Raw genomic sequence first — 144,179 nt, forward strand, 5'->3', positions numbered from 1 at the left:
ATTTTCAATCCACACTTGAAAAGTGTCCATGCTTAAAAAAAAAATTAATGTTCACCATGTCATGAACATCAGTCCAAAAGTTAACTGGGATGTGTGCTTCTGCACAGCACTGCTCAGTATGGTTTAGCAATGTCATGAAAACTTACAAGCCTTTTTGATGGGGATCACAACAGTTCTCCAGAGTGTCCTGCAGTATATCAACAGCATATTCTCAGAGTCCATCAATGCACATCTTAAAAAACAAAAGCCAACCATGTTCAGTTGTAGAACACAGAACTGATATAAAGCTTGCCATCAGAAAAGGACTGGATTCACACATCAAGCTAAACCATATTTTGTTTAATCTTGGTTTGAAGAAATAACTGGCTCCATTACACAATAAAACAAACAAATCATATCATGGCTTAGTGCCATAACCGATTTAATATGGATCAACATTTGACACAATCACAAGTGATATCTGATTTTTAAACTCAATCTCTGTTTAGATTAGATTTTGGACTAGACTTTGTATAATAAATTTTCCATGGATTGATCTTTCCTCATGAGCACCAAGTGCTGCGTGATCATGACAGCTGTGATAATAGCAGGACCAGTAATTGAGGTTAAACAAAATAATTCATTGTATCTGTGAAATATATATAACACATAATATAACCATTCAGTCCTATATCCATCTATGGAGCTTACTGGAAACTAAAATAATTAGTGCTATGTAATTTAAAAAATGATTAGGAAGAAGTCATTTGGACCTTGTATAAACACAGCACCTTTCTGCTATTAATTAAAGCAGACCCTCTTTCAGGCTTCTACATCAGCCTGAAAAAAATGTGGCTTCTTGAAGGAGCTGACTCATAAAACCATTGCAACTCTTTAAGTAGCTGCATGGTGTTTTTTTCCCCCGTCCAGGCTCATGCAGAAGCCAGGAGAAAAAAAACACCAGCTGCTTCAATGAATAGCAGAAATGTGCTATCTTCCCAATCATTTTTGAAGCATGCCCAGCCATAGAATGAAATCTTTAACGCTGAATGTCTTTAATTCAACTCCTAAAGCAGCCTCAAGCTTTTACCCTCAGGTTTGCACGTATGCCCGAAAAAAGACACCCAGGCTTTACAGCAAAATGTTTGAATGCTTTCAAGATCCAAAACGTTTCTTCCAACTCATTTTTGAAGCAAGGTCCATCCTAATAACCATGTTGTCTGTGAAGAAAATTGTAATTAAGCAGATCTAATATTAAATTTGACCCAGAAGTTCTTCGTGCAGAAGAGGTGGCGATTCTTAGTAGAACTCAGTGCATGAGATAACTTCAGAATTCCAACTCTACAACCGGATTGGAGATTGCACTTCAGGAATCACGAACTTTACGCTTCGCTTTACGGCGAGCCTTGAGAATCAGACCTAAAGCAACTCAGAACTAGGAACCCGCTGCTTACTAACTCGGCTTCCTCCAGAGATTACTGTACTCCCAGGCAATACCGTAACGTAAAGAACCGGTGCAAAAGTGTAACTTCTCCGATTCCCTGCCTGTCATTTTGCGACACTTAAAATGGCTGCCTCCATGAGGTTATCGTGCCGTTTCGGTGCCGGGAAGGCTACTTAAATCAGGATTTCCACCCGCCGACTTCAAGGAATTTATAAAGCGGTAGTAGTCCTAACAATTCTGCTCTGCGGCAGGACGAAGAAAATTCCAAGAAGGAGCGTTGCAGAACGTGAGGCGCGCATAAATACGAGAGGTGGAGTGGGGAGAAGCAGGGACAAATAGGTTGGAGGACTGGAGTAGGACTTGATACTGTAACGGTATAGGCAGAGGGCGATGATTAAAACTGTAGTGGGACCTGCTTGTACGTTGTACCGATATAATTTGGGGGCAGCCAGGGCCGCGTTGGTGACTTTGGCTTCTTGGAAGGGATGATGCGCCCCGTGTTGTTGCTGTCGCTTTGCGCTAAAAGTTGCTCCCGGATACTTGTCCAGTTCTGGGCCGAAGGTGGGGGAAACCCCAGGCAGGGGCGACGTCTCTTCTCCGGCTCTCCGTCGCCTTCTTCGGCATCCCATTGGAGCAAAGTGGTTTCGGAAGCCGAGAAGATTGTGGGCTACCCGACCTCTTTCATGAGCCTCAGGTGCCTCTTGAGCGACGAGCTGAGCAACATCGCCATGCAGGTGCGCAAATTGGTGGGAACCAAACATCCGTTGCTTAATACGGCCAGGTAAGCGGTCATCCGGCCCTTATTGGCGAGTACTTTTCTGGTAAGCTGCTGAAGTCTCTCCAGCAATTCTTATTAAATCCAAGTGCTCATATTCCCCCCAAAAACTTCTATTAACACTCCAACTATTAGTACTGCCCTGCCATAATTAGAACTCTTCTGATGTCACAAACTCCTTGTATTTCTCTTGCTGAATATATGAGACTTCCTTGTTTAGAGTTTGAATACTGGTCTACTTGTGTTGTCTGGGTAAACACTGTCTGCCTGAAGTCCTTTTAAACTAGAGTTGCCTGGAATTAACTCTTGAGCAGATGCTGTGTTGCTTCTGAATTTCATAGGTGTTTTACAGCAAAGAGCTTTAAGGTATGCTAAGCTCCAAATAAGGTTTGGATATAACAGTCTGGTGTAGAGGCCCACAGGGAATTAGTTTCCTCAAGACATTTCTGCAGGAGATTTTTTTTCTGTATATGTATGGGAAAAGAACTGACTTTTGTATGCTAGATATTATCAGTATAATTTGAATAATTTTGTTGCTGCTGTTAATGTGGAGTTGCAAAAATCAAAAATCTGTTCACTTGTAAAGAAGTGGCAAGGAGAAGGCACCATATGTTTTCGTGATGTTGGAACTGCACTATGATAACATATTGTTGACTTGTATGCAGTATATTATTTGTTTTGACTCATCTTTTCTACTTTTCTGTTTATTCCTTTATGAGATAGATGGGATCATGCTTTCCTTTTATTTACAATGGGTTTCTAAAATGCTGAGATATAATTGTGCTTGGGACAACTATTTTCCAAAGATATGTATGATATGGGTATTATTGCATCATATATTTATTTTATATTTCAAATTTTGTCACTGCCCATCTCACTCAAGAGTATCATAAAGGAAATTATCAAAATTACTTTTAATGTATAATATAAAGAATCAGTAACAAATATAGGAATTAAGTACAGCGATTTCTGAAGGAAATACCATTCCATTCCCAAGTTGAGAGATAGAAATATTTTATAAGGCTATTTTGAAATTATTAGTGTGTCAAACATATGGATTGTTGTAATTTTATATGAATTTTGCTAAAATCTGTGGTTGTAAATAAATGTATATACATACAATATTGTATTTTGACTTTTTATAGACTTCAGTGGCACTCTACACACTCAGATTAATTTCTTGGGAAGAAGCATGAGACATAATAATCAAAGTGCTTCAGTGAAGTGAACATCTTGGTATTAACAAGCTTGGATGTTGTGTCCTCCTAGTACATTCTAAGAAACTTGATTCAAGTTTAAAGATACATCACTGAAAAGTAGAAGTATTTGGTGATGCTCAGTAATTTCTTAATATGACAATTTTGAAAAAACGTTTTGTTTGATTCAGTATAATTTGATTAAAAGTAGCTAATGACCCAGTGAATCTTCCCTTCTATTCCTTAGCATATCTCTCCTTTTGTCAGTTAAAATGGCACATATGTAAGCACCACAGATTTCACAGTCATTTCTTCTTCCATTGTATTATGTGGAAAAGTGTAAATAGAGTTCTCAGCCAGTAATAATTAAGGGCTAGCTATACAGATAATTTCAGGATCTAATGAAGTAAAACAAAATAGCTGATAAAATTAAGAAAATGTAAGCAGGTACTGGAGGGCGCTAAGAATAAGGTGCTTGCTCCTCCCCCAATGGATACATATAGGAGTGTTGATTTATATTCTGACTTGTGTGTTTTCTTTGTTGTTTTGCAGTTCTCCCATGTTCTTTGGCAGGAGATGTTAGATGATCTAGTATGGTTTTACATACCTCTAGCTCTTAAACATGGATTACGATTCAGTGATTGATATGATTGACTAGGGTCCTTAAAATTCTTGCTAAAACAATTATAGTTTCATTTTATCAGTACAATTATTGAAGCCTTACTCTTTCTTTAAAATTTAATATGTAAGGTATATAAGACAATTAGTATGAATAACCTTCTGTTCTTTAAATATTTCTTCTAAATATCTGTATACTATTATAATCAGATTTATTTAGACATATAAGTTAATCAAATTTAGAGCAGAACTATTATTTGTCTGTTTTTAAGGGTTAGCTCCAAATTTTCTATGGTGAATGATGGCTGTGTTGAATTATTTGTAATTATATTATTATGATATACATATTTGGTATTTAGTCTTACTGTGGATGTTTTAACCCTTTCACCTTGTTTTTGTTTGCTATCGTTAATTGTAAATGGCCAAGAGACTGGTGATTGTGGCGGGTATAAATACGGTCTATTAGCAGGAGGTGTGAGAAAAGTGTCAAGATGGGATTGGCCAATCTTGATGGACTACTCAAGCCTTCTTGGAAGATATAAATATGTACTGTATAGGAATTCTTCTGGGATTCAAATCTAGCCTGGCCAGCTAGAATTAGGTAGGTATGCATGGACATACAATTTTTAGTTCAGGCTATAAAAAAAAGAAACATGTAGTTGTTTCTATGTGTCTGAATCACTGAATAAAAAGAACAAGTGGCCTGGGAGGTGCTTTCTGACCCTGACTATAGACTCCCCGTGTACGTCTGAATCTCACCAAGTGGCTTCTCCTGATCCCTTTTGTTGCTTAGCAAAAGTCTCTCTCACCCTGGGTGGTCCTTGTATACTTGTTTCAGATTGCTGTGTGGGATTTCAACAGAGTTCTGTATCGGTGCTCTCTAGCACTGGCCCTCTTTTATTCCCTTTCTATGACTGTTCCAAAAGAGAAGCAGGGAGCAGAAGATTTGTAACTTCGCCTATCAAGATGCTTGGGATGGATTGTACTGGGTTTGTTTATAGGACTTTGCTATTCACCAAAGAATACATAAGCTATTATATCAACTTATAGCAGTGTATTTCTTTAGCATCCAAATGTATGTATAGGATTGTATAGCCACAAGAGATAATATTTGAGTACATTATAAGATGTGTCAGAAATCCATGTCAAGAATACATTCAACTGACGCCATAATCCACTTCACCCTAAAGATTGTCTACATTCTGAGCATGATTTAATTGGATTTCACTCATTATTTTAATGCACAAGTATATTTTGCTTTGTGCGGTGATTGTGAATGAAGTATTTTATATATTGACACTCTTGTAATATTCATAGATCCTAACTTTCTGGGTCTTGCAACAGATTGTTTCAGAACATGGTTTTCTAGGGTTATATTTCATTTGGTAACCATATTGATACAACCATTAGCTGCGCCAGCTCAGATTTAATTTGGTAGTTAGATATATGAATGGTTAAACTTAAGAGAATTCCAGATCTCTGAACTTACTTTGCTCTTAACATAGATAAACATTCTTGTATGTTGTCTAATTTTGCCTTGCCTTGCCTTACATTCCTATCCTAGAGATTTTTCAGATTTAACAAAGTTGCTTTAAATTCTGCAGTTGTTTTCTTACGCTATCGTAAGAAAACAACTGCAAAATTTAAAGCAACTTTAAATTTTAGCCTAAGACAGCTGGCAAATACTAGAGTTTAGTAATAAGGCAGTTTTTATATTTTCAACTTTTCGCTAACATTTGTAATAAACTTAAAATTTGCTTTTCTTTGTGGTATGTCCTCAAAACTGGTGCCCTTGGCTAGTTCAGTCTGTTTCCAAAGATCTCATGTTTACACAGAGATTTGGTATATTCAGTGACTCACAAGGGGTTTAGAAGGCAAGCATACTGTATACTTGAGAAAACCTATTAAAACTGCTGTCCTCAAAGTAAGATGGCCATCTGTAATGCCAAGTGAGGAATAGGAGGGGAGGAATGGGCTGGCTGGGGAATTCTGGGAGTTGAAGTCCATATATCTTGAAGTAGCTGAGGTTAAGAAACACTGATACAGAGGATGAATGCTCCATTCAAGGCTTTTAGGAGCCAAAGGCTTGCTGAAATAATACAGCTTTGGCTTTTTGATGGAATATTAACAAGGAAGGGCTGTATGTATCTCCAGGGAGAGAGAGTTCCATAAAGTGGGACCTGCCACAGATAATGCCTGTCATCTAGCCCATTCTTCACAAAACCTTACAAGGTGGAAGAGACTTTCAAGAGGTCCTCTTTAGATGACTCAATAACTAGACCAGCAGATTGAATCCTGATACCTATCCTGTCTTTATAGGGCTTTAAATGACGAACAATTTGCCAGTAAGCTTTCAGGCCTAATTCAACTAGTATAGCAACTTTAGTGTAGGTACTATTGTACATTGGAGGTTGTCCTGCTAGTAGTCTCACCACCACAATTTGTACCAACTGTAGCTTCTGGAGCATCTCCAAAGGCAGCCCTACATAAAATGTGTTGCAGTCCAGTTGGGTGGTGATCATGGCATGAGTACGGGCAGGGCATCTAGCCCATGTAGGGTTGTAAGTGACACACCAGCAAAAGCCTCTTATTAAAAAGCAAGTGCGTAGAGGATTGGTAAGAACATTTAAACCAGAAAACATGGTGCTCTGCTTATATATTGGGCCTTTTAATTTCATCATTTCTTCTCTGCAAAATATCTGTGTCACCACCAGATGTGTCCATACCTCCTAAAGTGAGAAAGGCCTTGAGTACTGGAGATTGCACATGGATACACAACCTTTATTTCTAGCAGAAAAGACTAACTCTTTGGCTTGCAAATGGGATAATTGGTACAGAAAACTGTTTAAATCTTGGCCTTACTTTCCTCATAAATCAGGCCTGGAGGTCTCAGGGGACTGGTGAGCTCTTGAGGTGGCTCCCTTGCTAATCTAATCTCTTGTGTGCTGTACACTCTTTTAACTTTTTAATTACTGTTTTTTTGACATGTTTTATTGTTTTAATGTCTTTTTTGCACACCTCCCAGAGTCACTTCTTGTGAAATGGGCAGCTATGTAAATTTGATAAATACTGAACAGCTAACAATAAAGCAAATACTGTTCCCTGTTAATATTAACATTATTGAAAATTATTTCAAGGAGATGCAAGTATGAATTGTACTTAAGCTTACTATGATACTTGTATATAACTAAGCATGTCTTTTGTGATAATATATATTCATGAATTTTACTATCACTACTACTGTAACTGTTGCTACTTGTGATGAATCCTCCAGGAACTCAAAACAGCATACGTAGCACTTCCATTTCCTCTTCCCTTTTTTTCCCACCACAACTCTGCAAGTTAGTCTGGGAGATAACAGATTGGCCACAATTACTTAGTAAGCATCTATGCAGAGGTGAAGCTAGTTTTCTGTGGTCCAGGCCCAACACTTTAACCATTCTATCACATATTTAGGCTATATGAAAATAATTTATCTAGGATAATTTAAGTATGATTTTTTTTTTACCTTGGGGAAAATTGCTTAATGCATTTATTTGAGGCTAATGTATCTGAAGGGGACGCGGTGGCGCTGCGGGTTAAACCGCTGAGCTGTCGATCGGAAGGTCGGCGGTTCGAAACCGCGCGGCGGGGTGAGCTCCCGTTGCTCGTCCCAGCTTCTGCACACCAAGCAGTTCGAAAACATGCAAATGTGAGTAGATTAATTGGTACTGCTTCGGCGGGAAGGTAACGGCGTTCCGAGTCGTCATGCTGGCCACATGACCCGGAAGTGTCTATGACAACGCCGGCTCCAAGGCTTAGAAACGGAGATGAGCACCGCCCCCTAGAGTCGGACTCGACTGGACTTTACGTCAAGGGAAACCTTTACCTTTACTAATGTATCTGAGGCTATGTGTACTGGCAGTTATTTCACATACTTTCTGCTTGTGATCCTGCTCTCTGCCATCCCCTCTATCTCTTCATCATTTCTTTTGTCTGACTGGAATTTAAAGGATTAACTTCCCAAAGTCAATGAAGGGCAGGCCATACATGCAATATCTCCACGAAGAAAGTCTTTTACTTAATAGTTCTCAACAGGAGAATATGGAGCAGACCTCTGGTGCCAGTCTTGGGTGTTACTGTTAATTAATTTAGTCTGTTTGCAAAAGAATCATGTTTTTTTTTATTTGCTGTGTTTAACCTTGTTCATCTATTTTTTTATTTTAATGTGTTATAACCTTATTTATAACATTTGTATAGCTGCCTATCTTAAAACCAACTCTGGGCAGCTTAGAGCCAATAAAATATATACAATCATGAAACAAACGATAAAACTAAAACACAGTTATATTGCTACTTCACTGAATGCTGTGAAGCTGTCTTGGGAAGATGAGATGAAGTTTTGCTAAATAATGCAAATAATTTCTTGAAAATAATAGTTTCATATCAGATCTAGAATCCAAAATGGTTTGAGTTTGTAGTTTTGGTAGATGAGCAGACTGTGAGTGCGCACAGTTTAGTTTCATGTTTACATGTAAATGTTTTCTTTAAGATTTTCTTTAGGAGAATGCAGCCTGCAAGGAAAGGGTAAGGAGGGGAAAGAAGTGGTGATGCAATCTTGAGGGTCGTTGCGTTCACGTAATAGGAAATCCTGGTTTGGTATTAAGACTGAAAGGGACCAATCTATCAGTTCTCATTTCAGAACTTCAAGTGCTCTATATAGGCTTTTATAGCTCTTCTGACAAATATTCATTCCTTTCTCTTAAAATATTGTATTACAAAAATGTGGATGTCAGAAATAATTTAACAAAAGATAGTTAATTAACAAAAGATATGTAGGAAACAAATGTATATTGAGAGAATAAAATTTTAATAACATTTGACTGCAATACTAGGTTCTGTGGCTAGTATACCTGGGTTGTTAAATAATTCAAGTATACAGTACTATAGTACTGAAGTTTTTATTGACATGCTGGCAGAGAAACACAGGCATTCTTTTTGCCATCTGTTTATAATGCTATATAAAGAAAATGATGCTGGTTGCTGTGGAAACGAACATTTCCAAAACCACAAGTTGCTTAAATGTTTCACCTTTTGAAATCTTGAGCTCTCTCAGGAATGAACACATCCATGGGAAATATATCGGAATTTTTCAAGTTACTTTTCCACAAATTATTAATGTAAAGGGTTCAATGTATACATTTTGTAAATGCAGTGAAAACCTTGTTCACAGTTAATAGATTGCTTGATATTGTACAAACAATAATACTTTAGTTACTAAAACTGTCATTCTGCTTTTGTACATGACAATATTATATGGATGGAGGGATTGTGCAACAGACCAAGAGTATCATAATGTAGGTTTTAAAAATGGAAATTGGTGTATAGGTGCTTCTTCTGGACCTGTTTACTTTAATTCTTGTCTTTGGGCTCCCTCAGTAAGCATCATGTTTATGCTCCTAATTGTTTCATACTATAATCTGGATTGGCAGGACAGAATAAGAGGGGAAAATGGTTGAAAACGTTTGATTTTTGGAAACTACCAGGCGACACTCAGTTATTGTAAAGTTTCACATTTTGGTATTTCTTAGTGAGGTATCTTAAGCGATATAAGTATTAATTGAGCAATTTCTGAAGCCACCATTTAAAGCAGTTGTGTCTTTCAGAAGTTTTAACAGTGTAAAAAGAGATGCTTTGTATGTGCTAATGCAAATTGTGGAGCACCTCTTTCAAATGCTTTGCGCATCTCTAGTATCTAGTAGGGCTGCCCAGAGATTCAGGCTCAGAAGGTAAAATGTGGTTTGGAATGCATGTGGATATACATATGGCACCTATCGGAAACACCTTCAAGTAGCTGGATCTTTTACTAGGCTCATGCAGCTTCCCTCCACAGCTAATGTACAATCATTGGGAAAACATGTTTGGGGTAAGGGGCTCCTGACAGTTAAATGCTGTCAGTGTGTATTTATATGGCCCAAATATTCTCAATCCATCCATGGTTTTCTCAGTCTTCCCTTTCCTTTCAGTCCATTTGCTTTTCCATCATATATTTGTTTTGCAACTTCCAGTTTATTCTTTCTACACAACCAACTTATATCAGTGTACTTCTTTCACACTGTTCACTCACTCTTGTGTTCAGTCCACAGTCATTCAGCATCCATTCATTCTTGATCCTTTTCATGTTTTTTTCATACACTTAAGTACTTTGTTCCTAACATGTTCCATTTATTTTTATGTCTCTCCTGACTCTCAGCTCTCACTTATATCTAACAAAGAGAGTAGAAGTACACTCTTACACAGAGCCATTTTTACATTTTTCAACATTCATTCATTTAGAAAAGACCATGTACTTACTGAGTATCATTCTACCAGCATTTGTGTGTCTTAAAATTTCTTCATCATTAGTGAACGTTCTACCAAGGTACACAAATTCATTTATATCCTCTATTTTTTTTTGAAATGTTTATTGTATATAACTGGCAATTATTTACTTTATTTTCCTTGCCATATGCAGTAAAAATTTAATGTATCCTGTAAATGCTGCCATTAAAGCTACACTGTATTTTTGCAGTTTGGATGTGAATTGTTCATCATGTTTCATTCTCTTCCCTGAATTCTTCTAAAAATTTTTAAAAGTGCAAGTGTTTAGCCTTGTACTGCTATAAACAAGGAATGTACATTGTCATTTTGTCCACACTATTTTGTCTGGTGAACTATAGATAAGATTGCTAAAATGTAATTGTTGAATGGCCATTATGAAAATCATCCTCCAAATCCTAAATGTTTGTTCCTCTTTTTGCCAAAAATATTTCAATGAATAGAAACCACTGAAATTACAAGCTTATGTGTTACCTCTACTGAGAAGTGAAACAGTTGAGTGTTGAAGTATGCAAAGTGTTCATAGGAATACTTACGTTTGGTTGATTTATTCTTTTAAACAGATGGACAGTAGTAGGAGGTGTAATTCTTTCAGCATAAAAATTATTATCTAGTGTTACTGCCTGTGTGGGTGGTGCGAGTCTTTGTATCAGCACACTTGAATAATGTGCTTGTTTCTAAGCTAGGCTTCCCCTCTACTGTACATAGCCAGTCAAGAGCATTAAAAAAAGAGTTCTGCATTTACATCTATCAATTTGTTAATTTTTAAAACTTGTTTTTGTCACAAGAATAGCATTGAGAATAATTGTGTTTCCCTCCTATTGTTTCATTGCTCTGTACTCCTGGATTTGCAGTGGATGGTTTTACTGCTCTAATTCTAGTTAGCTTGAAGGCATAGTGTTTAATAATAATAAGTAGACAAACTAGAACAAGCTATATTATAATCTTAGGAATTTATATTTACACTTGTGGTAATATTTTGTCCAAGATTGTAAAAAGGAATCTGACTCTGATGTTAGGGTGTGTGTGTGCCCAGTTCCACTTGTGCTGCTTCGAGCCACTTTTTCCCCTAGAGGAACCTGTCTACTGCTGTATACCCATCAAGAATAATTGCACCATCTGGAAGACTTTTATCTACCTGTGACTTGGGTTGAATATCTCTGGGGACATGGATTCAGGTAGAATGTGAATATGACCCCTGAAGCCATTTCAAGTGATTGCCACAGCTTCTGGTTACTAAAGGAGGATTACCTTAGGGTTTATTTGTTTCAAATCTCATGCAATTTACTTTAGTGAAGACTGAGTCGATGTCTCTAATATAAGTTTGCTGATAACTATGGATGGATAGAAAAGAAGTTTAATTCTTAGCTCACAATTTGGAGAGGAAAAATAAATAATCTTAAGGAACACTAGATGGTACAGATCATATCAGTGGATGCTATATAAATTTGTGCCCGTGTTCTTGCTTAATATCGTCCACTATTTCTCTGTATAGAGTTACTACGAATTAACAGCTGTTTTTCTCGTTAGTATGAAGTGTTTCACAGGTTGGTGCTTCTTCACTCTCTGTGTTCTATTTTTATATATTTTCTGTCATATGGTAATAGACTTCATTTACATTTTCATTCAACCTCAGTGAAGATGGATATGTAGACAGAACTTTTCTTCTAACTTTAGAATTTTGAGCATCTAGTTTGAATACTGATTTCATTTAAATCAGTTATACAACTTGCAGAATACCTGCAGGCTTAACTGCTTAACCCTACAATCTCCGGCACACTGCGTTCCAGTCGCATCCAACTTGTAGTTCCAGTGAGAAGTCCTGTTCCATTGCCTCGTTGTGGCCCAGTTGGGCTCGTTGGACCAAATCTTCGTAGAATAAGGACTTAATTATTGTAAAGAGTTACTTAATAAAGAATATTTTTGATAATACCCTGCCTGGTTGCATAGTCCAAACAGGACAAAATGATGTGGGTAGTATTAAGAGAAGATGGAAGGAATATACAGAAGCACAGTACAAAAAGAGCCAGTCAATGTTCAGTTATTTCAGGAGGTACAATATGATCAAGAACCATTGGTACTGAAGGAAGAAGTTCAAGCTGCACTGAAGGCATTGGCAAAAGACAAGGCTCCAGGAATTGATGGATTACCAATTGAGATATTTCAACAATCAGATGCAGCAGTGGAAGCACTTACTCTTCTGTGTCAAGAAGTTTGGAAGACAACGATCTGGCCAACTGACTGGAAGAGATCTGTATTCATACCCATTCCAAAGAAAGGAGATCAAACAGAATGTGGAAATTACCAGACAATTTCATTAATTTCACATGCTAGCAAAATTTTGCTGAATATAATTCAGTGTTTGCAGCCTTACATCGTCAGAGAACTACCAGAAGTCCAAGCTGGATTTAGAAGAGGATGCAGTGTGAGAGATATCATTGCTGATGTCAGATGGATCTTGGCTGAATGTAAAGAATACCAGAAAGATGTTTACCTCTGTTTCATTGATTATGCAAAGGCGTTTGACTGTGGGGACCATGACAAGTTATGGTTAATGTTACAAAGAATGGGAATTCCAGAGCAGTTAATTGTACTCATGCGGAACTTGTACATGGATCAAGAAGCAGTTGTTAGAACAGAAAACAAGTGGTTCAGAATTGGAAAAGGTGTGCGGCAGGGTTGTGTACTTTCACCCTACTTATTCAGTGTGTACGCTGAACAAATAATTCGAGAATCAGGAATGTACGAAGAAGAACGGGGTATCAGAATTGGTGGAGGACTCATTAACAACCTGCGATATGCAGATGATACAACTTTGCTTGCTGGAAGTGAAGAAGACTTGAAGTACTTGCTGATGAAGATCAAAGATTGTAGTCAGCAATATGAACTACACCTGAATGTGAAGAAGACGAAGATTCTCACAAATGGACCAGTAAACAATGTCACAATAAATGGAGAAGAAATTGAAGTCAACAATATCAGTCTACTTGGATCAATGATCAATGCCAAGGGAAGTAGTAATCAAGAAATCAAATGACGTATCGCTCTGGGGAAATCTGCCATCAACGACCTATCTAAAGTTTTCAGAAGTAAAGATGTCAGTTTAAAAACAAAGGTGCGTCTGATTCATGCCATGGTCTTCTCAGATGCCACATATGCCTGTGAAAGTTGGACGTTAAAAAAGGAAGATAGAAGAAGAATCGATGCATTCGAATTATGGTGTTGGCGAAGATTATTGAAAATACCATGGACTGCCAGAAGAACAAACAAATCAGTTTTAGAAGAAATACAATGAGAATGTTCCCTAGAGGCGAAGATAACTAGGCTTAGATTCTCATGCTTTGGGCACATCGTCAGGAAAGACCGATCGCTTGAAAAGGACATCATGTTTGGTAAAGTCGAGGGCCAGCGGAAAAGAGGAAGACCTTCAATGCGATGGATTGATACAGTTACAGCAACAATGGATGCAAACATTGGAACAGTCAGGCACATGGCGCAAGACTAAACAGCATTTTGTTCTGTTATACATAGGGTAAACAACTCAATGGCAACTGACAACAACGATATAGCAACTGTTGCTCTAGAAATTTTACAACAGTGAGAAGTACTAAATACAAATACAATGAGTCAAAGATCAGATATATATTTTGAAGTTCTAATAAACAGAATCAAATGTGGGAAATACAGATTGGTTTTCCAGAACTACAGTCTGTACAGTTTTCTTTTTTCAATTTAAAAACAACCAAGTTTGCTGCATCTGGCTAGTTCTTGATGTCGTTGTTCCTAAAAATAAAAGATTTCCGAAGTTCATGTAGTGTTCTTGGCAACAGTCAAAATTATTTGTCATTGCCTTCTGGGATTTTTGTTTGTTTTATTTTCCAGTCTAGTCTACAGCCCTGAGACTCCTTGGTGGTCTCCCATTCAAATACTAACCAGGTCTGACCCTGATTAGCTTTATTGAGATCAACCAGTTAACTAGGTTATGCTACTCTTATTGTACTGTGCCAGCATCATAGTGAACACTAATACTTTCTGTAGTTCACAGAAAGGAGTTGGTTTGGCATAGCTCCTTCAGAGCTCAACCCCAAATGCTTAGTACTGTCTGAATGCATGCTTTCCAGGAAGTCCCAGTATTAATGGTATGCATGTAATTATTAATGGCTAGAAATTTAAAATGTGGAGGGTAATGTTGAAGCCATCCCCAGATAAAATCTGTCTGGATAGGCTTCCCCCATCCCACTGTCGCCTTGTTGAAGTAGGACAGTGATGTATAACTATTTGGAATTTTGAGAGTATATTATCTGTGGTAGATATTGCCAGTCACAAAATACCATCTTCTTTATCAGAGGACGCATTGGTGAGCTTGCTCCCTGCTATCTACTTTAATATTTCAGGTTGTTCTCTACCATCTCAGCTTGCCTTATTACTTTTTCAGGGAGATAGATACACTTCCAATAAAGCACTGAGATTCAGTCTTGTGTCATTTTTACTTTCTACAAATGCCTCTGGAGTGTATGGAGGGACAAGAAACATTCTTGGAAGTAACAATTCAGCTTGAGGCTGGCACTTTGTGCACATCAGTTTTAATTTAGGTGGTTTTTTTAATTGAAAGCATCTTTAAAAATTAAAGTAGGACATGGAATAAAGGGAGGTTTCTGTTGGCCCAGGTTTTAAAGTTCTGAATTCCAGAATGCTCAGCTAGAATGGCCAATAGACATAATAATTGGGAATTCTGTGACTAGTAGTCCTGGCAAACTGGAGGGCATCAGGATGGGGAACATTGATGTATAAGTACAACTTTGGGTTTGATCTGGTTGAGAAAGTGGCCTGAATCATGGTTTAAAATCTTTACATGATCAGAAATGACCATTGTTGAGTCTATTCAAAATAATACTATTAGTTTTTACTAATAGTAGTTAAATACTATACAGTATTTAAATGGTTATTCAAATTGGATTTATAACTCAGCGAAGTCCACCTTTGGGAGTATTATATGAACAAGTGCTTGATGTTGATAAAGCTAACACATTTGATAAAAAAAATTAGGAGAATTCTGTGTACTGTTTAGACTTATTTTATTCTTTTTCGTCTTTGCTAGGCGCTTTGTGTCTGATAGCAGGAACAATTTGCAGATGAGAGGCCTGGTGGTTTTACTTGTGTCTAAGGCTGCTGGCCCCAACTTGTCAACAGAAAGCTCCATTCAGAATGACATTGTCAGTGGGATATATTCCAGGCAAGTATTTGGATAATCTAAAAGAACATATAAATTGTCTTTATGTCAATATATATTTACTTTAAATAATATATATGGTAACTTTTTGTGACTTCACTTTTTTAAAAAAAACATATTAATATAATCTATGGGAAAAAACATTCCTTTACATCAATTTAATATCTGATCTTAATGTACAGCATAAGATTAGGCAGTGTTCTGTTTTAAATATTTCTATAGCATGGCAAAATTATTCTTAATGTTTATTTAATTTAAATACTGTTTGCACTCTATATCCCAAACTTTTAAAAAAATTGTAGTTGCATGGAGATATACAGTATGTCTTCACACAACTATTCCTGGGCTTGCAGGAAATATTTTTAAACATTTATTATTCCTTGTTTGTCTACCTTTATCTTGTTCCCAGCCCAACAACCTTGTGAAGTAGATTGGGTTAATAAGTTCCTTGGCTGAATGGGGACTTAGCAGGATGTTAGTTGCTACAGTACTCTTGCAGTATCTTAATTACCTACACACTTAGGCAATTACTTAATGTGAATATTTGGTTATGTGTGGCTAGCTATGAGTACCTTTTTAAAACGTCAGTGATGATACATGGAAACTAAATGCCTTCCTTATATGCCCTGAAACTAGATAAGCCTGTTCTACTTCATGTTTACCATGAAGCCTATTCTTTACATTCTGATTAGCCTGAAAATTGTTTTACTGTAAATTATGGAAAGCAATAGAAAGCTTAGCTGCTAAAAATGTCCATCACTTCTGACATTCTTTTGAAATGGAAGTTAAATTCAAGCAATATACTTTTGCTTTTCATTTTTCTTATTTCTCTCATAGAAGAGGGGAGAAGTATTTCAGGAAAAGGACTGAACTTCCCCATAATCTGAAGAAAATACTTCCATGTAAATTGCTGTATTTTTATCAGATTACTTTTGTTCTAAATACTTAATTCATGAATATTCTAGCGGAAATGGTGTGTGGATTATTGGTTAGTCATTGGAAGCTTGAAGTTGATTACATTTTCAAAATCCATGAGCTGTCTCTAATACCCTTTATTACTAAGAATTACCAAAGTAATGAGTATGAAATCTCATGTGGTTGTTTTCAGTGATTAGTAAACTAGGGGTCTTCATTCAGGGCAGTCACACATTACTTTCCCCTGATTTTTGTTAATGAAAGCAGCAATAGGAAGATGCTGTTTTAATAAAAGAAAGCAAGGGAAAAGGAAGGCACTCTTTTACTCAGCTAATTTTTCTATTCAAAATGTATTGCCCATTGCTTTTCTTTTAAAACAAAAATAAAGTTGTAGAAAGGTGTTAGCTTTATTTTTATGCTTTTCATTGTTCAGCTCATGATATCTTCAGTTTAAAAAGCAAAGCTGAAATCTTAGACAACTGCGACCAAAAGATCTTCATAAGCCCAGATGATCTGACTTGGTATTTCATGCTTGAATCTAATATACCTCATGGAAGGAAAAGTGGGCAGTGTTCCTTATTGTATATGGTGTGAGGATCACATTTCTAACTCTATCTAGTTAGAGTTCATACCCTTTGCAGTATGAAATTAATTTCAGAAATAAATATCTATAATGGTTCTCATGAAATCTTCTCAGTCACAGGTCTTATCAGTGCATCTATCTTATGGAGCATCTAATATATAAATAATACATGCACCTTACCAGTTTCAGTACACACAAAATGTCAGTACACACTTTGTATATTTTTGTAAGATTTTTTATTCTCTTTTTATTTGTAAGTTGCCTAGAGTCATTTACACAGTGAGATGGGCAGCATATGAATGTATGTCCAAGTAACTTTTTTACATGGTTCAATTTAATAATTTTTTGAAACTGGGCCAAAGTAGTAAATGAACATTTAACTATGAACTTCTGAAGTAATGCTATCTCTTCTAGTAACATTTTAATTCCTCCTTCCTCATTGATATCATAGTTCTGACACTGAAACAGTAATTTCTAGATTTTTATCAGCTGGTATTACAAAACTGTCTTATTATTAGAGGTCACAATATTGGGAACAGTAAAATAGCCAAGTGTGATTCAAGAATTTGGTAGAGGGGAAGGCGTAATTGATTAAAATTCCATGGTTAGGTAACTTCAAAATTAAAGCCAAGAAAATTTCAGTTCTGAGCTTATATGTACTGTTTGGTAAATTCACAAAAATTGCTTGATTTGGTGCAGCTTTGCAGTTTAGTGAATTTGAAGACTTTTATCTCTATAGTTTAGAAGGCTTGAGTAAGAACAAGGGTTGTATGAAAGAAATGTAATTTGCGACTATACAAATGAAAATAAAAAAACTTGAAAAATTTGGAAATGACATTTTTAACTTACGAATCCTGCTGCATATTCTTTTATTTTTACTTTGATTTCTGAAGTGTCATAAACTATTATCACTACATTTCCTCATTTTGTCTTTTGACAGACTTAAATGCCAGAAATTAAACTCAAGATTCTTGGGAAATGTTCACTGAAATGCTCTATAGTGGGATTCACAAATATGGTTGTGCTTCAGCTTGGACGATGAGTGGGTGTTTCTATCACCAGCTTTTAATAGAATTTTATATAATTTTTGGTTATGTATTTCAAGCCTGAATGTAGTGCCATAATAGCTGTCAGTTGGCATTCATTCATTTGGTATGTTAGGAATTCATATTTTTGGCTCACTTAATAGTTCTCAGGTTCATTGATTGGGAAAATGATGGCTCTGTGCAATTAGTAAAAGTACAAATGATTTTTAGCAGAACTGAAGTAACTATGAAGAAATTGCTGCAGTTCTGAAGAACAAGTTGATTTTAGGGAAAGTTGAATCATAAGGATGAGGCTAGTCTCAGCTGCATATATTATAGTAATATATCATATTTATGGGGTTGTTAATTGGTCTTTGACTTCTAGATTTGTTAATGACAGGCCATAACAATGAATTCTAACCTCTGCTGCTACACATTAGGACCCACTTACGTTCTTTCTTGCAGTTTTGTTGGCCTAATCCATCTCCTCAGCAATGTTGCCTTTTAAGTAAGATATATGTTGTCAGTGACATATATCCTGAGGTAGAAGTAATTACTAAATGCAGAAATGTTTAACCCTAAACTGTTCAGCAGTTTTTGGTGCTTACCGCTGCTCACAGAATAGATTAATTGGAAAGACATAAGTGAAAATGTTACTTGTGCAGTGCGTACCTACTAGAATATTATTAAGACAAAATGGGGCTGGTTTTAAAACAATTTTCGCTTGCTGCAAATAGTAATGAGCTGTTCTTACCAGAGTTACAAAACTGACAAGGATTGACTCCCTTTGGAAAGTACAGTGGTTATGATCTTGATCAGGGACTCATGGAAATGTCATTTTTTAAAGAAGACTTAAATAAAGATCAGGTCACATTGTAGGTCACAGTATTGCAGGATTACACATAGATTTAAAAGGTTCTCAAACCTTTGCTCACCATGGTAGGCATATGCTTGTAAGTACAGACTTATGTGGACACTGCATTAAGTATACTGAAGCAGGTTAGGTAGGTAGGTATTTATTTTATTTATGAAAGCCGGCCAACTCCAGAAGGCTCTGGGCCACATTCAACATTAAAAGCAATAGAAACCGATAAAACAAAATATAAGGAAAGGAAAGGAAAGGAAAGGAAAGGGGAGAGGAGAGAAGAGGAAGGGAGAGAAGATGAGGAGATAAGAAACAATGTGCCTCCTGGAAGAAAACATTCAGCTAACATATAAAATTCTAAAATCCCCAAAGAGGTTCACCATCTACCCAAACCCAAGGCCTGTGGATTAAGCCAGATTTTTTAAAGACTTTTAAAGTTGGGGAGCGTACAGGTAGTCCTTACTTACTCATTTGTTCAGCAACCATTTGAACTTACAACAGCACTGAAAAAGGAGACTTATGACTGGTCCTCAAAGTTCTGGCCTTCACAGCCCCCCCGTGGTCACGTGTTCATGATCTGGGCTCTTGGCAACCAGCTCACACTCACCCAACCATTGTAGCGTCCCACAGTCTTGTGTTTGCCATTTGCAACCTTCCCTTCCACCTTCCCACAAACAAAGTCAATGGGAAAGCTGGTAGGGAAGGTTGCAAGTTGCTCTGGTAAGTCCTATCGAGAGCCAGTTTGATGTTGTGGTTAAGGCATCAGGCTAGAAACTGGGAGTTTTAGTCCCACCTTAGGCACAGAGCCAGTTAGGGGTCCTTTGGCCAGTCATTCTCTCTCAGCTCTAGGAAGCAGGCAAGGACAAGCCACTTCCAATAAACCTTTAGAAAACTGCAAGGACTAGTCCAGGCAGTTCCTTCCCCAGCCACGCTGTGCTCACGGTTCACTCACACACCCTCCCCAACCCAGCAACAGCCATTCCCGGCCCTGTCATGCTCACGCCGCACCTTAGTGTGCCTGGGACTTGGTTAATGACCTGCAATCCTGACTTAATTATGACAATGGAGAGTGCCAAGATTGCTGTCACCAAGTGATGTGGTCATGTAATGTCGTGCTTTACGACCACATTGTTTAGTGATGGAAATCCCTGTCCCAATTACCATAGTTAACTGAGGACTACCTGTATGTCTGTCTGGGGGATGCTGTTCCAAAGGGCAGGTATTATGACAGAGAAGGCCTACTTCCTGGATTCTGTTAAATGACATTCTTTGATCGAAGGGACCCAGATCATGCCCACTGTATCTGATTGTACATGGTGGACAGAAACTATCACAGATCAGCAGTCCCTCAGATAACCAGGCCTTATGCCATAGAAGGCTTTATCAGTGAGATCCAGCACCTTGAATTGCACTTGGAAGCTAAGTGCGGCTTGCAGAGCAGTAGTGCTAGACTGCACTACCACATTCTGGATTAGCTGCAGCTTCTGTAGAGCACATTGCCATAGTCCACTCATGAGGTGACTAGGGCATGAGTGACTATCCAGAGGGCCCTCCAGTCCATGGACATGTGCAGCTGGCACACTAGATGAATCAGAGCAAAGGCTCTCCTGGCCACATCTGTCACCTGCTCTTCAAGCTGGAGCTATGCGTTCAGGAAACCCCCCAAGTTGCGCACCAGTCACGAATGGGGAAATGCTACCCTGTCTGGCACTAGCGATGGAGAATTTCTGGGCTGGTAAGAATGTGATTCTTCACCTCCCTCTATTTAGTATTAAACAAAATATGCCAGCATACTGAAGTGAAAGTCCCAATAGAAAAGTATAATTTTTAAATCTTAATTTGCCATTTAATTAAATGTGCCCAGCAAAAGTTATTACTCAATCTAAATCAGTCAATCAGTCAGTCAATCACTGGACTGTTAGGCTTTATCCATCCAGCTGTAGTTTTGTGCTGAGCATGGAGGAAAGGAGGGGTTCCCTTTGGAGGAAGCCTACTTCATTTTATGCTGGGTGCAGAGGAGGGAGGGAGGACTCAGTCCTTCTTGAAGTTTCCTTACCTACATTGTAGATGGCATTTTGGAATTATTAATAATTTTGTAGATCTGTTCCTGTCAGATGTTTCCAATAAGACAAAACTTCAGTACAATAAAAATTACCTTTTTAATCCTAGCACTATTCCTGATAAAAGCTCCCTTGAACCGATGATGATGATGATGATGATGATGATTTGTTTTAGGGAGTGGGCAGCCTTAGAAATTGAAATTATACAATAAATGATTGTTTGTAGCTGTTGTTGAACAATCTGAGCCCCCAAAACTGGCAGAATGTCCGACTAACAGGATTTGTGTTTGTGCCTTTGGGTCAGTGTTGACTCCTGGCAACTGCCTGAACTAGTCCCTGCAGTTTTTTAAAGATTTTTCGGAAGTGGTTTGCCCTTGCCTGCTTCTTAGGGCTGAGAGAGAGTGACTGGCCAAGGCCCCCCAGCTGGCTCTGTACCTAAGGTGGGACTAGAACTCCTGGTCTCCCAGTTTCTAGCCTGATGCCTTAACCACAACATCAAACTGGCTCTTGATAGGACTTACCAGAGCAACTTGCAACCTTCCCTACCAGCTTTCCCATTGACTTTGTTTGTGGGAAGGTGGAAGGGAAGGTTGCAAATGGCAAACACAAGACTGTGGGACGCTACAATGGTTGGGTGAGTGTGAGCTGGTTGCCAAGTGTGAGCCTGTTGCCAAGAGCCCAGATCATGAACACGTGACCACGGGAGGGCTGTGAAGCCCAGAACTTTGAGGACCAGTCATAAGTCTCCTTTTTCAGTGCTGTTGTAAGTTCAAATGGTTGCTGAACAAATGAGTAAGTAAGGACTACCTGTATGCTTCCCAACTTTAAAAGTCTTTTAAAGACTCCTGGCAACTGCCTGAACTAGTCCCTGCAGTTTTTAAAGATTTTTTGGAAGTGGTTTGCCCTTGCCTGCTTCCTAGGGCTGAGAGAGAGTGACTGGCCCAAGGTCCCCCAGCTGGCTCTGTACCTAAGATGGGACTAGAACTCCCAGTCTCCCGGTTTCTAGCCTGATGCCTTAACCACTACACCACACTGGCTCTCAATAGGAATTAGCTGCCATGAATATTTCAAGATGCGTCTGATTAACATGTCCTTGTCCTGAAGACAGCAGCCATTTCATTGCTCAGAAAGGGTTTTTATCCTACCCTGCTGCTGATTAGAGATGCGGCCAGGAGCTCATAGGCCGCTTGCTGGCTCCTTTAACTATTTAATATCAGCACATTTATATTACAAGACTCATCTGCTTCAGGATTATAGTTTGCCAGGAATAAAGGAAATTATCTTCTGTAAAGTAAAACCCCTGCCTAAAGGAATGGGTTTGAAGACAAAACATCCTTAAATGTCTTGAAGAAAGTGTGGGGTACTGTTGATATTTCTGTAGTTCATTGTTTACTGCATACTTTCAGGATCTGCCTTTAACGAATGCTTGTTCTCAAAGCTGTAACCACCGAAGCGTTCTCTCTGATAAACACTCCTGTTGGTGCTTAGAACTGGCAAGGATCCATCATGCCTGTTTGAGATATTAAAATTTACAGTTTTTTTAAAAAATAAACATGGTGGATAGGCTTAGACTGTTGAAGAAGAATCTCCCTGATCTGTTTTTTTCTTTTTCTTTTTGTGGTTTTGAACAATGGAGTCAATTAACATTTTAAAGATTTATACTGCAACGTGTATCTCTTAGAAATGCAGTGAAAAGTCTCTATAAACAATTGGAATAAAGGAGCTTGTTTGACACTTATTAGAAAGTGACCAGTGTGATTGTGCAATTCATTCAGAAAACATGGAATTTTTTTTTTAAAGTTTACTCTATGGCACAGGATTTGCACGTACATGCACATTTAAGAAAGAAATGTATTAATAACTATACCAGGATCATTTGTGATGCAGTATTTTCTCCCTCTGAGCGTTTGTTTCATAGTTTTGAAGTCAAGCAGCAAGATTGGCTGAACTCTGCTAGCGTGTTGCAATAATAAATTCTTCCCTCATGTGAATAAGGGAAATTTTTATTACCCTGTTTTTATCATGTGTTTGACTCTTGGGATGCTTAGCTGTTTCATCTTGCTTGATTTGAGGAATGAAACAAATATTTTGAAACAACTGCCACTTAAATTTGAAAATGTATTTCTGCTCATGCATTGTTAGAACTGAATTCATTGGTATTATCACTTTTCAGTTACGTAGATATAGTTATGTATTTTAAAAGCTGTGTGGAAATATTTCTGGGAAACACTTGGACAGATGAGCATCTGTTCAGAGGCTTGGTAGTGTCTGTACATAATTGGCAATGCATATTAATGGGAATCTGTTTACTTTCATTCAGTTTGTCTTACAGTCATTGCATATAAACTTAACTGAGTTGTTTAAGCTTGAGCCTAAAGCAGAATGCCTTCCCTCCAAAGAAACCACACAAACAAATATCTCACACACAAAAAGAATAAACTCTGCAAGGTTACAATCTGATTTCCAAATACTTATGAATGCAATCGCTAGTTGTCTCTCTCTCTTTTTTTTTCATTATGAGGAACAGCGATGCAAAGAACTGTCAAGTTTGGACTGCCAAGGCTAATGAATTCACCATACACAGGTCTGATGCCTACTCATGTGATGATGGCATTCATTTTGTTTTAAGCACGTTCCCTTTATTGTAACTTTTGTTTGGGTCAGCTTTCGATTAATTTGTTAAACTTGTTCTTTGGAAAAGTTTGTTCGTATATTGTTTTCTGCTACCGAAATTAATGTTACCGTGGTAATTGAGTACTTCCTTAAGTATTGGCAGGGTGAAGAGGTCGAACTTAATTGTCCTCAATCTGGGTGCTAAAAGCTGCATTGCCTGGGGGAGGAACCCTGCCTGGATTTGTTTTAGTTTCTGTTTCCTTTCTACATGCAGCCTCTCATCTCCGTGCTCTCTCAGTGCGTGTGAATGCACAGCTTGTAAAATACGTTTTTGTGCTTTCTGTAAATACATTTATTTTTATAGAAATGCCTGGTGTGTGATTTTTCTGATCTCTCGGGCCAAACGCTTTCCAGCATTCTGCCACAAAGTTGGTCCCTGATTATCACAGGGGTCACACCCCACTATTGGGGGGCAGTGGGTACATTTGACCTGTTGATAGCCTATCCTAGATATTCAAAGAAAATAGCTGCCATGGAAAGGGGGGGCTTGTCCATTCAGAAAATGGCTGCCACAGTAGGTGTGCCCATTGTAAAACTCCCGTTTATCGGAATGCAGACTTGCACAATTTCTTGATACTATCTTCTCAAGCCTTACCTGCTACTTGTTATCAACTCCCTTTTTTTTGGTTCAGGTTGCCCCATCTACAAACAAAGTGCCAAAATATATAAAATAAATAAAATATAATTTATTATACCATTTTGAATAAATTTTTATTTTAAACAAATCTTCATCTCTTGGATTTTATGTCTATTTTATCTTTATATATTGTATTGTAATTTATATGCTTTTAGTTTTGATTTTATTGTAAACCGCCCAGAGTCCCCCTTTTGGGAGAGATGGGTGGTAATAGAAATTTGAAAAATAAATAAAATAAATAAAGTGGTAGACTGCAGCCACTCACAAGTTTTACTTTCTAACTATGCCTATTGGCCTACGTGAAATCCAAGGATATTTTTGAAAATAAAGATGAGGAGCATGCTTTGCTCTGTGGCAAGCCAGTATCCTTTTTAACCTTTGCTTAAAATTAAAATACCTTTTAAAATCATTATAAGCTAGGCATTTTCTGGTGCTAAATTATGGATTCCCAGATTAACCTCTTTCACCAGTTTGCAAATAGTAGCAGTTTGCAGAATGGCAAACTGTGGCAGCAGCTGTTCGTACTTCTGGCAATTGGTTCCCAGGAGCCCCTGACATTCAGTGAGAGTGTCCTTACTTAAGCTTTGAAGAATGTTCCCTACTTGGACCAGTGATGCTTCTGTTACTGTTCTCAAGATTAGGGCTACTATGTCTGGACTGAAAAAATCTAAACGATCACTAGATGGCAGCAAAAAGTTGGTTTCCCTGTTATTTCTTTTCTGCTATTTAGCAGTCCTGGGGAATATTGCAGCTTAGATATCGCAGCTCTACTCAAAATTATTAGTATTATTTGATAATGTTGATAATTTTTGAATTATTGTATCATACTGTGTGATATGTTGTGCTGTAGGCCATTTAGAGTTAGATCATTGAAGTGGCGTAAAAGCATTCATAATAAAATAAATAAAAACTGGAGCCTTTTAAGACTCCAGCTGTGAAAATACATGAGACTGATATAGTAAGTTGTTCTTAAAAGACAATATTCTAATGAAAGCTTTTTTTGCATACAAAGGAAGCTCTTGATTCTCTTAAATACTGTATGAGCACTTTCTTTTTATCCAAGTATTCCTTTGTCAAAGCTGATCCAAGGAATGCAGTATCACAATGCAACACATATAACATGTCACACTGACTTTTTTTTGGTAGTTTGCAATTTCATGAATTACACATTCTAAGCAGCACATTGCATTATGGACAAAAGAAATTTCCAGATGGATAAAGAAGATATTAATAACCATACCATATATAGTACATGTATGTATGGTCAGTTGAATGAAAGTTGCAATTTCATTCAGCTGAAATTTCTCCCCAGAATAGTGGTGTGGGTCAATTTCAGCAAAACTAAGTATTATACTATTTTAAAGATTAAGGCCAGTCTGAAAGCATATGCCATAAACATTAATTCATCTTTATGGTGCCAGAAGTGTCTTCATTGTGTTTTGATGTTTTCTTACTTGTATTCTTACTTGATTCTTTGTTTAGTAGTATGTATTTGTTGCATTTCTAAAGGAAGTTCAACATCCATACCTAACTCAAAATAAATGTGAATACTAAATTTAGATCATGAAACTTTAAAATGTGTAGTTTAGTTTGCTTAACTGGTGGTTGAATGTTTGCAACAAAAGTTAGTATATTTATCTTTGTTTCAAAAAGCACTTTTTGTCCCTAGAATGTCACTTTTGGACATAAAGGTGTAATGAAAATGATCCTTGGTTTTAAGCTTATACTTTTATTTTATACTGTTAACTGGAGGCATAATATGGGATGAGATGGTCTTACAGATAATTCTGCCCCCAAACATGCTGAACACCTGAGCTTTAGTGTATGCCTGTAAGCAAACTGGTAACCAATAAAGCTGGTATAGTATCAACAGTGTGTGGCAAGTCCCAGTTAGAAGACTCTCTCCCATATTTAAGTCAATTATAATATTTGCAAATTTTTCAAAGACCTGCATAGATTGTTTTACGGTAGTCTGTCTTGGAAGGTGCTGCCCTGATATGAATGATTGTGACCCTGGCACAGGTGGATGACCCTTTAAACTAGTAAAAAATAATCAAAGCACTATGTATGCCACCTGTAGTAGTGGCAACACCAACATAGAGCAGGGGTACCAAAGTCAACAGCACCCGAAGCTACAATTCTTTCATGGAAAAATAAGCTCCCATCCAGGACAGCTATATAGAACTCAGATCACCTCTTGCCACCCCCAAATAGTAGACCTGTCTTATCTGGATTAAATTTCACTGTTTAGTTTTCTGTGGATTATATTCAAACAATAACACTTAGTGAAAAAGAAAAGCAACTATTTTGAGTTTTTGCTAGTTAAAGTACATTTATTTAGAACAATCTGACTACTAACTCCTTTTTAAGGTATCAAAAACTATACTTTGTAAGTATATTCCTATTGTCCTACTTAAAACTCTGTTGAATAATTCTTTAAAATATGTAAGAGACCTTTGATCCACTATTGATATATCGTAAAAGTGCAGGATAATTTTATTCCTGATCATAATGGCTTTAACCTTGTGTACTAATTTGAATTTGCTTGTGAAAGTAGAATCTTAAATGAGATACAAATGAAGAAAAAATGGCTAATGCTGGCAGTGTATGTCTAATGAGCGTTGTGTAATAAACCGTAAGCTCTTCAACAATGCTGTAGAAAACTATGATTATTTTGGATGGATAGGTCCTTATATATGGCTCATTACCATCTGGCATAGTATGTGTTGATATAGTCTAATTGTGAACTATTTGACATGCTGTTTTTAATAAATGTGACTTGCCTGGTTAGGACTTGAATATAGGGAAATTTAACAAGAGAATTACAGACTGTCAGACTTGCTACACGTCATGAGAAATAGAATGAAGGTCTACATCAGGTCCCAGTCCAATATCCATGTGCACAGATAAAGGCCACCTACACAACTAAGAGCCACCTATAGGGATCCACCCACACAGATCCATCCCATCTCTCCCCAAGAACAGACGGTCTGATCTGTCAGTTCTGAAAGTGAGGATTGCATTTTGGGAACGTATGCTTGGAACAGATCTAGCCCGAACAGGTGATGCTGGTAGTATTTAGAGGCACCTCTGCTAACCATCTGTGCTGCATTACCTTGACCATGCTGGATTAGGGCTTTCCCCTCTTTCCTTGTAGCCATCTGTTTGCAGGTAGCTGGCTTGATACTAGAGTATAGTTTTCTCCATCAGACATATACATATTCTCATGTCTATCGTAATTCCAGGCACCACAATCTCGGTTTTATTTCATACATTTGTTTCATTTTCATATGTTCTTTTCTAGATGGATATACAACTGCGTCTATCAGTGCAGCAGATATAATTAAGACAGCAAGTCTGTCCATCCTTTGTAGTACTTTCTGAACCAGGTGTGGAAGTTTGCAGGCAGAAAGAAGGAAGGGGAAGTCTTTTGCACAAGTGGGAATCCGCTCAGTGGAACTTTGTTTGCGAAAAGGCTGAAGACTTTCTGGTTAACTAGTCTTGCTTTTCTATTACTAATTTTACTTGTTAAGTTACTTTATCTAATAGACCTTGCATTAAATATAGTAAAAATACCTAGCAGTTTCCTTTATTAATTAAAAAGACACTGATGTGATACAAATTCCCCAGTTCAGCTGTTTGCACTTGTAAAAGTTTATTAAGTAACTAATTGCACCTGAATATGGATGGCAGTGTTGTTGGCAGATGCTGGGAAAGCCTTTAGCCCAGGAGAGGTCAAAAAAGTCACACACCAAGCATTTCTATAAAAATAATTTATTTACAGAAAGCAAAAACAAAAGCAAAACATATTTTAAAGGACTTAGCTCCCTTTGAGCAAGCCTTGCTTGGCTACATTGCCGGCAGAGAAAAAAAGAGGAAGTGAGAAACAAGTCCGGGCAGGTTTCCTCCTCCCCCCAGGTGATTTGCATGAAGCATGTGAGAGGAGACAATCAATTGCAACCTTTTCACCCGGCCAAAATGATTAAGTACAATAGCAGCTTAATAGTAGGAAAACCTCAACAAGTGTATCTTCAATGAGAATGTTACAGAAAGCAAAGGACAGAAATCATCCATGTTTTCAATCAGTAGTGAGACTGCACTTGGATTACTGTGTATGCTTCTGGTCACCATACCTTAAAAAAAAAAAGATACTGCAGAACTGAAGAAGGTGCAGACCAAAAAAGGCTGTCAATATGAGAAGTAGGAGGTTAGAGCAACTTCCCTTCAAGAAAAAAGGGACTTTTTAAATTTGAAACAAAGGTGGGTAATAGAGGAGCAGAACTATATAAAATCATGCATGATATGGAAAGTCTAGAAATAATGTTTTCAGCCATTAGAACTAAATGGAACATTCAGAATAAATAAAAGGCAGTACTTCTTTATACAACATTTAGTTGTGCTATGGAATTCATTGCTATTAGATACGGAGATGGCCACCAGCTTAGACAATTTTAAAAGGGGACTGGAGAAATTAATGGAAGATTGAGTTTATCATGGCTGCTAGACTTAATTACTATTTACTACTTTCTAAATCACAGCAGTATTCCTTAAATACTAGCTTCTTGGGAAATAGTAATACAGAAAGCATGATTCTTCTTCTGTTCATGCTGTGAACTTCCTAAAAGTTGGTCTGATATATTCTGATATATTTTGTTCAGTCCCTTACCTAAAATCTACACATATAATGTGAATGAGAGGGCCGTACTGGTGTGATGGTTAAGGCTCCAGGCTAGAAACCAGGAGACTGTGAGCTCTAGTCCCTCCTTAGGCATGAAGCAAGTTGAGTGACTCTGGACCAGTCACTTTCTTTCTCAGCCCTAGGAAGGAGGCAGTAGCAAACCACTTTTGAAACTCTTATCAAGAAAACTGCAGGCAGTGGCCAAGAGTCAAGACTGACTTGAAGGTCCCCATGCCTAAAAAAGGAAGAAAATTTAAAAAGTAATTGAATGAGAGCCATCTTTGTTGAATTAGAATGGTTATGTGGAAATAAATTTTAATAAGTGTGAATTATTTTCATGTAATTTGCAATAAAATCTGGCTTTAACTTTAAAAAGTTTTTTAATAAACAAAGGAATCTTAAACATTTTGCCTAAATGAGTTTTTGATCTCCTTTTTACAATGATGTATTACTTCCATTGGGAGCTACATTATTTGATTATATACCTTTTAAATAACAATTAAATCTCAAATCTTGTCTGTCTATCTATCTATCTATCTATATATATATATATATAGTAGTATTTGGATTCACAGTAACCACCCATCTGATGAGCTGAAAAGTCCTTGCCTGTTCTAATAGTGTACCAGGATCTGGAGTTCTTGTGAAATAAGTTGGGCCGCTAATGAAGAAATCAATTTTATGTTACTTTATTACATTAGTTCAATGTTATTTAGACTTCATGTAAGCACCTACTCCTTTTAAACTTTCTAGATATTTTTATACAGTACATGTCTGCTTCACATCTGTAGAAGATACAATTAATAGTCACAGTGCAGAAGGAAAAAGGATGGGGAGGGAAAAGGAAACCAAGCAAATTGAACAACTAGTATTTACATAATGATTGCACAGCGTTCCAGTGGAATTGCAATTGGAGCTAATTTCTGGGGAGAGGAACAAAATGACAGTTGATCCAAGCCTGATACAGTCTAGTGGAAATACTGAGTAATGCTTTTTTAAGAAGACCCACTTGAGAATGCAACTGATAGAAATATCCAGAATGAAATAGTCTTCGACTTAAAACCATTTGTTAGAGACCGAAGTTATGATGGCACTGAAAAAAGTGAGTTGTGGCTGGTCCTTGCACTTATGACCACCACAGCATCCCTATGGTCACGTGATCCAAATTCAGGCGCTTGGAAACCGGCATTTATTTATGAGGGTTGCAGTGTCCCAGGGTCACATGATTGCCATTTGCGACCTTCCCAGCCAGCTTCCAACAAGCAGAGTCAATGGGGGAAGCCAGATTTGCTTAACGGCCATGTGATTCACTTAACAACCGCAGCAAAAAGGTTGTAAAATTGGGCATAACTCACTTAACAACTGCCTTGCTTAGCGGCAGAAGTTCCTGTCCCAATTGTGGTCATAAGTTGTCTACCTGTAGGTCATGTGTGGAATATTTTGTTCCCCCTCTCCCTACTTGGAATAAGCTAAACAGAATGTTCCAGGGGTTGCTTCAGGGGTTCCTTGCTCATTACTGTGAGTCTGCTGGACCTGAAGTAGTTTTTGATGTTTAGATGCCACCTGGCCCACTTAAGGGGGAAGTGGAATGTTCTGGGAGAAAAAGACATGCTTCAGAAAATAAGTTACCTTTTTCATATAACTAAAGTCTAATACATACGACATTAACATAATTATTTGAATAATGAACACAAATAACATAAACATTGTAGCTCTTCCACCTTCAGTAGTGTTTACATTAGTTTGTAAATACTGTATTTTGAATATATACAGCACACAGAATATGCTATGGTTATGCGCATAATTCTGTTTGTGTGGGAGACGAGTTGGCAGAGGGGACATCTGAAGCAGGAAAACCCAAACTCAGGGGAGCTGGATTAGATCCCTACATATCTGTTTCAATAAAATAAGATTTTAATTTTATGCATAAGACTGCTTTTTAAAAACAGGCATATGTAGGCATCCAATATTTGAAAAAATTATAAAGTTGTTAGTCTCAATTTATTTTTTAATTATTTATTGTTTTATTCATATTGCTGCATTACAGTGGTTGTTATACATTTTGTTATACTATAATGAGGTTTCCAGAATGCATGCTGACGTATCCATAAGGTTTGATCATGGCTGTTCTCAATGCCCATTGATTACTACATAACCGGGCACTGACACAGGACAAGGCTCTTCAAATGGAAGAGAAGAATGAATATTGAGAGAATGCAAATATCTGTCAGTGACAGATTATTACGGGCTGCATTTTTAAAGTGGTTCCTTTCCTTTTGCCTTTCAGTATTTATGTATAGCCATAGTTTTCATACATGAGTGTATGTTTCCTTATCTAATGGTAGAAGTATATGCCACAAATTCTTTATTGTTTGGATAAACCCAAGAATTAAAGCATATTTTTAATTGAAGCTGAATGCTCAATGGTCAAAGGAAAATCTTTGGATCTTTTTCTCAAAATGGTACATCACGTAGCAGAAGACCTCATTCTGTTAAGTTCTCATTTTCCGTCTTCCATAGTGCAAGTGAGCCAAACAGGCAAGAAAGTGACAGTGGACCATAGTTACTCTTCCATTTTAACCAGGAACTGTTTGTCATAGATTTGGGGGCCTGGAAGCTAGATGGTGACTCTAGATATTCTGGAAATATTTACAGTTCCTGCCTTTTTCCAAAGATGGGATTTAAGCTGGGATAGGCAAGGAGAACTTTCTTTTTTCCCTCTGTTCCATTTTAGATATTCAGAATACACATACAGGCAGAATTGTCAAGGGTGTTTTATTTCTTATCAGTTGTTCTTTGCTCAGCTGGTAAAACATAAAAACTGGGATTAAAATCTCTTAAACTTGGCTTGTGCAAACAAGATGAACAAGGTGAAGATATTCAGGCAATTCCTGATGCTATAGTCCTCTGTGAGCTAATTGCAGCTTTTTAAATGTCAAAATAATGATCAGTTAATTTTAAATAATGACTATGAGATAATAGAAGCTAATAGTTTGATTTTAAATGCAGAAAGTTAGCTGTGTTTTTGTTTGTGTTTAAATCTTCTTGTCATGTTCCTTCAACACACTATTTTTGGCACTCTCTGTGTACAAAGACTAATACAGATTCATTGTATAGTAGGGTACCAGGCAAAAGTTATTTTACTAAGGTGGTTGCCTGTGCAATTAATGTTCAGGAATCATATATATAATTTGATGGTGACTGGTATGGAATTGTTTATTCTACACTGGAATAGACATAAGGGTAAAGCTGCTGGAAGTATCTGACACATTAATTTTGAAATGAAATAAGAGCAAGGGGCAAAAGGGTACCTAAAAGTCATTTAATTAGTAGCTCTGTTCTAAAAATTTGTGGAAAGAGCTTGGCTGTTCAGTGGCAAAGAAAAGGATCACTGCCCTCTCTCTCTTTTCCCCCTTTAAGTATGTTCCACGATTGGATATTGAAAGAAAGATAGGGTAATAGCCCCCACTTTGTCAATCAGATGACCATAGTGTAAGACTCTTGGTTTAGGCAATATTTTTTTAGTTTTTTCTTCTTTAGTGTTACTTTTTTGTGCCATGTGATAACTTCCACAATATTTTCTCTGTGATTATCTTCATTGATTTATTTGTGAAGAGATAATTCGATGAGATTGTAGTGCTGCATTCATGTATTAATTAAGAATACCTTAATGAACTCAGTAAACCTTGTCTTAGATTAAACATTTTATTCCTGTTTTTTATAAACTATTTTTTCTTCTGTTTTACAATCAACTTCCAGAGTTGTAAACCTGAAAACATTATAGAACAGAGATATGGAAGGGAGAGGAAAAGAGCAAATTCCATGTACTATAGTACCCTACAGCTGCTGCTTTGCTTGGGCTTTTCCCTTGCTATTATACCTTCCCAAAGAGGCAGAGAGTACACTCCCCCCCCATGATACAAATGACATTATCTAATTTGTATCATTTGCATAATGATACCATGATGCTTGTGATGTCATTGTGTCTTGTATTGGGTGTCTATGCCTTCAGCTCTCCAATCCGTGGGCAACTGGGGTTGAGAAAGAGGAGTTCCTTGCAATTATTTTTCTAAACAATTTCCATAGAATTGGTCTGCAAGTTGTGCATTTGAAAGTTCTATAAATGCCATATTCTTAGCTTGATTGATTAAATAAATGAATAACCCCTCCCCCTCAGTCTATATGTCTGTATCATACTTTAACATTTGTGATTTTAAAAGCCATTGTTTTATAATTTCTTTGAAGGTAGATAATAATTATTTGAATGCTCCAGGATTTATATGGAAAATGTTTCCCTTAAAACATTAATCTGAATTGAACTGCTGGAAAAAAAAATCCACTGTTCTGATGTTCTCTAGGAGATCTCCAAATCCTTGGAAATTGCCTAGAGTTATTTAGTAATTTCAGACTTCACCAGAATTGAATGCTATTTCAATTAAAAATAAGGGAACCTGAAGAGTAATTCTAATGCGGTTAGCTAAATGTTATAGGTACTATTTGGAGAGTAAACAGGAAGGAAGGGTAAAATGGAAAGGGAGACTTGGAAAATATTACATTGATAGGTTTGTTGAAGCTTTGTATGATGAACTGTACAGAGAGTTTTTTGTTTTCTTCATTAAAAACTTAACAGGGGAAGAAAAAGAACAGTAGTAGTTTGGGTTCAATAACTAAGGGTGGTGTTGCAGGTCAGAAAAAAGAGCCTGTTCTTCTCAGGGTATTAATGTGTACCTTTGACAGGAAAAACGAGCTATCCGTTGAGGAAGCTGCAGCTTTATGTCCTCATCACTAGAGATCCCCATATGCCCTTGGATCTGCAGAAGTCAGAAATGGCAGATCTCAGTCATTGAGACCAGAGGGCTCTCATTGCTATTCATGGCAGGTATTCAGCTCAGTCTGCCCACGACAGATCTGTTTAATGTTGATCAGCTGTCCATCTGATAAGTTGAATTGATACAGGCATTTTCCTGGGAGGACTGCCCTGACAATGACAGCCGGAACATCAGGATGCCTTGTTAGTCTCTCTCTTCTCCCCCTCATCCCCATCAACAGTAGAATATATTAACCCTTCCTTAGATCCTGGGTTATAGCAGAATGCAGTTTTCTGTTCTAGAATATAGATGGCTTGTATTTCTATCTCATTCTGGAAGACAACAGAGTGTAACATTGACCAGAATGTTTCTGTCACATACCACCATATGTACCTCCATAATTTGATATATGGCAATTCTACCCCTAGCTATTGAATCAAAACTACTGCTACTGAGATACGATGCAAAATGATGTTATGCACATGCAATGGTTTTAATTTGGTAAATTTATTTCCTTAGTTTTTCCTTAATAATTGCTGATGTGTTAAAAATTGTCAGCCCATATTTGAAGAATGGAGGAAGGGTCTACATTTTAACACCATTTTCTGTTTCAAGTTTTTCAAGAAATAGAGATTCTACTTCAGATAAAAAGAAATGTAATCAAAGGTGGCAGGTGGGCAAGATAGGTCCAAACCAAGTGAATATTACATTTGCACTGATAAATATCTAGTTCTGCTCAAAGGTTTTTGTTTTTTTTTACAATACTTGTGAATCATAAAGTGGTTCTGCAACTAATTGAACTACATCTGATCTTTACTTTAAAGCCAACGAGCTCTTGCAGAGATCACAGAGTTGATCCACACAGCTTTCCTTGTGCATCGTGGAATAGTAAATATTGGTGAACTGACATCCTCAGATGGAGCATTGAAAGACATGCAGTTTGGAAATAAAATGGCTGTCCTGAGTGGTGATTTTCTTCTAGCAAACGCCTGCACAAGCCTTGCTCAGCTGCAAAATACTAAGGTAATGTGATTTCTGTTGTTTTAAATTAGAGTATTTTATGTGTTTAATTTCAGAAAGCTGCTGTGCTGCTGCTGCTTTTGTGAGCTTATTTTGTTAGAAATCTTTGTCCTTTGGGGCATTAGATGTCACTTGAAATTGTACATGCTTCCCCCCATCTGAAATTTTTACTAAGTATCAAGTGTCAGCTATGTCAGATCTATAAATCAATAAATATATATTTATATAAATATATAAATTGTGTACTATAAAATTCTTTCTCATACTGATCCCTAAAGTATCATAGGTGAGATTAGTGCAAAGATCTATCCTGCTGTAAGTAGAAATAATGAATTAAAGTAAATGAATATAGCCATTTTGATTCATTCTTGAGCATCTTTTCACATGAAAAAAATGTAAACATGTGGAACAAGTGAACGCTGATAGGCTGGCAGCAAATATTCATTAGTAGGATAGGATTTTTATAACAAGAACGGTCACAGGAATCACAGGCCATACTGTCTGTTTTATTTAACATACCCAAGTTATAGGCTATAAACATACTCTTTGCAGATATTTTATTTATTTATTTATTCAAATTTTGCTACCGCCCATCTCCCTCAAAAGAGGGACTCTGGGCAGTTTACAATAAAATTAAAACTATAAGAATAAACAATTAAGATCCTATAAAAACAATTTACAAATATAAAATACAATATAAATAAGTATAAAATCCAAGAGGTTAAAAAAATTCTGATCGGGTGGAAGGGGCTCTAAGGTGCGAGCCAACCCCATGAATCAAACGTGTACAGTTAGTCCTCGCTTAATGACCACAGTTGGGACTGGAATTTCAGTCACTAAGTTATGTGGTCATTAAGTGAACCTGTCCTGATTTTACGGCCATTTTTGCAGTGGCTGTTAAGTGAATCATCGCAGTCATTAAGCAAATCACATGGTTGTCAAGAGAATCATGTGGTCGTTAAGCAAATCATGCAGTTCCCTCATTAATTTTGCTTTCTAGAAGCCAGTTGGGAAGGTCAAAAATGGCGGTCATGTGACCACGGGACACAGCAATAGTTGTAAATGCAAACTGGTTGCCAAGTGACCGAATCACAGTCATGTGACCACAGGGACACTGACGGTCGTAAGCATGAGGACTGGTTGCAAGTCGGGTTTTAGCACCATCGTAAGTCCAAACTATTGCTAAACAAATGGTTATTAAGTGAAGACTACCTATATTGTGTGAATTGGCTCTTTTACCAAATCTGTTTTTAAAATTAGGGAGAGTAATAGCCATAAATCTCAATAAAGTAGAAATGCTTTTTGTTACATTACTCTGTTATCAAGTACTCTATCTAGGCAAAGAGATGTAATTATTTTTAGCTTTCCACAATTCAGACTTATACACAGTGACCTAGCAGAATTACTTGACTTCTCAACTAATTAAGCTGCCTGATCTGAAAGTTATGCCAAAATATATTATCATTTTGTTCCTACATTTGACACCTGAATACTTAAATAACTTCTATATAACCTAAGTGGAATCCAGTCAGTTTATTTATCAGCTCATTCTCTTATGTCTTAAAAGTTTGAAAGTCGGAATATAAACTGTAAAATGCTTGACAGATTGATTTGGTATTGTAAAATATACCTGTTTAAGTTTTGTATTTATTGTACAAGTATGTTATAAAAAGCCATTACACTCTTTCTGTTATTTTTTTCTGCCATGTAAAATATAGGTGCAGCTAGTATACTAACTCTAATTAATTTTATTTACTTACTTACTTTCTTAACTACTTAGGTTTATATGCCACCTTAGTTGCAACCACCTTAGTTGCAACCAACTTTTAAACTGTGTACTTTCTAGTTCAGTAAAAAGATTAGTAACATAGTTCAAATCATACTATGCCAAGGAATAACGAATTGTGTAAATAGTCACTTACTACAGGGGGCTTTATTGTCATGATTAGGTTCCTTCTAAAAGAAGCCTTCTAGATAGTACTACAACTGCAATCCTATACACACTGAACTTGATTCTTTCATAAGATTGAATGCCTTGAATTTTTCCTTATAGCTCAGTATTCTGCCTAAGCCAGTACTTAAAAACCATAAATCTGATGACACAAGTTCTTAAGTGTTCAGCTACACAGTTTAACATGTCAGTCATGAATCTGAAAGTTACACTTGTTATCTTTTAATGCTTCTCTTCTCCAACATCTTTTCTGCATCCTGCTTGCCTTTCCCATTTGTTATTTATAACCCTGCAGGACTTCAGTCTTCAGTTGGGGACCTGCTTGAGATAAAATTGATACCATGCTCTCCCCACTTAAGAAAATTTGGTTTTAACATATTACAGACAGATCTAGAAAGACAGAAACCTGCACTGCTCTTTGCACACAGGGGCATTAAATACATCTTCATTATTTTTTGTTCATTATTCTGAATTGCTCACACTGGAATTTTGTCTTTAAAATGGCTGTTAATCAGGGTCTGACTGCTGTCATTCCAATAACATGTTTGTGTGTTAATCAAAGACTCTGTAGGCTGCTTTCTTTACCGCACTTGGAGAAATCTTGCAGATAAATTCATGAAAGTTCTGCTTCATTAAGTTTTCTGATCTTTTGAATCTTACTATACTGCTTGCCATCCCTCTATTTTGCAATCTGTTAACAAGGACAATAAATAAATTTAAATAATGTGTTAACTCATTAGAAACATTGCGAGTTATGAGAGACTACAGTGAATGAATAAATACATATTTATTGATTACTGTAAATAGTATAATATACATCTAAGATATCTAGTGTTACTTTGTAGTATAAGTCCAAAATTAATTGTATCATGATCTTATAGCTAATTGTCAGAGCTTTTTTATGATGCATTTATCCTATTTCTATCAAGGTTGACAATTAGATGTGAAAATTTGCAGTTGTAATGAAATGCAAACCTATTTTATAATTATCAGGGGTACAATTAGCGAAGTCAATTATTTTCCCTTTAGATCTTTTCCAGGAGATGTTAAAAGAGTGCAAGATAATTGCCTTAGGTAACACTATGATTCTTAAATAATCAGTATTTTAAGAATTGCTGCTAATCTTGTCACAATGTACCTCTTTGCAATAGTATTATATAAATATATCACTGTTGAGTTAATCTGTACTGAAATGTTAGTTATGAATTGCAAATTGCATGCGGTTGTTGCAAGCAAAACTTAGACTGTATCTGCAGTTTTAAATCATGTTATGGCTTTCTTGCAATTCTTGCAATGCACATACCTTTTTCAGGAGGAAGGAGTATTTGGTATGTTCACCGCCTTGAGTTATTTATAAAAATAATAAAGGTGGGATAAAAATTAAATAAACAAACAAACAAATAAATAATTTATGGACATAATGTTTAGAAAGTTGACAATTTAAGCTTTTCTGGTCTAAATCTAACCATAATTACTATTGTGTATCAGCTAAATTAATGTAGTGCAATTTCAGAGTGTAAACAGGGCTGTCAAATTCATTATCTCTTGAAAAAAAAGTATATAGTTAATTCAGAGATAAAGTATCTGATAGTTGGGAGCACTCTGAAGCAGAACAGTGGGATGTTACAGGGTGGAGGGAGAGAAGGAAACCCTGTTCTGTTGGATTTTACTCTTTATTGCATATTTATTTCACTACCTTAGTATCTCTGTTCATTCATTAAGTTTGCTCATTCTTCAATGAATGTAGATTAGATAGAGTTTCTGAGTTGAGAGATAAGTATGTACCAAATATAACTATTTACCTAGGTCAGTGTTTCTCAACCTTGACAACTTTAAGATGTGTGGATTTCAACTCCCAGAATTCTGGGAGTTGAAGTCTACAATCTTAAAGTTGCCAAGGTTGAGAAACACTGACCTAGGTGATGGTTTGTTGGGTAGCCTGCTAAAAAATGACATGTAGGGGTATACAAAAAGTTTTGGAATCACATTGCATTCAAAGCATGACTCATTTGCAAAGTGATTGGAACAGTTGTTGTGAACTTGGCAGAACTGTTTCAAATTCTAATGGGGTGCTTTCCACTCAGGTGGTTTACATTCAAAGTGGGTTGAACACCACTAGTGGCCTGTATCCCATGGATATAAAAAGGTGCTTACAGTATATTTGATTTCCTGGATAAATCCTCCTGAATGGTGTACATCAGAACTTTTTAAATTGTGTAATAAATAACAAGTAAAAATAGCATTTCATATATGTGGAATAGCTTCAACTGATAAATATGAGACAGTATTGTTTTGTTAAGCATTAGTTGTTTAAAAATAACCAATTACACAGATGTACTACTTATATAGTGGATGAATTTCCATATGCTAACTTTACATATTTCTAAAGTCATAAATATGTTGCTTACCAAATAAACTGTTTGTTTACATAAATACCATTGATTTATGCAAACAGAGCTTCCTTCTGCACAGAATCCAATAAACCATTTCATTTGTAAAGCAAACTGGCAGTGTTGAGAAGTTTCTGATTTTAAAGACAACAGTATCAGCTGTATCCACAGAAAGGGTATTCTGTCTGTGGAAGATACTCTGGATATAGACATGGTTGTGCTTGAAAGACATTGTTCTGATCACTTGCATAGCTATTTTTCCTGGCTTGTTCCAAATGGAGCACTCTGGTTTGGATGATAAGCTAGCAAATTGTACATAGGGCCATCTGTGGTTTCCTGGCAATGTTGATTGGTGGGAGGGGAATTTTGGCTTGCCATGATGCTTGAATGTAATGTTCATGTGGCAGATCTAGCCAAAAATTCCAGTATGAATGAAGCTGGTAGAAAATACTGATGTATCATAAATGGCCATGTCAATTTAAGAATCTGTAATATATGGCCAACTCAGTTTCATAATAAGTAGATTTGATTGTGAAGTTAAATGGACAGAAATAAAAAATAATACTTGCATCTTTGGCATCTTGCTGTATCACATTCTTGCCATTAATATAGAAACTAGATATGGTATCAGTGATTGGAAACAAAAGAAAAGAAACAGTTATTAATTTTAATTAAACCAATTATGCTCACTCATGTACAAATACATAATATTACCCAATTAATTCACTGTATTTGTCATGAGAGATATACTAAACCTTTAGGGTCTCTTTTTGTCATTTATTGTAGAAAAGGAACAAAACCATAAGTCATTTTTGTTGGGTATTTCCTGTGATCTGGGGGGTAGGGGCTCTTTTGAGTTAGTCTTTACTCCTGGCGAGTGCTTGGACAGGTTCATGCTGTTTTCTTGTTAAGATTTTCAGAAGTGGTTTGCCCTTGCCTTCCTCCTAGGGCTGAGCGAGAGACTCACCCAAAGTCACCCAGTTGGCTTCATGCCTAAGATGGGAATGGAACTCAGAGTCTCCTGGTTTCTAGCTTGGTACCTTGACCATTACACCAAACTGGCTCTCTGTTTTTTGTGATGGAAGTACTATACTTAAAAATTAACATGCAAATTCATGATTTGGTATACATGACATTTTGTGAATCTGAAGTTTTAATGCTTACAGTATAAGCTTGTTTGTTATTCAGTATATAAGAGACCTTTTTCTTTGGTGCCTTCAAGTCAGCGTTGACTCCTGGCAACTGCCTGGACAAGTCCCTGCAGTTTTCTTGGCAAGATTTTGGAAGTGGTTTGCCATTGCCTCCTTCCTAGGGCTGAGAGACAGCGACTGGCCCAAGGTCACCCAGCTGCCTTTGTGGCGGGACTAAAACTCCCAGTCTCCCGGTTTCTAGCCTGGTGCCTTAAGCACTACAGCATTGCTTCCTGGGCAGGGAATGCTAACAATAGGGACTGCTGCATAGACTCAACAGAGAAATAAGATTTGTGATTTAAAATTCAGACAGGCCATTACTACAGAATGATAGAAGCTTTTAGCAGGTTTTTCAAATGAAAAATCAGCACAATTTCAATGGCCTCTTCTGTGGAAAAAGCATAGCCATATATGGCTATTACAAGTCACTTTGGGGAAGTTTCAGGAAGCCCATCAATACTGAATACTTCTCATATTCTTTTGCCTGCTTGGAGATAAACGATATTTTGTAAGCTCTGGAAATCCAACAGTACATCTTTTGTCAATTTTTTGAAGATTAAAAACTTCTTGTGTTATTGAAGAGCTCAATAAAGAAGACTAGATCTCAATTCCTGGAGAGTTTATATTATGTTTGTAACCATTCTGATATCTGAATGTTTCCTTATTGATCTTAGACTTACTGAGAGAATGACTGCTATATATATTAGCAGTTTACTGTATATTAATTCAAACTTCTAAATTTCATAAGAAATTAATGTTAATTAATAATTGATTTTGTGTAACATTGAATTGTGACTGCTTCCAAGTTCAAAATCAATCCCATCAAATAAACATTAGATTTTAACTGCCCCCATTTAGCTAAATTTCAGTGCAGTTCACCATGGCAATAGCAATATACTTTTGTGTTTGTTATGTATCATACTGTAAATATTCTACATTTTAATTTGTACTGCATTATAATAAGGTTCTTAATAACTTCAGCCCAAAATTTACTTGATGTTTATTTCTGTTTTGAAATGGGTGGCCAAAGACTGACTTTCAAGTAATCTTATGTTTCACTAATGAATTAATGGTTACATGTTTTAGTGAGGAAAGTATGCAGATGACTTAAATTGATTAAGGGATTAAATTATAATTACCATAGCATGCTGTAGTTGCACACCTTGGGTCAATAATAGAATTGTATCAGAAACTTCATTATTTAGATGTTTTATGTAAACCATTATCATTTTTAATTGTTAGCATAACCAAACCCTTGATCCTGAAAAAAGTATTTTAGGTCATATTGTGAATAATGAAATCATGGTCTGAAATCGCTTATAAGATACTAAGGTAAACAACAAGCCAAATGCTTCTTTGGGAAAGTACACAGAAAATAGGATTAACACTTGAAAAAGAGTATATTGATCCAGTTGAACCTTATGCCAGAAGTAATTTTTCATGACTAGATAATATCATTAAGCTTCAAATCGTAAGAGAGAGACTAATTTGGCAGTTTAATGGCATTTTGTTTGAAAAAAAAAAAGCTTTTTCAACACCTTCTTGTTACTGTCTCTTCATCCCTTGAAAAAGTGTTCCTGATAGACCTGGTACCATATGGAATAGTGTTAGATACTGTGTGAAGGAACTACAGATGTATCATCAGTGGGGGAGAATTGAACTACTACTGTATCAGCAGATGACTATTGCTACTACTGAGACCTTGTTGGATCCAAGCTAGTATGTTCCAACATCCCTGATTGCTTAGAGGTATTTCTAATGCATTTTTCTTTTTCTCCTCATTAAACTCAAAAAGAACAAAAAAAACCCTACAAGCTGTAGTATTGGTTTGTGGTGGAATAGCAAAATGAGACCCTAATTTACAAATTAGTACATTCACATATTATTAAACATGGGATGCTGTAGAGTCCCAGGTAGAAGAGAAGAGGGAAGGGGAGAGAAACCTAGTATACCAAATTATCCTATCTATTTCAGCAGACCCAGTGCCCAGATTGCTTGGTGACTAGAACTACTCAATATGATAAATGTATTCCCTAGTGTTCTCAAGATTATTTTAGAGATCCAGTCTATAAAAATCTGGATTACCATGAGATGGCAGCAAAGAGATACAGAAAACTCTTTGCTGTCACCAAGGTTTTTGCAGCCCAGTTCTGGTAGCCCTAGTTTAAAAAAAAAAAGTGTGCATCCAGGAACAAAATACACAGTTCCAGAACAAACATGCAGTTACATGTGCAATGTAAAATGTCAATAACGCAAACATATTATGCTATCTGAAGAGAAAGCTGGCTGATGAGCAGTGTGAACATCAAGTGAGCTACTCCAAACTGCAGACAAGTCTAGCTGTTTCTCCTTATTGTAGAAGACATTCCCCACTGGATCCACTGTGACACTCCACAGAATACTGATCAAAATTTCCACAATGAATGTGAGGTTTCAGCCAGCCTCTGACTCAGAAAACGAAACTCTTTCTGAGTCAGAAGGGGAAACAGAAATTTAGCAGGCAGAAACTGGGAAAGCAAAACCCAGAAATGACTCAGCAGCGCGGGAGAAGTTACAGATGCTGATTGGCCAGTCTTCGGAGGAGGATTTGATTCCTCCAATCAGCGTGAAAGACATGCAGAAAAGCACACAAAGGAGAAGGCAGCCTGATTGGCTGCAGAAGGGTCTAGGCGCATAAGGGATCAGCATAAAAGGCAGATGCGCGAAGAGCAAGCTGCCGGAGACAACCGATCCTTCGAGCTCACAGCCCCAGCAGAAGAGTCCTTACCTGCGTCAGAAACCTTTTCTGTAGCTGGAGGGGAATCAGCACCTGCGTTTCCTACTGAAGAGGACCTGTATCCTGCAACTGCTGCCACAGAGGATCTTCTCCCTACCGAATCCAGCAACCTCAGCCTCATATCCAGCTTCGGACCTCACCGCCACCATTCTACATGTTCTAGGAGTGCTTCTAACTGTGCTTCCAGCTCCTAGCCTTGTCCAGAATATCCAGTCCAGTTTTATTGTGCTTCCAGCTTTCAGCCTTGTCCAGAGTCTCCAGTCCAGTTTCGTTGTGCTTCTAGTTTCTAGTCTTGCCCAGGGTCTCCAGTCAAGTCTAGCCATGCTTTGGTGGCCCAGCATTGTTCAGGAACTTCAGACTTATCTTGTTACACTCTGAGTTCTCAGCCTTGCCTGGAACCTATAGTCCAGTCCAGTCATGTTTTGAGCTCGTCGCCTAGTCAAGAACCTCCAGTCCAGCCTAGTTGTGTGCCAAGCTTCCAGCCTAGCCCAGTCTCTAGCCAAGCCCAGCCTTGTTTTGAGTTATCAGCCTTGTCCTGAGTCTTCAGCCCAGTGTACCCAGTCCAGCTTGGATCACCCAGTCCAGTCCTGCCTCCAGAGCCAAGCCCTACCTAGTGGTTCCAGTTCAGTCTCACCTAGCTTCTGAGCGCCAGCCTAGTTTGGGTGGTGTTTCAGATCGCGGACACTCGCCTCCAGTTCCAGTTTTGCCACATGTCCTAACTTCTTCCAGTTCCATTGCTTCAGTCAGTGAATCCTGCCTAGCTGTTTTGTCACTGTCTCCTCCTGCATACTTGTTGGTTCTTCCATTGTTGCCCAGGTGGTCTTGATCAGAACCAGCCTATGTCATTGATCACAAAGACTTATTACTGTAAATAGTTACATTAATAAAGAGTGTTTTTGATAATAACCCTGTCTGGCCATTTCATAGTCTGGACAATGAAAAGAAAGGCAAGACTGGGTGATATTATCCTACACATTGGTCATTCTAGGGAGGATAAGAGAATGGGATATGGGAAGAAGAGATCATTTGTTCTATTTTAAGAGAAGGTGATAAGTTACTAAAATTGTTTATACTTATTGTGATGAAGGGGTAAATCATTTCTTTATATATTTCTTTTTCTTTATTTTCTCTTTTCCATTTTTCTATTTTTTCTTTTCTGTACTTTCTATTTTTTCCTTTTTCCTTTTTTAGTTTATATTTTTATCTTTGTAATTGTAATTTTTAATAAAATTACTATTAAAAAAAGAGAACACACACAAAACAGACAGATGTGTTGTAGTAGGATGTGCTATGCACACAAATTATAGTAGCAGCTGACATGGCAACTTTGGCCCCCTCTGTGGAACAATTCTTGCCCAAGACATGCAACCTCAATATATAGCACAGCATTATAAAAAGTATTTTGAAAAATCCCTCTTTCCCTCCCTCCCTCCCTCTCTCACACACACACAGCATTCAGTTTATTAAACTCAGTATGACTATGAATGCAGAATTATCTCTGTTGAATTCAGGGATACCTACTTCTGACGTCGTGGGTTCAACTTGTAAAATACCAAGATTTTTAGAAAGTTTTTTTGGAACATTTTTTCATAATGGATAAGGAACTGTAGGTGGGAGAGAAGAGGAAAGAAATGAGTCTCTGGCCTTGTTCTGCCAGCAGCAAGGGAATTTTTTGTGGAAGGACAGTCCTGGATCTGAGATATTGTTTGCAACAATGAAAATAGCTGCATCGGGTGAACTTGAGCTAAAAGAAACTGCTCCAAGTAAGCTAGAAGATACATTTTGATATATTATTTTCAAGCCCATATTTCAGGCTCAAACTCAGGAACTTAATGATGATAATAGGAGCATTATTAGAAAAAGGAATGAATATATTATCAAATTTCTGCTAAAACATAAAGTTATCATGTATCTCCCAATAATTCATATAACTTTTTCTAAAGAGCTTACATAACTTTAGTTGATATTAACACTGTCAATTACAAGTGTGTGCGTACGTGCATGTATATTCCCTTCAACTGATCTTGCTCTGAATACTAAATTCCTTACTTGAATATATTTCCCACCCATTCAGCATATAAACAGAAGCTAAATCTTCCCTTGAGAGCATTCTACTTTCTACATGATAGTTTTTAATGCTGTTTTTTATTAAGAGAAAAGTAATAAATTTGAACATGATTGCTTCTTCTACTGCACTAAATGCTTGAGTGCCAGTCAGCAATCTCCTTCAGAAGCAGCTAATAGGAAGGATTGAAATGTCTTTGATCACCCTCAGTTTCAAATGACAGAAATCTGTAATGTAGTTTTCTGCTTTGTGATATAACTTGCCTTAACTCTTTTTGTAGTCAGCTTTTAAGGAAAAGAGAAATATCATAGACTCCTTGAATGTAACTGTATGAACTGAATCTGACAAAATAAAATTGGCTTATATACAAATCAAAATAAAATAAACCCAACCCAACCCAACCCTCCACAAATAAACTTGTCTAATCTTGTACTCATTGAATGCTAAATGTTGTCCTTTTTGTGCAAGATCCAGTCAGTGTTAAGTAATAGTTACTTAAGGCAGCCTTCTCCAATCTGGTGCCCTCTAAATGTACTGAGTACACTTCTTAGACTCTTCAGCCAGTATTATATAGGCTTGGGGATAATGGCAGCTGAAGTCCAGCATACCTTCAGGGTGTTAGGTTGGAAAAAGCTGACTAAATATATCTTCCTTAAAATTAACTGATGGCTATCTAACTCTTAGTACCTAGATATTGAGATGCCAAGACTTCAGACAGTGATCTTTGCAGCTATACCTTAAGATAATGGGAAGTAATCCTGGAATCATCTGAATGCAAAACATGTGTTCCATCATTGAGGAATGGTTTTTCTTTAACTAATCTTTCAGGATTGCTCTATGTTTGATGATAAATAATAGTCATACCTGAACGCTATGAGCAGTCACACCATGACTGAGGATCAACAGTCATAGAAAGAATATACCGTTCCATGCCCAGGGCCTTTCATTGGATGTCTGTACCACCTGCATACCCTGCACAACGGAGCCATCAGTGCCAGGCTCCAGGTGGCATCTTTGATCTTAATGTTCCCCATATTGGCTATCTATGCACTGCCTAGTTCTTGGATCAAGACATATTACCTACTTTTTCCCAATCGTTGGAAGCCTTACTTCATTCTTTGGATGACTATCACATTCAGGCTTTTTACCTGGACATACAGCATCATTCTGTTGGGACTGTTATTTCTTACTGGCCTTCCAAAGCCCATTTAAAGTTTCTGGTCTCTCTCTCTTCCCCCCCCCCCCCACATGAACAAAAGTAGCATCAGCAGCCTACCTCTGAGGTACTCCTCTGCAAGAGATATACTGGGTGGTCCATGGTCCCATGGACAAAGCTGCTCATCTTCATCCTGTAGACTGTATATTTGGTCCCAATGTGATGCTACCTTTGGAAGAACTGTTCTCCCTTTCATTACTTTATGAGAACCTGATCCTATTCAGGTAAGAAGATTGCTATGCAGCAATGTATCTGAATCACAGGGAGCACCTTTAAGAAAAACTGGTTACTTACCCATAACTGCAGCACGTTAAATGATTATTCACACAACCCATCTTCCTACTCTGCTTTGTCTCAGTTGACCTTACCTCTGGATCCATTGTGGTATCTTAAGAACTGAAGAGGTTGGCAGAAGAATTGAAGAGGTCGGCAGAAGCTTATTCATGTGGTTTGCATAGGGAAGGTGCTCCAGTTAAATAATTCTGCAAACTCTAGAAAATTTCAAACAAGGTCCTCTGCAGGAAAATCTGCCACTTGTATAAATTCATGGCTGACACTCAGAGAATTGCAATTACACATAGGAACCTGTTCTTTTCCTATGTCATGTTTGCAAGAATTTGAGTCTCCTTGTTTCTATTTTCAATAAGCAGAAATGGGGGAGAAATAAATGGAACAGAGGTTTAGTGTGTCTTGCAGATGAGAACCATGACTGTAGTGAGGTTTGTACAATTTGCTGAGTAACAACAACTGTTGAATTCTGTGCCATGATCAACATCCTATGCAGATTGTAATCTGTATATGATTCAAGACATGCATTGATGGGAAGATAGTTCCCTTTTGCAAATCCTTAAACACTGCTTCTGTACTGAAAAGTGTGTTTTCATGAAACTGATCTGTATTAAGCAAGCTTTGGTTTTACCTAGTGAGTTTATTTACATAACATACTTTCTATCTGCTAATGGAAAACATTAGTCTTGATTTACTTCATTGGCCCCTAGAGTAGAACTTATATTGCCATGATAGGAAGTAATGGTAGGAAAAAAAGTCTTTAGGTAGATGAAACTTCCTGGAAAATCGTTAGACATAAGGCAGTATTTATTTCAGCAGTTTAATACTAATCTTATAATTCACATGCTTACTGAATATCTGATACATTACTGCCTTGAGCTGCATTACCAATATGGATATGGGCACATATCAAATTCTCTATTTCCAAGAAGTCTGAAAAGTATTGTGCCAGACAGATGTCATTGTGAAGGTCTTTTTCTTGCATTTACTTATGACCAGGGAACTTGGATGTGGGCTAAACAAATGGTAAATGAGGAAAGATTTCGTTTTCAAGGTGTATTTTCAGAAATTTTGAGCCATAAATTACTGACTTTAAGATGTTTTGTACACAATCCATAAGTTAACCCTCTCTGGATCAAGGAACAATTTGTAGCTTTGAATATCCTCTGGCTGATTTATGTCTACTTTTTGTGAATTTTGTGAAGTTTAGTAGTCTAAACTTAAATCATTCCCTTTTGGAATTACAATCTACGAATGTGTGTCGAAGTCTTAAAAAATTATAATAGGTTGCTAAAATAATTCTTTAAAAAGCATAAACAAGTAGTTATAAAGTATTAATCTCTACAATGCCATTTACAGTTTTGTTATTAAATGACTTAATTCTTGACTCAATTATACACTATTAGGAATATCTAATGAACTATAATAGTAATAATAAAATTTATTAAATAATTTATTAAAATAGTAAAAATAAAATAATTTATTAAACCTAAAGAGAGCCAATTTGGTATAGTGGTTAAGGCACCAGGCTAGAAACCAGGAGACTGAGAATTCTAGTCCCACCTTAAGCACAAAGCCAACTGGGTGACTTTGGGCTAGTCCTTCTCTCTCAGGCAGTTGCCAGGAGTCAATACTGACTTGAAGGCACTAAATAAATAAATAAGCCACCCAACTCCTAGTGACTCTGGGCAGTTTACAGTTGTAAACTTTCTTAACAGATGGTTGATTTTCCAGGAATGATCCCTGACACAGAAGGTAAAGTTTTGCCTTTTTCCCAGTTTAACTTTAAAAGAAGTTACAATTATTTCTAGAGTAAAAAAAAACATGGAAGGTAAAGCAGTTGCTAAAATAATTGTCCGTGTTTAACCGAAAAAAGAAACAAAGTGTAAGAAGTGCAAATAATGAAAGCAACTAGTTGAAACAGGGAAGTCAGAGGGAGAAGCTGCTACTATCATTTCAAGGAATGAGGAAAATGATATGCTAGGCCTCGCCTTCCACACATAGAGTGAGTCTGCAGTAGAGAACCCTGTCTATCCGTGAAGGCTCTCCATATGAATGGAGATTGAGAAAGAGGATTCTCAATCATTGGAGAGTCTCCATGGATAAAAAGGCTCTTCACTGCACTAATGAGAGAAGATGGGACTAGCATGTCCACTGACACAATTTGAAGTCCAAAGCGAAGTTACCAGGGAGAAGGAACCACAAAACTCAATAGGACTCCCTGACGATTCCTCTGTAAAAGGGTAAGTAATTATTCCCTAAAGCCAGTTTGTCCAGAATTCTCTGTCATCAATCGAAGCGAATATTTGTAGCTCAGGGTTGAACTGTGGAGTCCTTGGTGCTCTCTGAGCCTTGTTGTTTTCTTGCAGACGTTTCATTGCCAGACTAGGCAACATCTTCAGTGCAAAGAGGGAGTGGGCCTTGCTCTCAGTTTATATTCTCTAACATCATCTATAATGTGCAGCTTCAAAGTAGATTTATGTGTGTTCCTGCATAATGGTTGCATAATGGAATCACCCAACAGTGAGATTCAACTTACCTTAGGTTAACTTACCTTAGGCCCTGAACAAATTTATATAACCCTAAAATGATTCCACAATTTTTTTCTGATGTGCATATATTCATCAACAATTTTTTTTCTGAAAGTAAAAATTCAAAAATTCTTGTTGTAGCCTAAGTTAATCCTGTATACTAAAACGAACTGGTAAAGTTTAGCATTGTCCACTTTGACAGGCAGCAGCTCTTTGATAATTCAGAGGAGTTCTTCTCAGGTACTGGAGAAGCCTGGGATTGAACCTGTGTTTTTTTAGCATACAAATGATATGCTGTACCACTGTGTTATCGCCCATGCCCGAAGGTAATTTGTCTAGAAATTGAACCAAGGCCTGGGCATTTCTTGTGTTACATCTTAAACACCAGGCCTCTAAATAATATATAATTTCTTGCCCCAACACCAAAAAAAGTTACCTGACTTCACTTTAGAAAGTGCTTTGTAGGGGGATAAATTTGGGGAGGACAGAGATAACGTATGTGAAAGTCTTAGCTGAAAGCACTTACCAATAAGGGCTCTTGTGGGATAAGGCACAGTTGTATCATTAAGTATCTGGCTTGCCAATGAAGTTAATAAAGTGGCTTTGGAATTTTTTAGAACTTCTATTACTCATTCACAGGAAATAATAAAATTGTAAAAAATTTAAATTCTCTTAGATTCTTCTACAAATTTATTCCCCCAAATCACTGTAGCATGGAATTTGCTTCCATGTGTGTTGATTAAAGTAAAGGATCTTTCTCTGGGTCAAGTTCTGTCTAGAGTTTCAGAGAAGGGGGAGTTCTGGCTATTCACAGCTAGGTGCATTGTTAAAGCTCATACTATCACTTTGACATTTAGAGGTAGGACTCAGTGTCTTTGTAAATTCTTCTTCTTCATATTACTGCCATGTCTCTGGGCTCCAACCGTTTCACAAACCATAATATTTTTTAGTGAGTGATTGATCTGTATTATATGTCTCGGCCATCAGAGGAATCTTGAGATGTTGCTTGTATAAACCGTAATACAATCTGACACTGAGTGTTTGGTTACAGGCTTTCATAGACCTATTGGCGATACACAATCCTCCTGGATTTGGGCATAAGGCTTATCTGATACCTTCCCAAAAAGTCCCTCATTTTCTCTGTTCCCCGCTTAAATAACTCAACACATCTGGGTTAACACTGTAGGATCATTGTCCTTTCAGTTCTCCTGCAGCTCAGATTGCTACAATATTTCCTTAAGTATCTGATTACTGAAAGGGCAAGACAAATTTTCTCTCTGAAAAGGAGGCTGTTCTTAAATAGACTTAGAAATTAATTCCTGTGCATCATTAAAAAAAAAGATTAATTGGTTCCATTTGCAAAAGTGTCTTGATAAGCATGTTTGTGTAAGAGGTCAAAAGCACATTGCTGTGCATGTTTACTCAGAAGTAAAGCATATAATGCTCAATGTGGCTTATTTCCATGCCCAGGTTATATAGGATTTTAATCTAAACATAACAGGGTTGGAGGAAGGCTTACAAATGAAGCTATAATGGTCATCAAGAATGTTAAGAGGTTTATAGATGTTACTTTTTGGGCCTTTATTTCCCATACTGACTTCAGTTACAAGTATGATAAAAACCTGAAACTAAATCCTCTTAATTCAATAATAAATGGACACAATTTTAGGGAAGGGAGAGGGAGAATTTGATATAAACCCATATACGTAGGAAATTAATCATGGAAGAATCAACCTATAGCAGGCAGAATACCGTAAGATAGGCCTTCATGGCTTGGGACTGGGTTACCTAAGGGACCGTCTTCTCCTAGTTGTTTCTGCTCATCCAATTCAATCTAGTAGGTTGGGTATGCTGCAGGTCCCGTCAGCCAAGGAATGTTGGTTGGCGGGAACTAGAAGGCATGCCTTTTCAGCCATAGCGCCTGCCCTCTGGAATATTCTCCCTACAGAGATTAGGATGTCCCTGACCCTGTTGGCCTTTCATAAGGCTGTGAAGACCTGGTTTTGTGCCTGGGTCTGGGGCCCTGAACGTGTGAATGGTCCCGTTTCTTGTTTATATTAACTTCTATGCACTGCTTACTTGGTGGCAATGTATATTTATTTTGTAATTTAATTGTTTTTAATTGAAATTGTTTTAATTGTTTTATAGTTTTTATTGTTGTAAGCCCCTCTGAGTCACTTGCTGAGAAGGGCGGCTATAGAAATCGAATAAATAAATATTGTTCTAAATCCTCCAATTCTATTCTACAAAGGGGGTTCAGGCTCAGAGCTCTGATTTCCTACACTAATTCCAGTGAGACCATAATCTCACTGGAACTATGGCTGGTTTTATATTTTGGATTCTGTTCAGCTTTTTAATGGGAACATCTGAGAACCTTAAAGATAATAGTTTGCTAAATCACAATTTTATGTTGGCAAAAGTTTCTATGCCTGAGATACTGTCTTTCCTGAGACAGGCTTCTAAATACAAGTACAGCGTGTATCCAGTGTATGAAATGAGTTATAAAGATTAGCTGCTTTGGACTTAAAAACAAATGCATTAGGCATAACAGGCTGAATTTTTAATAGTTCCCAGAAGATTATTATAATCTGGGTATGCCTGGTAGCTTATTTAATTTATATTTTAATATGGTGGTTTTCAAACTTGGTAGCACCATGACCCTCTAAAGTGATAGACGTATTTATGTGACTCTTCCCCCTGAATAAAACTAATATTTTATTGGTGTTAGGTTTGGGCAAGAAATAAACTGTTTTTCATAAGTAAATTTTAATCTATATCTCATAGAGGCTTGTGATACAGCAGCTGCCCACTTGGGCTTGTTCAGGCAAAATAAGGAACAAACCATAGGTGAGTTTTGACAGCGCTCCCATTTTGCCTGCACAAAGCCTGATTTAGTTTTTTTCAAAAAAAGAACTCCATCTAAGTTGCTCACAATCCCCTGGGGGTCTCAACCCACAGTTTGGGAACCCCCACTTTAATAAATAAAAACATTGCTTTGCTTATTTAAAATTAACTTGAGATGTAGTTTTTTTTTAAAGCATAGAACGTGCCTTCAGGATACAGATCCTTTTTTATTTAAGCCTCCCTGTGCTCTTAGTTTAAAATCCTCTAGTAACTGTGTAATTATCTTGCCTAAAACTTGTTCTTTTTCTTTCAGGTGGTAGAGATTATGTCAAGTGCCATTGGTGAATTAGTACAAGGAGTATATTATGAAAATTCAAGCTTGACAAAGGTAAATCTATGGTCCACAAATGGACTTGTGTTTAAATATCTTTCTTCCTCTTGTGTTAAAAAATAAAGCTTGGGATAATCTGAACCAAAACTTCCCATGATGTTATGAATACTAGTGCATACCATTTCAGAGTATAGCTCTGTCAGTCAGATGCTCTAATAGATAAAACACCCCTTTTTTTCCCCTTGGTATGTTTTGTATTTGTAAATATTATGTGAAGGAGAATTCAGATATTTAATTGTCCTGTTTTTTGTCTGAAACAGTATAGCCTCAAAATCTTGTCTGCAACTCTCAGACTCTAAAATCTAGCCACTTATATCTCCTAGAAGCCATGTTTTTACCCCTAACCCAACCCCCCTTTTTGTTTTGTTTCTGCTCCCTCTAATGCACTGTCAAGGCTGATGATAGCAGAGAGGAAAAGACCCAGGAGAGGGTAGGTGGGCAGACAGGGTTCAGTATATAGAATGTGCTAGTGAAGCAGAAGCCTAGTCAAAAGGAGACGGAATATGAAAATTGGCAGACTTGATTTCTCATTGAGTGGCAATGAAGAAAAGAAAGAACCACTTCTTTAGCTAGCTTAGATAAGTTAGCCCAGAGAAGTGAATCAATTAGTCAGAAGGTTCCAGGTAAAATGTAGGAGTTCCTAACCTGTTCATTAATACCATGTGCTAGAAAATTACTGTCAACTCTGGGTTGGCACATTGAAAACAACTAAAAATCCAGAAATGTTCTTAGAGATCTTTGTCCATATATCCAGGAGTTATCAACAACAACGTTTTTGGCCATTAGTAAGATTTGACCATTGTTAAGTGTTTAAAAAAAAAGTATTCTCCTTTATTCAGTGCATAATAATGCAACACTCACAAAAGAATTCCACTCTTGAGATCATTTGGAAATTAAAAATAGCTGGATGTTTTTGACCAGATAATTCTCCATTTGCAGTTCGAAATGGTGTCAAAATGTGGTACGTGTATGTGTGAGTTTTAATCATATTTTATTTTCTCACTGCAATACAATGCAATTTAAATGCCTGTATTGTTTGGAAGCTGAATAGCCTATAGTTTCACCCCTTAAGGCTCACATGTAGAGTTGTGGCCTAGATTATACATGATGTTTCGTCAGGACTTTTAAACCATTGTTTGTTAAACAACACATTAGGGCTTGATAGCTTTATAATTCTAAACCATAGCGGCTGGGTTTGCATATTATGCCGAACTAAAAAGAAACAAACCATATAATGGTGTGGTATGTTATATGTGAATCATGTTGTTATTAACCTCACTTCCTTGCCTCAGATGATATCTGTGAGAGCTACATCCTGGCAACTGCACACAGGGGAACATTTTCTGTATCGAAGAGATCCTCAGTGGGCACTACTCTCTGGTAGTTGCTGGCTGAAGTAAAACAGCTGTGAATGCTGTCTAAATCATAAGGAGAAGAATATCGATCCTTCTAATTTAACATTGTGTCTGCTGACTGGCATAGTTCTCAGAGTTCAGAGAAAAGTCTTGAGCAGCCCTACTCTGAAATATCAGGGAAGAACATGGACCTACTACATGCAAAGAAGGCATCCTACACCCAACTAGAGTCTCTTCCCCCCACTTTTTTTTTCAGTGCAAGGTGTTTTTTTTAACATACTGTACAAAGTTTTTTTTCTTATTACTATCATAGCAGCAATAAGTATTAAACCAGACATGAGGAAGATACCTGCTTTTCTTAAACTTTTAGGAAAATATATGTCTCTTTGGAAGTTCTAAATAAGATACTTTTATCTTGACAGTATCTGTCAAAGCCCTTTCAGACAGCTAGAGTTTCTTAATGTGTTTCTGGGATTGTTTGAAAAAGAATGGAGAAAAGATTGCATGGTAAAAGACAGACATAATAGAAGGAAGGTCAGCTTGAAGCTGAAGTTTACCTCTAAATAACAGTGTAATCAGGGAAAGTTATACTATCTTATTATCTGTCTTCATTTCATTTTTCTTTCTCCTTTCACATTTAATCTCCTCCTTAAGGTATATTTTGTGGTGGAAGGATGGAGCCCTCTTTTTTTCTCATTTAAACATGGTTTACTGTGGAATTTGAATAAAATAAAATTTATTTTATGGGTCCATTTATTCTAACCCCTTTTATCACAAACATCAGAGGCATATATTAATAGATCAATAAAATATGTCCTGTCATGTCCAACAAGCAGTAAGACATCTGCTAAGTGAGACATCGATCACATGCAAGATGTTTGCAGGGTAACTGTGTTGCTGCTGAAGACTCACAATTTTATTGGCTTTTTTCCTACACAGATGGGAAAATAAAGATTGTTGAATCATCTCACTTATAGCTGAAACACTGAGTGATCCAAATTACAGTGTTTTTTCAGTCTGTGCATTGTTCTGACTTAGATTTAACTGAAGTTTGTAATGCCATATTGTATGTGTGACAGGGTGTGACAAACAGCAGTGTAACAGAAACTAAGATGTACTTCAAATCATGTACAAGCATTTTTTAGAAACTTTAGTTTACAGCAGTTCATGCATTTCATTTTGAAATATTTTTATAATTATGTTGTATCCTTTTCTCTATAGCCTAATGGCTTAGAGAAGTCATACATGAGTTCCAGTGGCAGCATTTCATTGGGATAGATGAAGCTAGGTGAGATAGAGTAAAGAAGGCACATGTTGTGATTTGGGTAGTCCTCACTTGCCAGCCACTTGTTCAGTGACCGTTTGAAGGTACGACGGCACTGAAAAAGGATACTTACAACTGTCCCTTGAAGTTGCAGCCATCACTGTGTCCCCACAGTCACATGATCGTGATTCAGGTGCTTGGCAACCGGTGCATATTTACAGTGGTCACAGAGTCCCGTGGTCATGTGATCACCATTTGCAACCTTCATAGCTGGCTTCCAACAAGCAAAGTCAATGGAGAAGTGGGCAGGAAGTCGCAAGCTGTGGTCACATGACATCGCGCTTAATGACCCATGGTAATTTGCTTAACTGCTGCAGCTGGAACTGATGTTGTAAGTCGGCACGGTTGCGTGATGTTTCACTTAACAACCACACCGCTTAGCAGCAGAGTTGCCAGGCCCAACTGCAGTTGGTAAGTGAGGACTACCTATGCCTCTATATTTAAATTTGTCTCAAGCTAAACTTGATTAAGTACTCTGGACCCAGCATCTCTTTGTGCAACAGTTTCCCCTCTACTTCCTATGTGTCCCAAATCTGCCTGGAGGATCCACTGACTTTCTGAAAGAAATTTGGGGAGAGGGCACGTGTCCAGGATCATAGAGGGAAGAGGAGGAATCGGTTCAAATTAGGAATGCTATTATATCAAGAATTATGTATTCTTATATACAGCCCAGAAATCTTTTGCAAGTAATTCAGTATAAGCTGTGGAATTGGAAGCAGGTTATTCAGTTTAACAGGGCTGGCAGAAAAGGCCATTTAGCTTGATAATCAGGCCAAATTCTGAGTGATGTTTGATAGCGAGGAGCGAGCTTGATTGGAAGGATGTTTCAGTACTTGGGGATGTGGGTTGGATTGAGGATACTTCAGGTGGGTTATGGGGACAGGAGGCAAATTACCACAATGACTGGCAGAGGAAGATATGTCCTGGGATGGAGTTCCAGGAGAAGGGAGATTGAGGCTCTTGGTGCCATCCTCTTCAGGATCAGTTGCCTCTCCCCTACATCCTTTGCTGTATTGCTGAGTATCTTTGCTTCAGGCTGCTGTTAGTTAATGCCAGGTTTGTTTGTAATAAGACCTTAGTCCTCCACAACTTGGTAATTGAGGAACAGGTGGATCTGCTTAGCCAGCATAAATGAGACCTGTCTGGATGAGGATGGGGGCAATGCTGAACCATAGAGAGGACTAGATGGAATTTGCAAGAAAAATGGAAGATGGAGCCAGAATATCCTTCTTCCAAATTCTAAATCTTTGCCCCAGTACTTAGTCCAGTTTAGCACATAATGTGTATTATGTATTTAATAATATTGAACAAAACTGTTTTACCACATTGCATGAACTGTCATATTTTTAACTTGCTTTTTAAAATGTGGTTGCATTTATGTAAACTTGGGGAGAAACGTTATCTTTTTATTTGCATCCTAAATGCATTTATGGAACTGTACATTATACTAAGACCATTCAATTTACCTCTGAGTTATGTGTGTGTGATCATGTATTGTACTGTTCCTATTAGGGCTGTGGAATGCTCCAGGTTCATTTAAAAAGGGTCCTTTGGAGTATGTGCAACCCTGGTTCTTGCCTACAACTCTTTAAAGCAGCTTCACCCCCCTTCCCCCAGGATTTGTGTGTGTGTGTGTGTGTGTGTGTATCCTTCTGGGAAAAGACACTATTTCATGAATTTATAGGGCTGCCCAACTCAAACAATGTATCTGGGTTGCATACAGGTAAAACAAACAATAAACCAGAAATAACCATAAATCATTTAAAAAAAATAGCTGCCCAATATATAAAAAAATATAAAATGGTGACTAAACATGATAATTAAACAACCAAAAGAGGACTCCACTCAACTGGGCCTGAATACCTGGGAAAAAGCCAGGTATGAATAGCTTTTCTAAAGGGAAGCAGAGTTGTGTACTGTCATATATTGGGTGGGAGATCATACCAGAGCACAGGGACGGCTACCGAAAAAGCACACTTCCCAGGTCCCTTGAAATGATAAAGTTTAAAAGAGGGAACCTGGAGCTTCTAGGGGAGCTTGTTGGATCGGCAGATGTTCTTGGAAGGAGGTGCTCCTGCAGGTAACCGGGTCTTGTGCTTTAGATCAGTGTTTTCAAACTTGGCAACTTTAAGATGTGTGGACTTCAACTCCCAGAATTCCCCAGCTATGCTGGCTGGGGAATTCTGGGAATTGAAGTCCACACATCTTGAAGTTGCCAAGTTTGAAAAACACTCTTTAGATGCTTTAAGGAGTTGCAAGCAGGTTCTGTGTTCATGTTCCTGTGCACTCCAAAACATCTTTCTGAAATAAAATGTGAAGGATTACATTGCCGTAGTTCTTATAAGGGATTAAATGATAAGTATCTCTTTGCAGGTGATGAAAACTCCTCCCTATCCCAGAAGGGCAAATTCAACAGAAGAGTAATGTGTGTAGATGAGCAATCATGCAAGCAGGCCAAGCACATACATAGTTTCCAAACCAATTGTTCTTCATCCAAGCAGGGTGCTGATTGGATAGATCAGCATATTCCTCCTATTATTAGTCCCTCCTGCATCATTTTTCTGTTCTTACACAACCAGTTAGATAGAATTGCTCCAGGAGCCAGCAACTTCTTCAAGAGTCAGCATCCTACTAGCAATTTTGTTTTAAAAGATTGAAGTGAAAAATTGAGAATACAAATGGCTAAAATCTCATCGTACGTGTGAAAATACAAAGATCTTGCAATATTTGGCTATCTTCAGGAAATTTCAGCCATTTTTTTTTCCAACATTGTCATATGACAGGCACTATTTTGCCCTCAGGTGCCATCTTGCTATCCCTTAGAAATATCCCAAGAGAAGGCAGCTTCCCTATTTTGTGTGGGTATGCACACATCTTTATTGATTGATAAGCCTTATGCAAAAGTATTCTCAGGAGCTCCTACATTGGAGTGTATCTGTTTCCATGTTTAAAAATGATCTTTTTCATAATAGCATTTTACTCCAGTAATTATTCTTTAAGGCTCAACACAAAGATACTTTTGTAACAGCAGTTACTCTGGCCTGATACTGTAATGTCTATGTCTGCAAGTTATTTTCAGGACAGGACACACCCATTGTTATGCATTTATACTAGTTACTTTTAGATAAATTTGAAATTATGGGATACATACAGTCGCCATGAGTCGTAAACGACTCAACGGCAGCTAACAACGACAACAACCTGTTTCACACACTGGCAGACAAGCCTTGCAGAACATTAATTAAAATAAATGAAGCAGTTGATTTGCACCCATTATTAATGGGTACTCAGACTGCCTTCTTTGGATGCAGTTGTTACATTTCTGCAAATGATAGTGGCCAGACTGAACCTAGTGAGATTATTCATTTTGAGTAAAATGTAAAAACCGAAAATGAATGTGTGCCTTATTTGACAACAAAACTCCTTTCAAAATCTGTTACTTTTGTCAGTCCTATGATTCTTCTGCATAAATGAGGGCTTAGATTTAATAGTGTTTAAATGAAGTCATCTTCAGCAAAGGATCGTTACCTTGTCGTGGTGCTGGAGCTTGAGCACCTCAATGATGCCATGAGCTAAACCGTGAAGGGCCACCCAAGACGGGAAGGTCATGACAGAGAGGTCAGACTAAATGCGATCCCTGGGGAAGGTAATGGCAACCCACCTCAGTATTCTTGCCGTGAAAACTAAATGGATCAGTACAACCAGAGATATGTCGGTATACCATCGGAAGATGAGACCCCCAGGTCGGAAGATGGTCAAAATGCTACTGGGGAGGAACAGAGGATGAGCTCAACTAGCCCCAGACGTGATGACGCAGCTAGCTCAAAGCCGAAAGGACGGCTAGCGGCCGACGGTGCTGGTGGTGAACGGCGAATCCGATGTTCTAAGGATCAACACACCATCGGAACCTGGAATGTAAGATCTATGAGCCAGGGCAAATTGGATGTGGTTATTGGTGAGATGTCAAGATTAAAGATAGACATTCTGGGCGTCAGTGAACTGAAATGGACTGGAATGGGCCACTTCACATCAAATGACCACCAGATCTACTACTGCGGACAAGAGGACCACAGAAGAAATGGAGTAGCCTTCATAATTAATAGTAAAGTGGCTAAAGCAGTGCTTGGATACAACCCAAAAAACGACAGAATGATCTCAATTCGAATTCAGGGCAAGCCATCTAACATCACAGTGATCCAAATATACGCCCCAACCACAAATGCTGAAGAAGCTGAAGTAGAGCAGTTCTATGAGGATCTGCAGCACCTACTGGACAACACGCCTAAAAGAGATGTTATTTTCATCACAGGAGACTGGAATGCTAAGGTGGGCAGTCAAATGACACCTCGAATTACAGGTAAGTATGGCCTGGGAGAACAAAACGAAGCAGGACACAGGCTGATAGAATTTTGCCAAGACAATTCACTCTGCATAACAAACACTCTCTTCCAACAACCTAAGAGACGGCTTTATACATGGACTTCACCAGATGGACAACACCGAAATCAGATTGATTACATCCTTTGCAGCCAAAGGTGGCGGACATCTGTACAGTCGGTAAAAACAAGGCCTGGAGCTGACTGTAGTTCAGATCACGAACTTCTTCTTGCACAATTTAGGATCAGACTAAAGAGATTAGGGAAGACCCACAGATCAGCTAGATATGAGCTCCCTAATATTCCTAAAGAATATGCAGTGGAGGTGAAGAATAGATTTAAGGGAATGGACTTAGTAGATAGGGTCCCGGAAGAACTCTGGACAGAAGTTGGCAGCATTGTTCAGGAGGCGGCAACAAAATACATCCCAAAGAAAGAGAAAACCAAGAAGGCAAAATGGCTGTCTGCTGAGACACTAGAAGTAGCCCAAGAAAGAAGGAAAGCAAAAGGCAACAGTGATAGGGGGAGATATGCCCAATTAAATGCAAAATTCCAGAGGTTAGCCAGAAGAGATAAGGAATTATTTTTAAACAAGCAATGCGCGGAAGTGGAAGAAGACAATAGAATAGGAAGGACAAGAGACCTCTTCCAGAAAATTAGAAACATTGGAGGTAAATTCCAGGCCAAAATGGGTATGATCAAAAACAAAGATGGCAAGGACCTAACAGAAGAAGAAGAGATCAAGAAAAGGTGGCAAGAATATACAGAAAACCTGTATAGGAAAGATAATATCGGGGATAGCTTTGACGGTGTGGTCGGTGAGCTAGAGCCAGACATCCTGAAGAGTGAGGTTGAGTGGGCCTTAAGAAGCATTGCTAATAACAAGGCAACAGGAGACGACGGCATCCCAGCTGAACTGTTCAAAATCTTGCAAGATGATGCTGTCAAGGTAATGCATGCTATATGCCAGCAAATTTGGAAAACACAAGAATGGCCATCAGACTGGAAAAAATCAACTTATATCCCCATACGAAAAAAGGGAAACACTAAAGAATGTTCAAACTATCGAACAGTGGCACTCATTTCACATGCCAGTAAGGTAATGCTCAAGATCCTGCAAGGTAGACTTCAGCAGTTCATGGAGCGAGAATTGCCAGATGTACAAGCTGGGTTTAGAAAAGGCAGAGGAACTAGAGATCAAATTGCCAATATCCGCTGGATAATGGAAAAAGCCAGGGAGTTTCAGAAGAACATCTATTTCTGTTTTATTGACTATTCTAAAGCCTTTGACTGTGTGGACCATAACAAATTGTGGCAAGTTCTTAGTGGTATGGGGATACCAAGTCATCTTGTATGCCTCCTGAAGAATCTGTATAACGACCAAGTAGCAACAGTAAGAACAGACCACGGAACAACAGACTGGTTTAAGATTGGGAAAGGAGTACGGCAGGGCTGTATACTCTCACCCTACCTATTCAACTTGTATGCAGAACACATCATGCGACAAGCTGGCCTTGAGGAATCCAAGGCTGGAGTTAAAATCTCTGGAAGAAACATTAACAATCTCAGATATGCAGATGATACCACTTTGATGGCTGAAAGTGAAGAGGAACTGAGGAGCCTTATGATGAAGGTGAAAGAAGAAAGTGCAAAAGCTGGTTTGCAGCTAAACCTCAAAAAAACCAAGATTATGGCAACCAGCTTGATTGATAACTGGCAAATAGAGGGAGAAAATGTAGAAGCAGTGAAAGACTTTGTATTCCTAGGTGCAAAGATTACTGCAGATGCTGACTGCAGTCAGGAAATCAGAAGACGCTTAATCCTTGGAAGAAGAGCAATGACAAATCTCGATAAAATAGTTAAGAGCAGAGACATCACACTGACAACAAAGGCCCGCATAGTTAAAGCAATGGTGTTCCCTGTAGTAACATATGGCTGCGAGAGCTGGACCATAAGGAAGGCTGAGCGAAGGAAGATAGATGCTTTTGAACTGTGGTGTTGGAGGAAAATTCTGAGAGTGCCTTGGACTGCAAGAAGATCCAACCAGTCCATCCTCCAGGAAATAAAGCCAGACTGCTCACTTGAGGGAATGATATTAAAGGCAAAACTGAAATACTTTGGCCACATAATGAGAAGACAGGACACCCTGGAGAAGATGCTGATGCTAGGGAGAGTGGAAGGCAAAAGGAAGAGGGGCCGCCCAAGGGCAAGATGGATGGATGATATTCTAGAGGTGACGGACTCGTCCCTGGGGGAGCTGGGGGTGTTGACGACCGACAGGAAGCTCTGGCGTGGGCTGGTCCATGAAGTCACGAAGAGTCGGAAGCGACTAAACGAATAAACAACAACAAATGAAGTCATATTAAATCAGATTTAAAGTGGCTATGTCAATTGACCATCAAGCTTTTAGAGCATGTATGTGCTTGTGTATCTTTATTTCTGTGTTGTTCTCATTCACCAATTCTTCAACATTTCATCTTCAAGGCTCATTATAACATTGCATGAAATGGCAGATAATTAACATTTTCTTAGGGTGGCCATTCTTATCTGTGCTAGAAATCCAGGAAATGTTCTAAACTAAACTAAACATGACTGTCTCTTGCTGAATTATTACAAATAGAAGAGTAAATGTGTAGTTTCCCTTGCTGCCTTCTCTTTTCCCATTATCACCTCCTTCATGGAAGTGAATGGTATTTGAAAACAGTGAAATGAAATGATACAATGTTCAGCAAGCTGGCTTTGAGGAATTGTATACTTTTCCCATCAGTCTTATATTATCTCCTTGCAACACAGCACTCTTTGGCAGTAGCCACAAAGGAGAACATTACAACTGAATGCTGGGATTTTATTTCATTTCTTACCAATTTCATGTCAGATAATACCTTGCTAGAAAGTTATAGTGTCATGCAGATTTAGTTCTTTCTTCTGAGTAATTTAATTGAAGTAACTCATAGGACCAGAACTGTGTAGATGGCATAGTCAATTTTTTGCCTGGATTTTTAGCTGCCTTTCAGTTCATCCTGAAGGCAATGACCAAACATATTCTGTGTTTTTTTGCAGCTATTTACTCTTGATAGAGCCTTCATAAATCTCTTCATGGTAGATAAGAGACAAGAAAGAGAAGTCAGTTTGGTCTAGTGGTAAAGGTGCTGGGCTAGAAACCAGGAGGCTGTGAGTTCTAGTCCTGCCTTAGGCATGAAAGCCAGCTGGGTGATCTTGGGCCAGTCACTCTCAGCCCAACTCACCTCACAGGATTGTTGTTGTGGAGAAAATAGGAGGAGGAAGGAGTATTAGGTGTGTTTGCTGCCTTGAGTTATTTATAAAAATAATAAAGGCAGGATAAAAAAAATAAAAAGTCCTAGATATAATCAAAATATTGGTGAACCATTTTGAATAATGTAGGTTGAATGAAATCCAATATATATCATATATCAACCTATATAGATACCACATTTCACACAAAAATAGGGATGAAGGCAGGTTCTATCTGCACATCAGGGGATTTCTGTTTAACATTGGGGTCCCAGGTTCAATCAGTAGTATCTCCAATAGGTTCTGGGATTCTGAAGGCTTCTTCCTGACCTGAGACCTTGAGTAGCTGCAGTTGTTGGATTAGCCCAAGCTGATCTAAATGGGTTAATAACAGGACTTAGTATGAAGGCAGCTTGATGCATACTATATATGTACATTTATGTATTATGTCCTGAAGCTCCTGCTGTTACTACTCCTTTAAAGCAACAGGAGGGGATGATTCTAGAAAGAAAGCAAGGAAGTGTTTGGTTTTCCTCTGTCAATCACAGGCTTTTCCTGTAACTGCCTTCCATCCTCTAGAGCTACTTTTTTTATATAGACTCATGTTTTCTTCCAGGCTAATATTTGAATTTTTGTTTTGCTTTGTTTTGCTTTGTAATCATACTTATATTAGTAGGTTGGTAATTAGTAGTTAGCTATAAATCAGTGACTTTACAGTCCCAATGTAGAGCTCTATAAAGATCGCAGGAATTTATAGTTTGGTTTGTAAGTTAAAGGGAGACAAATGCCAGAGGGAGAAAGATATTGAGAGTATACTGCAGAAGCTAACTTTTTAAAAACCATTTGTTTCTATAATTTCTGTCTCCTAAGCCAGCAGAATGTATTGCTTCAAGTGACACATATTAAACAAGTACATTGTTCTATCATTGTTGATTGTTTTTAGAATGTATAACATCTTTCTTTGTTTTTCTAGGAAAACATTCTTACGGATGACATCAGAATATCAGCTTGGAAAGAGCAAGTTTTCCTATCTCATTGTGTCTTGCTGGCAAAGAGCTGCCAGGCTGCAATGGAACTGGCAAAACATACTGCGGGAATTCAGAATATGGCGTTTAAGTATGGAAAGCATGTGTCTATGAGCCACAAGGTATGACTTCCCTCTTCTTTAAAAGCTCCCTGAATGGCCAAGCAGCCAACATTCTTTTTCAAGAGCATGTCTTTCTGTAGATAAATGTTTGTTTAGATACGTTTCTAAAAGAACTCTACACATTAAGTTCATTTGTGACTAAACTGCATGGACAGATATTTATATGAAGTATTTAACATATCACAAAGTTCATTTCTGTATACTAAATCACTTCTTCATGCTTTACAGCCTTTAAAATTGAGACAGCTCTCAAAGTATCCGGGACTTGGTCAACTTTAGTTCTGGATGGGGTTGCACTGCCCCAGACAGACCCGGTGCATAATCTGGGGGTCCTCATGGACTCACAGCTCCTGCTCGAAGAGCAGGTGGCAGCCATGGCCAGAAGGGCCTTTGCACAGCTTTGTGTTGTGCACCAGTTGCGCCCTTTCCTGGACTGGGAAGCCCTTCGGACAGTCACTCATGCCCTTGTTATCTCCCATATAGACTACTGCAATGCGCTCTACATGGGGCTACCCTTGAAGAGTATCCAGAAGCTTCAGCTGGTCCAGAATGCTGCCATGCGGGCTATTTTTGGCGCCCCTAGAAGGGCGCACATAACACCTTTGTTACGTGAGCTGCATTGGATACCAGTTTGCTTCCGGGTCCAATTCAAGGTGTTGGTTATCGCCTTTAAAGCCCTACATGGCATGGGACCGGGTTACCTGAGGGACCGTATAAGCCTCTTCCCCGTATCATCAGCCTGTCCCACCCACTCATGCAGAGAGGGCATGCTGCGGACCCCATCAATAAGAGAATTCCATCTGGCGGGGTCCAGGAGGCGGGCCTTCTCGGCAGTAGCACCCACCCTTTGGAACATCTTGCCCCCGGAGGTGAGATTAGCCCCATCACTCCTAGCCTTCTGGAGGAAGTTGAAGACCTGGCTCTGCCACCGGGCTTGGGGCAGGGAGGAGAATCGACATACTTGGGGTTGGCCAGTGCCTTGAAGTGCCCCTCCTACATAATGACTGAAGAGATCATAGCCATCTGGATTTTATGAGCTGGGGTAGTTAAGAAATTGTTTTAGTTTTAGTTTTAATGGGATTTTATTCAAATTTTATTGTATATTTATTCGAATTTTATTGTATATTCTGTATTGTAAACCACCCAGAGTCCCTCCGATCGGAGGAGATGGGCGGTGACAAATTTGATAGATAGATAGATAGATAGATAGATAGATAGATAGATAGATAGATAGATAGATAGAGTAGCCAACCAATCCCAGGAAGCTAATGTGAGTGAATAGAAAGTGGAAACAGGAAGGCTTACAGGAAGTTCAGTATGGAATTTGAGGGAACCTGGGAGTTACAATAGGTGCCTGAGCATCTGCAGAAGGGGGACAAAAGAGGGTACTTGCCCGCCCTGGGAATTCTCAGTGTATTTATTTACCGAGAAAATTGCATCCCACCTTGTTCATAATATATAGGGCAGGTAATAAGAGTAATGTAACAACAGAATGAAACCCATCAGCATAAAGATTCAGTTAAAATATTAGAATAATCATATCGTAATAGCTGTCTAAAGATCAGCTGAAACAAGACATTGACATTGGAATAAGAGTTGAAGATGTTGGTAACTTCCAAAAGAAAGGTTCCTCATAAAGTAGACTGCCTTTATTTGCTGATTTTTAACAGAAATTTGCTCTAGCACCCGTTTACCCACCCACCCCAGATTGGTCCATAGGAGGCCTAGATCTGAAACTGAAGCCTTCCTAGTGTAGTATGAAAGCAGCTTGAGGTTGAACGGTTCAATTATAAAGCAAGAGAGAAAAAGGCTATTCTGGCTAAATGGAGCCATTTCTCTTCTTCCACTCTTGCTGGTCTGCCCTTGCATTGCTCTGGCAGCATAGGCCTTTCCCTTCCTTTCCCAAGCAGACATTGAGAAGGGGAAGGGGGCTATCACCATACTTCAACTTAGTCTGGAGAGCCAGTGTAAGGGAGTTACAGCCTTTGCAGCTGCATTGGTTTCTGCTGTTGCAAAGTCAACTAGCTACAGCCACCCTGCTCTTCTTCTGTGCTGCCAGTGCTCCTGGTTGAATTAGCAACTGCGTGTGCTCTTCCCTCCTCCTCTGAGTGCTCAAGGCTGAGCAGGCAAGGGAAGAGTAGCTAGACAGGGCAGGTAAGCGACAGCGTTGACTGCTGCGGAGACGGACAGAAAAGAGACTGTGTATCCACCGTCCAGCCTGCCAGCCTAAGGCAAGGACAGTCTCCCTTTCAGATACCTTGTACAGGACATGACTTGGAGTCTAGGGCTACCAAATCCAGGCTGTATTCTGGACAACCACTAAATGGCAGCAATGAGATAAGAAATGTCTAACATCTGGACTTGTGCAGCCCAGATCTGGAAGCTTTAATAAATGATAATAACACCAAAAATCCCTCTTCTCAATTCCTCCACTGCCCTACAGGCTGGGAAGAAACAAAGAAAGTTGTATACGTGAGAATGTATAGGTCTGCGTCAGAGAGAAAAGTGTGCCGCTTACTTTAATTGAATATGCGCTGTAGCATTTTATCCAGAAGCATCTGGGCAGAATTGTTCTCGCTCCCGTAGTTTATTTAGAATGCCAAAACATACGACTCCGTTTCATTTGGAATAGTGATAGTAGAACGCCCATTTATAACAATGGATGCCCATCGTGTATGCTGCGATGTGGACATTAGCAATGGAGGAAACCCTAGACCAGTGTTTCTCAACCTCAGCAAGCTGCAGCCAGGCTGGGAAATTCTGGGAGTTGAACTCCACACATCTTAAAGTTGCCCTAGACAACAGAAAATTGCTAAAATGTACCCAAAAGGGCATAAATTGTCCTAACAGCCAGGAACCACGCTGAGACAAGGAACTGGTCTCTAGTGTTTATTGCTTGTACATAACAGGAATCCTAACAAACTGAGGAAGCGTGGGAAAAACCCGGACATATAAACCCCAAAGGTTAAGGTGGTCCCGATCGGTGTCTCTTGGAATGGCTGAACAGTTCCTCAGTGCTACGCATGCGCTTGACAGCCTGGATGGGAGCCCCCTGCTCGCCATCCTTACTCATGACATAAATACCTACTTACTTCAGAAGTAACTTAGCTCAAAGTACAACTCAGCTTCATCAGATGAGTAAACTTAGTGATTAAGAAGACAGCTCCTCCCCTAGATAAATAACTGGCAAAAACAGAGGGTAGGAATAAATGGACACTAAGATATTACAGCACTTCTAGAATTAGGAGGACTCTCGTGGTGGTGGTTTTTTGTTGCTGTTGTTATTGTTCTATTTTCTTTGCATAGCTGAAACAGAGGCAATTGCTACAACAGGTTTGCACAAGTGTACAGAACGGAAAGCAAAATAGCATTTCCAAAATAAAAGCAGTTTTTCCTCTGTAAAGAAGAATTTGATGCTTTAAAGTATTTAGATTTTATATACAATATATTTCTGTTAAAGCATTTTTCATTTTTAGTTCAGGCTCTGTGGGCATTCTATTTTGAATACATTGTTCCAACACCTTATTTTGCAGTGTTAAATCGAAGGTCCATGTGTACACGGGGGGATTCCATATCTTGTGTTTCATTGGGCCCCCACTTTTCTTCAACTGGCACTGTTGTCTTCACTTTAAGTGTAAGCCAGCTTAGCCAGGTATGTGTGAGCTGTGTAAATGTAAGTGTGTATATTATTAGATAGAAGTTTTATGTGGACTTGAGAGTTGGTTATACTTTCATTCAGACAATGTAAGTTCCATTAGTTCAGACAATGGAGACAAAAGCCTGCTTCATTTTTGTTAGTGTTTGCTATAGATATCAACAGTGGCATCAGAATTGGAAGAAGGTAATGATAAGATTTGGACACATCATGAAGACAAGGTTAGTATCAGCAGAACCCTCTGCATCTTCCTTAGATGCAACCACAGGGCAATCATAAGAAAGCTCCAACTAAAAATACTGAGATACCTACCAATATACAACTATCATAACTGAAAGCCCCATTAGAACTGGTGAAGCTGCTTACAAAATGGCAGACCTCTTCCGAAAATTATGACTTCAGACATGACAATAGAGGCCCAAGAGCACTTGCTATGCATGGCTTTCCAAATATTCTCCATGTTGGCATACGTGTTGTTTTGAAATGAACTGTATGTTATTACTGTGCTTTATTTCCCTCCAGCTAGTAGTATGAGGAAGGATATAGAGCATTTTTATTACCCAGGCTTGCAGCAAATGCAAAGACTTCATTTCATTTGGAGTGGTAATAGAGAACGCCCATATATAACAAAGGATGGCCAGCCATTATGTATTCTGCTGATGTGTTACTGTGAATGCTACAAGAAAGCATTCAAAAAGTGGGTGACATACAGTAGCAGTTCATGTAAAGTTTTGTGATTTTCTCTTTGGCATTAATGGGGAAATGTCAGTTAATCAAGTTTAATCTTATGTAAGAACAGTAGAAGAAAATAGGCAAAAGAGTGCTCAGTAGTTTCAACCATCATACGTCGTGGCTCCCATGATATTTCCCTTTGTATTCAGGTAACATGGTGGACCTGTGTAGAGGCAGGGAAGAAGTTTGTTTATTTTATTTAATAAATTTATATAGCCACCCAATTCACACACAGTGACTCTGGGTGGCTTACAAAATTAAAATCCACAATATAAAAAAAACATCATTAAAAAAAAAGGAAAGTAGGAGAGGCAATGCTATTTTTGTGAGCCAATTGCTACAAAATTTCATTTTAATGTGCACCTTGGTGTATAGTGGAATGACAATAAAAGTCTTATTCTATTCTATTCTATTCTATTCTATTCTATTCTATTCAGTACAAGAACACAGAATGAGCTAATACAGTTGTGCAGCCTAATTGTGAAGCAATAATATGTCCAACAAGTATCTTGGATCAGAGCAACTGTTTCTACATAGGATTAAGGCTTTTGGAAGAAAATGATGGGAATACATCCATATATAAGGTTTTCTTGGATTTATTTCAGTTTCAGATCAAGTAGCAGTAGGCATAGCCAACACAATCTTACATGCCTGTTCTGATTTTGAATTACAACTCAGTAAATTAGTTGAGCAAGGCTATGATGACAGGAAAACAAGATGGGGTTCAAGTACAAATTAAGGTATTCAGTCTGCAGGCAATCTTTGTCCACTCTTCATCCCATATACTGAACTTTACCATAAACGACTGCATAATGTGATTAATATGACTGTTTTGAACAATAATTAAAGGTTAACTGTCTGGTTTGTGTGTGCTGAATGCCCAGAGGAAAAAAGTTGAAGTTCTGTCCCCAGAAGAAATTGATAAAAAAAAATAAACAATCAGTTTGGCCAAGACCTTCAAAGATTCCTGTTCTTATTTTTAAAAATCACTTTTATGTTTTTCTTTTAGAAAAGATTCATTATTAAAGAAGTTAGCTTCTGTTTGTTACCTGTTAGTTTTGGAATGTATAATAAGTGTTTCTCAACTTTGGCAACTTTAAGATGTGTGGACTTCGACTCCCAGAATTCCCCAGCCAGCCATGTAAAAGTAAAGCATGCGTAACAGTAAATAAAATGCATAGCAAATAGTTCAACATTGAGCAGGGAGTAAGACAAGTATGTGTGATTTCTCTTGGTTGTTTAATGTACTTATGGATACATGTACTGTATATGCTCATGTATAAGCGCATCCGTGGATAAGCCAAACCCAATTTTTTGGGTGTATTTTGGCACCTAAAATTCTTGGTTTATCCATTAGTATATACAGTATAAAAAATTCTTGTGATGGTACCAGAAGTGTATTAGTTGGAAACTTGAACGTGCATATACTTTATATGCAGACAATACCGTTCGATGATGCAGCAAGAAGTATACACCTGAAAATTAATGTATCAAAGACCAAGACAGTTGTGAACAATTGCAGTATACATAAATGGTGAAAAATTAGAGCGAATAGATAAATTAATGTATTTTGGTACAGTGTTAAACTAAAGGTGTGGAAATGGATGAAGAAATGTTCAGATATGCAAATGCTGATAGAAAGGCAATGGGAAGAATGAATATTTGTCAAAATAAGCACAAATGGCTGTAAAGAAAAGTGTGATTCTGCCTACTTTAATATGTGGATGTGAGAGTTGGATACAGGTGGTCTTCACTTAATGACAATTCATTCAGCAACCGTTCAAAATTATGATGGCGCTGAAAAAATAGATTTACGACCTATGCCCAAAATTACAACTGCTGCAGCACACCTGCAGTCATGTGATCAAAATTCGAGCACTTGGCAGCCCACCCACATTTACGACTGTGGGGGTGCTTCAACTCCCCCCACCCACCTATCTCCCCCCCATCTCTGCCCTTTTGGAAGCCCTGCATCCTGCCTTGTGGGGCGGCAAGCCCAGCTGTGTCACACAAGGCCACCTGTCCCATCCCACCCACGTGGCGCGAGGCCACCATAGCAAGCTCCCGCCTCCCCAGCCCACATGCCTTCACCCAGCTGCCTCCTCTCCCAGGTCCCCACACCGACCTTTCGCCTGTTTTGCCCAGCTGCTGTGGGCGAAGCAGAAGCACCTGGCTGCCTTTGCTGAATCCTTTTCAGACCCAGCTTCTCCAGCAAACATTTCCTCCACGTGGCTCCCTTCAAAACGCTGTCTTCCAAACCTTACACTGTCTTCTCAGAGTCTTTGGAGCAGCGTTCCAACGTTCCAGTTTCCAGGTCTGCTTGCCGCCCTGCAAGACATAGTGCAGGGCTTCCAAAACGGAGAGATGTTGTCATGAGTAAGGATGGCGAGCAGGGGGCTCCCATCCAGACTGTCAAGCGCATGCGTAGCACTGAGGAATTGGTCAGCCATTCAAAGAGACACAGATCGGGACCGCCTTAACCCTTGGGGGTTATATGTCTGGGTTTTCCCACGCTGCTTCAGTTTGTTAGGATTCCTGTTATGTACTAGCAATAAACATTAAAGACCAGTTCCTTGTCTCAGCGTGTTTCCTGGCTGTTAGGACATCAATCCTAACAAACTCCTACTCCCATCGAAAGAGGGAGGAACAAGAAATTAGGGAGAGACGTTTGGAAATGTCTTCAGAAAACCAAGAAATGCGGCTCGCCATCCAACAATTGGCAGCAGCCCTGCAACAACACCAACAACAAGTAGATCTCCAGATCAACACATTACAAGCTGCCATGCTACAGCAGTTACAACAACCAGCTCCGATTAACACACAACCGGCACCAGCAGCAGCAGCAGCAGCAGCAGCCCCACCAATAGTCTTGAGATCCCAGGGCAGTCTACCAGAGAAGTTTGGAGGAGAAGCAGGACAGCTGAGAACCTTTCTCACACAGTGCACTATGTTCATCGACAGCAGACCGGCAGAGTTCCCCACAGACAGAACCAGAGTCACCTTCATCCTAGGCCTGCTAAAGGGACCAGCAGCCAAATGGGCTATTCCCATGGCGGAGAACAACAACCCGATTCTCAACGACTACCAGAATTTTTTGGCAGGGTTCCGAGCACACTTTGACGACCCGATCAGAGAGGCCACGGCCAGCCGAGAGATTCGGAAGCTCAAGCAAGGTAACAAGAGGGTGGGAATCTACATTGCTGATTTCAAGTTGTTAGCAGGAGATCTGGACTGGAATGAGAGTGCATTAAAAGACCAATTCAAACAAGGGCTGGATGAGGAAATTAAGAATGAATTAGTGCGCCAGGGAACACCAGCTACCCTAGAAGCCTTATATCAGTTATCGGTGGTCATAGATGCCAGGCTAGAAGAGCTCAGACAGATGCAACCGGGGAGAAACAGGACCCTCAGAGCGTTTTCAGGATTTCCAGCTCTCTCCGTAGCATCCTCTCACTCAGCACAAGAGGAGCCAATGCAGATTGGGGCAAGCAGGAGACTGATTTCCGAGGCAGAGAAAGAGAGAGAGAGCCCTGTGTTTCTACTGCGGAGCCCAGGGGCACATGGTGAGAGCTTGCCCAGCGAGAGGCCAAGCAACTCCAGTAAGAGCCCCAAGGCAAGCAGCTGAAACAGGAACCATCTCCGCCTCTGCTTCCAACCAGGGAAACTCCATCGGTCTCCCTCCACAGAGCTCAGCAGGGAGACCATCAATCAATTAAGGAGGGCTCATTCCGAAGATTCCAGGCAAGCCTTTTACTACTTACCCGTAATCATGCACGTCACCCCAGAGCACCAGGTCAAGCTAGAGGCCATCGTGGATTCTGGAGCTTCAACCAATTTTATTGATGTGCAGACCGTACAGGACTTCAACATCCCGACCAGAGAATTGCCATGCCCCATAGAAGTGGAGACCATTGACGGCCAGCCCCTCAAGGCAGGGCCGATTAGAAGGCTCACAGAACCGGTGCAACTGACAACGGGAGACCACACTGAGTGGATCCGGCTTTATGTTACTGCATCGCTAAATGTGCCGGTAATCCTAGGCACGCCTTGACTGAGGATCCACAACCCGTTGCTGAACTGGACTACAGGAGCAATCTTCTTCCCAGCTAAGGAATGCCAGCACCACAAGATTCAAGCCACTCCACGCTCTCCAGCAACCAACGCAGTCACGGTAGCAGGGGGAGTCCACTTGCCAACCAAGTATGCAGATTTTGCAGACGTTTTCAGCAAACAAGAGGCCACAGCACTAGCCCCCCATAGGGACTGTGACTGCACCATTGAGTTGATACCAGGAGCCAAGATTCCAGCAAGGAAACTATATCCCATGTCCCCCACAGAACTAGCCACCTTAAAGGATTACTTGGACTCCAATCTCCAAAAGGGTTTCATCCGACCATCTACTTCCCCAGCGTCTGCTCCTACCTTCTTCGTACCAAAGAAGCCTGACCCGTTGGCACCTGCAACCCAGGAGACACCCATGAGAGTGGTCCACGACTTCAGTTTTTTAAATAAAAAGAGAATCCTATCCTCTGCCCTTAATCTCGGATCTGCTAGATCGCTTACAGAAGGCACGCATTTTTACCAGGTTGGATCTCAGGAGTGCGTACAATCTGATCCGGGTGAAAGAGGGGCACGAATACCTGACTGCTTTCGACACCAGGTTTGGAAAATTTGAGTACCTTGTTATGCCCTTTGGCTTGTCTAATGCAGGAGCCATATTTTCCAGATTTATGAATCAAGTTTTCTCTGATTTACTAGATAAGTATCTGGTCATTTATCTAGATGACATATTAATTTTCTCTGAGGATGCTACAACTCATGTAACCCATGTACGTAATGTCTTGCAAAGACTGAGAGAGAACAGGCTGTTCGCCAAGCTAGAGAAGTGTGCCTTTGATTTAACTGAATTACATTTCCTGTGCTATAAAGTCTCAACAGAAGGCATATCCATGGATCCTTCTAAGGTCCAGGCAATTCTCTCTTGGCCACCTCCCTGAAATGTTAAAGCTGTACAAAGGCTGTTAGGATTTTGTAATTTCTATAGGCGTTTTATAAAATGCTATAGTGATCTCGCTAGACCCCTCACACAGCTTTTGAAGAAAGGATCAAAATTCATTTGGGGGGAGAGGGAGCAAGCAGCCTTCCAAGAATTTAAGCAGCTCTTTGCATCCCAGCCGCTGTTAAGACACCCTGATCCCACGAAACAATTCATCATGCATTCAGATGCTTCCGATATTGCCATTGGGGCAGTGTTATTGCAATATACAAACAAAGCCGAGAATACATTGCTTCCTTGTGCCTTTTTTTCACGCCTGCTCTCACCAGCAGAGAGAAACTATGATGTTTTTAACAAGGAGTTGCTGGCAATTAAAGCAGCATTCCAAGAGTGGAGGCACTGGCTAGAAGGGGCGACCTGTCCTGTGAAAGTTTGCACCGATCACAAGAATTTACAGCTTCTACAAAACACCAGATCCCTCACCCCACGCCAGATCAGATGGAGCCAGTTTTTCTCCCGTTTCAATTTTGTTATTTCTTATGTGCCCGGGGCGCAAAACTGCTTGGCAGACACCCTGTCTCGATCCTTTCAGGCAAACCCCACTACTCACCAGGAGGTCCAGGCTACTATATTACAACCTCACAACTTTGATCAGTCTATGAGGGGGAGCCAGACAGAGATTTTAGCAGCAGGCAGACAAGCAGGGGACCTATTTACAAGAGTCAGAGCTCAGCAGCAACAGGACCCATATGCCAGGGCCAGGATGGATGACCTCCAGAGGGCCCCGCAAGACACTGCCTCCCCATTCAATGTGGAGGCAGGAATCCTCTGGCATAGTGGGCGATTGTATATTCCCCCTTCATTGAGGGAAGAAGTACTGAGACTGTGTCATGACCACCAAACGGCAGGCCACGGAGGCGTTTTCAAAACTCTCCATAGAGCTCTGAGACACTACTGGTGGCCTAAGATGGTTGCAGACATAAAGGGTTACGTTGCTTCTTGTCACACCTGCAGACAAGCCAAGCCTCTCCCAGGGAAGCCCACAGGACTCTTGCAACCCCTACCCACCCCTAGTCAGCCTTGGGATACTATCTCCATGGATTTCATCACTGATTTACCCCCGGTCCAGGGGCTGACTTCCATACTGGTGGTGGTGGACCTTTTCACAAAGATGGCACATTTTATTCCTTGCAAGGGCCTCCCATCTGCACCAGCCACAGCGCAGTTGTTCATGGACCACGTTTTTAGGTATAGAGGCATGGTGAATCGCTTGGTGAGTGACAGAGGCCCACAGTTCACTTCCAGGTTCTGGAGGGCCCTTTTCCAGTCATTAGGGGTCCAGATCCACCTGTCATCAGCGCATCATCCTGCCAGTAATGGGCAAGCCAAGAAAATTAACCAGTGGTTACAGCAGTATCTCAGGTGTTACACCACTTATCAACAAGACAATTGGCCAGCCCTGCTCCCCATGGCAGAATTTACATATAATAATTCTGTACAGTCCTCTACCAAGATGTTCCCTTTCCAGGCACTCTACGGGGTTAACCCTCGGGTGTTGCCCACCTCCTCCCAGCAGGGAACTGTTCCAGCCGCGGCTGATTTTCTTAAAGAGCAACAAGCCGCACAGGAGTTGTTAAAGGAGCAGCTGAACAGGGCAAAGAGTGCTTACAAGAGGGCGGCAGATGCTCACAGGCAGGAGGGGCCAGCGATTGCAGTAGGAGACAAAGTGTGGCGCTCTACCAAGTTTTTGAACTCTACCAGACCCTCCAAGAAGTTGGACTCTAAGTTTGTCGGCCCTTTCACTGTGGCGCAGCAGATAAATCCAGTGGCTTATCGTTTACAGCTCCCACCATCCATGAAAGTCCATCCAGTGTTTCACAGGGCCTTGCTAGCCAAAGACCCTCCCCCAAGTGCCTTGCGATCGCAACTGCCCCCCCCCTCCAGTAATTGTGGAGGGAGAGGAGGAGTACGAAGTTGAGGAAATTCTGGACTCTAGGAGGAGGGGAAAGGGCATCCAATATTTCATACACTGGAAAGGGTACCCTGAGGAAGAGCGCACGTGGGAGAATGCCAGAGATGTGCATGCACCAGCACTGGTTCATCGTTTTCATCAGCTTTTTCCTCACAAACCCAAGCCTCGCACTCTACCCGAGATTCCTCCTCCTGCTGAGCAGGCTGAAGAAGCCCAAGCAGAAGAGTTCGTGAGTGTGCACCTTCCCCCCCCCCACCTGAAGCCTTCACTCCAGTTACAGAGGAGGTGGGGGAGCCGCAGCCCTCCACCTCGGGCTTGCATTTCCCAGGGGGGAGGGGGGATGACTTTTCTAATTATCTAGATGTTTTCCAGCAGCAGCCACCTGGCCCAGAAGCGTTATCAGACCTGGAGAGCAGCACTGATTCGTCCGTGGAGGAGTTTTCCTTTGAAGACCTTCCATCGTTGCCCAGTTCCCATGGGACCTTAGAAGCAGACGCCAAATCTTATCAAGACTCTGGAGGGGAGGGGGCTGAAGTGGAATGTGAATCTGGAGGGGAGGGTGATGTCATGAGTAAGGATGGCGAGCAGGGGGCTCCCATCCAGACTGTTAAGTGCATGCGTAGCACTGAGGAATTGGTCAGCCATTCAAAGAGACACAGATCGGGACCGCCTTAACCTTTGGGGTTTATATGTCTGGGTTTTTCCCACGCTTCTTCAGTTTGTTAGTATTCCTGTTATGTACTAGCAATAAACATTAGAGACCAGTTCCTTGTCTCAGCGTGTTTCCTGGCTGTTAGGACAGATGTGGGGGATATAGGGGGGTGGGGGGAGTTGAAGGCAGTGTTCAGGGCTGGGAGGAACCAAGCCCGGAATGGCTTGGATTGGGGTGGGTGCTCAGGCTAACAACTGGTAAAATTCACTTAACGATGGCAAGGGGAGTTGCCAGGATTGCCGTCACTAAGTGATTCCATCTTGCTTCCATTGTCACTTGCAGTGGAAATTCTGGGTTCAATTACTGTCATTAAATGAGAACTACCTGTATGTCAAGAGTGGCATAAAAGAAAGCCTAATGCAATGGGAATTAGTTACTTAAAGGGTGTGTATGTGTGGTGAAACAAGAAAAGATAGGGTCAAATAAGAATGAATGGGTGATGAATGAATATAGATTGAATGCAAACCTGTGCAACCAGTTGAAAAGGAGTATGTTGAGGTGGTTTGTCATACATGAGAATCAAACAAATGTATGAAGTAAATAAGTTGAGAGGAAGTGGGAGCCTGAGACAATCATGTTTGGATGGTGTTGATGAGATCCTTAAAAAGAGAGATGATCTGATCAAGGAACAAAAGGCAGTTTGTGGATTAGTGTGTAGACATGACAGAAGCAAGGATGAAGAGTTATGGATAGATATAGTGAATGGCGTTGGGATAAGGTCAGTTTAATTAGATTTCCAGTTCTTTGTTCTTATCTTCTTTAATTACCTTTAAAGGAATTTAATGTAATTTAATTTAATTTACCTTTAATTTGTTTGGGTTTTGTGCACTTTGCATTATGTTGCTTAACCTGAAGAGGAATAGCATGATGGTATGTGTGCTTGTATACATCCACACATATATAGATGACAACACCAGAGAGCTGATTCAAACCTCATATGATTAGTATCCTGGGTTGCACTGTGTTACTTTCTCCCTTATTAATGAGTTATTGACATTCACTCCTATTCAAGGATAAAATAGGAGTTAACAATCTTTTCAGCCCAGGGTATCCCCATCGAAAAAGTCACTTCAAATTTCATCAGTTTTTGTTACTTTTTAAAATTCACTTTGTGGCCTGTAAGTCCAAACCTCCAACATTTGAAGTAAAAATATGTATATGGAGGCAATGTTTTGGTAGGAACAGAACCTGACTTCCATCCCTGATACAGAGATCCTGTGCTATTTATATAGTGTTGCACACATACTCCTAGTTCTCACAGACTCCTTCAAAATATGCCTTGTTAGATTTTAATCAGATGATAGAGATAGTAATAGCCTGATAACCCTTGAATAGTGTGTACTGGTTCAAGGCATTTTATCTGGTATTATGCAATTTATATTTTTAAAGCCTTGTGTAATATTAGTTGTTGATGAAATGCATTTCCTATGGACAACTAGTCTAACTTACTAACTTTAATCCCTCTCTTTCAGCTAAATGTTGATATTCAGCCGTTTATTAATGGAAATTCGAATGATTCCCTGGCATTTAGTTTAAATTCTGCTCCTGTAGTATTCCATCAAGAATTGGTTGGAAGAGAAATCTGGATTAAGCAAATTAAAGAGGTAAGTAAATAGCTATATCTATAGTAGCTATGTTTGTACCTCTTACTAAATCATAATCATCCCCTCACATCAATTTGTTTCAAAAAATATCTTAGTTAATGTTAATTACAACTATAGTGTCTGAACCCAACTATTCAGTTCCATGTAGAATGTTATTGTTATAATTCTGTTTTCTTCCATTTGAAGAATACTAAGCATTTATAAGAAGAACTGGTGTTCCTACTTCTGTATGTTTATTATTTAGTACAGTTAGAAATTAAATGTGCTACTGTTGAGTGTGTGTATGTGCCTAAAGTCTATGGTTCTTATGGTAATTTCTTTTTAAAATTCATTCTGTTAGACTCAATTTTATTAAAATACAAAAAATAAATGTAATTTAAAATATTCTTGCTGTCCCTACAGTTTTAGTTTTACAGTAATTGAATATTTCTAACATAGAGCAGAGGGAAGGAGCTGCTCATGCATATATGATTGCAATTCAGAACACAGCTGGTTGGGCAAATGTTAGCCTACTAGCTTTGATATTATTGCTTATGTTATGATTTGGGTTCCTTTCCAAAAGCTATCTTGATGGACACATTTTAATATAAGCCTTGATATAAGCCTTTTAATAAATGACGCTTTAAATGGTCATGCTTTAAATGGGAAATAGGGCGAAACTCCCCACATTGCACTCTTCCTTCTTTTCTTCCGCCTCCTGAGGAACCCTTCAAAAAGTTTGACTGTGTGAATTTTCCACAGTGAAAGCCCTGAAGGCTGATCCTTCAGAGTAGTATTTGCTACTATAGGTTACATGGAGGGGTGGACATAATTTGCTTGCTCCCACTCTTTCTCATGTGACTGTAATTGCACAGAGGGAAGTAATGCGGAATATGGCTAAGGGCCATGCTTCATTGATCCATAAACTCATCACAGTCTTTCTCAGAGGCGAAAGAAAGAGTTCCACTTGAGTAATAGTTGAAAGAACCACTTCCTTTGTGTAGTGTGTATCATGTCCACTCTCTGAAAGATGTCAGTGGAACAGAGATGAGTAGACACCTGACAAGCCAAATGTGGCCCTCAAACCTGATGAAATATATGTGTTTTCTATTTAGCACAACATGCTAGCTCTTTCTTACAGTCTTGTGCAGCTCATGATTTACAGGGTTGTAATAAAATAAATTTTATTTGTTTTTCTTACACTGTTTAAGGCTCAAGGCAAAGGAGACTTAATAGACTATAGCAAGGTGAGTAGCTAAAAGATGTCTTCATTCTAAAGACCTGTTAACTTTTATGTTTGGAGGAATATATGAATGAGCCTCAGGATTATTATTACATTATTTATTTCATCTCACATTTCAATCATAAATTGCCTCATAAAGCAGTTACAGCAATTACAGTACAATGTGTATGATACAGGTATATAAAATGCAATAATGGTACAGGATCGGATTTTCAGCCGAGTCTGATTTCAGGCATGATAGACTCAGAATTGGATGCATTTGTAAAGTAGCATGACAGTCATGCCAACAAATATTCATGTACCTGTCTTATGCTCCAAAATGCCTGCTGTTTCACAAAATTTGGTAATGGGACCATTTTGCTGAGGGTAACTGGAAACTCTCATTTTCCAGAATCTCCAGAGAAAATGGGTGATTTGCACCAGTGCATGGTTGTTATAGATCAACCTGCTGCCTTCCTCATTGTTACTTTCGTCTTTGAAAGGTAAACTTAAAGAAGGGCACCTGGGAGACAGACAGAATACAAATGTTTGAGCCCGTAAGAGCAAGGCTTAAAGGTCAATAGAACTGTGGATTCTATTATGGCCTTAAGACAGGGTGAATTTGCTAGTGTAAGCACCTCATAGATAAATTCTGATCCTGTGCCTATCAGCATCCAAGCTATATTCTCCTGTGACTGCACACTGAAAACTACAAATGGCTCCACATACTGAACTGTAATGTGAATGCCTTGAGTGAGTATTTTCTGTCCTACATACAGTAGGTGCTTCATCGTTTGGTATACCATGCCAAGCATAGCATTTATAGGAATGTATGAAATACAGTACCTTTAACAAGGACACTTAGTGGTGATAACTATTGTTTTTATCACTTTGCTTGTGTTTTATGTATCTACGTTTCAAAACCTGCCTAATACTGTAGCTTAATTCATATCTCTTACTAATGTTTGATGGTCTGGTTTGAATCTTCTTAACAGAAGTTGAAACAATCTTACAGTTCTTATTGTGGTGCAGGAAGAAAGCATTCTCATTGTTTAGTATACATTGTGGAGAATCCATGAGATTCATAATCTATATGGATAATAAAAAAAACGTGTTGAAATTGGGATGTAACTTCTGTTATAGTTAATAATTATAGTTAATACTTTGTTGTTCTATGAAATACTCTGCTACTGTTCTAACATAACAAAAACAAAGGAAAAGGAAAGTGTTAATTTTGTGCAAGTAACCACAGTAAAGATTGAGACTGTAATCAATCCTACAGTCTATTTTCAGTTTGATACACATGATGCTATTGTGGGAGATACATTGGGAGCTAAAGTTTCTCTTGGCAGGAATGCCAAATATGTCAATAACCAACTGCTACCTCACAGTAAGCGTGAGAAACTCAAAGCAAGGTGTCCATTAAGATGTGGGAAGAGCAGGGGAAAAAGCTGCTGGCTTTAAATTGCGAGGGTATAACAAAGGATTGCACCCACATTTTAACAGAGGGCAATCAACTAATTTAAGTGGCTTCAGTCTAGTGTACAATAATGATTCTTAATTAGCTCTGCCATGTCAAATGTCCGGGTAGCTTCTACTGAATTAGAGCTAGCTCAAGGAGGGAACCTGACAGCTACTTTGCCCCATGCTGAAGTTCCTCTTCTGTAATATAGAAATTTTAAATTAACAAGTAAGTTCTGTCTTGGTTTCCCCACTCCCAAAATGCAAAGTCCTACTGATCTTTCTTGCCAACATGTACTTTGCATTCTCCAGTATCCTTTTTCTGTAGATGATTTTTGCTTATTTCAAAAGCCTACTTTAGCTACTACTATGAGAAGCTATTTACTGATACTTAATCAATCTGTTAATACTAGTCAAATATTCTAGGGAATGGTGACTACATGCAAATCAATTATCCATTATGACATGTTTGATATCCTATTCTGGGGGCCGGGGGGGAATCCTTCCTCTTTAGACTCCCATGACCAAAAAGGAGTAAAAGATGCAGGTTAAATGTGAAACATTCAGAGCAGTACTTGAAATTGCTTTGCTGAGAGTGATGTCCACAAAACTTGTATACTGCCTGTGGTTCCTCTTTGCAGATGTAGTCTTTTTTTCTGATCAGAAATTAAGAAAAAGAACAGTACTGGATATAGCAATATGTAAGGAAATGATAAAGGGTTCCTGAAAATGGCATGGTGTAATGTAAATAAATATAGCAAATATAGATAAGGTTGAGCTTATGCAGTATCTTGAATTGCGAACATTTTAATCCATAGGAAAAAATTTAGTTGCATAATTAAGTTGGAATTTACTGCTGGTCTGGTCTCTTAATTTGTAGCAATAATCAGATTACTGATTATTAACTCAAACTAGTGGTCTGTTAGTATCTCCCTTTCCACATTAAACATTTAGTGCTATAGTTAGTTCCAGTGTGCAAAGCAATCACTTTTTTGGAAAGCCCAGTGGAAGTATAATCTGTGCATACACACACCCAGAGAGGCAACCAGGGGCATTTTTCAAAGCAGCTGTGTGAGCTCTACAAAAGTTGTGGCTACTTCATTGAAAATTACGGTGATTGAAAAGTGCTTCATTTGCATTAATTTTTAAACACAAGTTTAGCATTCTTCTGGAATAGCACTAAACCTGTTCCAAAGCAGCCCAAACAACAGCTGGCAAACGGGTGGGGGGGATGGGATTTCATTGTGAAGCAACAGGGAGAAAGCCAACTCTTTCCCATTCTATGACACAGCCACCACCACCACTAGATGGGTGCTTTTTGGGCCAGACCAGGTCTCCAAGCTGAGATTGACTTAGGAACCCAGCAGGTAAAGAGGGAGTGCTCATTTTGAAAGAAACGTCCAAAGCTGAATGGTTCTGGAAGACTGTGCCCAGGGAGCAGAGGGGAGGGGTTGTACCCACAGCAGCAGCCAAGCTAATCAGTGCTAGGCTGATCTGATTGCCCTACAGTCACCTTAACAGCAGCACTGATAAAATGGTCACAGAAGCACATCAGATTGTATCCACAGTAAAACTGCCATGACTTGTTGCCTGCTTAAGCACTACTTTAAAAGTAAGTACACTAAGGCTGCCTTAGGTATGTTTGGGGATGAGATGAAGGCAGCATTATGGGGACTTAGTAGAAAAAAAAGGTTGCTGAGGGCTGCTTCTGCCGTGTCTAGGTGCACATGGGGAAAGGCCTTGGATAAAATGGCATGTATTTTTTTTGCATTTTGCATTTTGATATGATTATGGTGTCAGGCCATAATTGAAAGTAATATTAAAAACATGTACTTAGTCTCACAAATAAATACATTTGAATTGTTTGCCAGTCATTTTCTAACTTTGCTCTGACTCTGTAAACAGATTCTGAAGCACTGCTTTTCTTGTATTAATACATTTCTTTGATAGTAATAGTATATACATTTATTTGCAACCATAGGCTTTAGCAAAATATTTCTTTGATAATATATCTTATTATCAAATATATTTATTATTTATTATTGGGAGGAGATGGGCGGTGACAAATTTGATAAATTAAAAAAAAATGTTTCTATAAGTAATTTATTCTATTGCTTCAGCTGGCTATTTAAAAAAAACAATCTTACTGAACCTTCCTTCTTTGCCATTTAAACTTCCTAGCTTCACACCTTGTGATCCAAATAAAGATTAAGAGTCCAGATTTGGCAGCGCAAATCACCTGTAGATAGTTTCCTAATTTCCCTGGAGCCCTTGAAACTTTCCTGTTGGAGGTGGGAAATCCTTTGGAAAGGAAGGGGAGGAAGTGGTGCTGCAGACCACACTGGAAAAAGGAAATTAGCGAAGTCGCATATCCCATCCCTACCAGGAGAATCCCTCCACTGAATCAAGTTTTCTTTTAGCCAAAATGAGACTTTCTATTTGTTACTGGTGAAATCTGGATCCAACCCAGCACACACAGTTTTGTAGTAAAATTATACTCCCTATATATAATAAAAGATTTAAGCTGTTAAATATTTGGCAGCATCTTTCCAATTTTGTGTTTTGACAGGGAGAGCTGTATTATAGCAGAGCCAAAAAGTTGTATAAAACGAAGCACTTTAAATAAATGTTTGTCCAGCTGCCATTTAAAAAGGAGGAAGAGGTTAAGGAGTGAAGCCACGGACACCAATCAAATCTATAGTAAGAAATACGGAAACTTTCCAACTGTAACAAGGAAAAGTAAATCTATTAGCTACAAATTGCATTGGCCCTATTTCAGGCTAACAGCTTGGTAGACTAAATATCAGCACTTAGTGAGGCAGAAGGTTCTCCACAAGAGAAAAACAAAATTAGAAAAGCATGGCGAACTCTTAATAGATTAGTTAGTTGCTTGACCACAAATCAATTTTTTTCTTTTCCTTTTAGCAAGTTAAGAGGTTTGATATAGGATGCCATTTAAGTGCCTGATAAAGAAGGCTGACAACCAAAGGAGAGCCAGAGAGCAGGGAATGGTTCAATGGTCTGAGTGAGAGTGAGGTTGCTGATTCAAGCAGGAAACCCTTGCTCCTGGAGTATTCGGCAGTTGAGAATTATTTTGTGACTTTGATTTGCTTGAAAGATGGATAGGCTTTGATTCTATTTATATTTGAGAGACTGTTGTAGCTGTATACAGTTGTTTTCCTGGATATGGTAGATGCAGAGTTTCTTCAGATGTGGGAACAGCGAGAAGGTTAAGGCTCCAAATAAAGAATGCCCATTGGTGTGTGAGTCAGGGTAACTGGGTTCGGACCATTCCTCTTTCCAATTTTTTTCAGTTTGTGCAGACTTTGGTAGCATTTCATCAGTGTCTCTTCTGTATAGGAGACTAATCAGAATCAACAGATTTTTCTCAATGTTGGGTGTGAAATTCTTGAATATTTTTGTGCAATATAGCTGGTGATGTGAAAAGTCCCCTGTGCAAGCACCGAGTCATGTCTGACCCTTTGGGGGGATGCCGCTTTCACAACGTTTTCTTGGCAGACTATAGAGTGGGGTGGTTTGCCATTGCCTTCCCCAGTCGTCACCTTCCCCAGCAAGCCGGGTGCTCATTTTACCGACCTCGGAAGGATGGAAGGCTGAGTCGACCTGAGCCAGCTACCCGAGAATCCAGTTTCCGCTGGGATCAAACTCGGGTCGTAGGGAGAGTTTCGGTTGCAATACTGCTGCCTACCACTCTGTACCACACGAGGCTGTATAATATAGCTGGTACTGAAGTGGAATTTTTCTTCATATTCTCACCTTAAATAATAATGAAAAAGCTCACACAATTTTTAAGATAGTCAGCGCCACTAATCCACATATTCCTGTCTAGTAAAGAAGCTGCAAATGTTCATATTTACTCCTTGAAATAACTACGTATCAGAAGAGTAAGAATGCCGAGTCACTTCTTGGATGGACTGAAGATCTAGAAGCAGAAATGGTATTAGGAGTAAAACTGAAATTACCTAAAGCATATGGTAACCTTGTTGAGGATTAGGTCTCAACAGGGGTGTGTGAAAACACCACTGCTTTCTTCTAGTGTAAGTTAGAACTTGAAGGACTCTACAAAAGCCTTTTTGGCCATACTTTCTGGCAGAAAGGGCCCTTAAACTGGAGGACCAGGGCCTTAGAGAAAATAGAAATATGTTGTAGTGAAGTGGCCAGACCTCAAGTGTGTGCTAGATCCCATTGCATTTTCTGCAGAAACTTCACTTCTGCTATGGCTTAGAAAGTATACAAATAATTCCTGTTTAGGTAAGAATTCTGAGGAGTGTGACTTTAGATATTTGCAGTTAGATAGCAATAATCGTTTTACTTCTGTGTGCTGCTGCTTTTAGTTGATTGTAGAGGTGGTTTTTATTGTACCCTGCTGTCCTAGGTCAGCAATTTTGGGTTATTTAAAAATTAGGCACGATATAAATAAATAGATAAAAGTACATTGCATCTCAATTCAAGGACACTTGGAGAAAGCAATTATGGAACATCTCAGGTTTCTAAGGTACCTAAATGCCCTCCTATTTCAACAGAAGATCAGCTGCTGCTTTTAAAGCACAAGGTCCTGCTCATAGCTTGAAAGTACAAAAGACATTTGTGGTATTAACTATCCATTTCTTATTTGAATACGTTTACCTTACATGAATATGGCTGGCTTTACTCTCTTTGAAAGAAATAATGCTATAACTATGCCCAATAGTTAAGTGTGGATAAATTATCTAAAAATGCCCATGTGGCAGGATGATAAATTACTCTCAGTTCTGAAATGGATGTTGGGCAGAGTTAAGAGAAGGGAAGGAAAGATGATTTAATATAAGGAATCTTTTCCTTTTATCTTATCCCAGTTGTCCCTTCATGATAACTATATGTAAACAAACTTAGAAGAAATACCGATGCGAAAGCTTCAAGAAAGAAGCACACTGACGAGCAGAGATACTGGAAAGTCACAGCATCTCAGCTGTAAACCTCATCACAGGATTGCTGGGAGGGTAAAATGGAGGTAGAGGACCATGGACATGGATTTAAGATCTTTGGAAGAAAGCAGAATATAAATATCCTCTCTACTACATCTTTATTTCTTTAAAGTTATGTTGATATTTTAAACTGCCTTTTCTCAAAGAACATTAGAGCTGTGAGCAATGTCACAAAATTAAACACCCAATTAATGACAGTAAAGCATTGAAAAGTAATACAAATTCAGTGGGACAGAACTTAAAATATAAGGCAAAAAAAGTTTTGATCTAGTGCTATTTGTACCTCTATTAGGAATGTTGCACAAGCAGATCTCCACAGAGCATGGAGAATATAAGATGAAATCAAGAGATCAGTTGACTGCAGAGAGATTTAATTTTCAGTGGATTTCCTACATATAGTTAAGAGAAAGATTTAAGGTAGATTAACAGGACATTTGGAATTGAACAGCACAAGACAGAATTTGAAATTGAACTACTGTATGTACAAATGATGAACGTGTAATTGCTAAAACTTATAAACTTTTGTTGAAATTTGAAATGGACGAAGAACAAATAAAAGAGTGTATGATAAAATGGGCTAAGAACATTGGACATAATATACTGATGGAACAATGGGAAAATATGTGGCTGAAAGGACTGAAATTTACATTATGTTATAATTCAAAAGATAATTTTTATAAAATGATGTACTGTTGGTACATGACGCTACAAAAATTACGTAGAATATATAAAGGTATTTCAAATTTATGTTGGTAATGTGGAGAACATGAAGGGTCCTTTTATCATACCTGGTGGACTTGCAAAAAAGCCAGAAAATTTTGGGTTCAAATGCATACAATGATACAAAGAATTTTAAAGACTAATATTCAGTTGAATATTAATCTTCTTGTTGGGACTAGTGGATAGACAATTAGACAAGAGTTATGGAAGATTGTTTTATATATTTATATATTTATTTTTCAAATTTCTGTTACCACCCATCTCTCCCAAAAGGGGGACTCTGGGTGGTTTACAATAAAATCAAAATTTTTAAAAACATATAAATAACAATATCACAAACCAATAAATAAAGAGAAAATAAATATAAAATCCAAGAGGCAAAGATCTTATTCGTTTGGGAGAGATCTATGGTACTAGCCACCCCCAAGAACTGTTGCCTCTCCCACCCCAGGCTAGGTGGCAGAACCAGGTTTTCAAGTTCTTCGGAAGGCTGGGAATGAAGGGGCCTGCCTCATCTCAGGGGACAGAATGTTCCAAAGGGCGGGTGCCACTGCAGAGAAGGCCCGCCTCCTGGACCCCACCAGGTAGAATTCCCTTACCAGTGGGGTTCGTAGCATGCCCTCTCTGCATGACCGGGTGGGACAGGTCAATGTTAAGGGGATGAGACGGTCCTTCAGGTAACCCGGTCCCATGCCATGTAGGGCTTTAAAGGTCATAAATAACACCTTGAATTGGACCCGGAAGCAAACTGGCACCAAGTGCAGCTTGTGCAGCAGTGGTGTCACATGTGCTGGTCTTGAGGCACCAATAACTGCTCGTGCGGCTGCATTCTGGACCAGTTGAAGCTTCCAGATACTCTTCAAGGGTAGCCCCATGTAGAGCGCATTGCAATAATCTATGTGGGAGATGACCAGGGCATGAGTGTGTGTTCAGAGGGCCTCTCGATCCAGGAAAGAGCATAATTGGCACACAACACGGAGTTGTGCAAAGGCCTTCTGGCCACAACTGCCACCTGCTCTTCGAGCAGGAGTCGTGAGTCCAGAAGGACCCCCCAAGTTATGCACCGGGTCTGAATGGGGCAGTGCAACCCCATCCAGAACTAAAGATGATAACTTCCTGGATACAGAGGAGCTGTCAACCCACAGCCACTCCATCTTGCCAGGATTCAGTTGAAGCCTGTTGTTCCCCATCCAGACTTCCGCAGCCCCCAGGCACTGAGAGAGGGCAGCCACCGCATCACTTACCTCACCCGGGATGGAGATGTATAGTTGAGTATCATCGGCATATTGATGATACCTCATCCCATGGTGACAGATGATCCTACCTAGTGGTTTCATATAGATGGTAAATAGGAGAGGGGAGAGAACCGAACCCTGCAGGACCCTGCACAAGAGGGGCCGAGGGTGGGATCTCTCATCTCCTATCACCACCGACTGGGACCAGTCCTGGAGGAAGGAGGTGAACCAACGTAAGACTACGCCACTCACCCCCAACTCCCTGAGCCGACCCAAAAGGATACCATGGTCGATGTTACTGAAAGCCTCTGAGAGGTCAAGAAGAGCCAGGATGGATGCACTCCCTCCATCCCGCTCTTGCTAGAGATCGTAAGTGTGACCAATGTAGTCTCTGTCCCATATCCTAGCCTGAAACCTGACTGGAAGGGGTCTAGATAATCCGTTTCATCCAGAATCCTCTGGACCTGTAACGCCACCACTTTCTCAACCACCTTCCCCCAAAAGGGGAGGTGGGAGACAGGATGGAAATTGTTCAACACAGTAGGGTCCAGTGATGGTTTCTTGAGGAGGGGGTGTACCAGCGCCTCCTTGAAGGCAGCCGGAAACACCCCCTCTCTCAAGGATGAATTCACCATTGTCTGGACCCAACCACACGTCACCTCCCAAGCTGCCTTCACCAGCCAGGAAGGGCATGGGTCTAGATGACAAGTGGTGGTATTTACAGTCCAGAGGATCCTGTCCACTTCCTTCAGTCCAACAGGATCAAACTGTTCCCAGATAACAGGGTAGGTACGTTCCCTCGGCATCTCCCCAGACTGTGCCTCATGCTTAGAGTCCAACTTAGAACAGATCTGAGCGATTTTATCCTGCAGATGCTCAGAAAACTCCGCACAGCCCTGTAGGTGGATCACTGAGTCCCCCTTACCCAAGAGGGATCAGGATATCTTAAACAGGGCCGTTGGGCGGCATTCTGCAGACACAATAAGAGCGGAGAAATATTGGTGTTTTGCTGCTCTTACCGCTACAGGGTAGGCCTTAATAGCAGTTCTAGCTTGTGTTCGGTTGGATTAATTCCTTGTCTTCCTCCAGCAGCGCTCTAGACGTCTTTTGATCCTCTTCAAAACCCGCAACTTCTCCATAAACCATAGGGAGTGCCGGGTCAGATGGGGCAAGAGAGGTCGCACAGGCGTGATCCTGTCCAAGGCCCCTGCCACCTCCCTATTCCAGGCTGTGCCTAGGACCTCTGCTGGACCATGCAGTAGATCCTCAGGTATAACCCCCAGCTCCTTTTGAAACCCCAGAGGGTCCATCAGTCGCCAGGGGCGGACCAGTTGAATGGGTCCTGCCTCCCTGCGGAGTGGGGCAGCACCAGAGAATCTCAAGGCCATTAGGGCATGATCTGACCATGACAATGGGGACAGATCTAACTCTCCCATCAGATCACATTGCCACTGCTCCGACAAGAAAACCAAGTCTGGAGTGAGGCCTCTGTCTCGAATCAGGTCCCGGATAATCTGGGACAGGCCCATGGCCGCCATGGTGGCCATGAACTCCCAAACCGCCTCCAAGGCATGCCCCAGGGATGGCAGGTTGAAGTCCCCCAGAACCATAAGTCTGGGGAGTTCCACCACCAGCCCGGAGACGGCCTCCAGCAGCTCAGGCAGGGAGGTTGCCACGCAGCAGGGAGGCTGGTACAGCAGCAACACTCCCAACTCTTCTCGGGAACTCAACTTGAAGAATAGGGTCTCACAACCATCCACTTGTGAAACAGCAACCCTGAAGGCCACTAGAGACTCTCAGATCACAACTGCTACCCCTCCTCCCCTAACCCAGTGTCTCAGCTGATGCCACACCTGAAACCCAACTGGGCACATTTCTGAAAGGGCTACCCCCCCCCTTCAGGGCCCAGCCATGTCTCAGTAATACATGCCAGGTCTGCCCCCTCCTCTGTGATTAAATCACATATGAGGGGGGCCTTGTTGTTGACTGACCTGGCGTTAAGCAACAGCAGTCGGAGGCCAGGGCCCTCAAGGATCTGCTGACCAGGGCCTGGGTCTGAGCACAGAGGGCCAGAACACGCCACTGGTAACAAACACCAGGGGTGTCTTCCCCACAGGTGGCCCACCCTCCGGTTCCCACCATAACATTCCCAGCCCATCACCACCTCAATAGGGTGACCCACTCTACAGCCTGCAGAGTTTCCAGGCCCAGTTGCCTCCGATCCTGGACCTCCAGAAACCCTGGATTGAAACAAGGGTCCCCTCCCCCATGCACACATCCTCCCACACACAATCAGCCTCAAGAGATGGCAGGCCCCCCCAGCACACCAGCTCTCACTCTTGGCACTATTTGGGCCTAACCATCACACACACAATCACTGTGCCCCCCTGCCAGCCTCTCTCTCTGATCCCAGTGGGGCACCTCACCCACTCCTACCCACCCGCTATCTCTCACTTAGGGGTGGATACTCTTACCTAAATAACATAAAATCCTTGGCTCCCCCCAGATTGTATGTTAATTGCTGTGAGATTATTATATGCACACAAATGGAAAGACTCTGAAATACCCACAATGGACGAATGGCTGGTGAAGATAACCAAATTAGCAGAGATGGCAAAATTGACTTGTTTGATTAGAGAAAGGATAACTACATTTGTCAGTGACTGGAAACCCCTTATGGGCTTTTTGCTGAGAAAAGAAAAAAATGTACTTGTGATTTATGGGTTTGATGATTAGAAAGGGTAGACTATGGAAAGGAGGAGATTATTTTGTAACCTTAGAGAGGGAAGGTAAAATATAAACACAATTGTAACTGCTGTTAAGACCAAAAGCTGCTGCTTTACAACTTTGCCTTTTCTTTTCCTTTCTTTTTTCCTCTTATTTCTTTCTTTGAATTTCTTTACTTACTACTTTTCTTTACTTTTCTTACTTTTCTATTTCAAAATTTCTATTTTTTTTAATTCTTTTAAAATTTCTTTAATAAAATTATATTAAAGAAAAAAATCAGATGTCCATGATAGAAAAGGCTTGTTATCTGTGTTTCTCATGATGTAATGTTGAGCTGTTGTGAAGTTAACAGGGAAGCAATGTTATTTCCATTCAGGATGAAGATTCCCTCTTCTTCATCTTCTTCTTCTTCTTTTTGCAGAAACAGATTCATATAAGTGTTGCAAATTCCAACACTCTAAATACCACTTAATCCAGCTACATTATTAAACATATGCTTCATATTTTCTAGTTGAATTTATGATCCAAGAGTATTAGGGTAGGCAACCTGGTACCCATCTTATATTTCAAACTACAGCTCTCAAAATATTTTTCACTAATATGGCAGCCTTAGCCCAAAACATCTGGATATATCCTTAAATCCAAGAAGCTGTTACTTTCTAATATCATTTCTTTACTTTTTTAGAATTGTTTTCAGAGAAATAGGTGTATTAGTCTGTAGGCATTGTGAACACTAACTTATTTATTATGGCAAAAGCTTTCATAGACTATAGTTCACATCATATGATTCAGAAACCTTGCGCCATAATGCTGTTAATCTTTAAGGCATTAAAGAACCCCTTTAATCTTTAAGGTATTCTATGCTACAGAATTCTTTAATTGTTCATAATGAAATGTTTCTAACAACCAAAGTCTTGAAAAATTCTGCACAGTGCAAGTTGATCTAAGTTAGACCAACCCAAAGACCTGCGTGATTACCCTTAGAATAAAAATATTGTACTTGATGGAATACTCCCAAGAACTGAAATATATATTGTATTTGGCTCCTGATTAATTTTATTGAGGTCTGGGTGCAGAAAAAAATGTACTCCAGAGGAAAGAAGTTTAAGAGTTGTTACCATCACAGAAAAATTATTCTGAAATTTTTATCCAGTTTAAACTGCAGAATATGTAAATAGTGTAATATGCGTTGTGTTGGAACATGCAACATGAAAATTATAGTATATTAATGTACTTGCTGGTAGTGAAATTCAATTCAAAATGTATATTCATTAAATACAAAGTAGTTTATTTTATCTCTTCTAGTTAATTGCACATTACACAGATGAATATTTGAAAGCTTTTTACTGGTAGTTACGTAGTAACTATAATAAAATGGCTTAATATCATGGGTTATCTATAAACGATGGGACTAATTTAAATCAATTAAACTGTTTCATTGATTAGAGGATACAATATAGTTTAAGTAATATAATTAAATATTCCTTTGAAACCCAGTTCATGAAACTACAGAATCCATAATGTTTTCTTAACAATTCTGCATATAGTTATTTCTGTCCAAGCTGATAATACTCTGCATGTGTTTTCTCACAGTTGCAAGATGCAATCAAGGCTGGCAAAGGTGTGACTTCAGCTATTGACCTATGTCGTTGCCATGGAAACAGTGCACTGGAAGCTCTAGAATGTTTCCCTCCCTCCGAGGCCAGATCTGCCTTAGAAAACATTGTTTATGCTGTGACAAGATTTTCATAATGTAGAATTGAAAAAAAGAAATGGCTGTTCATTTGTGGAAACAAGCACAGGTGATTGTGCAGATCAGATCTGTCATTGCTAGGGATCCAAATGCATTTGTGGCTTTTAAAAAAAAAGTGTTTCTGTTCCATTCAGTACATTCCCAGATGAACACATCTCCTTCGGAACTGCTACAAACAAAATTAGGGGAAAAAAGGTCAAACAGTTTTCAGTTGTCATGCCAGAAGCACACTTGAGGCTGCACTGGTAGAAATAATTAATGACACCAGCTTCTGTGACCTCAGCAAATGGACAGGAAATAAGTCCTTATTGATTGGGCAGAGTCAGGGATGGCGCCAGCATGGTGGCCTGTGGCTTTCCTGCAGCAGGGAAGACAGAGGGGGCCATGAAGCTGCAGGTGCTGGGAGCAGTGGTTTCTCAATCTACCAGAAAGCAGGGTGCTTAGAAGTAGCATCAATGTAGCAATTTGTCAACACAAAGGGCAGCTTATGAATTGGCAGAAAGGAAAGGATTTTTATCTGACTACATGACATGTTTCCTTAGCAGTTTCTCTGTGCATTGAAATATAAAATAACCTTGTACCTAATGTGTTTAAAGACTGCTGAAAGAGCAATGTTGAGTATGGAAAGCGCTTATAGTCATGTTGAATGTTCTGTTTGTGAAATTTTCAGTCTGATTTAAAAATGGAGCTTTAAACTGTGTTTTCATTTTCTATATCATGCAAAAGCAGATATTGTATTTTCTTACATTTACCAAGAAATTTACTCAGTTTTCATTTTTGCCAAATAAATGTTACTTCAATCGATTTCTGCTTCAATTCTCTATCATAAAGGATTAAGTGATAGTTCTTTCTCTCTTTCCTCCGTACAGGATTTCATTCCCTGAATGGATGTATAAGAAGTGTTTTAACCTTACTGTGTCAAATGTTAAAGTCCAATTACAGAGAGAATACATGGCATATCAGAAGCCTGCAATCAGACACTGTCTCTATTTTGTTCATAGGAGATGATTTTTGTGGTTTGCATGCTTGCAATCTGAGAACATCGTTGACAAGAAGGCTGAGTTTACATAAATGATCCAGATTGAGACTCAGCTACCTTTCTTCCTTGTGTGGTGTAATTACAGCCCAATCTGGAGACAGCTAGCACAGCAAACAGATTTCATTACATTGCTCTTTCAAACGCTAAGTGGAGTTATTTTAGTTAATTTTTTTTCTCTGTGTTTCTCAAGTGATGTGTCATACACCTTCTGCATAATGGCAAATATTTCACCAACAGGAACATTACTTTTTAAAATGGAATATTTAGTTTCACTTATGAGATACACATCAGGATTTAATGCATTTTCATACCTTGACTAGATTGGACTTCTAGTGCATTTCTTATTTCCAAAAATATTACACTTTCAGTATTCAGTAATTACATGAATAAATCAAACTATTTCAATCCTAAGGAACATTTAGTTTTGAAAAGTAGACAGACAGACAACATTTTTTTTGTTTCAAGATATATTTTATCATTAAGGGTTACCTTTAAAAATCACATGTAACAGTAATTTACAATTTACAAAATTACTATCAACATTAGACTACATATGTCATATATTCTAACCTTATAGCACTCCTTATAATAAATATACTGACAAAAAAGGCAGAAAGAATATAACTAAATTACTAAGATATTCAGCTTCTGATAAAGGTAGGTGGGAAATTTCAAAAACCTAAAAATTGTCAGAATTTACTACTTTAATTTTTCTTTAACAATATTATCTTCTTATCCTAAAATTGCTTGATTTATAGAGGACTTTCTGGCTACAGACACTGTAATGTTTATCATCTGATAAGATACACAAGAGACTTCAGGAGGAGGATCTGCCATGTGAACAGAAATCCTCACATGCAATCTTAATTTTCCTATATTTTCAGGTATCTGAAAATAAGAGTATTTGATATTATATTGTGTTTAGCTTCCACTACAATTAAAAAAAACCATCTGAAATGCAATTTGCTGGATTCTGAGTCTTCAAAATAATTTAAGTACACCAAATGAGATACATGCAAGCACAATTGAACTAGGTGGGAGTTTTGTATGCCTGCCAACTTCATGGGGGAGGTATGTGGCTTGTCACTTTGTGATGACATTGATACTGTTCAATAGCTGCTCATCAACATTGACATTTTGGAAATCATAGTTAATATTGATATAAACTATCTTTAAAAGATTTAAGTTATCTAAACATTAGAATGTTAATAATCTCTAGTCAGTATTGTATAAATACCGCACTCAAATAATACAATGTCCTAATATTGTTTTATAATAATACAATAAAACAAATTATAGAAGGAAAAAAAAAGCTCCTCTTGATCCTTGTGCAGCAGCATTCCATAACGCATAGAACACGTACTAGATGAAGGGAAGCTGCCATTGCTACAAAATCTAGTAGCAGTAAGAATGCTTGTAAAGAAAATGACCATTTCCTCATGGAAATAACTTTATTTTAGAGATGTGTATGGATTTCTCTGGATAGGCTGAAAAAAATACATTAGTGGGCAATATCAAGTTTTACTGAAGTGTTCAATGAAAAACATCTGTCAATTAAACTACAGGAAGCTGAGGACATTTGAATAGATTTTTTGTAATGCCTTACACTGCAATTTGATGGCAAAATCACAATCACAAAATCACAAGCTCACTTCTAATCAAGTTTTCTTGCCCTTATATGTAAACCAATACATGGTTCAATATGTAACTGAAGATTAAATAGGACAAGCAAGTCAATTATGTAAATAAGGATAAGTAAAAAATAAAAGATACAGTCCATTTGCAAGTCATGTAAGATCTTCCATTCAAAGTTTGCAGATGTGTGCCCTAAGATTTCTACCTATTTGTAGGATTTTTATATCTGGTTTTATATTTAAGGCATTGGAATCCTACAGGCAAATCATAATCCTGATCTCCTGAATTTATGATGGTTTCTTTCAGCAAACTATTCTATCAACTATTTTAGAAAACATCAGGTGGCTCAGTTCTGTTGGGATTGTGTTAGAAATCACTCCACTTCCTGAATTATGCTTTTCAGTCTGTAACAGTGTAATCAGTACAGGCAAACTGCAGAATCTGATCCATTTTGTAAATCTGTTAAGATAGTCAGCTGAAACCTAACCAAAACAATCAGTGATGCACTACTAGAAAATGCAGCATATTCTTTGCTAACACATCTCTAAATCCTACCCACTTCTTTTGCTAGCTTTCAATGGCAGCTTATTTTCCTGAGAAAGGGACACTATTTCGATGGAACATACAGGTTTTTTTATTCCATGTTTCCATTAAAGCACCTAGTAATGAAAGTGCCTTTGGTTACTTGTGTCAGCCATTAGGAATGGTATCTTATTCTGATAGACTTGGGGGTGAAACCAAGTGTTTTCCTAAATAGTTATTATCAAGGGACTCATAAATACTTCTGTTATTAGGTCAACCTATCCACTCCTCTATGCCCAACAGGACATCAATATCCTTTTTGTTTATTGAAGGATTGTTAAGAAATGAAATCTTCAAGGACTGCCTCTAACAGTCCATCCTCTATTCTATAAAGTGTTTGAATGCAGTACACAAGTTGGTGGCCTTGATCACATAAATTAATGTGCCTTAAATCTAAGTAAAAGAAAAATTAAGCAGGAATGAATACACATTCACATAAAATATGTTGGCTTTATAATTGTTTTTCATATTCTTCTAACATTACTGATATGCTATATAAAATTTATCCTCTGCATTAGTCAAAAGAATACTTTGGCTCCCCCATGTGTAACAGATTTTCTCACTTCCACAAAATTTGAATTTCTGAATAAGTTACCTTAAGGCCTTTTTTAATACTTGTGTTTGAATAATTCTTCAATTTTTAAAAATAATATAGTTTTGGTTTTTAAGTAAGTTTATACTTGTCAATAGGGACGCGGCGGTGCTGCGGGTTAAACCACTGAGCTGCTGAGCTTGCCGATCAGAAGGTCGGTGGTTCAAATCCGCGTGACGGGGTGAGCTCCCGTTACTAGTCCCAGCTCCTGCCAACCTAGCAGTTCGAAAACATGCAAATGTGAGTAGATTAATAGGTACCGCTTCGGTGGGCAGGTAACGGCATTCTGTGTAGTCATGCCGGCCACATGACCACGGAAGTGTCTACGGACAAACGCCAGCTCTTTGGCTTTGAAACGGAGATGAGCACCGCCCCCTAGAGTCGGACACGACTGGACTTAATGTCAAGGGAAACCTTTACCTTTACTATACTTGTCAATAATACATTATTTGATTGTATAAGCTGTGCTGCTTGATAAAGTACAACATTCTGTGACCACCACCCAACCACTTAAAATATTTTGCTTGTTTCAATATAAAATTTGATAGTTTTGAAAAATTGAGGATGGGGATAGACAGAATTTTATCTCCTCTCCAACCAATGAAACTGATGGGAAGATTTATGTACATTACAGTATGTAAACAACCTGTAGAATCATCACAAGTTGTGGTGATTGCCACTAGTTTGGATGATTTTAAAAGGGGATTGGATAAATTCATAGAGGACAGTCTATAAAGTTATTAGTCTTGAAATTCACTGTTATCTCCAGATTTCAAGCAATAGCTGCAAGGGAACAATGGCAGGAGACGGTTGTATCTCCATCTTGGTGTTGTGAGTACCTTGAAAGACTTTGGTTAGTCAGCGTGTGAAATAAAATGCTGGTCTGAGATGGGATTTTGCCTGATATAATATAGATATTCTTATGCTTAGCCTGTACTTGGATGATTGTGCTATGTCCACTCGCTATTTGAAGACCAATGAAGTAAATTACCTCCCTTTTTTAATAATGCAAAAGGGTCTACAAAGGTTGCTTCAAAGAGAAAGGAAAATACATTTATTGAACCTTTTTTGCAGCTTCTCTTTTTGAAAAATATTTGAGATTTCAGGAAAAATTCTCCAACTTCATTTTGTATTTCTGGTAGGTTCTCATCTGAGCCTATTTTCTATTCATATACACACAGACCCTTCTCTGTTCTAGTATTTATAACCTACTAAACAATGACAACATGCAGCAGTAAAAGGTATGCATTTCATATGCAAATTAGTAGCAATAATTTTACACAACTGCTAACTTGCTTGCATCATTATGTTAACAGCAGCATAACAAAGTGAATACCACAAGGAATGTTACCAAAGTGTGCTTTTCTCTGAGAAAGACTGCCCTCCTCTTCACATTTTACTGTAGTTAATATTGCAGTTTATTCATTGATGACAAATAAGAAATATACAGGCTGTATTCATATTCATAAAAGCTTTGAGAATACAACTTTACTATTACATTCGCATCCCAATCCTAAATGGTTCTGCCAGCACATCTCCTTACAGTGATAAATGATTGTATTACAATTATGTACAATTATTTGTCTAGTCTGGATTTCACATAAAGCACAAATAAATGAAAAACAGTAGCACGGTTATATATAGTAATAGTGAACTAAGACGTTTCAATATGGATTTTTATATAATCAAACCCACTATCCTCACACTTTGTGTTTGGTCAAGTACAAAAATATGTAAGGGGGTGGGGTCTTTCAAAAGTTAAAAAAACAGTGGACAGAGCATGCTCAGTAGCAATGTAACTGTAGCTGAGATGAAAAACCAGATAGGAGGAAATCAGGTATCTGGAAGAATGGTACCCTGAAAGGAATAGTGGAGGGAGGGAGGGAGATCTCACTTGTATAATCTATAATGTTAAGAAGGCAGCAAGAGTAAAGAGCAAACAGGACATCTCAGTCAGAAGCTAATATATTCAGGAAGTTTGAATTATTTTATCATACTGATAGATTTTATGTTTCTTTCTTTTCAAGGCATGCTGACTCTACACTCACACCAGGTGGCCAAAGATTTTTATTAAGTTATACAACTGCGCAAAATTTTAATTAGATTTGTTGTTTCACTGTTGTACTGTTTTCCTTTTTTTCCTGATAACAAAACGTTGAACCAAACTATTTTTCTTCTTCTATGTAAAGGCTGGTCAAAGACTAATAAAGATATTTGAATTGGAATTTATCTTTGCAATTGACAAGTCCAAAGCCAGTTGAGGATATGCACAATTTGGGGCCACAGTACTCAAACATTATTTGGTCAAATTAGTCAAGGATATGTACAGTATGTATCAAAGCATGAAATCACAATTTTGACAATGTTAGTATGAAAAATGTACAATATGTTTCATATTTAAATGTCTATATTATAAATATAAAGCTTCACATTGGTAGCTTTAACTGGTTTACTTCAGTAAGATTACATTTATTTTTTGCAAATAACTTTAAATTTTTAATTGAAATAAACCAGTGGTTCCACAGGGCCCTTAGAGCACTTCTGGAATATCCTATTAGACTTCCCTTCTCCCACAGTATGGAATTCATTGGCGTAACTATAAAAAAAGATTTGAAGGAAAGAAAAATACTTGGGCATGCACAGGGACACTCACTTAGCATCTGTCTGCAACTCAAGCCATATATCTCTTTCCTACAAGTGTGCGACTGCCCTCCCTGATTTAAGGAATTGCATATAGGTGTGTCCTCACTCCAAAACATATTTTCGCCTTCAAATCCAAAGCTCTGCATTGCCCTAGAACACCATTAACATTGCAAGGCAAGCACTGTGGCAATTATATAAACTAAGAATCTGGCTAGAATAAAAATGTGGCAAGACCACAGACCAATAGCTGAAGGTATATTCTCCACTGTTGATGTCCTTTCAGTAGGCATTACATACTACTTGGCTCCATACTGAATTAGGAGTAGACAACACTCCTTGGTTGTCTTGACACCTTGGAGGCTGTCTGTAAAGAGCCAAAATAATATAGTTCCATTATTTGATCTTTATAATATAACTGTAGGTTTCTTTGTAGTCTACAATCCCTTTCAATGGCAAATTTTCAGGCTTTCTTTGCACTCTCAGAAAGTGAAGTTTCCCTGACTCCTCCAAATGAAATATTTACAAAGCAAAAATGCTACAGATTTTCACTATGAAAATTTTGGAATGAGATTATTCTTGTTACAGTAGTCCTTTAGAAGTGATAATTGCTTATTTAATTATGATTCTTTAAAAATTCTCCTTGAATTACTGCTCAATTACAAGTTTTTTTTTTGCCTTTCAGTATCTAAGAGTAGTTTAACTAAGGGCATGGAAAAGGAAGAAGAAAATGCTTCTGAATAAATGCTTTGGTAACAAACATCCCAAAATTTTGTTTTATAGATATGAAAATCAAACCTACAAATACTGGGCAGTCTATCTGAAATAGCCTTGCATATTATTTCCTTTCAATCTTAGAGAAAAAATAAAATAACATTCTGGATGGGTAACTAAGATCCTGCAGGGTCCCTTCTGGGCCTAAGTCCCTAATAGCAGCAGTGCCTGAGGCTAATACTGCATTGTAGAAATTAGATGTAGTTCAAACTGGATTTTTTTTTGGTTGTTTATTTCAGAAGCATAGTGGGTTTACAGAAATCTGCCTTTTTTTCTATTTTGTGCATCCATGTTTTGCTAAATATCACAATGTAAAACATTTTCAGGTTAACAAAAACTGCAGAACTAAATACAACTATTTTAATAGGCTAATTATACCTCAAATTAAAGACACACCTAAGGTTGTGTGTCACAACAGATGTGCCACACATCTATTCCTTTAATACATGTGAAGGTGAAAAATATATCCTAACAAGTACAGCTTATCATGCAGGGGTAAGGAAAATTATAATCATTACTAAAATCCATTGCCTAAAGACTGGCTTTCAGTAGATTAAGTTGTTGATATTTTAAAGCTAAATCACCTTGAGTCTTGGTTTATAATATAATATTAAAATGTATTCATTATAATGCTCAGAGTTTGGAAAATATATACATGACATTTGCCATACTAATGCCCCAAGGCAGCTAGTTGACCATTTCTGTCTTAGATGAAGTAATGTACATTTTGGATGTTGACAAAGTAAGTCATAAATTTGACTGAAGGGAGAATATAAGGATGAGGAATTTCTGGATTCTAGAATACAAAGTGACAGTCAAAGAAACAAATGAATTGTTTAGACAGTTAACAGTAAAAGATGGATTTTAAATTAGGGAGCTCTACCGGGAAAAAAGACAACACAAAACAGTAAGAATAGACACCAGCACACAAAATATATGGTCATGGTATTCTACAATATAAATTTACCATGTTAGAATAATACATAGACAAAATTTATTTTCATCCCTTTTATAACAACTAATTATTGTACATATGGGAAATGTAGGCTAAAGTAGAGATCCCTACACTTACCCACAGGCTTTCTTTTGATAAAAGTGGTTAGAAGCAGCTATCATAACCAACAGCTAAAAGAACACACTGGCTCTACTGGCATGTATTTTAAGCAAAAAATCTTGGCTAATTACCACAGTCATGTATGATTTTCTGTTCCATATGGCATTTAAGCCAAGCATTACAGCTTCTTTGTCACCAAGACCTGCCATTTAACATTTTGATTATAAAAGCCACTAATTTTGCTTTAAAGAGCTGAGGACAATGGCAGAAGTTAAATGGCTCTGTTATTCAAGCTTCTTAGTTTAGTAACTAATGCAAATATAGCCACAGATTCTGCAGCAGTACCTGGCTTCTAGCGGCAAGGAATAAGAAAGCTGCTATGACTTCCTCTGAACTGCTGCAAGAATGTGTAAGAGGAAGAACAGAAATATTTCATACTTCAAGTAGTAATTCCTTAGGATAGATAAACTTTAAAACATACAGTACTGCCCCAGAAAAAAGCTGTCATCCCCAATGGGAGGAACTTTCCTCCAATAACCAGAATGTAGCATAAGTGTTCCAAATGTGTCTATACCTAAACATGTACAGTGTTCAAATTTTACTTTTATTGCTGAATAATTATAATAGATTATGCATATTTCTATGCATCAAATGCATATGAAAATAATAGATTAAATAAGCAAACGATGGGAGAGTCCTTCAAAGTTTGATGCAAGCTTCCCGGAACAGAGAAAAAAATCTTTTGCCAGGATGTACATGAATCTTTATGTAAATAATATTGATGTCCAGATGTAAACAAAAATTCACGAAGGTTAATAAATTCTAGTTTCTGAAAAACATAATGGAATTGTGGAATATTCAAAAAAGTGTATTTCACAGTTGATACACTCTGAATAATACAGAGAAATTTAATCAACATAATTATAAAAACTAGAATATAAAGAGCATCCAAGAACAATGACCACTTTTCTTAGCAATTTATATGAAATAACTATTGTATTTGACACTTAAGAGTACTATAATCAACATAAAAAAGAATGAATGTTGAACTGTGAGGTTCTTGGTGTTCTCTGAGCTTGGTTGTTTGCTTGCAAACATTTCACTACCCAACTAGGTAACATTACACAACTTGATGATATTGCCTAGTTGGGTAATGAAGCATCTGCAAGCAAACAACCAAGGTCAGAGAGCACCAAGAACCCCATGACCAACGTAATTCTGGAGTCCCTCACCAGAGAGGTTGCAATCCAAACTTTTACAGAAAGAAGAAAATGCAGCAAGGGTATTAGTATTATGTAAAACTGTATATATATTTATATACAATTCAGGGCAAGCATACAAATATTTATTAAGGCCCTCTGCACTCAGTGGGCTTACAGCAGCTAGGTGTATAGAGTTGTTTAGTTTTAGTTTCAATATCTAATGGGACCTAAGACCTCATGAAAAAGCCAACATTTAAGTTCAAATCTGAAGGGAGGATTCACCTTCCATAAACCTTTTTTTATAGAGATACATGTTATAACAGTAACACAGTAATAAGTACTTATTTATATATTTCTGTTTATAAAGGTCTACTACATTGTGAAGTTTGGGTCGGGGGAAGCAAACGATGCTACACACGATATTATCACACAATATTATCTTTCACGTGCTCCTGCTTTCTCAAGATGCGCCTGTACACGTGTAGGCGAATTCTTCTACTTTTTCGCTCACAAATCGGTGCGTTACAAGCAAGAATGGCAACAGCTGAAAGACTCAAAAAACCCTGCCATGTACGGAGGAAACAGAAGCGAGCGGGGAAAGCAGCCCTATGCTTACTATTCGCTTATGGCGGAGTCTCCCGTCCTGTGCCCTATAGAGGGTCAGCCTGCCCAAAGAAGCAGCACTTACGGCGCCACAACCATTTCTTTTTCCACCCCAGGGAAACCCCATCCCTGCCTAGGGACTCTATAACGCGGCCTCCGAGATCAGGGAGGACGCAGCCACCGGTGGCTTTGCTGGAGGAGCTTGTGGTGGAGTCCACCGTGGGAAGGGAGGGAGGGAGGGGGAAGGCGGGGCGGAAGCGGAGAGAAAGAGCACGAGAGTGACAGAGTGTCCCTAACGGCTTTATCCACCAGCCCATAGCCGCGGGGACGTGGGCGGGGCTCTAAGTGCACGCGGGAGGAGGGGGGTTCCGTGCATGCGTGTGGAACCGAAGAGGGCACTGCATTCTCTCTCTCTCTCTCTCTCTCTTTCTCTCGAGCGCGCGCGCGGCGGCGGCAATGCCCGGACCTCGTCAACCCGCCCCCCTCTTCCCTCCCCTGCACATTCTGTGTCCCGGGTGGCCGCAGCGGTTCCTCGGGGCCCAGTGTCCTTGTGCGGAAATGACACACGGTCCCGTCACGTCACGCGAGAGCGCAGCGCGCGGACCCTCTCGCACACACAGATACACGCGCGCACACTCACACACACTCACACAAAGCGCTAAGGGGGAGGGAAAGCTGGGGGAGCCAGACACGGCCGCTCTTTTTTAAAAACACAAACCCACCCGAGACCAAGAGACCAGGTGTCCCCACCCTCCTTTTTTCCACAGTGCCTAAGACGGAGCCAGGTAAGCCCCTTCCCTCTCCCAACTTTCTCAGCTCGGGCCCCAAGGCGGCCCGCGCGTTGCATCGCTGCGGTGCGCTGCAGGGATGACTCGCTCCACGGCTCGGAGAGCGGCGCGTCGGGCGGTCTCCCCTGCCCGCGCAGAGCGGCTGTGGGAGCCATGGCCGCGCTCTCCGACTGGCGCGGCCGGGCAGCCCGGGCGCCACCGCCGTCGGAAGGAAGGAAAGGGTATTTCCCCTCCTGCCAGGCTTCCAGCCGCACAGAGAGGGGCTACGGTGGGGTGAGGGGGGGAGCCTTGCGGCAGCTGCCGCGATGACGGGAAGGGGGACGCGCTGCTAAGAGGGCTGGTTTGAAAACGCGCTTTAGCGGGTAACGAGCAAGCCCAGCCGTGGCCCCAGTCCGCCTTCTCTCCAGTTGCTTCAAGTCCCACCTCCGCCGTTCCTGTTGCCTAGAAACTGCTCCCCGGATGGCAACGGGATCCTCTTTTGCGGCTACTCGCAGGGCCTGGGGTGGCACCGTTGCCGCCGCTGCTGACTGTAGCAGTCTCGGGGCTTAAGTTTTAAAGTTTCTCTCCTTGCCAGTCAAGTTGTGAGGCAAGGGAAAGGAGCGGGGAGGGGGAGGGAATAAATCCCTCTCGTCGGCCATTTGGTGTGGGGAAGAGAATAGCCACGTGACCCGAAGCACAGTCTCGCGCTCGTGTAAGGGGAGGGGTGCTGAATGTCCTCGCGCCTCGTGTTAGTTTACCTTATTGGGCGATTTCCTAGCCTGGATGGTTCTTTTAGGATAGCGCTCGGCTTAGTCCTCATAGTCGAATTGGCCAGAGACATAGAAGTAGCTTGGGGAGCGTAGCCAGGTTGATAGCAGCTCAGAGGAGCAAGCAACGACTCCGTGGCAAACTTTTGTGACAAACGGGCCTGTTCTATTAAATAAGGGAGAACTTGCTGAAAGGGTACAGCGGATGGTGCTGGCAGAAATAGGAACTTGATAGGATTGGAAGCAGTGGGATCAATGTCATATGCCACTGTCTCCAGAGAACAGGAGAGTGAATGAACAAGCATGGTTGATGTCCCATTGCCCCCAGTTGCTCAAGCATCTGCATTGTCTAGAGGGTAGAACAGAGCAATGAGGGTTGAATGCCCAGTACCTACTTCCAGATGCCACACATCACATGGCACGTAGGCAAACAACCTGCCTCTTTAGCTATTGCCCCTGTTCTCTCTTGCTGTCCTGAATTTTTTATTACTGTCAGCTCAACAGGTGCAAGCTTTGTAGCTATGGCTAAGGTTAGATTCATATGAGGAAAAGAGGACCTCATAAGAGTTGTTGCTAAAGGCTTCCCAACAGGGATCTGCACCAGCGTCTTCAAAGAGTAGGACACGTTTTTAATTCCTTATGAACCCATTCAAATTTCATGTGGTGAAAAAACATCTCCATTTGCTTGCTTCTGGTTTGCAGTGATGGCTGTAATCCCCAGTAAGCAAGCGAAGGCGGCTACTTTTTGCACCTGCCATTTCCTTTGGTGCTCAGATAGGTATCGTCATCAGTGCTTGGAGAGAATGATATTTTCACTTCTGTGGGGTACTCACCTAAGAGAATCAAGCTACCTGGGAACTCTTGTTATGACAGCTGATGTTTATCAGCACTCACTATTCAGGTATATGCCAGTGGCAGGGTGACTTTGGAATGACAGGGCAAGTAACACTCAAGACAGTTGGCTTTTTTCTCCTTGTCCCCTCATTCTTCCAAGAACCCTGTAGCTGCTTGAAGAAAATACACATTTTAAAAGCTTGGTATGGTTTTCTTTATTATCCTGTTAGATTATAGTAGTACAGTAGTATACTTAGCAGGAGTGACAGTATAGGAATATAGAAGAGAATTTAGGAGATGGAAAGTGGCTAATGATAGGCTTCCTTACAAATTACAGGTGTTAATATCTTCTTTATGGCATTTGTGTAAGCATGAATAGAAACAGTCATAACTGTTTGCTGTACAAGTTTATGAAGCAATTTATAATTGTTTTGAAGCAATTTATAATACCATGTTGGATGCTATGAAACCTTGGATGGATCCTTTCCCTATGAAATGTGCATAAGTCCATAGCCTAAAGAATTGCATTATAATACAAAGGCATAAGACATTATTCTTGAAAAGTAAATGGTTTAATGTTAATGCCCTCTGAAATTCTTTGTAAACCACCGGTTTGCACCATCTCCCTTTCCTTTTTTTTTTAATAGTAATTTTGTTAAGGATTATAAATGCAACAGTAAAAACTAATACAAACTAAAAAATATAAGAATAAAAAGAAAAAGTAAAACGTGCAGAAAAGAAAGGGAAACGGAAAAAATAGAGAAATAGAAAAGAAAGAAAAAATAATATAGTAAAGAAAAATAAAAGGAAAATATAAAGAAATGACTTCCCACCTTCATCACATGTATAAACAATTTTAGTAACTTACCATCTTCTGTTAAAATATAGCATCTCTTATCTATAAAGAAATCCATAAAACCTCGTCATTTCAGTCCTGATGTCAGTAAAAGCCCATTAAGGGTTACCAGAGATAACAACATATCTATTTAGCCTTGATCAAATAAACCAACTGTATATTCTTTTTGCTTCTAACAATCTTAATCTTTAGCCCATTCAAATTATGTTGTAGAACTTGATTTCTTTCCATTTTTCCCTTGTCCCTTCTCACAAAATTCTTCAAAACTTTAACAAGTCTCTTTTGTAAATTCAATATAGGAAAATTATCCAGCTCAATCTCTCAGTTTGTTGTTTGTATATCCTTTTTAATTATTAAAATATCAGCTGGTTTCTTTTGCATGTCCAGTGTAACATCTTTTTCCATGTCATTCTTATAACCTGTCATTTTTAAATCCACTTTCAACTCAGTCTCGATCTTGTCAAGTAGAGTTTGTTCCTCTTCCATAACATGTTTTAGACACAGTCTATCTATAAAGGCAGACACACTCTTAAAATTAACTTATGGGTCCATTGTTCAAATACTCCTTCAGTATGTCTAGTGTTAAAGTATTTTGTTTCGTTCTGTATTAGTAAGTCAAATTTAAATGTTCTTCTTTAATTTTAATCTTTAGTTCTTTCTAGTTCCCTCTTTGTTGTTGTTGTTTATTCGTTCAGTCACTTCCGATTCTTCGTGACTTCATGGACCAGCCCACGCCAGAGCTTCCTGTCGGTCGTCAACACCCACAGCTCCCCCAGGGACGAGTCCGTCACCTCTAGAATATCATCCATCCATCTTGGCCTTGGTCGGCCACTCTTCCTTTTGCCTTCCACTCTCCCTAGCATCAGCATCTTCTCCAGGGTGTCCTGTCTTCTCATTATGTGGCCAAAGTATTTCAGTTTTGCCTTTAATATCATTCCCTCAAGTGAGCAGTCTGGCTTTATTTCCTGGAGTATGGACTGGTTTGATCTTCTTGTATTCCAAGGCCCTCTCAGAATTTTCCTCCAACACCACAGTTCAAAAGCATCGATCTTCCTTCTCTCAGCCTTCCTTATGGTCCAGCTCTTGCAGCCATATGTTACTACTGGGAATACCATTGCTTTAACTATGCGGACCTTTGTTATCAGTGTGATGTCTCTGCTCTTAACTATTTTATTGAGATTTGTCATTGCTCTTCTTCCAAGGATTAAACGTCTTCTGATTTCCTGACTGCAGTCAGCATCTGCAGTAATCTTTGCACCTAGAAATACAAAGTCTTTCACTGCCACTACGTTTTCTGCCTCTATTTGCCAGTTATCAATCAAGCTGGTTGCCATAATCTTGGTTTTTTTGAGGTTTAGCTGCAAGCCAGCTTTTGTACTTTCTTCTTTCACCTTCATCATAAGGCTCCTCAGTTCCTCTTCGCTTTCAGCCATCAGAGTAGTATCATCTGCATATCTGAGATTGTTAATGTTTCTTCCAGCGATTTTAACTCCAGCCTTGGATTCCTCAAGCCCAGCACGTCACATGATGTGTTCTGCGTACAAGTTGAATAGGTAGGGTGAGAGTATACAGCCCTGCCGTACTCCTTTCCCAATCTTAAACCAGTCCGTTGTTCCGTGGTCTGTTCTTACTGTTGCTACTTGGTCATTATACAGATTTTTCAGGAGGCAGACAAGATGACTTGGCATCCCGATACCGCTAAGAACTTGCCACAATTTGTTATGGTCCACGCAGTCAAAGGCTTTAGAATAGTCAATAAAACAGAAATAGATGTTTTTCTGAAACTCACTGGCTTTTTCCATTATCCAGTAGATATTGGCGATTTGGTCCCTAGTTCCTCTGCCTTTTCTAAACCCAGCTTGTACATCTGGCAATTCTCGCTCCATGAATTGCTGAAGTCTACCTTGCAGGATCTTGAGCATTACCTTACTGGCATGTGAAATGAGTGCCACAGTTTGATAGAGTTCCCTCTAGTGTCCAATTTTTAAAGTCCTATCTTTTTTTTTAAATCAAAAGCATTTTTCCATGGGAAGTATTCTTTATAATTAATTTCAAAATCTTATTTCAAATTTATCAGGATCCTTAGTCCATTTGTAAGTTTCTAAAATCAAAGTTTTAATTATACTTTTGCTGTGTATTAAAAAAAATTTTTTTTTAAGTTCTTAAACTTGTAGTTAAACTTCTCTCACTAAGGATTGAAGGAAACTCACCCAGAGCTGTAAAACTTGTTGATCCAAAGGTTCCTAATAGCTAAAAAGCAGTTAAGTAATTTTCAAAAGTGATTAGAAAAGGAAGTATGTGAACTTAGTGTCCTTTCAAAGGCACCAACTGTGCTTTGAGCAAGATGGTTATTCCCTCATCTCCCAGCACTCTAAAACCACCAGAGTCCACTGTCGTGCGGACTCCTCTCAAGGAGCAACTGTCAGGAGCACTTGTGGACAATCTCAAGTCCTCTCCTTCTCTGGAGAGGAATTATCAAAGAGCCGGTCTATTCACCAGCTCTTCATTCCACCGTGGTTGTCAGCTCCACTTTTCGTGGAGCTGTCTTCAGTCCATGATTTCTTCCCCATTTCCCTTTCCAATGGAGCAGTAATTTAGAATTAAAATTCTATGACTGCTCATATACTACTTTTTCCCATTGTTAATTGAACCATGGTTATTACTTTGTGGTTTGTACAACACACTAAATTACAAAGTAACCACATGGAATGGATGCTCACACACTAGACTAAGATGTTGGCTACTTGGTGGCTTTGTATGTTGAGCAAACACAGTGTTTGCCTTTCACCACTGTTGTCTTGGACCTGTCTGTTAAGTTTTCTGAGATCTCCAGTTGAGATGAAACTTACTTGCAGAGTTTTGGTATCTTTTGTAAGGAATAGGACAATATTGTAATTATAGAAACTTTTAAAAGCTGTTTGGATGAGTGAGAAGGGTAGCAAGAGATACATACAGGGATCACTGCAGAAATATCTTAAGTTCATTTGTAACCATTTTATGCAATTCAGCTGTAAATGTGAAAGGGATGTGTATGCCTTTCAAAGATGGTAGTAAGCCGTATAAGCAAAGCTCTGAAATCCCACAAATGCAAGTTCCAGGACAACTCCAAATAAATTGGGAGGAGTCTGTTCCTGGTGTCATAACCAATGTACCTAGAATCTCCCTTTGACCTTTCAACTGAATATATTAAAGTGAGGAATAAAACAGACTGAAACTGTATGCAGAGACTTGGAGGGAAGGTAGAGGTTCTCTGTGCATCCTACACACTTGTTCCTTATGAATGCAAGTCTGATCACCTAAATAAAGCTTGAGGAAGACAAGGAATCATCCATGAATGAACCTAACTTTTAAAAGAAGTAATTCTGTAGAGGAAAACAGTTACGAGTTGTCAGATACTGGTTTATTAGCCAACTGTGTGTGCATTTAGGTAAACAAACTGCTTGGTCTATATTTATGTTGCATAATCTAAAGAAACTTTTAACCAGTTTTCCATTAATAGGGTTATGTCAAATCCTGGTGGCATTTCAACCCACCATTTAACTGTGTTGGAATATAATTAGAAAATGCTTATTTGGTGTCAAGAGCAATGACAGATGTGTATAGCTTAATACACAATGACTTTATAGTCGTTGAACAGGCAAAGACTTCACGTTGATTATTCGCCATCAGACATACATGATTGCTAAAGCCTTACCAGGAAGAAAGGAAGGAGCATTTGCATTGTTCCCTCCCTGTCTATTTAAAACACACATAAAGGAATGCTTTTATGTTGTAATAAATGAAAAAGAATACATTTAGAGCAATTCCAGAAGATTTGAAGATGCAAGCCTCTGACCATTCCTACTGCACACTCCTATTGTTTCTTTTTGATATTGGAAAGTGTTTATCTCAACAGGTAGGGGCTGTAGGATTGCAGCTTAAGTAATTGGAATAAATGTAAAATAATCCCTTTTCTGACAATATCCTAGTGAACTAATTGTTCAAAAGGAATTGAATAGATCAAATGTATTTGTACTTATTCAGAAGTAATTGCTAGATAAATAAGTAGAGTACTGCAGCTGAAACTGTTGGGTTTAAATTGTCTCCTATAGCTGCACAATTAATTCCAAGCAAGCATAGGATTGCACTATGATATGCTAGAAAAAAAGGTGTTCAGAGGAAAAAAAACTGATGTAGAGGGTCTGATGCAAGCTTAACAATTAAGTCAGTTTAAAAATAACAACAACAAAGAGTTAAGAGTTTCAAGCAAATGTTGGTTTCTTGAATGCAAAGTTCTTTTTATGGAAAGAATTGTTCCAACTCTCTTTCAAATGTTAGTTTCTTGAATGCAAAGATCTTTTTTATGGAACAAATTGTTCCAAGTCTTTATCTTTACCTAAAACCTGATCTATAAAGCTTGATACTCCTGTAATAAAATGAGAAATAAGACAGAAGAAAAAAGAATCAGTATCTCTTCCCCCACTGACTTCCATTGTGGAAAATCCACTTAACTGAAATGACTTTAATGGAAGAAGTCTCATTCACAGGAAGACTCAGTTGGATCCAAGTCTGTCATGAAAATACACACACACATACACACACACACACAATTAATTTATTATGCTTAGATTAGGACTATCTGTGTTGCTAGTCTCTGAAAGAACCAGCATACTTATTTCATACAGCTTTGATGAAATTTCACACCAATTCTTTACATCCTTAATAATATTAATTCAGGACTCAACCCATATATTTTATCCTAGCCCACCAAATAGCAAGAGCAAAAGTTGCCCGTGCATAGAATCATATTCATTATTATCTAAAACTTAAGTATGGCCTAGAACTTGATGTACATTTTACATATGTACCAGAGATGCTAGATTTGGGTTCATGGATTTATACTGTGCTTATGCTTTGTCTTCTATTTTTTTCTTGTGATGTTAATGTAGAGAAACAGAATATGAATTCAGCTGAACTGTTTGATGATGAAGACAATACTGAAGGTACTGTTCTTTAAATATATTTTCTTATCAAATTATATTTATGTAACCAAACCCAATATTTATCTTTCACTTTCCTTTAATGTTTTTTTTTATTTTTCTGACTTGTTTTTACATTGTGAAAAGATTTCACACATGAAATAGATTTCATATATGTTCAGTTCTAAAAAAAATAGATGATAACCAGACATTTTTATTATGGAGAAAGCATTGGTAAAATTATGATTGGTAGATTTGGTGGTTCCTTGGTAAAATCTTGATCGTTCTGATTTCCCATATGAGTAATATTAAATATGCCTGATGGCAGATATGGAAGAAATTTTTCAACCTGAAAGTCAAATTGAGTCCAGACAAGCATTTGAGGCACGGGGTATGGTCCAAAATGGATAGAACCATGTTTCAAAGTGGGCAACACTACCTTACTGTAGACATATAACCTCAAGCATACATTCATAAGCAAGACACTGAATTCACAAACTGCATTTGCATATTAACTGTAATCATTGTCATTGGAGAGTGATTTAAAGCCTGATTGCAGCTGGGGTAGGAGTGGTATTTAGAGGATGGTTATAATATTTGAAGTGAAAAGGTTAGATTTTTTTTTCTTTCCAACAGTGCCCTCTGTCTTCTCCATTATTATTAGCTTAACACATTGCCAGAAACTGAGTTTGATCTGAAGCCTTGCAGAGACTGTAAAATTCTCCCTTTTATGCAGTCAGTTGTGTTGCTGTTGTGTGTGTGTTTTTTTTTTTAGAGATCAGCTTTTCCCTATGGATGGGAGCTACCTGAAAGTGGGGGGCAATCAGGGCCTGGAGGAAAGGGTAGAGTTTGAGGAGAAAGAACGGGCCTACCAGATGTTTTGCAGACAAGATGAGGGTCCATAGCATACCATAATTAGTCCATAGTCTGGACATTCCCATGCCTTCTCCATAGTATGTAATAGGAATCTGCATGAAATTGAAAATATGTTTTGTTTCAAACTTGGAACAAAACTCACATTCCAGGAATTCTACTAAAATATTTTGGATGGGCTAGGGTTTGGCAAAAAACAAACTTTTTTATTGTTTCAGGCTTCAGATGAAACAAATCTGGAGGTCCAGGATCCTGGAGTGATTATGCAGGCTGATAGGGCAAGGCTAGTGGATGTCACCCCTCCACTTACCTCTTCCCTTCAGCCACTCCCAGTACAGCATATCTCACCAGCCCATCCTCTCCTCCTTCTTCCCAGTACCTTCCTTTCCCTGTCTCACTTTAGCCTCCTGTATCTCACCATGGCATATCACACCAGACAACCCACCTTTCTGATCTTCCCAGCAGCTTCCCACCCAAAACCAGCTATTTTGTGTACCAAACAGTTCATACATGGAACCTTTTGCCCATAATAATATGGTTAGTGTTATATATCATATCAAAACACCTGCCTGGAATCAGTAGCCTAATGAATTTCCTATCTGTGATGCCTTTGTTACTATTTTTCTTTAAATTAGGTGTTAAAAATATTATGAAAGTAGAAACTGATAAAGAAGATGAAGTGCTAGACTGCTCTGTAATTTCAAGACCTGAAAAAAATTCACTGGATGGTTTAATAACTTGCCTACAAGACATCAACAAACGAAAACGGACTTCATTTGGTTTTGATGGCTCAGGGAGCCACCAAGAAATCCTGCCAAGTGTGAAAAAAAGAGGCCTTACACAAGAGGTGACTCCTTTACATATGGCTATTTAGAGCATCTTAAATTTATGATTTACCCTTCCAGGATTATTGATACATTTATATCAAATGGTGAAATATATTGTCCAGATTGAGATAATTTTTGCTGTGAAGTTCATAACTTGCATTATGGAAGTAACTACTGTATATACATGATTATTATATTCAAAAGCTCGAAAGACAAAGATGCACTACAGAGATATTAAACTATTACTGGATAACAACATTTATTTGATATATGAAGTGCACTATGTTGAAGCAGGTTTTGCATATGCAAACCAGTAATTTATTTAAAATGCCAATCTCTTCATATTTTTGTCATTACTATCATTACTGATTAATTTAGGTACTGTTCTGGATTTCATCTACAATAGTATACCTTTGAACATTTGTGCTAGCAAAATTAGCTTATGTATTTTGGTTAACTGAACAGTAATGTTAGGGATGCTTCATAGGTGAAAGTTTAGATTTAGTTTCTGAAACCATACACTAATATTATATTATATTAATATTTTTTGAATTTGCTCCCTCTAAGAGGAATGTTCCATAAGTAGAGCTCTGAGAATGATTTTCATCAGTTCCTTCTTCCTCTTGCAACTTTGTGTCCTTGAAAAATTCTTCAAATTAATTCTGTAGCCTTAGAATTGCCTGATAGTATCACATCCAAGAACTAATCAGACTCAGCCCTGCTTAGCTTTCCAGTCCAGCCAATGTCAGCCACATATTGTCTCAGCTCAACTTGACAGAGACTCCATTTTTTACCTTTGTCTTTTAATGCAAAACCTTCACAATGAAATTTACATAACAAATTAAGATTTAAAAAGTAATATACATCAAAACAATTCAATATATATCCTTTAATGTGCATATGATTGTAAGTTCTGTTCCTGCTTCCGTATAATTTTAAATGAAAAGCTGCATTTGTATGTGTCTGTCTATCCATATTTTAAATGATATTTCAATAGTTTGTACTTGAGTATCTGAATACAAGTCTTGTCTGTTCATATAAAAAGTTGTGTTAAAGTTTTCTAAGTAAAATGTTCCCAAAAAGCAGTCCAGATCAAAATATCACAGAAGAAACATTCCAGAAATATATGCAAAGTGGCACAAATTCAAATTCAAAATTTATTTACAGTCCAAGACCAAGCACAACAAATACAATACAATACAATACAATAACTATAAAAATAAATTTTAAAATTGCAAGAATATTGTTAGCTAACAATTAATAGTATGAGGGAGGAACCAGACGGTTTCTAATAACTATAGCTACATAGAACAATTTTGCAACCTTCTTAGAGGTTTCTGAAGAGTGGTCACCCAGGAGAAGTGTACAGTCTCCTGATCACAATGGCAATTAAAATTATTAACAATTGGAAGTATTAAACCTGATCGCCATTAGGTGTGCAGTGGACCTTTTAATAGCACATGTGAGACAGATTCTACCTCTGAATCTGAAGAGAAACAAGTTTTGCTTTCATGTGGGATGCTTATATATCTACAGTTGTTGCCCCAATTTGGGCCATAGTAAATCGTCTCCTATGTGGAGCATATAAGATTTTATAGAAATATCTAGGGACAGAGCAGGGAGGAGGAGTGATTGTGCCATAAAAGGGATGGGAGACTTCGGCTCTGTCATTTTGGATATCTAGATCCTAAATCTTCTGCTTTAGTTCAGCCAGGGTTTTATCAGGTCCCAAAGTAGGTGATGCTGACAAGGTAAGACCACAATATGCCAAATCGTTATTAATTTGCCTTCTTAGGTTGGAAGAGAACCTATCCAGAAAGGTGAGATGAACTAAGGATTCTCCAGTAGAATTGCTTCAGCCAGAATCTAAGACAACAAAGTACAAAAATATATTTAAGTATTTATTCCACATGTAATTATTGCTGAAATTAGAATAAACAGGTTTTATCAACATACAACATTTAAGAAAGTATCATTGTTTAGCACAAGTGCTCCTCATAGCTTAATCACAACCCTTATTATATGTTGAGTCTTGATGTTATGCAGTCCTGGGTCAGTGAAAGTAAATGGGAGTCTTTCAGCTGTTCCTTCTGGGATAATAACACTTATTTCCTTGTGTTTTTAAGATAGAATGTTCAGTGCCTGTTTGCCTTTGCAGCATTTGAATAAGTATTAGGCTAGTAGAAAAAATCAATATGATCAGATTTTAAAGTGTGAATATTCACATATGTTTTTATGTTTTGCATATTACAATGTGATATTGATGTGAGATAAAATGTGTTTGCAAAATATAGAAATCTGTTGTGTATTGAATTACTGAAGACACACAAGCAATGCAAAATATTAGTATGAATTATGGCCTGCTGGTATATGGAGTAATTCAGGAAATAAAGAGTATCAGACACAAATTTATCTAAGCATTTTGCATTATTTCGATGTCTTCATTAATTCATTATGGTCACTTGCAGCTTCTTTGACATTTCCTCTATTTCTTTTACCAGAAGATAGTTATTTACAAATAGATACTAATTTGGACAGTGTGCTAATTCAGTTGTTACACATGCTGGCTTAGATTTTAAGTGTTCATTCGGTTGTGGAAATTTTTATACTGAATGGGAGATGCCAGTGGTTAAAGGAAATAATATTCCCAGTTCTTACATATCCTCACTGTTCTAAGGGGGAATGTAACCTTGCAGATTTTGGGTGAAACAAGGTACTCTGAAGAAGTAGAGTCAAAATAAGTCACATTTCTTTTCTGCTGGTGATATTAATTAGGATCCAAGCCAGAGTTTATGGTAGGAATATACGGAATGTTTGAAAGGGGCAGTTTGGGAAGCATGTTCACGTGAACAAACCCATTTCTCCTTGAACTGTTAAACAGTTGTTCTCTTCAGAAGGCTTGATGCAGCTGCTTTGAAGGCTTTTCCAATTGAGTCTACATGTAGGAGAGCCATGGAGTCCTTGGTGCTCTCTGAGCCTTGTTGTTTTCTTGCAGACGTTTCATTGCCAGACTAGGCAACATCTTCAGTGCAAAGAGGGAGTGGGCCTTGCTCTCAGTTTATATACTGTGGCTTGCCCTGCTTGTGTTGGTAGGGGTGTTGTTCTCTCCTTGGTTCTTTTATTGGGCTGTTGTTTGCTGCTTGGTTGATTGCCTGAGTTAATAGTTCCTTGATTAGGGTGTATTGTGCTGTTTGATGGTTCATCTGGTGTTAATCCTAGTGTTGATTTTTGCATATCTGGGTGTTGATTACTGGCAAGGGAGTGTACTGGTCTTTTGGTTTTTCTATTATCCCTTTTGAATGGTGTGTAGATGTTGTTTACCTCTATGTGTCTGTTGATGGCTGCTTTGTCTGAGTGCCAGGCTTCTGGGAATTCTCTGCCGTTTTGGATTTGGCTTGGTTTAGGATGCTCACAGTTTCCCAGTTGAAACTATGGTTGAGTCTGTCCATGTATTGTGAGATTAAGGAGTTCTCATTGTGTCTTCTGACTGCTAGTTGGTGTTCGTGGATGTGCTCTGCTAGTCTTCTGCCTGTCCGTCCTACACAGTGGCTGTTACAGTCTTTGCACTGTATGTTGTAAATGACTCCTGTTTTTTCTTCTTGGGCTATTGGGTCTTTTGGGTTGCTTAATATATTTTGAAGAGTTTTAGTTGGTTTCTGTGCTACAGTGATGCCATGTGGTTGTTATAGTCTGTTGGTGGTTTCTGAGATGTTTCTGATGTATGGCAGTGTTAACCTTTTCATAGTTTCTGTTGGTTGGGTTGTAGTGGGTTGGGTGGTGAGGCATTTTTTGATAAAGTTGAGCAGGTATCCATTTTGTTGGAAGATGCTGTACAGATTATCTTTTTCTTTTTTCTGGTGTTCTGGGTTGCTGCAGTGTGTAAGTGCTCATCTGAATAGCATTCTTACACAGCTTCTCTTGTGAGAGGTTGGATTGTTACCTTGGTAATGGAGCACTTGGTTGGTGTGGGTAGCTTTCCTGTAGACTTGTGTTTCTAACTTACCATCATTTCCTCTACTGATGAGGATGTCCAGGAATGGTAATGAGTTGTTGTTTTCTTCCTCCCTTGTGAATTTTATTCCATTAAAGATTGATGGTTTTGTGGGTTTCTTCCAGTTGTTTCTTTTGTATTATGACAGAAGTGTCATCTACATACCGGATCCATACTTTGGGTTGTATGTGTGGGAATGCTATCCTTTCCAGACGCTGCATTACAATCTCTGCTATAAGTCCTGAAATCGGTGATCCCACGGGTATTCCTTTGATCTGTTGGTATATTTCTCCATCAAGCTGAAAGTAGGTTGTAAGGCAGAGGTTGATGAGGTCCATTATCCTGGGTATTTCAATTTTGGTGTATTTGGCTAGGTCAGGTGTGTTGCGCAGAACTGCAGCCATGGATTCTTTCGCTAGTGCCGGGTCTGGATGTGAAGAGAGCTGTAACGTCGAATGATACCATGATCTCATCTTCTATTTTTATGTTTTTGATTTTCTGGAGGCACTGTAGTAGGCAGTGGATAGAATGTTCACTCTCCTCTGTGAGGTGTCGAGTTTCTTTGTAAGCTCTTTAGCTATGTTAAAGCTCTCTTCACATCCATAGACTTTGAGTGACTTTGAGTCAGTCATTCACTCTCAGCCCAACCACCTCATGGGGTTGTTGTTGTATGGAAAATAGTAGGTAGGAGCATTATGTACGTCCCTTGAGTTGCTCAAAATAAAGGGATCATGATCATGATCGTGATGGGTGTATTAAGCAACACTCAGACAACAGTTCCACAGGGTCTACCAGCAAAAGGAAACAGCTGTGTATGTATACAGAGACAACTGGGGAAAGGTTTTGAAGCAGCTGTGGCAAGCCTTCCAGAGGACCCAGCTGTTTTAATGCTTCAGAAAGAGATGCTTTGCTTCTATGCATGTGTTTTATGAGGTGATTCTTTTAAATGTTTTATACAGCCATTATTTATTTAGATATATACTCCACCCTATTATCTCACAATACTCAGAGTGGCTTCCAATAACAAAATCACAAAATAATATTAGAATTTTGAACATTAAAATAACCTTAAAATATTATTAAAAATATAAAAATTCTAAAAATATTTAAAGCCAAATATAACAGGGCCACTTAAATTTCATGGAATGGCTGATAAACTTAGAACTTTACACTTAGAGGAATGTAAATTATGCAAAACTATTATGTAAACAAGATTTTCATATTGATTTGAAAACCATAGGTGGTGCCACACTGATGAAGACATCAGAATTTAAGTTAACATAAGTAAGTCAACAAAAAGAAAGATTTCTATCTTCTTCCTTCTCCTGTAGCTACGTGATTTCTGAATAGGTTCTCTAAGGTGGGCAAACTTCTGAACTATCTGGAATGAGGAACAAGACTGCCGGAGGGAAGAAAAGAGTGAATTTAGTTTAAAAAAAAAACCCTCAGTGTTAAGATTTCTGTAGGTTGAAAATATAGTAGATTTTTTAAATACTTGAATTACAATTAAAATTTGTACATATGGTACTGATGATCAAACTTTCAGTAATTCTTTGAATATGAGTACTAATATGTTTTACATTCCTGTTATATTTTTTATTTTTTGTTTCTTAGATTTATATCCCATCTTTCCTACAGGAACTCAGTGCAGCACACATAGCACTCCCTCCTCCAATTTTTCCCTGAAACTGTAATGCTGTGAAGTAGGTTGGGCCTATAAAGATAAGTGGCCCAGAGTTACCCAATGAGGTTGTGGGTGGCCTAGAACATAGGTCTCCCTGGCCCTGACTTTGGTGAATAAGAATGGCTGTTTTCAGAATGAAACTGAAATTTAAGAATAATGCAAGTTATGGAATGGAAGTTCTTACTGAATGTCTGGAACTCCGTGATTCTGAATGGAGCAAAACATCATAGAATTGTGCAGTTGGAAGTGACTGCAAATATATTGCCTAACCTTCTGCAATTTTCAGGGCAACCAATTAAACCATCCTCAAAAGGTGGCTTTCCAGCTTCTTCTTAAAAACCTCCAGAGATAGAGAAATCACAGCCTTCATAGGTAGATTGTTCCTCTGTTGTATGATCTCATTTAAATATAAGACAATATGTTTTTCCTTATTTAAATAAAATCTAGGTAGCTGCAACTTATACCTGTTATTTCTGGTTCTAGCTTCCATGGCAAGGGAAAGTAGTTTCTGACCATCTTCTGTAGGTCCCCTTTTATATACCTGAACGCTGGTGTCATGTGTCCCCTCAGCTGTCCTTCTGCCAGACTAAACACCCCAAGTTACTTCAGCCTGTCCACATAGGGCACATCCTCAAGTCTCTGTATCATATTTGTCACCTTCTTCTGGACCTAATTTAAGTTGTCCATTTCCTTCTGGGAATGTGATGCCCAGAATTGTACACAGAGCTGCAGGTATGGTCTCACCAGTGCAGAATAGAAGAGAATAAGAACTTCACATGTGTCCGATTCAGTCCTTTTGATGCATCCCAAAACTGTGTTAGCCCTTTGAGAGCTGGTTCACACTGCTGGCTCATGTTCAGCTTGTTGTGAATGACCTCACCCAAGTTGTTTTCTGATGTAGTGCTTCTAAGCTGCAAATCACCCATCTTTTATGTGTGCCCCATACTGTTTTTTATTCATAAGCGTAATATCTTACATTTCTGTTAAAGAACGTCCTATTTCTCAGTCAAGTTCTCCAATCTGTTCAGATTCTGATTGAATTCCAGCAGGATGGAATTGCTGTTGTATGTTGTGGTTCTGTGAATATTCTAATAATATATATTGTTCTGAATGGGGTTGCATTTCCTCTGAAGCAAATAGTGTGCAATCTGGAGTTTCTCTTGGATTCAGAGCTCCTGCTAGAGCAGCAAGTGGAGACTGTGGGCAGAAGAGCCTTTGGCCAGGTTTGGCTGTTTCTCCAGTTGCACCCCTTCTTGGATCTGGAAGTGTTCAGTACTATGACTTGCACTCCGGTCCTCTCTTGAATAGACTATTGTAATTTACTTTATGTAGGGCTATCCTTGAAGATAGCTGAGAAACTGCAACTGGCACAAAATGCAACCGTCTGCTTGCCAGTCCAAAAAATTAACTCCTACTCTGCAGGAGCTGCACTGGTTAATGGTAGGCTTTGGAGCCCAATTCAGGGTGCTGGTGGTTGTTATAAAGCCCTTTACAACTTGGGCTTTTGTTACTTTCAGCACCATCTTCTCCAGGGAGAATCTGCCTGCCTTATGCAGTCTAGCCAGGAGAGGATGCTGCTCCTCCAGAGATCAAGTGGATTGTGGTCCAGATGATTTTATCAGTGGCAATCCCTTTGCTGTTGAAGATGGTTGATCCTAAAAGGCAGAAGTTAAATCTACCACTTCAGTGTCTTCATTGTCAATTCTATTATTTTATGGATATTTCATATGAATTCATAATTATTAATGGAATCAATATCAATTTATTTTTTTTCCCTGGCCCTGCCAGTTTTTGGAATTTTACCTCAGATCAGTGAGGATAAACAAGCATGCATATATGTACAGATATATAAGTATCACCCAGATATATTTATTGGAGGAAAATTTCTTGGGAATCTGTTTTAGCTGTAGCTGGCAATCCTAAATTTACAAGATAGGGAAGCAACATTACATAGGATTTTTGTATATACTTACGTTATTCTGTCAAATCATTTATTTTGTTTTATTTTTTGAATACCAACTTACATTCAGGGTTGTCTTCTGATATAAATCGTAAGAAATAACAAATAACTACTAAATGCTATAATGTTTGGTTAATGTGAGTTAAATTAAGATTAACTTAGTTGCATTTAGTCAATAGGTACAGTAATTTGTGACTTCATGAAATCTTGCTGGCTTCAGAGAACTAAGTTCAACTAACTTAATCTGCAACTGACCCTATGACAAATTGGATTAAATTAATGCATTGTTTAAGCTCAATGTATTACTTGTTCCTTAAGGACAAGTTAATAACTTATTCAAAAGTGTTATAAACTAATGATCCTTTTGTTTGTTGAAAGGACCAGACCTCAAACTTGAAATGCAAAGATGGGTTGCCTACTCAGGAAGATGTTGAACAGTCAAGCAAGAGCAAAAATTCCAGTCTAACGTGGATTTGTGAAGAAACTTTGAATAACACAGTTATGCCTTCATATAAGAAACCTCTGTATGGAATCTCTCACAAAATTACAGAGAAGAAGACTTTACCAGGAACAGAACAGTTTGCTACCTTTGAGTTATTTGAAAAGATTAATCCTAGCAGTCCCTCCAATCTTAGAACTCTGAATGAGCAGCGCAAAAGAGATACAAGCGCTATTACAATAGCTGCTGAATCTGATTCAAATATCTACTCTTTAATACAAAAAATGTTTTATACACTAAATACATTAAATTCTAACATGACTCAACTTCATAGCAAAGTAGATTTGCTGTCACTAGAAGTTAGTAGAATTAAGAAACATGTCAGTCCAATAGACGCTGTTGCAGAATTCAAGCCACCGCCTGAGTATCAACTGACTGCCTCAGAACTCAAACAGATTACGGATCAAAGTACATCAGGTGGAGATCTGGCTTGCCGATTACTTGTACAACTTTTTCCAGAACTCTTTAGTGAGGATGAGTTAAGTAAGGCCTGTACCACATGTGGTTATCTTAACAAAAAGAAACTTGAATCACTTCATTTGCAGCTCATCCGAAATTATGTGGAGGTCTGTTATCCATCTGTGAAAAATCCTGCTGTTTGGCAAGCAGAATGTTTGCCTCAAGTCAATGACTTTTTCAATAGTTTTTGGGCTCAGAGAGATATGGAAAATAGTCAGCCAGATATACAGTCCTCCAGTTTTTATGAGTCTGATCATATCATTAATGATAAGGATGAAGAAGCAGCTCTACCTGTTGACAGAAGTAGTTCTGTTGCCTCAGAATGGGTATTTGATGCTCAGGATATAAATGAATTTTTAGATGAAGCATCTTCTCCTGGAGAATTTTGTGTCTTTTTGCTACACAGATTGTTTCCAGAACTCTTTGATCACAGAAAATTGGCTGAAAGGTATAGCTGTTATGGAGAGTGTGGGAAACAAGAACTTGATCCTCAGCGACTTCAGGTAATCCGCAGGTATACAGAGATTTACTTTCCTGCTATGCAGGAGAGGAAGGCTTGGTTACAGCATTGTGTTCAGCGAATAAATGATGAACTTGAAAGCATGTATATGGATGACAGTGAGAATGAACAGATAAGAGATGACTGTTACGATTCTTCAAGTCTGCCTGATGATGTGTCAATTATAAAAGTGGAAGATAATTTTGAATATGAACGACCAGGTAGAAGGTCAAAAAAGATTTGGCTTGTGCCCATAGACTTCGATAAACTTGATATTCCTCCCCCAGATTTTGACGTTCCTGTCTCAGACTATCTCCTAAGTAAGGAACAGCTTAAGAATATATATGAAAGCAGCTTGTCTATAGGTAATTTTGCTTCTCGATTGCTAGTTCACTTATTTCCTGAATTGTTTACTCATGAAAACTTAAGGAAGCAATACAATTGTAGTGGCTCACTAGGCAAAAAACAGCTTGATCCCATTAGAATTAAATTGATTCGACACTATGTGCAAATGCTGTATCCAAGAGCTAAGAATGATAGAGTATGGACACTGGAATTTGTTGGGAAACTTGATGAAAGATGTCGTCGGAGAGACACTGAACAGAGGCGCACATACCAGCTGCAGCGAAAAGTCCATGTACCAGGACCTGAAAGGAGAGAATTCCTGACCTATGCAATAAACCCAGAAAGATTTAAAGAGGAGTTTGAAGGGCCACCATTGCCTCCAGAAAGAAGCAACAAAGACTTTTGCAAGATACCACTTGAGGAACTTATTGTTCCTCCCCCAGACTTTTCTGTGCCTTCTCTATATTTGCTGTCTGATAAAGAAGTAAGGGAGATAGTACAACAAAGTCTTTCAGTTGGTAACTTTGCTGCCAGACTTTTAGTAAGACTTTTTCCAGAGCTTTTTACTTCAGATAACCTCAGACTGCAATACAACCATTCAGGGGCTTGTAACAAAAAGCAGCTCGATCCTGTCAGACTGAGACTCATCCGCCATTATGTTGAAGCTGTTTATCCTGTTGAAAAAATGGATGAAGTATGGCATTATGAATGTATACCAAGCATTGATGAAAGATGCAGACGTCCAAATAGAAAAAAGTGTGACATATTGAAAAAAGCTAAGAAAGCAAAAAAGTGATCTTTCAAGTTTCCAAAGATGGTGACTTCAGTTATCTTGAAGCAGCTTGAGAGGTCATTTGGTTTAGCACTAGGGCAACTGACCAGTACATCTTTCGTATGTGTTTACATATACAGGAATGGATGATAAGAAGTAGGAAGTCACAATCCAGCGAGAATCTCTCTTAAAAACCTTACTGAAACAAATGCATATTGCGGAAACTCCGCAATTTTATTTTGTAACTCAGTTTTAGTATGCCTATATGTAGCTTAGATTTCTTGCAGTCTTTTCACTTACTACCTACCTACACTGGGTCACAAGGAACTATAAATTATTAGAGTTGATCCAATAATATATCATCTAAATATAATATTCATCAGTGGAAATAGATTACATAGTGTTTAATTTTTCATTAATTTTAAATAGTAATTAACCTCTTTAAGAGAGTTTTCAATAGGGACCTTTAATCAGTCATTTGGAAATTAATCAGCTTTTAAATATTTCAAATCTCTAGTTTTAAAATGTTATACCTCTTTAAAAAGAAAGGAAAATCACAAGTTTCTATGCTTATAGATATTCCTTATATCAAGTTTGAATATTAGGAAAAACTACAAAATCAAGTTATGACTTTTTAAAAAATAATTTTTCATTTTGTAGCTGATTTGGTGTAAAGATTATAATCATGGGGTTATTTAATGAATGTTTATGTTAAGATTGTAGTACTGATATTTCAGTTTTTATTCATATAAGTTATTTTATTGTTTTCTGTGTAATCTTGATACAAGAACTACTGGTATGAGTGGAGGTTGTGAAATATAAAATCCTACCCTGTATCAGTAAAAGTGGTGCTATTACCTGTTATACTCACTACTTCAAAAAACAAAATACTTGAATTGAGGAATGTGCAAAAACAATTAAGTCCATATTATTTTTATCAGTTAAATTACTGCAGCTTTTAAACTGTTGAAAATATTAAATATACTATCTATATTTTTATTTGAATAATATACTGAGAGCTCTCTCTATTGTATGTTGATTAGTATCTTCAAATACAGTGGCACCCAAATAATTTCATTATCAGTACAGATTATACACTTTTCTTTAATCATTGAAGTTCAGTTATCAAAATCATTGATTATATTTTCCACTAAATACATGTTCAGTAAACATTAAACTTTTTGTTTTTTTCTGAAGAGTATTACATTGTGTCAGGGCTTTATTTTTCTTTCACTGCAAGTCATGAAATTCTCATGACAGAATAAAACCATATTCCCTAACCTGATGTTTCCTTATAGGTGCTGGACTGCCCAGAGTCGCTCTCTGAGTGAGATGGGCAGGGCATAAATTTGATATATAAATAAATAAATATAAATTAGATCCAAAGGAAGGCAACAGTATTTCAGTCCCACTGAAATCAGTCATCACTAACAAGTTCCAGTAATTTGTTCCATTGATTTCTACAGGGCTAAAACAAGACTTCCTCTGGATCCAACCCACTGATTTTTTTCTGAAATGCTCATAAAGCTTTCCAGCATTTGGTTTAGAGAAGAAAAGTGATCCTTGCCTGTGGATTTGCTGTTCCTTTGAATAGTGTAAATTGCATATATGATGATCAGTGTGCACACTTGAATGCTGTGTAGCAGAATGCTTGTCCAAGGCTAAGGATGATGTGATTTACTTTCAGTCGTTTCTAGTTTGACACACTAATTCCACTTGCAAGTTATTAAGGTAACATTATTATATATCGAATTAAACTATATATTTGAACAACTGATTTAAAATGGATATTTAGTGCAGAGTATATTATCCATGATTATGCATGAAAGAGGTACTTGCATCATAAATAGAGCAGAGAATTTAAGATAAACTGATCAAAATGTTTTCCTCTCTCTTTATAATTTAATACTTATTTAGCACAATGAATGTTCAGATGAGCGGTTTGTTTTAATTGTATGCTATTCATTATTTCCAGTGTCTTGGACATTATAAAGCATCATGAAAATAAGTTGTTAGTCTTGATAATAACTTTGGAGTATCAACATGAGTCTTGCCATGTTAAGGAAGAGTTTATAAAGTATTTGAGCTTTTGTTGGCTAAATGTCCATTTCAATCATTTTTACAGTGCAAAGCCTGAATGGTAAATGTGAGTGGATTTGACAAATAGCTGTTCTTATTTTGGTAGTCAGTTTTTCACCTTTTGTGATTTGCTGAGGAATTTCTGCATCAGTACACTCCCACAAGCCTAAAAGTTGTCTCATTTACTGAAACCTTGTGAACTGTGCACGCAGCCTTTGCTATTGAAGGATCAGAATAGCATATGTTAGGGTTGTGCAGTGCTTTCAGTTTGAAAGCAGAAAGGTGCTTTAGAGGACAAGCCAGAGCACACGCCTGCAACTCCTTAAACCACAAGTATCTTTTCCTAGGATGGTGCAGCAGCTCAGGAGGGCAGCTGTATGTGACCCCAGTAAAAGGCATGGCTGCTTTAAGCATTTGCAGACAGGACTACTTTTGTGTGGCTGCATACTCTGAAGCACTTTTTTGGCTTCTACTGTAATTGAAACCTCTGCACAACCCAGTTTGTTGTGCTCAGTGTGGTATTGATACAAGTACTGTGCACAACACATTTCTATTTATCGTTTTTTTATAAAATGTGTTACTTGGATCCTAATACGTACCTCATGTCACTTTAGAAAACTGTTTTTAGATTGTGTTTTTTCTGTTCTGAAATCAATGGATAAAAAGGCCTACTGAATTAAAAATAAAGGGGTATCTGGAATTAAGAGGAGAGAATTGGATTGATTAGAACATTTCCTTTCCTAACTTTTTACCAAATTTCTTTCCACTTTTAGTCTCATGTATTGGCTTTAAGATTCACGCTGGCTTCTAGTAGAACAGTTGATATCTTCACAGAAATCATGGTGCAGATCTGCATATTCTACTTCTCTTTCTCAGCTGCCTTATGAAGGTTTCTTCTATACCGGCTCCTGAGAATCCTAGCTCAGTTGGATGTGGTAGGACTATACTACTTTCTCCTGGCCTCAGGGCCAGCAGTGAATTCAGCTCTCTCACCTAGCTTTCCTTACATATTATATTTGTTAGCTGAATGTACTACTCTTAGAGAGTAGAATCCTTTCTGCTGTATAGTATTAGGTCAATAAATACTAATCTGAACTAAAACATCCATGCTTATATAGAGACATTAATTTTATATCCTTCAATTTAGAAATAGCAGTTTTTGTTACTCATCTGAGCTTGACAAAAATCCCACAACAGGTGTTCAGTTCTATTGAAGTATGAAAGATCCAAAAAGCTGTGGCAGAATCTACAGGATGCAGTATTGTGTTCTGACTTCCAAACAAAGCATCACTCCTATATTGTGTCCATCCATACCTAACTTTGTTACTTTTCTTCCTACCAGGGTTTTTTATATTTCCAGTCTTCCTGTAATTCCTTCCCTCTCACATATTACTGCAATAAAAATAAATGTGCTTTTGCTATTTTATTGCTAAAATAGGTACCAGTGAAACTGCAACACAAAATTATTTCTGTGTCCAGTATCATTCTGAAAACTACATTCTAGCTCCCTATGATCAGCAAATCCTTGAAGAGAGCAAAAATGCATTTACACAATTTCTTGTATGAAATTTATTAAGTTAGTATTAACAACAGGATTTCATTTTAATATGGCAACACAGGTTTTTAATTGACAAATACTATACCATTAAAAAAAAAACAGACTTCTTTCAGGGTGATATATAATACTTACCTCTAATTTGGAAACTTTAATTTTGCTTTTTTTGGCTCACAAAAGCTTTGATGAAGATCATTACTTTTCATATTTTCTCTTTAATTTTTTAGCATTCCTTAGCTAATTGCTAAGTAGTTTATGTACATAAAGTATCTCTGCATATCTCTAATAGATGGGCCCATAAGTCAGTCATGCCATAGTCATCTCCCATATAGATTATTGCAATGTGCTCTAAATGGGGCTACCCTTGAAGAGCATCTGGAAGCTACAGCTGGTTCAAAATGTGGCCGCACGAGCAGTTTCCTGTGTCCCAAGAATGTCACTTGTAACACCTTGCTGCAGAAGCTGCATTGGGTCCCAGTTTGCTTCTGGGTCCAATTCAAGGTGTTGGTCATCACTTTTAAAGCCCTACATGGCATGGATCCAAGTTACCTGAGGGACCATCTCACCCCCATTGCATTGACCTGTCCCACCTGGTCAGGTAGAGAGGGCATGCTATGGACCCCCTCCATGAAAGAGTGTCGAATGGCAGGGCCCAGGAAGAAAGCCTTCTCTGCTGTTGCCCCTGCCCTATGGAACACTCTTCCCCCAGAGGTGAGGCAGGCCTCCATTCTCCTGACCTTCCAGAAAGGGGTGAAGACCTGGCTCTGCCATCTCACACGGGGCGCGAGGAGGGGTAATCAATCCTGGGGTTGGTTAGACCCTGAAGATGCTCCCGTAAATTAAGAACTTTTTTAACAGCTATACCTTGGATTATACGTTTTTATTTAAGAACATATTCTAGTTTTACCGTAAACTGCCCAGAGTCGCTCTTTAAGTGAGTTGGGCAGTGACTAAATTTGAAATATAAATAAAATATAAAAATAATGATGAAATACAGTCAAAGTCTTCTATCAGCTGAACAGGAAGCAGGGTGGTTTTTAAGACGCCTTCACCAAACAAATGTATTTTACAGCAGTGAACTTGGGTAAATTAAAATCAGACATACAAACTTTGATTCAGGGCCTCAGGACTATTCTAATGAACACCTGAGCTGCCGTAAGATCACGGTGTCCAAAGAAGATTGGTATGCAGAGCATCTCTGCATATTCAAAGTAAACAGAGTAACTCCATCTACTTCTGAGCTTTATGCTCTCACTGGGGTTTCAAGTGAGAAATATATGGCTATGGCTTTCTAATTGTGTTACTGAGTCAAATTGTACACTTGTTTTCCTGATATACATGATTCAACTGTAATAGTACCCCCTCTATTTTTATAACCATCTTATGCATGAAGGAACTCTGCTTTATAAAAGTGAAAATACAGTGGCCAGCAGATTTAGCTATGTTCCACACTGACAGCTTGGGATGAAAAGGAAAGCAAATAGAAATGCTCAGTCTTCATTCCTGGAAATGGAAACATATGCTACTAATCCACCAGATATTTTCTTTTTCTTTTTCGATGTAAATACAGTCAGGACCAGAAATATTGGAACAAGGATAACTGTTTTGGCATTTGGCTTCTGTACACCACCACACTGAAGTTGAAAGGAGAAACACCCAGATGGGAGCGAAGTCAAGACTTTCAGCTGTAATTCAAGGGGTTTGACAAAAGTGCACCAACCATTCAGGAAGTACAGCCAGTGACATACACACACACCCATCATTGGTGGCTCATAAGTAATGGAACGAATGGCTGACAAGCAGCTGCATGGTCAGGTGTGGCCTGTTTCCTGGGTACCGCATGACCAATCAAGCAGATAAAAGGCCTGGAGGTGGTTCTGAGTGTTACATTTGCATTTGGTAGCTGTTCACTGGAACTCAACATGAGTTACAAAGAGGTGTCCATGCGAGTGAAGGAGGCCATCATTAGGCTGAGAAAACAAACCCATCAGAGAGAGAGCAAAAACACTGGGAGTGGCCAATAGAAGAGTTTGGAACATCCTAAAAAAGAAGGAATTAACTGGCAAGCTCAGCAACAGCAAAAGGCCTGGAAGACCACGGAAGACAACTAAAGTGGATGACCACAGAATTCTGCTCATGGTGAAGAGGAACCCTTTCACAACATCTAGCCAGGTCAAGAATGCTCTTGAGGTAGGCATGTCAAACCACTGGTAACGCTCAACAGAAAGGCCAGATTAGACTTTGCCAGCAAACACCTAAAAAAGCCTGCCCAGTTCTGGAATAAGATTCTTTGGACTGATGAAACCAAGATTTATCTTGCACCAGAATGATGGGAAGAGAAAAGTATGGAGAAGGAAAGGAACAGCTCATGATCCAAAGCATACCACATCATCTGTCAAACATGGTGGAGGCAGTGTTCTGGCATGGGCATGTATGGCTGCCAGTGGAACCGGGTCACTGGTGTTTCTTGATGCCCTGACTGCTGATAAAAGCAGGATGAATTCTGAAGTGTCTAGGGCTATACTTCCTGCTGAGATTCAGCCACATGCTGCCAAACAGATAGGACGTTGCTTCATATTGCAGATGGATAATGACCCAAAACATACAGCAAAAGCTACCCAAGAGTTTCTCAAGGCAACGAAGTGGGATGTTCTTCAATGGCCAAGTCAGTCACCTAATCTCAACCCAATAGAGCGTGCTTTTCACTTACTGAAGACAAGACTGAAGGCAGAAAGACCCACAAACAAGCAGCAGCTGAAGGCAGCTGCAGCAAAGGCCTGGCAAACCATCTCGAGGAAGGAAACAGCATTTGGTCATGTCCATGGGTTCCAGACTTCAGGCAGTCATTGACTGCAAAGATTTTCATCCAGGTATTAAAGGCAATCCTTATGTTTGTAATGATGTTGGTTTGTTCCACTACTTATGAGCCACCGGCTGTACTTCCTGAATGGTTGGTGCCCCACCTTTGTCAAACCCCTTGAATTACAGCTGAAAGTAACTGACTTTGCTCCCATCTGGGTGTGCTTCCTTTCAACTTCAATGTGGTGGTGTACAGAGGCCAAATGCCAAAACAGTTATCCTTGTTCCAATATTTCTGGTCCTGACTGTAGCTACTGATATTGCAAGACATAAAAATATTTTTAAAGTAATTTTTTCTTCTTAAGATTAGCATTTGAGTTCCTTGGTCATGCAGTTAAACAACAGCCAAGACAATTTAAGATTAGGCTTGCCTTTTATTGTTTCTCATAGGAACAGTGTTTTGTGTTTTCCCCCTGAAATGAAAACAGCAAACTTGAGAGTCATGGAACAAACAGAAGTGATGTTTACAGTAAGGAAAGTGGCATGCCATCTCATATCCTTAGTTTAACCAAAATTTATACATCATACAACAAATGTGATTGCTTACAGGAAATCGATCACAACATGCAATCACTTCAATACATCCTGCTTGGGCACCTTTAAGTTCTTCCAGCGTCTCAACACCACTCTGTATTTATCACTCTCATTCTTGTCAGATGCTTTCCTTAAAACAACTCGCATAACTACGGCTGTTTCTGTTTCTTTATCTTCTCCAAGAATGAGATCCAATGTATCACCAACCTTTACCTGGGGGGAAAAAAAGGGGGGGGGGAGAAATTACAGCCGTAATTTTTTTCCTTGAGCAATTAGCTTAAAGGAAAACTGACAATATAGCTGCTTAATAAGTGCTTTTTTGCTACATAGTGGCATAAATTCCATGATTCAAGGATATTGTGGTACCTTAAGAATGTGTGTGTAGAAAAAAGCTGTTGTGAACTCAAATCCATTATCAGACATTTCTAGTCCATGAAACATAATGTCACAATAAAGATGCTAGAGCAGTCATATGACAAGCCATAAACCATGGTTTACAAGCCACAACAGCTGGGTTCACAGAACCAAGCAAAGCTCATTATGATGTACAATAATATGATGGGTCTCTGTAAAAGGTGGTGATAGATCAAATCAAGCGCCTTTCTATTTCCCCAACACAATCCCAGATCATGAGAAGAATGGATGGCAGTGTAAGGTTGGTAGGATGTGGCATTAAATAGCTTCTCTTCCGCCACTGCCTGAATCCCTTCACCGATCCTCAAAAGAACATAGAGCTCTTACTATAGGAAACTAACATCATACCTCTACTGTAATATGCTAAGCTTAATTTAATAATTTCCCCATATGTATCAAATTGTACTATGATTAAATTGTTGCTGCTATTATTAACTGAATTTCTATGTGCTAAATCCTACCAGATCTATGGCAGCTTACAACAACATACAACATAATAAAATGTTTAATGGTAAAAACTAACCATAGCCCCTAATAAAATAGACAATACAATGTGCTTCAATCCCCCTCCCCCAAAGTAACAATTATCATCTACAGAAGCAGCAAAAAATACCGGTGGTGAGCAATCACTCCCCAAAGGAAAAATTTTCACCAACTTCTGGGAGGCCATCAGTGAGGGAGCCAGTCTCACTGTTAATGTTTTCTACTACAGATTAAGGTTACTATGGTAACTAATCATTGTGTCGGGGTGAAGAGGTTGAATTTAATTGTTCTCTTTTCGGATGTTAATTTTTGCACCTGGGGAGAAGAACTTGCCTGAACTTGTTTTAGTTTCAGTTTCCCTTCTGTGTAGGCATGGAGAGAGTTAAGCAGCTCTCACTGAGAGCGTGTAAATATGTTTGCTTTCTGTAAATAAAATTATTTTTATAGAAATGCCTGGTGTGTGACTTTTCTGATCTCTCCTGGGCCAAACGCTTTCCTAGCAATCTGCTAACAGGTTATGGGCCCAGTAAGCAGCCCAGTAAAATCCAGAGAGAATAGAGAGATCAGCTCCACCCCTCATGCACAATTTAAAGGCAGGTAGCAAAGACCTGTGAAGATTTTCTTTGGAGCCACCTGGAGATTTTCCAGCAACTGCCGGTCTGCAGGACAAAGAAGCCAGCTGAGGTGACTTGCAAAAGAAGGAAGAAGCCATGGCTACCTCCCAGCCCTCAGCAATGCCTCTGGAGTGCCTATCAGAGACCAACTATTTGAATTGGGCCCTGAAGATGGAGATGTATCTTCGCAGAGAGAATCTTTGGCTGCCAATTGGTGAGCAAACCCCCCAAAATCCCAGTGCTGAATGGCTTAGACAGGATGAGCGGGCTAGAGCCACCATTACCTTGGGAGTTGAGGACAATCAGCTAGTCCATGTGCGAGGTATGCAGTCTGCAAAGCAACTTTGGGACGCTTTGAGAGACTTGTATGTAAAGGTAACAGCAGGGAGTAAAGTTACCCTGACAAAAAAGCTGTACAAAGCCTACCTTGCAGAAGGAGATAGCCTTCCTGAGCACCTGCATTCAGCAGCTGTTTGTTGAGTTGCAGGAAAGAGGAATGGAATTTACACCTCTCACAAAATCCTGTATCCTCCTGTCCTCACTGAATGCAACGTGGGACACGCTGATTTGTACCCTGGAGGCTATGCCTGAAGCAGACCTCACCTCATCGTATGTTACACAGCGCTTACTCGCTGAATGGGAGAAGAGGGAGGAAAGATCCCCCCCACCATCTCTTCTGGAAAGCTGCAGTACCAGAAAAGAAGGGAAAGGAAGCTGAGGCCACAGTGCTAGCCAGCCAACGGTGCTTCACTTGTGGTTCAGCTGGACATTTGCAGAAAGACTGGGCCTTGAGACCCAAGAGTAGAAAGACAGAGAAGAAGAACACAAGGGCAACACAGAAGAAGGCTCTTCGGACAACCCAAATTGCACAGGTTGCTGAGAAGGGTAATTCTGATGTATGGGTGTTAGATTCCGGGGCCAATTGTCGTTTATGTAATTGTAAAAGCTCTTTTGTGTCACTGTCTAAAACTGAAAGACAAAGCGTATCTTTGGCTGATGGGTCTGTGACCAAAATTATGGGACAAGGTGACTTGTATTTATCCTGCTTGGGAGAGACTGTAAAAGATGTGTTGTATGTGCCAAATTTACAATCAAACCTTTTATCTGTGGCACAATTGGCTGCAACAGGGTATGTCATAACATTTAAGAAAAATGGTTGTGAGAGACGTAAACATGGGAAATTGTGTGCTACTGGTATATTAAAAGACTCTTTGTACATTGTGCAAAATGCAAGGAAGCCAAGCTGCAAGGCTGCAGTTGGCAACACTCTGTATCATGACCAATGTGTACACCTGATGCACAGGAGATTTGGTCATGCTAATTTCAAGTATATAGCACAAATGCCACAGCTGTGTGCTGACCTAAAGATAAAATCCTGTGACAAATACTTAGATTGTGTAGTTTGCAAAGAATGCAAAACACTAAAAGCTCCTGTGAGTAAGCACAGTGACAGAGTTACAACTAGACCTTTGGAAACTGTACACTCTGACATTATTGGTCCTTTTGCTCCAAGTCTTGGACAAGCAAGGTATGCAATGACCATCATTGATGATTTCTCAAGATACACATTTATCTACATCTTAAAACATAAAGATGAGGCATTTGAGAAATTTAAAGGTTTTGTGACATGGGCGAATAGAAAATTGCCTAGGCCTGTATCTGCACTCCAATGTGATAGAGGAGGAGAGTACCTTTCTCACAAATTCAAAAGGTTCCTAGTGGAAAAGGGGATAGAACAAATTCTTTCTAACCCTTACACCCCTCAGCAAAATGGTGTTGCTGAAAGAAAGGGCAGAACCTTGCAAAATGCGATGGAATGCATGCTTAAAGATTCACATTTGTCTTTTAAGTATTGGGGAGAGGCAATATCTACTGCCTGTTATGTCCAAAACAGATTGTATAACTCTGTGATTCAGGACACTCCATTCCATTTGTTTTATGGTGTGAAACCAAAGGTAAACCATCTTAGAGTGTTTGGTAGTACTGCATGGATTCATATTCCAAAACAACAGAGAAGGAAAGGAGGCCCCACAACAAAGAAAGCCATCTTTGTTGGCTATGAACAAAGCCTAAAGAGGTACAGGTTCATAATGGGAGAGAAATTGATAATTAGCAAAAGCGCTTCTTTTGCTGAACAAAACTGGGGGAGATTTAATTCTAGCTCTCCAGTTGATCTGACCACCACAAGAGAACAGCAAGGACTTGCTGATAGTGATCTTTTGCCTGATGAGGACATTAAACCAGAAAAGCAAACTGAAGATCTGTCTGATGAGACAGATGCTTCTCAGGAAAGTAATAGGAGTCAAAATTTAAGCCCTGTATTACCTCGCAGATCTCAGAGGAGTAATAAAGGCATTCCTCCATCACGTTTTCAGGCTGAAACAGTAAAGGCATTTCACATATTCACAGAACCTGAGTCTTTAGAACAAGTGAATGCTTTACCACCTGAGATTGCACAAAATTGGCATTCTGCCATGCAACAGGAGTTAGCATCCTTGAAAGAAAATAAAACATGGAAACTGGTAAATCTACCTCCCAATGAATGCTGTCTAGGTTGTAGGTGGGTTTTCAAACTGAAAAGGGATGCTGATGGCAAAATCCAAAAATATAAAGCAAGGTTGGTTGCAAAAGGGTTCACTCAAAGGAAAGATTTAGACTTTGACAAGACTTTTGCACCAGTTACTAAAGGTGAATCAGATTACTGTTAAAAATTGCTGCACTCAAAGGAATGTCAGTTCACCACGACATTCAAACTGCATTTCTCTATGGTGATTTAGACCAGGAAGTTTACTGTACATTGCAAATCACTCTCACCCAGATATCTCAAATTCTGTGGCCATTTTAAGTAGGTAGAAAAACCTACATCTACTGGAAAAGCAGCACTGAAGAGGTTAATGAGGTATTTGCAAGGAACAAAGAATTATTGCCTGAAGCTAAATGCCTCTGGAACAGAGAAATTGCAGGCTTTTGCCGATTCTGACTGGGGAGCAGATGTCAGTGACAGGAAATCCACTTCTGGGATTTTAATTCAATTTGCTGGGTCTAGCTTAGGCTGGCATTCTAGAAAGCAAACACTTGTTGCTCTTTCCACTGCAGAAGCAGAGTTTTATTCTCTAACACAAACCTGTAATGAGGTTATATGGTTTAAACATTTGTTAAAAGACATAGGCATGGAAGTGAACCAGGCTATAACTGCTTATGAGGATAATCAAGCTTGCATTGCTATGGCAAAATCTGAAGCCTGCAAAAATAGGACAAAACATATCGATATTAGATATCAATATATCAAAGATATGATAAGCAAAGGAGAAATGTTAAAATATTGTGAATCAAAAGACATGATTGCTGATATTTTAACCAAACCTCTTGCTGTACCAAGACACAAAGAGTTAACAAAGCAAATGGGTTTGCATCTTATTCTGTAGTATAAAAAGGGGAGTGTTAATATGTTTTCTACTACAGGTTAAGGTTGGTATGGTAACTAATCATTTTGACCGGGTGAAGAGGTTGAATTTAATTGTCCTCTTTTCAGATGTTAATTTTTGCACCTGGGGAGAAGAACTTGCCTGGACTTGTTTTAGTTTCAGTTTCCCTTCTGTGTAGGCATGGAGAGAGTTAAGCAGCTCTCACTGAGAGCGTGTAAATATGTTTGCTTTCTGTAAATAAAATTATTTTTATAGAAATGCCTGGTGTGTGACTTTTCTGATCTCTCCTGGGCCAAAGGCTTTCCTAGCAATCTGCTAACACTACTAGGGGCAGGCTGTTCCAGATAACTAGCACCAAGATGATGCCAGCCCTCTCAACTCAGAAAACGGGCATCACCAGCAGCTTCTCCTGGGAGAATCTTAGGTCAACTCAGCTACCTTAGTGCCAAGCCATATATGGCTTTACACATCAAAACTAGCACTTTTGCACCCAGAAACCTATGGTAACTAATGCAGGGCCTGCAAGTTAGGTGTAATGTTATAGTAGCAGAAGCACCGGTCAACAGGATCAACTGAAATGGGAAGATGCCTTTAGAGGCAGCAATCCCTGTACAGCCCATTGCAGACGTCCAACAAAGCAGTTATAAAGACCTGAGACCTATAGCCAGGTCCTCCTGTTTCAAGAAGGTTGGGGAGAAAGTGCACAGAGACATATTGATGCAGCACACTATTTTGTTACTCAGAAAATAATACAGATTTATTTATTCATTCACATTTTATTACCACCCATCTCCCCCAAAAGAGGGACCTCCTATAGCCAATGCTGGTAACATGGCTGGAAAAAAATCTAAGAAGCCATGTTCTACATGGCTTTGCTTGCCTTGTTTAAAATACCACCACCTCCTCCTCCTGGGAGGCTTTCAATACAAGTAGGTCGTGATTAGTGAAAGTTCGAATAGCGCAAAATTCCATTTAGTGCAGTTTATAACTTAGTATCAGGTTGCATTTAACACAAGCTAAAAGTCAGTCAGCACGAGGCTAGCGTGTGCACAGTTGACACTAGTGCATGTGCAGTTGCTTTTGGGGTTTTAGATGCTAATTGTCATTTGTACAAAATGGAGAAAATGAAGGTACCATTTGAGGAAAGCTCAAAAAGGAAGAGGCTCATTTTGAAGAATTACAGCAGAATACAGGAGATAGCAGGTACCTTTGGGTATAGGTTTATCCCCTTTACTGTTATATAGTATTTCATTAATAAACATATAAAAAGTTATGTTTAAAAATTTTAATTGCCCATTTCCATCAAGCTGGAACCAATTACCCTATTTTCCATAGAAATAGTTCAAATAGTGTGAATTCGAATAATGAGACCATTTCATAGGATTGATTAACCACACTACTCTGAGACCTACCTACACAGCAGTAAGCTATGGTATAGTACTCTGCACAAGATAAAATAAGTTTAAGTGAAATCATACATTTGCACATTGTCCCTTCTTTCTTTTTAATTAGTCAGGAGATCACCATGGATAGTCTTTAATTCTACTTTTAAAAATCCTGAATTCTTGATACACACAAAGCAGAAACTGTAGTTTCAAATATAATCTATTTACCTGAACAACCTCATGGCTGAAAGTGGCTCACTTTGATTCTGATGAAAGTCCGCTTTAAACCATACTGCCTACATTCAGATTTAATGGTAAGCCATTGGCTCAGTAAGGAAAAAAACCAAATGCTGGTGCATGCTGATCAAGAACAAACCATGCCATGACTTGAACAGAATTGAAAGAGAAACAAGCCAGAGTTTCCAGGTTGCACATAATGTCAAGCAATCCATCAACACTGCCATCCAGATGTCTGCAGAACAAGCCAAGCAAACACCAATAAAGCAGTAGGCATTAGCAGCCCCCCTTACTTACAATTAAAATAGAATTATAGTTTAACCAAATGACCAAATGTAACAAATCAGAATTCTTTGAAAGTGAAATAAAATATGGGGAAAGGATGAACAAGGACTGTTGCATGCCCAAAATTTTACATGAACATACTCCAGTTGTTCATCTGACATTAAATTATGGTTAAGAGATACATGTGAACCACCTCAATGTTTTTGAATCGTGGTATTGGTTGCATAATACAACATGAAAATGCTACTTTAATGATCTGCTTATAGAAATGTTAAAAGTTTTAAAAATAAAGATAAGCAGATGGCAAAAAAAAAAACCATATTTGGTCTCAATGCTGCAAAGAAAAATATCTTTTATGTAGTGCTGTTTCAGTATGTAACGGATATGGAATTAAATCTTATCCATGACATCTCATGTTGGTTTAGGTCAGTGTTTCTCAACCTCATGCTGGCTGGGGAATTCTGGGAGTTGAAGCTGCCAAGGTTGAGAAATGCTGGGTTATACAGTACATTTCTAGAAAGTCTTACCGATCTGCTTTTCTTCCACAGTTTTTCTCCATTCAGTCTAAGCTCACCATTGTAGAATGCATCTTCCACTTTGCTTTAAAACAAAAAGAACCCTATTTTTTATATTTAGTATTGCTACTAAGTATCAAGAATAACCTTTTTTACCACTGCAACGTATGTATATAAATAGATAGCTAGATCATATCAATTAGCCTAAATGGTGACAAGGTTTCAACTTTAGCATTTCTCCACTCCAATGCAACTGATTTATTCTGTATGGACTCATAGATACAATAAGCTTTTACAGAAAGAAAATCAATTTTGCATTTCTTAAAGCTAAATAAGGCTGCAATCCTATGCATACTTTTGGAGAAGCAAATCCTATTAAGCTCATTCAGGTTTTCTTGAAAGGAATTTTTCAAAGAATCCAGTTATAAAACATAGTTCTGAACTGCTCTCGGAAATGTGTCATTCAAACAAGTTAAATATACATCTAGATAAATAGCTTTAAGATCAAAATGCCAATCTTATCATGTGATCAATTTAACATTTGTAGTAAATCAGTTCAGACACTGGTGGCATATGACCAAAAAACAAGAACGAGAGTGTTGGTTTGGTACACTCTGCAAGTAAAGTAACAATAGTTGATAACACATGCCTAATTTTTCTGCTCTTCCTTCGTATCAAAGCTTTTTACTATGCACATTAAATACAACAAACCCTAAAACAAATGACAAAGTCTGAATAAGGAAGATGTGTGCCTATCACGGTGCCTGGGAGTTTTTGCTAGAGGAATGGCCAACAGACTGCAAATTAAGTTGGAAAACTACAGTCTCATTAAGGGTTATTTTGTTTGTTTTAATGATCATCAACTAATAGCATCAGCTAATAGTGCTCTTTATTTTTTTACAGCCAAACTTACAATATTTAACTGATTAGTCTGTTTTCATAGGGATTTTACCCAAAAGCTACAAAGTATTAGTTTTAAATGACTTTCCCCAACTTGATGTCTTCCAGATGCAGTTGCAATCCAGCAACAGAGTGGGAAAGGCTGATGAAGAACACTATCTGAACGTATTATAATTGGCAAAACCAGAAAATGTATATTAATTTTCTTCCTAAGAGAGGGAAACCATTAACTAGCTTGCTCTTAGCAATATTAAAAACAAAATATCACTGGCTATATCTTGTAAACTCTTTACTTACAAGCTATTTTAAACTTTTAGACTTACTTTCTTGCAATATCTAAACCAGATTTCAAGATTACATCGAATCGGAAAGACTGTACTACTTTTTCAAGATCTTTGTAATTCTTCACTATGCTGGGATCATCTTCAAACTCATCTTCCGAATCAATTATCTCTTCTTCACCAGTATCTTCCTCCTCCAACTCTTCTTCCACAGTTTGTTTCACATTTTTATGTGAGCTTTTGTTATTTTTGTGTCGTACTGAAATCCCCGCCACACTTTTTGACCATGGTATTAAAAATACATGATGTTGAATGGGAGAAACCCAGAAACGTTTGGGGAGAATTCCTGTTATGGGCTGCTGGCTTGCAGCATAAAGGAAGGTCCTCCAGGGAGAGCAGAGTTTGTGAGGAGATTTGTCCAAGAGTCCAAGCCAGACATTTAGATTTCTAAAAGCACCAAGAAGCAATTTACACCCTGTCATAGCATACCCTGAAACAAAGGATTAAATAGTTAGGACACTGCAAGTCAGAAGTTTTCCGAGATGAGTGATGCAACTTCTTATGCATTATAAAGCAACAAGAGACGTGGGAAGGTATGGGACTCACAAAATTCTGAACTCACTTATTAAAAAATAAGTTGCACTGAATTAATTTATTTCTGAATACAAATGTCTGGCCTTGTGTGATTTTCTTTTTAAATGTCAGGGACTAGGTTATAATCAGAAGCATAAAAGTCATCTACCACAATCCAAGTAGTTCCTTTGCCACTGTTAGCTACTGTTCTTGACTGTCCTATTGCCCGGTTAGGTAACACAATGCTAACACATACTGAGATCATGACAATCTCATGATCACTGGTTTGAGATAGGTGGGTAGGTAGGTAGATAAAAAATCTACAATGCCCACAAAATCATCAGGCAAAGTTCTGTACTATTGCATTCACAATAATTCAATGGCTTATCAGCAAATAATTTACCCTTTCTTGCTCTGTCCTGATATTAAACATGCACACATGCACACACACACTTTATTCATAAACAAGGCATCAAAGAATAGTGGGAGAAATCTGTTACTTCACTCTGTCTAACCATAAGTCTACTGTTATGCTGGTCTATGACTGTAATAAAGATTGATTTGAGTCTACTGTGATAAAGCATATTCCCAAAGACTGGGGTTTAGGAATGAAGATGCCAAAGAAATCTTCATTATTTTCCAAGGGGGTTAGATTTTTAAATGAAGCATATCCCTGTAGCGTGACATCCTGCTTTGACAGTTCAAACTTTCTTAGGAAAGAAAGCTAACCCTAAATATTTTAATATATTTCTATATTTCTTCTTGTGCAGGTAATCTAAAGCAGTTTACAATCAAATAATTAAACCATAAATTATAATAAACTAAAACAGTACAATCCATGTTCGTTAAAAAGATGGGAGATAGGTGAAATAAAGAATCCCAAGGCTTTCACCACAAAGAACCCCCACCTATGACTAACGGCAAAATAACACTTGGTCAATTGTGGTACTGTAAACACAACAGGACCTCCTCTGATGACCTTAGTAATCAATCTGCCATATACAGTAATGGCGAAAGCAGACTGTTAGGTATCCTACTCCAAGTTTGCAAGGACACTATATGTCAAACACAAGATCATGAACTTGGTTTGGTAGTTAATTGATAGCCAGTGCAGTTGCTTCAACAAAGATGCAATGTGTGCATAGTCAGATGCTCCACTTATAACATGAGGCTACCAGAGTGTGAACAAAAGCAGTTAGACTGTCCATATGCAGGAAAGATTATAGACAGTGTAACCAGAGATTCTGGTAGATGCTCCTTAAAAGGTCACTTGGTCCTCCAGTATCAATTACTATTCTAGGAACATTCCAAACTACATTATCTGCAATCCCATTAAAAAAGGCAGACTCCCCAATTTCCATATCTGGAAACCATCTATCCACCCATGAGTTGTCATGAGAGGATTCCACCTCAATTTATTGTCTCCCATCTATCCCATAACAGAATCTAGATACTGATTCTAAATTTGCCTGTTCTCTCTTGATTTTGGGGTTATGCAGAAGTAGATCTGCATGTCTGCAGCATTACTGATGACCTTTCATCCACAAACTCCTGATGATCACCATATATATGTTAAATAGCACTGGGGAAAATTAGTCGTTTATGGCACCCACAGAATGTACAAGCACAGTGACCCATGCTACTCTCTAACACTCATTCTGTCCTAAAACCAGGCCTTATCAGAAAGGATCAACAAAATCAGTGTCCTCCAAGAAAATCTGAACTTTACAAACATTACCTTCTCCAGCACTTCACCTAAAACAGGCATATTATGATTGGTCAGTAGTAATCCCCTGGGTCCAGAGAGGGCTTCTTAAAAATGGGCAGACAATGACCACCTTTAAGATTAGGGGTACCAATCCATCATGGAAAGGTAAGCTCTCCACTCTACCTAATCAATCCCTTTTTGTTACAGCAAATAAGCCAGGATGACCATCTTGGTCAAAGAATATGCAGTAGGCCTCCCAGAAGAAGTGAGTCCATTGAGTTTTCAACTTGTAACTTTATGCTATGGACTGCAAGCATGTTTCTGTCTAGATGTAAACATCAGTGATTACATGGAACTTTAAAAGCAGTATAAAAGTATTCATAGAACCATCAAAGCAGTCTAAAATACTTTAAATCAATACAATATTATGCTGAGTGAATTTACTTGATCTCTCATGCAATAGGACCAGCAAAATACACTCATAACAAGAAGCATGCACAGAATGAGAGACCATTTCTAGCATCATTGGTATACATGCATGGCAGATCAATTAATTAGACACAGCCACATTCCTAATTTTTCTCACCCCTTGAGCTTACTAAGAACCCAAGCACAAGTGCCACGGAAACCAAACGCCCCTGTTTTTGGATAGGTGGGGGTGGATAAAACTTCGCATTGGCAATGACAAACCACGTCCCCTCTCATGCCAGGAGGACGGTATGGACGCGTCTATGTAGTCACCAGGCGTCAAGGTCGACTCGAAGGCGACCTTACCGTAGATAGGCTAAGATCGCGCTGCAATTCCGACTGCAAACTTTCCGCAGCAGATCCTGCACAGCGCGTGTAACCCCCGCCCTCTGCCCGGTTGCCCGGCGGGCCTGCGTCCGATTCCGGCCGCCCTTTGTCGAAAAGCCAGAGGGAACCGGAAAGCGGGCGTTCTTTGCCCGGCGACGAGCAACGCCCGACTGCCCGCTCTATGACCCAGCATGCTACGCTACCTGCGTCCGCCCGGCGCTTGCAACCCAAACCCTGCCACGCGGCCCGAGTCCGTGCCCGTCCTTTTCCCCTTTCTCTCAGGCAGGGATCAAAGGGCAGCGGCGAAGGCGGAGCTGCCTTTCTGTGGGCGGCAGCCAGCCAGCGTCCCCTGCTGGGGAAAAGGGCCTCGGAGGACCAGCAGTTCCCCTGCGCCGGGGAAGAAGCGCTGCAGGCCGAAGTCCCCCAGGCCTCCGCTGGGGATTCCTCAAGAAGCGCGGAGGGGCCAACCCAGATGTGGGGGGATACAGCTCCGCGGCTCTGCGCGGTCCAGCCAAGGGAGAGATTGGTCTCCTTCTACAGCTGGATGGGCATCGGGAAGTCGGGACGTCCTCGGAAAGGTGTCGCAGCTGCACCTATTTTGCAGTGGCATGTATTGAAGGCCCCGAGCACAGCGCGCGTTTCTCACCTCCCGACCCTCCTCCGTTTGCGAACTTTCCGCGGCTAGAGAGCTGCTGACTTCAAATTGTGATGTTAGAGATTTCCAACACACAAGCTGATAAAATCACCAAAGCAACAACTACAGTCAATAAATTCATTTATTGAAGACCGATAGCAATCCCTCAGTATGGCCCTGCGGGATAAAAATGTTTTCACCATACAGGGAAAATAATGACAGATGACTATTGTATGTTAATCCCATCCATGATCTATGAAGCACAGCTTATCATAAATATTTTTACCATTACCATTTTAGCTGCACAACAATCCTGTGAGATAGGCTAAGCAGAGATCTGAACCTGTGTCTCATCATCTTAGTCCAATATTATAACTGCAATACCATATTGGTTCTTGCAAGCCATTTCCATTTTTTTGGAAATTAAAAAAACAGGTGTCTCTGAGAATATTCAAAATTTCATGGAAAGAAAAAGCCTAAGACAAAATACACAATGTCATTTTTGTGTAAAGTCTTGTCTAGGCCAGCAGTCTTCTAAATCCTGTCAGCTGGACACATGAGAAATGTATAAGCATGATGTCCCTGAGTCCCTCTTCCTTTCCAAATAAGTATCAGCCACTTCAACTTAATCTGGAAATCCCTTTCTTAGCTATGAAGGCAACCAAAATGTGATTCCGGTGCCAACTTGCCCTACATTATACTGTATCTTCTAGGAAAGAGCTTTCCGTGTTCCTATGCCACCAGGCCTCATGTCTCCAAGTGTTACGTCCACATTATATGAATCAGATTCCCTGGGGAAATGGAATCCCTTACATTTCCCCTTTTCTGAATATCCCTTCTTCAATTTCTCAAGTTTGTTCACTATTTTCATTTGGCTTATTGTTGGGGTTGTTGCTGTTGTTATTACATTATTATTATACACACAACAACGTGAAATCACAGCTGCCAGTTCTTTAGCTGGTGTTGGCCTTCATTCACACTGAGTTCTTCCCAAGAACCTAGGATGTCATAATGTATCGGCATACTATATGTGTAGATCCAAGCAGTGTGGCCTTTTGTAATTGACAGATGGAAATTTTGTCAATGCACACATTTTCTAAGTGATGCCCAAGGCTTTTTGGTGTGGCACCCAGTATGCTGATAACCACTGGGACTACTACTACTATTATTATTATTATTATTATTTACTGCTCCATGGCTCCCCACCATTAGTTAGCAGGTGCTAATATGCAGTAGTTAGGGGAGAGAGCTACTCTGCATCTCTGTGCTAGTGTACAGGAAGATGTAGATAACCTTGAAGAAGAAATGCAACAGCTGTTCCAAAAACATCAGCTTGACCCAGAAAGATAAGAGCAGGTGAGAAAGAAACTCAAGGTTGCCCCACTATAACCGTCTTATGATCTAAGCGGGAGGCAGAGAGAAACTATCACTCTTTCAAGATTCTCTTATTATACCCTCTGTTGGAAGAAAATCTTACCAGGTCCATTCTGAGCTGGGAATGAAAGTACTCAGGCGATTGCTTGAACAGAGGTGAACTTTATTGTCCGAGAGCGCGAAGTACAGAGTAATCAGCTGTCGGAGGTGGCCACACTTGAATTTTCCACACAAGCCTTTTATATAGGAAAGCTTGGCTATTGTTATGCAAAAGTGTCCCCGCCCTCTAGGAACTTCTGAAAAGGGGCACTTAGCCTGTTTCTTAGAAGGGGGTGCTCTCTAGGAATTCTAGGAAAGTGCAGTTTACCGGAGTTCAGAGTGGAGGCACTCTGTGGTCAGGCTCCCTGCTGTTTGTGTTTCCTGTTCTCAGACAGTCCAGGTTCCCTGCTGGACTGTGGCTTTTGTCTACCAGCCTGGAATGTTCACCTTGGAAGGAACCTTTTGTGATTGGATTATGGAGATCTGTTTGTCTGGGGAAGAATGTTTACCTGGATGGGCTCTTCTAATTTCTGGAAGAAGCAACCTTGTGTTTTACAAGGTCTCTGATTAAGTCTGAAGGGAATCTTTTGTCTAAACAGTTGGGGCTTCTTGTTGCATTTTAATCGCTTAGGTCTTTCTGTTACATATTAATCTCATGCTTCCCCTTTTGCACTGAACCCTTTCTATTTTGTAATTTTTAACCTTTTACCTTGCTCGAGGAGGGAAGCAATGTGGCAGGAAAACTGTCTGAGGAACACAGCATGGAGAGTGTTTGAGGAATGATAGAAGATTTTAGATATACAGTACTTAAATACACATATATTTCATTTTCATATATTATACTTAGTATTAATATATTAGAAACACTTGCACTTGTATTATGGCTCTGAAACCATGTTATATTTCCTTGAAGAGTTATTGGCTTTCTTACTCTTCCTTTCTAACAGGCTTTGATAGATAGCTATGCCCATAGAAACAAGGTAAGGTATACATTCCAAGGATAGCTTCTCCAGAGGAAAGGCATTGTTTAATAATGGTCAAGGCGCCCTAGCAAGGATGGAAGGAAGTCCCTTATATGTAGGCTGACCATATTTCCTTGAGACAAAAATGGGACATTGGGATGGCAAAACGGGGCAGGGCTGGGCGACGGGCTGGATCGGCAGGCAGGAACTTCTCCGGTTTTCTCGGGCTGGGAAGCTTTGGATTCCTTCATTTGTGAGAGGCAAGGTTGGGCTGGAGAGTCTAGTGAACGGTTGTCCCCGACAAGCTGTTTCTCTTCTGGCCGTGCTTTTATGTTCTTTTCTTCCCGCCGTTTCAAGGCAGGAGCCAATCGGCTTGCCCTTTGATCACCGCCTATCAGCTGATCCTGTTTTTTTCTTTTTAGGTGTCCCACCGGGTTGAGCTCTGCGGCTTTTTTCCCGCCATTTCTGCTGAGCCCCCCCCTCCTTCCACTCAAAGTCAGACTGCATTCTGACAGGTTTGCGGGAACTTACAAATTTTTCAGTAAGGTTTTTAAGAAAATGGGACAAAATGGACATTTATATTAAAATGATGGGATGGTCTGGA

The 144,179-nt window shown here is 38.9% G+C and overlaps 3 protein-coding genes across 6 annotated transcripts; 2 read left to right on the forward strand and 1 right to left on the reverse strand.

Moving 5' to 3' along the window:
• Positions 1 to 1,541: 1,541 nt before the first annotated feature.
• PDSS2 (decaprenyl diphosphate synthase subunit 2) lies at positions 1,542 to 92,516 on the forward strand. Its single transcript, XM_063311479.1, has 8 exons — positions 1,542 to 2,204; positions 15,468 to 15,602; positions 34,668 to 34,866; positions 52,428 to 52,508; positions 63,792 to 63,959; positions 77,499 to 77,630; positions 78,821 to 78,856; positions 91,553 to 92,516. The coding sequence occupies exons 1-8, from the start codon at positions 1,909 to 1,911 to the stop codon at positions 91,709 to 91,711; spliced, it is 1,206 nt and encodes a 401-aa protein (XP_063167549.1). The 5' UTR covers positions 1,542 to 1,908; the 3' UTR covers positions 91,712 to 92,516.
• Positions 92,517 to 102,406: 9,890 nt separating this feature from the next.
• On the forward strand, positions 102,407 to 124,703 carry BEND3 (BEN domain containing 3). 2 transcript variants are annotated; one of them, XM_063311544.1, is made up of 4 exons: positions 102,407 to 102,618; positions 109,986 to 110,039; positions 111,524 to 111,735; positions 119,729 to 124,703. In XM_063311544.1, exons 2-4 carry the CDS (start codon positions 109,997 to 109,999, stop codon positions 121,946 to 121,948), a joined length of 2,475 nt encoding a protein of 824 aa, XP_063167614.1. In that variant the 5' UTR covers positions 102,407 to 102,618; positions 109,986 to 109,996; the 3' UTR covers positions 121,949 to 124,703. The 2 variants fall into 2 exon arrangements, with proteins under 2 accessions (XP_063167614.1, XP_063167605.1); XM_063311535.1 differs by lacking the exons at positions 102,407 to 102,618; positions 109,986 to 110,039 and having other exon boundaries at positions 111,475 to 111,735.
• A 4,068-nt stretch (positions 124,704 to 128,771) lies between these two features.
• MTRES1 (mitochondrial transcription rescue factor 1) lies at positions 128,772 to 140,899 on the reverse strand. Of its 3 annotated transcripts, XM_063311502.1 has the most exons (5): positions 140,770 to 140,868; positions 139,802 to 139,875; positions 137,533 to 137,980; positions 136,322 to 136,394; positions 128,772 to 129,164 (listed from the first exon to the last, which is right to left on the reverse strand). In XM_063311502.1, the coding sequence occupies exons 3-5, from the start codon at positions 137,970 to 137,972 to the stop codon at positions 128,988 to 128,990; spliced, it is 690 nt and encodes a 229-aa protein (XP_063167572.1). In that variant the 5' UTR covers positions 137,973 to 137,980; positions 139,802 to 139,875; positions 140,770 to 140,868; the 3' UTR covers positions 128,772 to 128,987. The 3 variants fall into 3 exon arrangements, with proteins under 3 accessions (XP_063167572.1, XP_063167563.1, XP_063167579.1); XM_063311493.1 differs by lacking the exon at positions 139,802 to 139,875 and having other exon boundaries at positions 140,770 to 140,899; XM_063311509.1 differs by lacking the exons at positions 139,802 to 139,875; positions 140,770 to 140,868 and adding an exon at positions 140,546 to 140,757.
• Between the last annotated feature and the right edge of the window lie 3,280 nt (positions 140,900 to 144,179).

Source organism: Candoia aspera, chromosome 1 (assembly GCF_035149785.1).
Source record: "Candoia aspera isolate rCanAsp1 chromosome 1, rCanAsp1.hap2, whole genome shotgun sequence".
In the NCBI taxonomy this organism is placed as follows: Eukaryota; Metazoa; Chordata; class Lepidosauria; order Squamata; family Boidae; genus Candoia; species Candoia aspera.

Excerpts from the sequence above, each read along its gene's own strand:
- PDSS2 (XM_063311479.1), top strand. The coding sequence starts at position 1,909 with ATGATGCGCCCCGTGTTGTTGCTGTCGCTTTGCGCTAAAAGTTGCTCC. Across the intron at positions 15,603-34,667 it reads GTCAGTGGGATATATTCCAG|CCAACGAGCTCTTGCAGAGA; the intron begins GCAAGTATTTGG and ends TTTACTTTAAAG. Across the intron at positions 78,857-91,552 it reads ACTTAATAGACTATAGCAAG|TTGCAAGATGCAATCAAGGC; the intron begins GTGAGTAGCTAA and ends GTTTTCTCACAG.
- BEND3 (XM_063311535.1), top strand. The coding sequence starts at position 111,475 with ATGAATTTCCTATCTGTGATGCCTTTGTTACTATTTTTCTTTAAATTA. Across the intron at positions 111,736-119,728 it reads AAAGAGGCCTTACACAAGAG|GACCAGACCTCAAACTTGAA; the intron begins GTGACTCCTTTA and ends GTTTGTTGAAAG.
- MTRES1 (XM_063311493.1), bottom strand. The coding sequence starts at position 137,972 with ATGACAGGGTGTAAATTGCTTCTTGGTGCTTTTAGAAATCTAAATGTC. Across the intron at positions 136,395-137,532 it reads GGTTTAGATATTGCAAGAAA|CAAAGTGGAAGATGCATTCT; the intron begins GTAAGTCTAAAA and ends TTTGTTTTAAAG. Across the intron at positions 129,165-136,321 it reads TGTGGAAGAAAAGCAGATCG|GTAAAGGTTGGTGATACATT; the intron begins GTAAGACTTTCT and ends TTTTCCCCCCAG.